At 46.6% G+C, this 144179-nt stretch overlaps 1 protein-coding gene and 1 long non-coding RNA gene across 2 annotated transcripts in view; one reads left to right on the top strand and one right to left on the bottom strand.

Annotated features, from left to right (window-relative positions):
* Window positions 1–8937, top strand: part of LOC131898172 (uncharacterized) — an 11912-nt gene extending 2975 nt beyond the window's left edge. The window contains exon 2 of the long non-coding RNA XR_009375860.1: window positions 8221–8937. This is a non-coding gene — a long non-coding RNA (uncharacterized LOC131898172). The remainder of the gene's footprint in view (window positions 1–8220) is intronic.
* A 25027-nt stretch (window positions 8938–33964) lies between these two features.
* LOC131898303 (transmembrane protein 132B) lies at window positions 33965–119011 on the bottom strand. Its single transcript, XM_059249431.1, has 6 exons — window positions 118831–119011; window positions 73136–73279; window positions 44264–44469; window positions 39124–39394; window positions 36314–36505; window positions 33965–35121 (listed from the first exon to the last, which is right to left on the bottom strand). The coding sequence occupies exons 1-6, from the start codon at window positions 118900–118902 to the stop codon at window positions 33985–33987; spliced, it is 2022 nt and encodes a 673-aa protein (XP_059105414.1). The 5' UTR covers window positions 118903–119011; the 3' UTR covers window positions 33965–33984.
* Window positions 119012–144179: the final 25168 nt, after the last annotated feature.

Here is a 144179-nt window from a genome sequence, read left to right as displayed (position 1 = left end):
GAGGGGATTTTGTGTGTGCGTGTGTGCGTGTGTGTGTGTGTGTGTGTGTGTGTGTGTGTGTGTTGGTACTAGTGACCCTTTTTTAAGCTGAGTTTCTTTCTTTTATCCTCATGGTGTATGATTTAATACACATTATCCACATCCCATCCAATGTGCAAGTTAACTCTGGAAACACCCGTTGGACACCCAATGATGTGCTCTTTCTGTCGTTATTCCAGAGAACTTAAGGGTGAATCCCTTTCTGTGAAGCTTGGGAGACAAAAGAAGAATGAAAGAAATCAAGTACAACATTGTCTCAAGTGATTTGGGATGTGGGGAGCATGGAGATCAGAAAATGTGATGTGAACACTGAGCCCAGACTGAACACACAATGGGGGCATTCACCTTCCTAGAAACCCCCAAAAACATACCTGCAGCTTTAGGCTTAGAAGTACCCTTACATAGAGAGGTCAAAAAAATCAATTCAGAGTCTGTTGAGACACTGAAAAGAAAGCCTTTGCCTCAGCTCTCAGTAGAAGCAATGGCAGTAAAATGGGTTATGGATGTGTACGACTATTGGTAGAAACAGATTTAAAGAAAAAAGAACTTGATTCATCGGCTTTGATCTGAAATCTTTATTATGGCAAATGGTGGTTATTAGATAAAGATGCTGTGCCCATCCTCTGTTCAGTCACAATGGCACTTTCAACCCATTTCAGCTGGTTACACGTTCATGGATTAAAAGCCTTTTAATAATATCTACTACAAAAAAAAATTTGTTCTCTCCCAGGGCAAGGTGGTAGCAAAACTCGCTGTATGGCCATTATCGGAAGCCTGGGCCAGGAAGATAATGGTCCCAGCTTTATAAGGCAGGTGGGAGTGATCAATTATGTCCCCAGCAACTGACAGCTCTGTCCCATGATCAGCAGGAGTACTGGTGTTAGCCTGGATTTCAGGGAGAGCAGACACACACTCTGCCCTCTGGCCTGTCCAGGAGCAGTTTTGTCTCTTGTGACAACGGGCATGGTCTCCTAGGAGCTCTGTGAAGCAACTTCATGGGAACCAGGGAGTGAGAGAAGAGAGGCAGGGTGGTCTTCTCTGGCTCACAGGCAGGAGGTCAGAGACCAGAGCACCTGTCTCTGGATGAGTCAAGAGCCACTACTCCCACCATGTGTGTATGAACATTGCTGGGGTCTCTAGTCTATGGTCATATTCTCTTTCTGTCCATCATTTCCTACCAGAATCAGAAGACACTATCTAGAGTAGCACATGAGAAGCAGGCCAGGCATGGAGTGAAGGATAAGACTCAGTAGCACCACACACTCATGCATACACACACACACACACACGCACATACATGAATTCATATATATATACATACATGCATGACACACACATTCACATGCATACACAGTGCACATAGTAACACACAAATGCATTCGCATACACATGAACATGCACACATATGTGTGTATACACATGAACACACTCACAATTTTATAAAAACACATACACATGCAGACACACATATACGTGTGTGTGCATTTAGTTATGCACATGTGAAGTATTTGTGTGGGTATATACACATACATATATACATATACATATATGTATATATAAATATATAAATCCTAGCTTGTGTGGCAGTATTTTTCATTCCAACATCTGATTTCTTTCAGTACTCACCCTAGAAAGAGGGAGCCCTCTGGTGCCTGCCCCTAAAGCTTTTCATTTAAAACATGTGGTAGGAGGCAGGGAGGTAGCTAAAAAGTGTCTGCCTCACATACTAGTTTGCTTCTCTCTTGCTGTGATGAAAACACCCTAGTTGAAAACAACTTGGGGAAGAAAGTGTTTATTTGGGTTACACTCCCGGGTCACAGTCAAGCTTTGAAGAATGCTACTCACTGTTTCTCACTGGTCCATGCTTAGTTATCTTGCTCATAAAGCCCAGACCCACTGGCCTAGGAATGGTGACCCCCACGGTGGGCTAGGTCTCATCAATCATCAATCAAGACAGTCTCTCACGGACTTGGCCACAAGCCAATCAGATGGAGGCAATTCTTCAGTTGAGGATCCCTCTGCCCAGGTGACTCTGGGTTGTGTCAAGTTGTCAATCAAAACTAACCAGGACACCTGATAAGCATGAAGACCTGGGTTTGATCCCCAGAACCCACTCAAAATATGAGTGGTGCAGGCTTCTAATAGCAGTTAGGGAAACAGAGACAGGATCCCCAGGACTCGCAGCCACCCTGTCTGGCCTAATTGGTTATCTCCAGGCCAATGAAAGACTCTGTCTCAAAAACACAGGGTAGACTGTGTCTGAGGATGACACCTAAAATTGTTCTCTGGCTCTCCCCACCATGTGGACACACATACCTGCACATACATAAACATCTATGCAGACACACACTCACACACACACATTAGATAAATAGATGATACTAGATAGATAGATTAAATAGACAGGCAGGCAGACAGATGGTACACAGAGCATTGTAGTTGAATGCATGTACTACAGAACAATCTGGAGGTCTCCCTCCCCTATCAGAACATAACCTGTGTTATAAGGCGACTCACACCTTCCCCACAGGAAACATGCATCAAATTCCAGCAGAGGGCTGGAAACAGATGTTTACATTTTCTGTGTGCCTTCACGGGTCAGAACTGCACATCACAAGATGAAAAATGTGCCACCGTAATGAAGTGTTAATTTCATTGTAGTAGAAATTAAAAGAGCGTCACTTTAGTTAGCACAGAGGGAGCTGTAACCGGTGACTACATTTGACCCAAACTTCACTGAGCGCCGAAGCAGGAACTGTAGGTCCCAGGAGCCCCGAGCTCAGCTCGGGGATCCAGAAGAGTGGAAAGATCCTCTCCCCACACTACCGACATTTTTCTTTTAACTTTAAGCAATGCTCTGTGCTCCCTATGGTCTCCCTGCAACCAGTGAGGTCATTATAGTAGTGTGGATTCCTGGAGCATTGATCTGGCCAAAGCTAATCAGGGTTGATGTGGATTCTAGGATGGCCTGCTGAGGTACAGACCAGCAGCACACAGGTGCAGGGATGAGGGACAAGAGGAAGGAGCACCCTTCCTTCCCAGTATCCTCCAGACCCTAGGTCCAACATCCAACATCAGCTTCGCTCTGTTCACACGGGAGCCAACATTGCTTCTTTCAGTAGCTACCCAGTTCCAGCTATGTTAACATAAGGCAACTTCTGTTACGTTTTAACCTACACACATGTCTAGCAGCTAGTGTTGCATGACTTCTCCTGGGTAGACCTGAACAACGTGCATTCACCCAAAGATGCCACGGACAACCAACAGTTCCAGCCAAGTCCAGTTTATCATGGCTGCTCATGTGAGTATGAGTGGTTCAGACAACCACATCAGTGGAAAGCCCACCCTAGCATGGGTGACGCTCAAGAACGCTACATCCTTGAAGCTCTCAGCCCAACTTGATGGCAGCTCCACCCAAGAACCCCCTTTCACCACGGCTGCTCCTCACCCTACCAGGGCAATCGTTCTCTGCTTGTAACTTTGGAGAGGGGCCCGTGAGTGTGAAGCCTTCTGAGCTTCCTCCCTCCCTCCAGCAGCGAATGCTTCAATTCAGATGGAATCCTAACACGACCCACGAATAAACAAATGTCCAGAGGTCCTAAAGCAACATTCACTCAGTCAATGAAACTAAAGCCAGAGCAAAGCTGTTGTTGCTGAGCACTCTACTTTGGAGAGTGAATGTCCCCAAAGGCCCCTGTGCTAAGGGAGAAGGTGGTGTTGGGAATGGTCTTTGTTACCCCAGCAACACTTCCTAAAGCCTAAGGCACTCTGCTTAAAGCAGCCAGGATCTCTCTCAACTCTCCCACCTTGAAGGAGGAGATGTAAGAAGCCCAGAGAGGAGAAGGGCTAAGCTTGCACACAGGAGCAGGGGAGCCATGCCTTATGTTATGACTGCTAGCTTGGTGTTCTTGTGGAACTCCTAACAGTGGGAGCGGGTGTTTCACTGTCTCTTTTGCCTGCACTTAAGACTCTCTTCCTCCCATTGGGTTGTCTTATCCAGCCTCGATGGGAGGGCTTTTGGCCTTGTCTTACGGTATGTTGCTCTGTCTTGTTTGGCTATCATCTCTTGGGAAGCCTACTCTTTTCTGAAGAGGAAATGAAGGAGGAGTGGATCTGGGGACAGGAGAGGTGGGAGAGGGAGCTGGGAAGAGTGGAGGGAGTGGAAACTGTGGTCTGGGATACACTGTATGAGAGAAGAATCTACTTTCAATCAAAAAAACATTAAAGAAGGAAGGAAGAAAAGAGGGGAGGGAGGGAATGGAGGGAGGGAGAGGGGAGGAAGGGAGGGAGGGGGAAGGGAAAGAGGGAGGAAAGGAGGGAGAGAAAGCTGCAGTTTATTTGAGCCCAAGAAACTACATCTCCCAGATCTACCCCTGCCCCTGGGTTACTTCATCATTTGCTCGAAATCGCAAACCATGAGCAAAGGGGGTCCAGAGTGCTGCTAACCAAAATGGAGCAAGCACGGAGTAAAGAAGATGCCCCAACGGGAAAGGCATGCCAGAGTGGGCTGGGCTCAGCTCCAAGCCTCCGGGGCCACTGCCTCCTCCCATCTCCACAGAGTGGACTCACCTTCACCCGCAGAAGTCCACCCGTTCTGCCCCTTTAAGCAGCTCTGACAAGCACCCAAGAGGCAGGCTGTTGATGGACTGCCCACACCCACAGCCATCTATCCTCTGTGCTGAACTAAACAAGACATGAAGCTCTGGATAAGGGAAGAGAGAGAGGACTCGCCCAGCCGGGAATGGTCATCAGAGCTCTGCACACAGAGACCCACACCGAATTCTCAGACAGTGACGATCAGCGAGAAGGGATGGAAGGAGGGCCTTGGTGAGCAGGGCCGTGGCTCGGTAGATCTACCTTTTGTCTAGCATGACAACAGAGGGATGGATAGTCATGGATGATCAGTGCCACTGTCCCAGAAGAAGCTGCAGCAGCGGTCACGCTACTAAGAGTTGGCAGCTGCTCATCACATCAAGATCAACACCTACGTGAGAGCAGGGTCATGCCTACATATGGCCCTGGGAAACAGAACCCAGAAAGCAGAAAGTTATGACAGTCCCTACATGGGGCACCTCAGGATAGTATCTCCCCTTTTTGATGGCCATTTCACCCCCACCCCCACCCCTGACTTTGGTCAAGTTGAGAGCATCACAGGATCCAGTGTGAGTACACTAAAGCAGCTATAACACATACATGCCCATACATGGGGGATACTACAAGAGATACCCCTTCTCTCAGCATTCTGGAGGGCGCATGTGTAAAATCTACGTGTCCATAGGGCTGTACTCACTCTGATAGCTCCCCGCCCCTCACCTTACCACCATCCTTGCTGTCCTGCTGACACATCATCTCTGCCTCTGTCGTCACATGGTATCCTCCTCTGCTTCCCATTCGTCACATGGTCTCGGAAGTCATGGGCAATGGAACAGGAACCAACTCCAGTCCAAATGGGCTCAGCCTCATTCAGTTCCAGTGCTTAAGATGCCACTTCCAAATAACGTCACGCATAGAGACTGGGGTGCAAGATTTCAACCCCTCCTTCTGAAAGGAGACAACAGGGTCTTGACCAACTCCTCCCTCAGCACAGAACCAGGAACAATATTGTAGGCTCTCAAGACTGTTTCTAGTTGAACTGCTATTAATTGTGCTAATTAATTTCCTCATTGGTGTAACAAAATACCCAACAGAAGCAGCCTAAGGAAAGAGGGACTGGTTAAGGCTCATGGTTTACGAGGTAGAGAGGGAACAAATGGCGGCCCATTCAGCAGCCATACACAGTGCTCCCAGGAGACAGAGAACCAGGTGAGAGTCAGGGCCAGGGTATGAACCTTGCACCCTGACCCTGTGGCTCTGTGTCTGCCAGTTAGTCCTCATGTTCAAAATGTCCCACAATCCCTCTGCAAAACGGTGCCAGCAACTGGGGTCTGACTGTTTAAACACGTGTGTGCCTTTTAAACGAGAATTTCTAGGAAGAAGCTATCTGTGAGGGTTGATGGGCTGGTCAGAACCGCAGGAATGTTGGAATGTTGCAGATCCAGAAGCTAATCACCTGACTGATCTCAGGCTAGTTTTAGCCCCCAGAAATTTTCGCCTACCTCTGTGTCAGAACTAACATCCTATATCATAGATTAAAATCTTTTGGAATCTATCAGCTCAGCAGACCCCTAGCTACCACCAACCCAAAAGCTAAGAATGTCATCAGATAGCCTCTTGGATCTACAGGACAGTTACCCACATCTTACTCTAACTACCTCTCTGATGTAACCACTAATGTATTTTAAACTTGCCTTGATTTATGACTCTCTTTCTTCTGTCGAACTATAAAAACTTCACAAAATGGCTGACTCATTAGAACATGGAATCTGGGGTAACCTCTATCTGTATTCCCGGAGCCATGTTCATTCAAAATGGCTCCAGAATAAATTATCTCTAGTCCCTTAAGGGGAGAGCTGTGTTTTTGCGGTTACAGCCTCTAGGGGGCATTTCACATTCAAACCGTAACAAACAGTAGGAAGACAGCCAAGGGAAGGGGGAGACCTGCCTCTGCTGTCCGGAGTGTTGAGTGTCTTTGTGTCCGGGATGCAATGTGGCCACAAGGTTCCATTGACTCACATATGTCTTTGCCTCCGTTATATTTAGTAATAAGATGCGATGAAGCAATCATCTTCATCATGGAGAAGAAATGGGGAAGGAGGGAGGGCAGGAAGGGAGGGGTAAAGAAGGGAGGAGAGGGGGGAAAACACTCTCAGAGAAGGTAAATCCAGATATCAAATGTGGGGTGGCCCTGTGGTTACCCCAAGTTTACACTCTCCCTCAACTCAGGAGAGCAGCTTCCTCCCGATTTTTATTAAGACCCGTTCTCTGCCCCGACCCTGGACTAAAGACAAAAGAGTCTGAAGGGCAGACCTTGGAGGCCAGACTCCTAGACCGGGAGAGAGTAATGAGCCTGGAGTAGTAATCAGCCACTAATGGGAACGCCAATAGCCTTTCTGACACCCTGTCGAACAAGTCTGCAGAGAGAAAGATAAGAGTTATCCCACTGTGAAATCCAGAAAAGCCAGGAGCCATACTCTGAATCACAGCTACCACCACCACCCGCAGCCCCCACCACCACCACCCCGCATCTTCACGTGAATACAGAAATGCCTGACCTCACTGGAAATGGTCCTCACCAAAGCTAAGAGCCCTCTAGGCTAAGCATTGGGCGGGGGGGACAGGTGTCAAGGGGACTGAAAGCATTTCTGAAATGATCAGATTGTCCCTCTGCATCCCATGGGGCTTATTTAGACATTTAAAAAAGGAAACAATGGAACATTTTCCACCCACTAAGTGGCTAATGGTCCCGCTAATCACCAGGTCTCCTTGGAAGCGTTTTGTTAATGACTGGTTTGAGCAGCTCAGACTGGACTTGGGGCTTCCAAATCCACACTTCTGTAGGCATTTCCTGTAACTCAGTGTTAGGGATCAGGTGCTCCCCCAGCTTGCCTTCAGTGACTCAGTGCCAGCAGCCACCACGTCATTACCAGGAGCCAAATGTGACACATTTCCACTGTCACCACCAGTCGAGTACCCTTTACAAAGTCCCCACCATCACAGATCCCTCGTCCCCACTCAGAGACAACCCCCCCAATAAATCTTTGTGTGAGGTCTGTTGCATGGTGTGATCTTTTTGGCATTCCTTGGCCCCCATCTGTCGAGGTATTCTTCTACCTCCAAACCCTAACACTCAGACTTTTCAAAACGGGAATTGGAGGGGAGGGAATTCGGAGCTGGATTTGACCAATGCACATTATATGTGTGTATAAAATTCTCAAACAATAACAAAAGAGATTTTTTTTAATGCATTCAAAGTGGCCCATTGCCTCCTTTAGTAAATGTTTTTGTTACAGGCTGGTAAGATGGCTCCGCAGGTCAAGGCCCTTGTTCCCAGGCCTGAGGACCTGAATTATCCTGAGTCCCACATTGTTGAAGGATTGAACCAACTCCCCAAAATTTTTGGCTGACCTCCACACATGTGCTGTATGGCGCACGCGCGCGCACACACACACACACACACACACACACACACACACACTAAACAAATGTAAAATATCCTTTCCTAATAAATAAAACATTATAAAGCTGTCACTTGAAGGAAAGGATTTATATTATTGCTCACTCCTGTCTCCTTCTCTCACACAGACTCACCAGAGAAGGGCCCATGTGTGACCCCATCACCAACATGTGCTTAGCACCTGAAGAGAGGCTGAATGTGCACCTGTCAGAGGAATGAAGAGCATTCTGGGTGTGTGAACCACAATGCATTTGCAAGACCGAAGGGCAGCCTGGGTGCCTGGCTGTGCATGTGCAGAATCAAAATTCAAAGAAGTTCCTGAGAAACCAGGAAATAACACACAGTTCAAGCCACCAAACACGACTTTCCCATCAACTAAATTTCGCCTGATTCTATCGTTTTCCCAGAGGACCAGCAGCCATTTCTGGTTTCATTCAATTCCTTTCTTATTTTATTTCTAATTTGTTTTAAAAAAAAATCCCATCTATTGGATGAATGCACATTTAGCAAACAGGAATAAACGGGCATCTCTCATTAGAACAAGATAGCTTTCATCTTTCTCCTGGACTTTAGTCCTGTTTTTCCACTTGATGCTCATCACTGCGTCCCAGGGAACAAAGACTTGGAAAAAAACGCTGCTGTTTTGGAGTTTGCTCTTGAGAAGCCCTGTGGAGTTAGGCAGAGGACACTCTGGCTGTTGTCTCATTCTGAGAGGAAACAAGGAAGCTCTCTGGGGTGCTTGCAAATACCTGCTCTTTTTTAACATGTTCACCCTAATTTCTACTCTTTCTGCCTCATACACAGCTAGCCTGCTCTGGAATTAAATAAATGAATACATACGTGTGTGCATGTGTATGCCTGAGTTTGTGTGGGGAGTGCATGGGCATGGGAGGTCAGAGGTCAAGCACGGGCATCTTCCTCAGTCACTGGCTTCCGTTGTCATGTTGATACACCTGGGAAGAGGAACCCTCAGTTGAGGATTTTCCTCCATCGGGTTAGCTTGTGGGCAAATCTATGGGGATCTTTAGAATTAATGATTGATGTGGGAGGGCCCAGCCCACTGTGGATGGTGCCACCTCTGGGCTGGTGGTCCTGGGTTCTATAAGAAAGCAGGCTGAGCAAGCCATGAGGAACAAGCCAGTAAGCAGTGCTCCTCCATGGTCTTCGTTTTGGGTCCTGCCTCCAGGTTCCTGCCTTGACTTCCCTCAGTGATGGAAAGTGATCAAGACATGTAAGCTGAAATAAACCCTTTCCTCCCTGGGGTTGGTTCTGGCCAGAATTTTATCACAGCAAAGGGAAGCAACTAACACAGCTCCCTTGCTGCCTTGTTTTGTTTTCCTGGGACAAGGTCCCTCACTTTTACCTCAAACACACCAATCCGACTAGTTGGCCAGAGATCCTACTGAAAACCCTACCAACACCACGATTCCAGGCCACCATGTCTGACGTTTTTTCAATGTGGTCTCTAGGGGGTCGAACTCAGACCCTCAAACTTGCATGGCAAACACTTTATTGGCTGAGTCATCCCCTTAGCCCAAGAATTTTCTCAAATAAGAACCTTGGAAAGCCATTTCTTCATCAGACCATGCCCTCTCCTTATAGTACATGTCCCTTCCACTTTGATGCCATGTAAGTTAAATTTCTAGTTAGGGGACAGGAGGCCATACTGAGCTGCAAAATATGAAGGGAAAATATGTGCATTTTAGCTCATTTTCCATTGTTTCTCAATTGGGCAGCCTTTTGCATTGTAGAGTACAAAACTGCTATCAGAAACCTTATCTGTCTTATGCTCCAGAAAGAAAGGAAGTACCGTTAGGTCGAGGAGTGTAATTTAACACCAATAGTAATCATGAAGATGGAGGGGATTACTATTTTGTGTGGTCCAACACCTATAGTAATCATGAAGACAGGGGTGTAAATGGGCAGACAGTTGTCTCCCGCCTGCCAATTCCCAAATAACCACCCAGATGCTTAATATTACTTATAAATGCTCAGCTGACAGTTCAGCTTATTGCTAACTAGCTCTTACGATTAAATTAACCCATAATTCTTATCTATGTTTAGCCACATGGCTTAGTACCTTTTCTCAGCACAGCATTTTCATCTTGCTTCCTCTGCATCTGGCTGGTGACTCCTGACTCTGCCCTTCCTCTTCCCAGAATTCTCCTTGTCTAGCTCTCACACTCAGTCTCTTCCTGCCCAACTATCAGCCAATCAGCTTCATAATTAACAATGAGTCTAATCCACAGCATAAGAAGGGGTGAGTGTCTCTGTTGAGTGGTCCTGAAAATAGTCAGGGATTTAGCAGGTAATTATCAAACATTGAACAGATAGAGGAATATAAAGGAATGCAACTTTTAAATTATATTGATTTCCCTCTTCTTTGTCCAGACACGTTCTAAATAAAATCCCATCGTCCTTACTGTTGTGTGCTTTAATTGTTGTATATCATTAATTGTTGGGACATTGATGCACTCAGAAATGGACCCCAATTCAAGTGTATGGTAGCCAGTCATGAAGGAGGGCTTGAAGAATGGCTGGCACTATGCATAAGTCAAGAGGAAAGGGGGCACAGGGTGGCAGGGCACAGGTGAGTTCAAAGGAGAGGCTGGCAATAATTCTGGCCTTAGAAGGGCCAACAGGATAAATATATCTACTGGGAATGTGTTTGGTCACGGTCACATAAAACCGATCAGGATCCCTTAATCCTGAGGCAATGATTTACTTGAGAGGAAACACTGAAGCACACATACATTGTTCAACAGTCTCGTAATGCCACAGGGCTCCCGGCTCATCTATCGTTCCCATTCTACACCCTCAGCAGATTGGCTATAGCGTGCAGGCTTCTACCTCACAGTCACAAGACAGCTGCTGCATACCCAAACAGCACAGCACACCCTCCCAGGACAGAACTCCAAACACTAGGTGAGAGGAGAGGGGACAGAGATGGGACTGTCTTGCATAGCTTCCACTTTTGACAGACAGAAAGATCTTTCATCTGAAGATTTTTGGTGTGTCTCAGTGAGTCGTGTGATACGTACTAACACCAGTGACAGGAACAGAGGAACGAAGCTACCATGACTTTCCGAACTAACCAGGGTGCCTACCCTGGATTAAGGGGTAGGTAGATGGTTCACACCTAATAGTCAAACAAAACTCGCTAAGGATTGACAGTTCATCAGCAGCCACAAAATAGAAGGCTCATGCATCTGTTAACAAGAGAGACAATTTTAGGTGACGGGCCCGTTGGATGCCAATGGAGTTTATTTGAATGGAGTTTAGCAGCTCAGCAAAGAAGTATCTTCCCTTCCCAGTCATTTGGGGACACGCTACACTTCCAGGGGACGTCCTTGTTTGCTCTGTGTGTCTCAGTGTCTCCCCACTCGTTCCTCACACTCTGATGTCTGGTGTCCCCGTGCAATGAAGAGGTGCCAGGCTCGTTCCACGACAACTGCTGTTCTATTGCATCTGTTTCGGTGACTACCTTCTATTTAAAGAAGATACTTTGGGTTTTTAATGAAGAAAATCCGCTACATGCATGGATGTTTAATAACGTGTTTTTACCCACTTGTGTGTGTGTGTATATATATGGATGTGTGCATGTACGTGCTCATGTGTGTGACATGGAGGCCAGAGGACCACCTCAATTTTGACACAGAGTCTCTCACTGGTCTGAATCTCAGCAGTTAGGCTAGACTGGCTGGCAGTAAACCCCAGGATTCTCCTGTCTCCACCTCCCCAGCTCTGAGATTACAAGCACATACATCTATGCTCAGTTTTTGACATGGTTTCCAAGCCCAGATTCAAGTCCTCAGCTCAAACACTGAGCTACCTCTCCCATCCCAAGCAGTGTGTTTTAAAAGAAACATTAATTAATTAAGAAGACGAATGGCCTGGCCAGTGTGACTTAAAACATCATAAAGGTGTTACACACAGAGTGGGAATTTGGAGCTTTGAGAAGAGAAAGTTTAAAAAAAGAACATTTGACAGCTTTTAAAACCTTCGGGACAACCCAGAACCTATTAGGGAAAGCTGAAAACTGTGTCTCCACTAATTCAAGGCAAAATCAACAGAAACCCAAAGCTTATGTCAGCTTATTTCCTACAAAACATCCTAAGCTTTTTTTCCCCCTCTGAAGCTGTCCCTACCACTCCAAATAAAGTTGCCAATGGCTCCCCACAGCCACGGGTTTGTGTGTAGCCAGGTACCAGGTTTTCTATGACCCACCAGCGTCACATCGGCGGGTCCCATTGACCAACACAGCCAAGACTATCGTCTTTTGAAGATAAGCAGGAATGCGCAAAGGTCAGAATGTATTGATTTCCATCCTGAAATTTAGAGCCATGATGATGGGGAAAGCCATGTGCCGACATGGATCAGTCAGTGATGTGTCTCTCTTTGGAGAGTAAAAGTAAGAACTGAGCTAAAGACAAATGTTACCTTGTAAAACATCCAGATGACACTGGGCTCCAAAACAAGTGGGGAGTGTGTGTGTGTGTGTGTGTGTGTGTGTGTGTGTGTGTAAGTGCATTTACTCACATGTGTGCATGCATGTAGAGGTCAGAGGACAACCTTGGACGTCATTCCTCTGGAGACATTCATTTTGTTTTATTAAATTTTTAAAATAATTCTATTTACTTATTTGGGGGGGGGGGGGTACACACATGCCACAGCACAGATGTAGAGATCAGAGAACAACTTGCAGAAGCTAGTTCTCTCTTTCACCTGCTGCATCTTGGGGACTGAATTCAAGAAGTCAGGCTTGGTGGCAAGCGCCCTTGCACACGAAGCCATCTTGCCAACACCTGTCTTGTTTGTTGAGGTAGGGTCTCTCACTGGGACCTAGGGCTTGCTGATTACGGGCTGGCCGGTGAACCCAGAGATCCCTGGGTCTCTGACTCCCTTCTGCTGGGATGAGAAGTGCATGCTGCCACTCCAGGCTTTTAAGCGGGCTCTGGGGACCAAACTCAGGTCCTCAGGCTTATGCAGCACTCAGCCATCTCCTCTGGCTAACAAATGGACTTAAAAGGATGTGGAGGTGGTTTCTGGGTGGCTGACATCAGGGAAGCTGAGCTGGTGCAGGGTGAGGGTCATACTCCGGGGGACATCAGGGTCAAGGAGACATAAGTGGGCCATGCTGAGGATTTACGTTGTCTGTTCTGCCTCCGCACAGAAGCCTGGCATGCCCATGCAAGCTGGAGGAGAACCATTTCCACCCATAGAAGTTGCTATGGTCTAAATGTTGGTTGTCACCACCCACCCCTGCACACACACCCAGCAGCCAGGGAAGATGTTACAGTCCTGATGCCTACTATGACGCACTGGAAGGCAGATCTTTGGAGGGGATGGGGATGACTTCAGCAGTCCTGAATATAGAGTTCTCCTAAATATGACTAGTGCCCTTATATCAAAGAAGCCCCCAGAGAGCTTGCTAAACCTTCCTACCACAGAAGATGCTCCATTTACAAGCCAGGTAGCAGCCTTCAGCAAATCTGCCAAGGCCTTGATCAGGGACTCTCAGCCTCCTTATCAGCCATCCAGTCTCTCAGATTTCAGTGACAGCAGACTGGCTGGTTCCTGGGACGGACAGGGCAAAGCTAGGAATAGAGTGCACATGCAACTTGCTTCTGTTTTATGATCAGAACAGAATGCAGAAGAACGCTTCTCAGACTAAGCAATATGACATGTCTTTGTTCATCTCGAGCTCAAAATTTAAGGTGAAAGAGAAAGATAGATTTTATGGAAGAGTTGACAGACATGATCACTAATCTTGGTTGCCAACTTCACTGGCTCTGAACTCAATAAACATACAAGACTCTGGGCACTCCTGTGAAGAATTTTTCAGATTATTTAAATCGAGAAGACTTGCCCTAAATGTGGGTGGTACCTTTGGTGGCTGTCAAGATTAAAGGATTTGGAAGAAAGGAAGAAGCTTTGTTTTGCTTTTTGCCTGTTTGCCTTCACTCTCCCTGGCAAGTCCATCTACCCTGTGGCTGCTGCATTCCTTTGCCAATATTAGAACCACCTTCTTTGAAATCCCACTGTAGAATGAAGATCAGCACCTCCAGGAAACTCACCGACCTTCCACACTAGACTGGGACTGCTGAGCCATCAAGCATCCAGCCATGAAGCCAAACAGGCATGATATTCTCAGCCTCCCATGTGAGACAGCCATTGTGAGATTCCCCAGACAGTGTCCTGTAAACCAATGGAATAAATTCTACCAGTTCTGTTCCTCTGGATACCCCTGAAAGAGTAACAAGTACCCACCAGTCAACACAAATCCCAGTTTGCTTTTCTAGTGAATGTTTGTTGGGTTTTGTTTTGTTTTATTTTGTTTTCTGTTGGTTTTTTGTTCTTTGTTTTAAGAGTAGAAACACATTAAACCTCTTCATCCCTGACTGGATGGCAAACTCTAAGCTCATACCAGCAAAGCTGATTAAAGCATTAGGAATGTGTGTACACAAGTATAAAGTTATCCCTGTCCAATTTGGATCAGAGATAACATCAGCCATGTGGGCAAACCTGGACCTCTACCATTTAACACAGACAAATCAGGACAAACTGTCAGCAGCTTGTCGGGCCAACGTAGATGAGGGCCTAGGAGTCATGTTGTTATTTTCTTTTATGAATTTGCAGTAACCCTGCTCATTAATCGTGTTTATAATGTTAACTTTGGCACTTTTCCTTGGCTCATCAAATATTTCCCTAATGAACTGTCAGCTCACCCCATCTCAATAGTAACGACTTTCAGATTAAGTTCATCTGGACTACGGGGGTTTTCAGAATTCTATGCTGACAGAAAACACAGGGGGAAAAAAAAGAATCTTTTTCATTACATTTGAAGAAAGACATATTCATCTGCTGCCTTCCCCCAGAGCTGACTGTGCCCAAGCTCAGTGCTGAGACCTTCACCCACATTTACCTGTACACCATCAGATCCATGAAATGAGCACTCTCAACTGAGGAGACACTACTGACACAACCCTGCAGGGCTCCCTCCCCTGCAGCCACCCTGTCCCCAGGGTCCTGGTGTCCTTCTCTTCCCTAAAAAGAGTTGTTGGGATCCATACCCAGCATCACCCATGCCCAGAAGCCAAAGCCTGGATAGTTTTTTTTAAATTTGATTTATTTATATTATCTAATGTGTGAGTGCTTTGGTCACACTATGTATGTGTACCATGTGCATGCCTGGTGTCTGGAGGGGCCAAAAGAGGACAGTAGATCTCCTGAAATTGGTTAACAGATGAATGTGAGCCATCATGTGGACACTGGGAATAGAACCCAGTTCTATTCTGTGAGAGTAACAAGTGCTCTTAATGGCTGAGCCATCTCTCTAGGCCCCAAAATCTATATGCTATCCTTGAAGATGCTTAGTTATTCTACAAAGCTCCATGGGGGCCTTGATGCTGATCCTCAAGGATAGACTCCAAACTATCAGTGGAGAGGATGCCAGGGCTGGTGGGGCTGTGGACAGAGGGTCCTGTGGAGAGCAAGACTGGAGAAGCAGCCTGGACTGGATAAGGGATGGGTTGGGCCCTGGCAGCAGGTAGAGGTATGATGGTGCTAAAGACATGTGAACAATCTCATGAATTATCCAGTTTGGGGATTCTTCATCTATAGGATAATTCCAACATTGTCTTAAAGTCTTGCTTAAAGACCCATGATTGGTTGCATGAAGAACACCAGTTGGGACTGGGTAACCCCTAAGCTCCTAAGAATATGAAGTCCTGAATGCTGTGTATCTCTCTGAAGTATGAAATTGGCATGTGTGCACAGCCCCACACATTCTCTGCAACATCCTAATGCTACAATGTGCATCTCAGTGTGCTGTCTCGTGAGTGCTGGTGTGTGTGTGTTCTTGAGATGTACACTCACAGAACCAGGCCTGAGTCTCCTGAGTGCTCTTGCTTGTGGCTCTGAACTCTGGCCTGGATGGATGGGCAAGCAGTTATGAGAAGGAAGATGATTACTAGATGCAGCCAAAAGCATGGAGGTACGTGATTTAATTACAGAGCTGTAGGAATCTGGCTCATTTCTTTCCACTCTGTGTGAGAGACACAGTCTCTCTACACAGCCACTTGTAGAAACTCACAGAGGAAAAGCTCATGGGACACTTGTTTTCCCCAGCCTGGATTGTGAGCCCTGGTCAGATTCAAATACCCATAGTTACTGGAGAGTAGCAGTAACTGCTTTCCAGTTCAGAGACACCCATTCTTTCTAAGCACCCAGGATGACATCGGGCAGACCTGATGTTTGGGATCAGTGCACCTCTCTTCCTGTGGAGTCCCCTCATGACCATTGAGGTGGCGACATGATCACAAGTTCACCGTTATGCTTGACACCACGACAGACCAAGGACACACGATTTGGGGAGATGAGATGGGCAGATTTTTGGACCATCTCACATGCACAGCAAAGAACAGTGTTGAGAAAGGGCTGGAGAAGATGCTGGCTGACCCCCGGCCTTTTCTCATAGAAACAGCTGACAATCGCCCCACAGTGTTCCAGCTATGGGTGTTTCCTGCAATAACAGGGAGTTTAAAATAGCACCCTTACCTCCCTCTCCCTCCTCCGAGTGATGGGCGGCAGGCCCACAGGCCACCAGGCTTCCTGTAGGAAGAGCCTTTCTGCTTCCCTCAGAGCAGCTCTCCAAAAAAAATAAATAGCATGTGCTCATTATTCAAATGAGGCTTAATTAATGCAGAACTCGCCCCCAAACTTTCCAAGACACCCATGGTAATGAGCTCCCAGCTCACCTCCCTCCAGCTTGGGATGTCAGGCTGAAAAGGCTGCCTGTAACAGGGATGCAATGTTGTGAGGGCCGGACTGTGGTCTGACTCTGTGGTTTCACAACTTGCTGGAGTATCTCAACCCCAAAGCCTGTATTCCAGGGGTAAAGTTGGTGGAGTTGGTGGCTTGCTCCCCATACACCTTCCAGGGTTACAGAAGAGGCTCTGCTCAAGGGACTTTGAGGCTGTCTCTAATTTACATACTTGAACCTACCCCAGCCCTTATTCCAGCCCAAACGCAAGAGACATTGAGTTACCCCTGTCCTTCATCCCTAGCCTCTCAGCCTTGCTCTCTAGAACCAAGGACAAAGAGAGGACACACACTCCAGAGTCCTGGAGGGAGCAACATCATGCCTGGGGTCTGAGCAAGGCAGGGTGGAAAGACGGGAAAGGGAAGGGTGAAATTGGAAGGGGAAGAAGCCTGTCCTCTGGGGTCTAGCCCACATCTCCTGATGGCTGAACATCAGAAACATCAATGCAACTGATCCAGCTAACATTGCCTACAGTGACAGAGCATGTTTTCCTAAGACAATTCAATCATGGGTGAGAAAAGAAACATGGGGCTGAAGAGATAACTCAACAGTTAAGAGCATGTTCCAATCTTGCAGGGAACCCAGGTTCTACTCCTAGGACCCACTTTAGGCAGCTCACTGCTGTGTACAGCTCCAGCTCCCAGGGACCTGATGCCTTCTTCTCACTACACACACACACACACACACACACACACACACACACACACACACACACGAAACTCTATTTACTGAGAGTCAGGAAATGCATGGCCTTGAGTTTCACACTGTTTTGCTCCTCACACAATTGAAACTGCTTACTGGAAGGTCAGGAAGTACATGACTTGAGTTTCACACTATTATTGATCTTCTCTTATCCCTAAACCCAAACAATGTAACTCATGAAACCATCTTAGAACTTTATTTACAAAAATAAAATCCCTTAAGAGAAACAAGTAGGGGCTGGAGAGATGGCTCAGTCATTAAGAGCACTGGCTGCTCTTGCAGAAGACCCAGGTTCAATTCCCAGCATCCACATGGCAGCTCACAACCATCTGTAACTCCAGTTCCAAGGGATCAGATACCCTCTTCTGATCTCTAAGGGGACTCTATGCATATAGTACACAGACATACATGCAGGCAAAGCACTCATACATATAAAATACTAAAATAAACCTAAAACATTTTAAAAAGAGAAACAAGTAAATTAGATAATTATATTTCTACCTAATTTTTAAACTTTGCTTCACCCTCCAGCCTTGCTATAAATTATACCTTTTGAACAATGGTGCCTGAAAAGCCACAGAATTATGTATAAAATTCTCTCTAAATGCCCACATTCACATCAGAAACATGGGCTGTCACCTCCTCTATGTAATAAACTTGATGACTTTGCTTCACTCTGATTCTTGCTGATTTTTTTTTCCTGAGTGGTGGTCCCTGAGTGGGAAGGGAACTTCTCAGGCTCTGGCTACAGTGTTCTGTTTGGTCTCCACTGATGACAGAAGGATAGAGTCCTCCCCAGGGCTCCCACAGACTGGAAGTGCTGGTCCAACAATCCAACCTCTTGATTTCTCTGCCTGTGAGGTAAAGGGGAGGTATCCATTTGTCTGCTACAAAGGACCTGAAAGAAGGCAGGCTTGGCACTGTGGACAGTCCAAGCATCCTGCAGAATGAGACATCCTCTATGGCCCTCCCCAGGATCCTGGGAATGTCCACGACCTTCAGTCCACAGAGGAGAAGAGAGCCCCCTGCCTACGTTACAGCCTCACTGGGAGCAAGGAGGGAGGACAGAGGAGACAATCACCATCTTCCTCTCCCAGTCCCCCACATCGCTTACATATTAAACATGCAACTTGCAGGTCCAGCAAATGAGACACAAGGGGCTGAGGAGAGGGCTCATCACATTAGGAACTCAACGACCAGAATTTAAATCCCCAGCACCCTGGCAGAGCTCTGCCTGGGAGCCTCAGTCCTTCCAATGTGGGTTCTGCTAACAGGAAGGCTTCCATTCTCTGCATCTTTCAGTCACCCCGTACAGAGCAATAATGCAGCCCCTGCTTCCATACAAGGCCATAATGCAGCCCCTGCCTCCATAAAGGGCAATAATGCAATCCATAAAGGGCAATAATACAGTCCCTGCTTCCTTTCTGTCTTTCATTCCATTACTAATCAACAGCCATGAAGCTCAGTGCAGAGGCCACTGGCTTGAAGGAGAACATGAAAACACAGGGTGTATGCATATCTGGGCTAATCACACAGTGCTCCCATGATGTCAGAGCTGTGCCCTCCAGGACTGCACCTGGATCCATTCTCTCTGTTTTAACACCTTAACTGGACAGGACATAATGGGAGGGCTCAGGAGAAGGCAGTCATCAGGGACAGAGAGAGTCCCGACAATTCCCCAGGAGGGAAGTGGTCTCACTGCCACAACCCTTTTCACTCCTCCATCCACGTTAGCCTGTGATTCATGAATGAAATTAATAGAAACCAACCAGGCATGGCCATGCCTACGGTGCTACGTCCAACAACAGATGTTTCCTGCAGTGATTGTGTTAGAGTAACCGTAACCCAGGAACACAGCCTGCTCATCAGCACTGGATCACTTGCACTAACAAGACTGACGGGGGTACTGGAAAAGGCAGCTGGGGTGAAGGCTATGCCTAAGCTGGCTCTGCCCCACTACATATGCCAAAGACCGTCAGTCATTGATCTGTTTCCTCCATGGGGCAACTGAGCAATGTCTCTAGTTTGGGATGTGGATCTTAGCTCTGACATTTATGGCTGTGTTAGTGAGTATCTGAGATGGCCCAGAGGCCCTGGGATATTCTGGGACAGGGAAGACACTCTTCATCCTAGACTCACCGTGGTTCCCCGAGTTTTGACAGCTTAATGTAGTTTGTCTGTTTGCTTGATGTTGTCCTGCTCTGTCTGTCAGCTAACACAGGCACAGCACCTTTTCCTCTGCATCCAGTGAAGTCCATGTGCCGCCTCCTTCCATACCATATGCACATAATGATTGATGTTATAGATCTAAAGAATTCTAGGACCTCCAAATGAGGAAAAACATATGGTATTTGTCCAGTTTACTTAGGATGGGCTCTCCCAATCCAAGCCCTTCACTATTTAAAGGATCAGATACCAAATGACCCCACACAGTCCTATCTGCACCCAGGAGCCCTAAAAAATACCCAAATATCCAGTTCTCAGGGAATCCTGGAAATCCTGCTCTTTCTTTCTGTGACCCACCCTCTTTCTTGCTGTGACCCAACACATGAACACATATACACACACAAACACACACAGATGCACACAGAGACAACATAAACAAACACAGAGAGATAAATACAAGTGTGCATGCACACATTCACACACACACACACACACACACACACACACACACACACACACAGTCTCATCCCATGCAAAGCCCCCATCAGGAGAGCAGGCACCTTGGGTTCAGAGCCACACAATGAACAGCAGTCAGCCTGAGTAATTGGACACTGTGTCCCTAGGGCTCAGAGACAATACATCAGAGGACACCTGCCCCCTTGTTTACTGCAGCACCATTCACAGTAGCCATGATGTGGAATCAGCCTGGGCATCCATCAACTCAACAGACCAGTGAATAAGTAAGATGTGGTACATAAGTGTACACACACACACACACACACACACACACACACACACATACACACACACACAAAATGGAGTTATATTCAACCATAAAAAGAATGGAATTATGCCACAGGTAGGAAAATGGATATAAGTAGAGACCACCATATTAAACAAAATAAACCAGACACAGAGAAGCAAACACTGCGTTTCTATCTCATGTGTGGGTCCTACGGATTCTTTACAGAATCTGAATGGATTCTTTACAGATCCATAAAACCATCACATCCATTATGTTGGGAAGGCAGACGGGAGCTTGGAGAAGGAAGGAGACTGGAGAGGGAGACAGAACAGGTGGGGTCGACAGGGTTGAAGCAGGTGATAGATATATTTGAAGGCATCTTTACGCAACCCAGCACTGTGGATAGTGAATAGACACAGATGAAAATGGAAGAGGAAAAAAAGGCTACAACTCCAGATTTAGAGACACACTGAGGAGGCCGAGGACCACTGTCCCCATTCCAAACTGCACCAAGAGCCGTGTTCCCCAGGCCTGACGTGGCTTAGGTACCACTCCTTTGCAATCTTAAAAACATACGCTCAGTCAAACGGGAGCGTCTGAAATACACTACAGAGGCCAGGGAGGCAGCTGGGCAGTTAAAGCACTTTCCGCAGAAGTGTGAAGAACAAACGAGGTTCAAATCCCCAGAAACCCACATAAATGTGGGGAGGGTACAGAGGCTGCCTATAATTAAAGCCCTGGAAGGCAAGGGCAGGGAATCCAGATCACAAAGTGGCAAGCCGAACTAGTCATCAGTGAGCTCTGCGTTTGATTGAAAGGTCTTTGCGTCAAAGAATTTGGTGGGAAAGCAATGAAAAATCCCTGACATCACACACACAACAACAACAACAACAACATACATTCAAACACAGGAGTCCACATACATACCACACACAAAAAAAAATGGAAAAATAAAATACATAACTAGAAACTGCAATTAGGCTTTACTTATCCATTTATATTAAGTAACGAGAAATGGGTGTTTCAAAATGCCCTGATTTATTTTTAAGTGGCACTGGAAACCAAACCCAGAGCCTTGTGCAGCTAATCACTCTCCCTGAATCCCTATTGAGAGCTCACTGGCCTGTAAAAGGGCAGGTGGTCCTCTCAAATTGGAGAGACATACATGGCTATGCCCAGGTCAGGGGTGGGTGCAGCTCCCACAGGTGTGGACTCACCAAGGCACCTTCCCTCTGGCTGGCGCTAGAGGGCGCATGTGGCCGGGAGCCCTTCCGTGAATTCAGCATTCTCTGCTGTCCAGGCAGGGGACCCCTCCCTGCAGCTAAGGTGAGTGCTGAGCCTGGAACAGCTTTGCAACCTGTCAAGGTGACTGGAACCCTGCCTGCTCCCTCCCCTCCCACCCCAGAGCTTCTGGAAGAGGCTGGAGGAAGGTCTTCCTTGTGCACCCTGGAAGAGACCACAACTCTTACAGGAAGTTTTTCTCCGTGCACAGAGAAAGCAGAGTCAAGTCTTAGAGACATTAATGGTGAATTTTGCTTCGGGGGGGGGGGGGGAATAGCTAGAAGTGGAGATTTGTGTCTCTGAGGATGTCTTAAGAGTCAGACATTCCAGAAGGTGAATCTCTGCTTGCCCTTTGCTATGTGGGCTTGAACAAGGAAAGAAATCTCGGAAGTTCAGTTCCCTCTAGCCCTAAGATGGGATGAATACTGTGGTGGTTTGAATGAAAATGGCCCCCGTTAGGCTCACAGGGACTGGCACTATTAGGAAGTGTGTTACTGTTGGAGTCGGTGTGGTCTTGCTAGAGGAAGTGTGCCACCGGCTCTGGACTTTGAGGTCTCAGGTGCTCAAGCCAGTCCCCAGTGTCTCCCTCCCTCCCTACTTTCTGCCAATCTGGATGTAGAACTCTCAGCTACTTCTCCAGCACCATGACTGCCTTGCATGCCACCATGCTTCCTGCCATGATGATATTGGACTAAATGTCTGAACTGTTAGCCAGCCCCAACTAAATGCTTTCCTATATAAGAGTTGGGATGGTCATGGTGTCTCTTCACAGCAATAGAACCCTAGCTAAGACGAAGTACCTCTAACCCGTAGGCTTGGGGCAAGAATTGTTTACCGTCCTACACCTGCAGGTGGCTCAGAGAACCCTATAGAGACACATGCATGCCTGCACCCACCCACACACAGCTCCAGAGTGGGGCTTCTGCTCAGGAGGAGAAATGCTTCCTTTTCATTGATCCACATAATGGCTTTCTGTGGCTAATCAGCCTGAACTGTATTCCATTGTTTGTCCTCAGTAAGATCTGTTGATCTAATTACCCAGGTCTAGAATTAGATTCTCACCCTAAGCTGGGAGATCTGCTCCGACAATCTACCTCCTTTTCAAGGAAAGCATCCTGAGACTGAGCGAGTTCTCCAGCAGCCTCGAGGTTACCATGAGCTACCACGGCAGGTAGCAAAGGAAATCTTATTTTTCCCCCAAGCCCTAACTAATTATGGAATGTCATCACAGCCCGATTAGTATTTACCCAACAACGTGCTGATTCCTGATCCAGCCAAAAGCTTAACTGCCATTTAAATGGAGCACGATATTTAAATCTTAATTTCATTACCTCCTGGTAATAATCTTACAATTATAAATCTAAAGTATCACTCAGAATACATTTGCATGTGTAAAGAATCCGTCCTCATTGTCTCTCCCATGGCACACATGCCCGTTGGTTTGACTTCTGAACCAGAACTGAGTATCATTTTATGGAGAGAGAGGTGATATAATGTGGTCCGGCCTCGAAGCCTGCTCCGTGTGGGAGAGAAACACAACACAGACAATAGAAGGGCAGCTAGACCAGCAAGAATGCCACGTCCATCACCTGTGAGGCATGAGCCACCTCTGTGTAGTTTAAGGATGCCCATGCTGTCTCCTGCTAAGTCAGTCAATATAACAAAAAAAAAAAAAAAAAAAAAGACCTCAAAATTCCCCAAAGTGCCATGCTAATTGTCACAGAAGGGACAGTGGATATTGTCAACTGCTGCAAAACTCTCAGGCTGCCATGGCCTCAGTGGCTATATCAGGGCCATGTTATTTCTCTATATTCTGTCTGTGTTATTTCTCCAGGGCAGCATTCTCCAAGGAGTCGAGATTGGGTAGGCTTATCCGCAAGAGTGTGTGCGCATGTGCAGAAAATAGCGCTCTCAGCATCTGGGAGTCTGGTTTACAGGGTGTTGCCAGGTTGCCCCTTCACCGGGCTAAGACCATAGCTTTTGACCTCTTCCATTCTGGTGACTCTAATGACTATCCCGGAGCAGAAGCAGCAGGTGCCTTTCTGAGGGGAACCTGTGGCTGTAGATAGGCCGACAACTTCCGGCATTGCCCAAGCCGCCATGGCTCCAGTATGGAACCAATCCCCGCCTACCTGGAAGCCCCTCACCTTGTTGCCTCCCAGTGCTCCCTGGACAGCTGACAGTGTCTCCTGTGCCTCCGTCCTGATACCCTTAGAGCCTTTACCCTTCCTCTTCTCTTTCTGGAACGTTCTATCCCCTAGACATCCTCTAACCTACCCACTCCTTTCTGCTCAGCTGCCAGTTTATCAATATCCTGTCACCGCCTCTCTCTACCTGGCACTGGCTCCACCTCTCTGCTACTTGGTTTTTCTCTGTAGCTCTTGATCCTCTACAGTTCTCTGTTTATTGCCTCTCTCCACATTCTCCATCCCCCATGTCGGGAACACTGACTGTCACACAGTTGTGTTCAGAGAATATTTGTTGAATCAGACAGGATGCCACAGACCTATAATCCCAGGTTTTGGAGTGCTGGGACAGGGAAATTATGGTTCTAGGATAGTTTAGGCTACACATGGAGATTCTGCTTCAAAAAAATTACTGATATTTATTGGGACAAAGAGTACACACACACACACACCAACAGCAACATCACTGCTATCACTGCTATTATCATCATCACCATTATTACCATCATCATCAACACCATCATCAGCATTATGACCATCATCATCAATACCACCATCATCATCACCACCATCACCAGCAGCAGCACCACCAGCAGCACCATTATCACCACCACCATCATCATCGCCGCCGCCATCATCATCATCATCATCATCATCATCATCATCATCATTTCCAGATGGAAGGCGCCAACGAAGTGCCTGAGGCAAAATTAATGACATGTAGAGAATAGTACTTTCCATAAGCTCATAAACAAAGGCACCACGAGGAATCATCATTACCACCAATGAATTGACTCCATACATTCAGACAAGGAAGATGCAAAACTTCTAAGTATGTGTGAACCCAGGCTGTGTACTGACAAACTCATTGTGAGTAAACACTGAGTAGTCACACAATGCAGTGCCCTCTGCAGCAAATATCCCTCTTACAGAATAAAGCACATGCTAAGCCAGATAAATACCCTTATGGGTGGTTCATAACCATCTGGAACTCCAGCTCCAGAGATTTGACATCCAATTCTGGTCCCACAGGCACTTGCACACACATGGCATGTATACACACACACACACACACACACACACACACACACACACACAAATGCTATAACAGTGTGTCCTACTCATAACAGCTTGTGTTCACCAAGGAACTAAAGTCCAATTGAGAACAATGAAAAGTAAGGAATGACACTCATCTTCCCAGATTCTAGACAAAAACCTGGCCCTACTGTGTGCTGCCCCAAAGCTGCCCCAACAGACACAGCTAGCTTGGCTGTGTAGATTTGACTGTTCTCTATATTCTGCGAGTCCATACCTGATACTTCAGCCTAAGAAGAGTCCGAGGCTGGGGACTGATGGCTGGGACATAGACTTAAATCCAAGACATCAAGTCCTTTATACAGGCATTATAAGCAAGCAGCATCATAACCCTTGATTTCCAAAGAAACAGGCATCAGCTGGATATGATTCAGTATGTGGCTGTCTCTCAGTCACTTCCTTCCCTATGGGTTTAAGCATGTCTTCCTTTCTCCCTCATCTTTCTCTTCCCTGTGCTGGAATTTAACTCAGGGCTATAAGCATTCTATCACTGAGCTATGTCTCCAGCACTATTTTTAACTTCCATGTTGAGGCAGATTCTCACTTAGTTGCCTAGGACCTTGAACCTGAGGTCTTTCTGTCTTAGCTTCCTAAGTTGCTGGGATGACAGACTTGAGCCACCAGGCCTGGATTGATCGTTTCTCTGTTTACTTAATTCTTACTCATCTTTTTCATTTTAAAATCTATTGTGGGTGAGGTGTATGAAATACATATGTTCTCATGTGTGTGAATACACACATAGGTGTGAAAGCACCCATGAGACTAGACGTCAATACCAGTTGTCTTCCTCTATCATTCACAGCCATGTTTTTCTGAGGCAGGATCTCTCACAGAACCTGGGGCTCACTGATGCAGCGATACAGAGTGGCCATCGAACCTCAAGGATCCTCCTGGCCTTGTGCGAGGGCTATTCTTGGTTGTCAACTTGACTACATCTGGAATGAACTACAATTCAGAAATGGAGGCAGGCACACCTGTGAGAGATTTTTTTTTTTGCTTGGTTTGAAGTCATTGAATCCACTTCTAGTCCGACCTTTGAAGCCTTTAATCTGGATCTTGAGATGGCCTGGACCTTCTGCTGGATGTCTACATATTATATAAGAACATAGAAGGAGGAAGCTTTTGCTCTTTGACTGCTTGCCCTCATTTTGTTAGCACACTCATTCCTTTGTTGGAATTAGAGCCTATTTTTTGGGACTCCAGCATATACTACAGAAGACCAATCTTGTGGACTAAGCAAAGCAACTATGGGATTCTTGAACTTCACATTCACAGCCAGCCATTGTTGGATTAACTGGACTGCAGTTTGTAAGTCATTCCAACATACCCTCTTCATATAGAGAGATTCATTCTATAAGTTATATTACTCTAGAGAACACTGATTAATACACTCTGCCTCCCCAGCACTAGAGTTTGGGGTGAGCATTAAGACTCTTGGCTCTTTATGTGAGTGCTGGGGGTCTGAACTCAAGTCCTCATGCTTGTGTGACAGGCATTGGACCAACTGAGTGACCTCCTCAGCTCTCATTCATGCTCCATAGCTTTGACATCCCTTTAACCTCACAACTCTGTGTGTGTGTGTGTGTGTGTGTGTGTGTGTGTGTGTGTGTGTGTAATATCCAGACTATTACCTGGTGTCATGGCTATTCTCAGTTGCCAACTTGACTACATCTAGAATTATCTGAAACCCAAGTGGCTGGGTACACCTGTGAGGGATTTTTTTTCTTAATTACATCATTTAAAGTGTGAAGACCCACCTTGAATCCCTATCTTTAAGGTGGGAAGATACACCTTTAATTCAGATCTTTGGAGGTGGGAAGATCCACCTTTAATCTGGGCCACACCTTCTGCTGGCAGCCTATATAAAGAATGTGGGAAGACCTAAGCTACTGTGGGTGACGCCATTCCCTGGGTTGAGGTCCTGGACTCTAAGAGTGGAAAGGGTGAGCTGGGTACTAAGCATGCATGCATTCAACTTCTCTCTGCTTTTGATTGTGGATGTAACAGCTGCTTCAGGTTCCTGCCTTGACTTCCCCACAATGACAGACTATAACCTGGGCTGGTGAGCTAAAAATTAACCCTTTTCTTCCCTACATTGATTTTGTTTGTTTGTTTGTTTGTTTGTTTGTTTGTTTTTTGCCAGGATGTTTTATCACAGCAACAGAATGAGGCTATGACAACTGCATTGGAATTCACATGGATATGATGGAGACCCACAGGTGGCTGTGATGGGGAAGGAAAACACATGCCCGGGAAAGTACCCCAAAGGGAAGCACACAGCCTGAGCTCTGTATCTCTACTGGCCATGTCACTGCATTCTGAGGGTCAGCTTCCACTGGAGAAAGCCACATTAAAGGAACAGGTGATTTCTGAGTGGAAAAGACAAAGTACCATGGGTTCTGCCAGCCAGAGGAAATTGGAAGAGCGAAGGAGAAACATCAGATCTAAAGACAAGTTAAGCCATCACAAGGACCATGGGTCCTCAGCATCCAGAGTCCAGACCCATGTACTCAACCAGGCACAGATTAGACATAGTCAGAAAGAAGATGTCTGTACAAAGAACATAGACTTTTCTCACACCAATAGCAACTATTGATAGTGCACAGACATTCTATCAGATAGAGTAAGTAATGCAGAGGCGATCACAAACACGCAGAAGGGTACATGTAAATTATATGCAAATCCTCCCGGGATCTTGTCCATCTCCTCTGAGGCACTGTAACCAAACATCCCAAAGATAATGAGCTGCAAATGTAGTATTGTCAAATGGGCAGAAAATCACCATTAACCAACCCCACTATTCTGAAACAGTATCCACCTATGTGCTTACAAAGCACTTTATTATGATATCTGAAAATGTGCCCTCCTCAAGCTCTTGTGTCTAAGGATAGTTCAGTCCTCAACAGGAAATGATGAAGTTGTATCTCACAACCTACCCAGAACCACAGCAAAAGCCCAAGACATATTAGAGATGTTTCATCAAACATGAAAACTGCCCAGTGCTGGAAGTTGATACCATGACTGCGTCTTTGAACTGGGGAAGACGACTTCCCTAAGGGAATCATTATTTTCTGTCTAGGAAGTGGTAGTTTCCTGTCTGCTGGAGCCACAGAGGAGTCTATAAATGCCACAGACCAGGTAGGATACCCCTGTGCTCCCGTTTTCCTTCTAGAAATATCTAAAAAGCAAAGCAAGAATGCTGCATCACCTGTCATAATTGGACAAAGCCATCAAGAAATGAGCAGCCACCAAAGATTCTGACACCAAAAGAATCAGAAAAACAGTATTTGTATTTTGCCCTTATACATTAAAAAAAATCTAAACCTAAAGGACCTCCCTTTGATCCATCTCATTTCCTGCTTCCTTCCTTTTCATTTTGGGGAAGATTTTTACCAAACGGAGTACGTCTACTCTGAGGTCTGAGTAACACACTGTTCTGTGATTCACCCCTCCTGGAAAGCTGTTAGTGGGAAGCAATTACCCCAAATGGACCTGTGTACCTGAGAGAGCTCTGGGGCTCATTTGCTGCCAGTATTTTAGAAGCAAGAAAGCAACTCCGACTCTCCAGAAGCCAGTGTCTGTACCCAGTTTCTTAACTGATGTCTTCAGGGCCCAATAAAAGATCAGATGTAGCACAAGGCATTGCCAAGGCATTACCAGGAGACGTCCTCATTCATCCTGAAGGAAATGGGGGGTAGTTTCAAGATTCTCATGGCCCTCAGACAACAAATAGCTCACTTTGGAAGAGCTGGCTGTCGTCTGAAGGAACGATCCCCACCAATACAGAGAAACCAGCACATCTCTCAAGTCCCAGAACATTTTTAGGTTTGGAGTTTTGCTTTGTTTTTTAGATAAAGGTTTAGAGAGAGATGGCCTAGCAGTTAAGAGCACTTTCAGCCCTTACTGACATTACTTTGGGTGGCTCATAACTGCATGTAATGCTAGCTCCAGGGTATCTGATGCCCTCATCTGGCCTCCATAGGTACAATACTCATGTGCATAATACACACACACATACACACACACACACACACACACACACACACACACACAAATATACTTTTTAAATCATTTTTTAAGTAAAGGCTTTCTATACCTCCTAGGCAACATTTTCTTTTCATGTCCATTTTTAGTGCTGTATCAAGACTGTTAAACTCCCTGACTGAAAAGAATAAATTTTTTTTTAAAAAATCTATAAATATAACCCATGGCATGAGTACTAAAACTCAATAGAAAGCACACAATCAAAATAACACAACCATTGAAGAATGTTCAAATGTTTATTTCCATGTTAAAAATGATGAGTTACCCTGTGGTTAGAATATACCTTTATGCTGAAAAATGAAGTCATTTTATTTCTGAAATATTTCCAGTTGGGGAGGGAGGAAAAAATTCAGAACGTAATGAAGAGTAAGATCAAAATGCTCTGGAAGATTTCACCAACAATCCCAGCATGAGCCACAATGTCCTTTCCAGGTCAGAATTCCTAATTGGGTGTATTTTTCAATGTCAGACCCCGACGCTTTTCCCATCATCCATTTAAATATGGTTGAGCTGGATGTCTGTACACTTAAAAGCTGTTTCACATGCTTTTATTTTTAAATGTATTTATTCCAGTACACCGTTCACAGTTTCATTATATTGCCTATATTACATACAAAAATATCTGCTGTCTGTATTTCAGCAAAACTTTGTCCCACCATCCACCCTCTACATGACAGATGAGATGCATTACATTATACAGATATGGTTTTGATGGAGAAGAAAGGTACAATTCATAAACCATCTATGGTGTCATTTACAAAGACCTGACTGGAGAAATGTGACTCTCTTTAGATGATCAGAGTAGAAAACCCAATGGGATGAAGATAGGACTTGGAATCACTGCCTGTGGTCACTGTTTGGGGACCGGGGGACTCCTCACTGATGGACACAGCTTCATTGTGGTCTCAACACCCTCCCTCCCTCTCTCTCTCTCTCTCTCTCTCTCCTCTCTCTCTCTCTCTCTCTCTCTCTCTCTTTCTCTCTCTGTGCGTGTGTGTGTGTGTGTGTGTGTGTGTGTGTGTGTGTGTGTGTGTGTGTGAATGCATGGAAGCATGTGTGTAGACCAGAAGTCAACCTCAGATGACATTCCTCAGACGACATTCCTCAGGCATCATCTACCTTCATGTTGAGACAGGGTCTCTGACTGGGATCTGGAACTTTCCTATTAGGCAAGGCTGGCTGGAAAGGAAGTCTCAGGTGCTTGTCTATCCCCACCTCCCCCATGCTGGGATTATAAGCATATACCAACATGCCTAGATATTTATGTGGGTGCTGGAGGGTCAGATTCCAGCCCTCAGGCTTGTGCAGCAAACTTTACCGACTGAGCTCTCTCTCCAGCCCTGATAAGAGTAAACAAAAAAATGTTGATCAGAATACCAAACATGGCTTCCTAAACCTTAAACAAGTGAGTTACAAAATACTTCCACCCATAGGTGTGGCCAAGGGGTAAAATAAAATCAATGCATGTCTTGGCTGTATTTGTGTCAATAAATAGAAATGTTCTGCCTAGACAGCTAAGAATTGCCATAGTCTGGGAATGTGCCCTGGCCAGTGTACCAGGCAGACAGTTTTCTAGTATTAGTTAGATGTTGCTTTTGGCCAAAGCTCCCATTGTACCTATGAGTCTCTCAGATCTAGCACACCTACTGTTCAGCTCCAGTTCTTTGGTGTGGCCACCTGCCTCTTGAGTCCCTATGCCTTGACCCCAAAAGTACCACATGCAAATTCTGAAGACAGCGGCATCATTGTCTTTGAATGTCCTGGGTCACACTACCAGGTGTCCGTCTCATGTCTCAATCTCTGTGTGGCCAGAGAGCTTATAGCCTGCCACTATCTCCCGACTCCCCCAGGATGAATCTGAGCATAAACATCACTCTGGTGGCAGAGCAAGGGACTTGATAATGTGTGTCTGGATCAGGTTAAATAATCATAAATATATATATATATATGAAATAAATATATCAAGTTATAATTTGGATCTCTCAGCCATGAAAACTGAAGTCCAGGCAAGTGTATGGATTTTAAGGCTTGATGGTTTATGCAATCTCCCCCATTGTAGTTCAGGTGTTTTAGGAGCTAGCACAAACATCATAGCTGACTTGATGGAAAAATCAGGTGAGATAGCCACAGTGTATGATCTGCACGAGATATTTAGAGCATAAGATGCTTCCATGACACTGTGATGCTGAATCCTGTCCAAACCAAATCTAAGAATGACGGGCAGGTTCTTTTGATTCCTACCAAATGACTGAGTCTATAACTCCTTGGTATTCACACTCACACACACACACACACACAGATGCGGATACTAGTGCGTATGTATGTATATAACTGTGTGTCACATGTTAAAAAAGGTCATTTCCCTCAGAACCTGCCACTTGACTTTGTTTTGAACTGACAGTGTCCTAACACAAAGACACGGTAAAATGTGCACTGAGGCGAATTTACTGAGTGTATCTAAGAGGCCCATGGAGGCATCTTCAGCACCGTGGTCAGCTCCTCCCCGCCCACTTCAAGCCTGTCAATCACTTACTTATGCTGCCCTTAGGAATTTCCTGCTAAGCTATATAGGCAAGCCCAGGGCCTCACCTAACCAATAGGAGGCAGCCTGCTTTGTGTGTCCTTGTCTCCAGACAGGTGCCTCACTATCGATTCCCATTATTTCTGTGATGGGAGATAGGATTTTTAAATGGCTCATGAAAGGAGCCACACTTATCTGCAACTTTGCTGTCCTGCATAGGTGGTGTGGGGCTACCTGCCCCCAGTCCAACCTTTCCAGAAGCAGCCGGCTAACTAGAGACCTCTTAGCAGCAGCAGATGTCAGCCAAGGTTATGCAACACCTTCATCTCCTGGCTTCAGTCTCTGGTGGAAGGTTTTGAGAACCCCGGTAGCTCCGGTTCTTAGAAGTCATTCTAAACACAGAAGCAAGTGAATCGTAGTTCTGGAGGTTGAAGCCCATGACCTACATGCCCAACCCTGTTTGTAAACACATTGCAATGGGAGAGGCAGGGAGAATGTTTTTACTGTCCCATCATGGCTACAGGAGGGCCAGCTGCCTTGTTTCCATCCTGGACATACACAAAATGAGAGCAGAGGAATAAGAAAACGTGTCCTCTGAGAGGCTCAGATATCAGCCCTTGGATATCAGTGACCCCCTGCATGTGCTTCCTGCTTTGGACCTTTTAAAATCCCATTTTGGGGAGCTGACAATGACTTGGTTAGTTCACAATGTGGCATACTAGTCAAATGCCTGGGTTTCTAGTTACATCATCGTGATAAACAAAAATGTCACATTTTGCCAATCCAAAGATCTCTGCCTTCCTTGAGGCTGTTCATGATGCTTGTAAAGAGCACTTTTATCTAAAATTATGCAAAAAAATCTTTTTTCTCTTGCAACTTTGACTGAATACCATAGTTTTTTTGTAACAGCCGACTCCTGGGCTCTGGGACATTCACTTATAGTTATGGATTTGGAGAAACCATTGCTCTCTCTACCAAAAGATGCCTGAGATGGTTTCTTCTCTGTCCAAGTGACAATTGAGGGTTCTGGTTTGTTTTTTTTTTCAGTCATTGTATGGATGACTTCTATATATTGCTAACTTGAAACATCGATTTTTTTTTAAATATGCAAAGTGGAAAGTTGAATGTGAAGCTGTTTCTTCATTCCTTTTCTGTGTAGATCAATCCTGCTTTTTAAAGGAGTTGTTTTTTCTATTTATGTGTATGTGTGTCTGTGTATGCGCACATGAGTGCAGTACCCACCAAGTCCAGAAGAGGGTATCAGATCCCATGACCCTGCAGTTACAGAAGGTTTGTGAGCCACCACGTGGGTGCTGTGATCTGACCTCCAGGTCCTATACAAGAGTAGCAAGTGCTCTTAACCACCAAGCCATCTCTCCAGCCCTTCAATCCTGCTTTTTATTTTACTTTGAATAACACACTGTGTTGAGCACAAAGGACTTATATCCATACTGTGATGTTGGAGTCTCTCTGCCCTCAGAACTCTACCCCCAGGAGATCTGCAAATAACTAACAAGCAGACAATGAAAACAGATGCTTGTGACACAACTTTTCTCCAAATTGGTTAAACTTCATGTGGAAAATGATTTTAAAAAGAAAAAAAAAAATCTCTCTTCTGGGTCTCCAGTGAGATCCCTGTCGCCGAGATAGATAACAAAGTCCAATGGCAAAAAGGAGACAAAGCATGAGAATATGCTGCTTCAACACCATCCCCAGCAACAAAGTTTAAAAAAAAAAAATGACATCCTGCGTGGAGACCCAGAAATGTCAGGACGTGATGAGCCCCAGCGAACAAAACTCATAGGAACACCAAACATAATTCTTCTTTATGTGTTTCTGAAACAACCCCTCCCCCTCAAAAAATGTAAGGTCAAAAGAACAAGTGCGAGTCCAAATGTATATAAAAATAATGAGCCTCACTCCTGACAACTAAGGAAGCTACATCCAGTCATCTTCCGCCATGGAGATCCGAACTCAGGCCACGCGCAATGAGTGTCCACTGTGCTTTAAAAGGGCTAGGAATAGAAAAAATCATCATCCGGAACATCCCTCATCACACACGGCCATTGGTCATGAGGTGACCAACTGTGTCTGTGGGGTCGTGTCTACCGCTAGGCTGCTGCCTCTGAATGTCTCCCATCCCTGGGAGCCACTGTTTTGTAGACATCACCCAGCTCTCTAGACGGCTGATACCCACTTAGAGAGGGGTCCCTCCAGACCCCCTACCCTGACACTTTGTTGAGTCACCTCCTATTGCTGATCAGACTCACTGCTCCACCGTTCAGAAAACAGAAGGCATAAAGGTGAATACGAACTTAAGAAAGGACTTTACATCTGGTCCTGTAGTCTTTCCATATAGTCTCTGAAGTCCTGTGAGTCCCCCAGCCCCATATCCTGGCAGACCCACTTGATACTGTCATCGCTGTCAAACAGGATGGAGTTGGTGTACGGGCCCCCATCCTCAGGGAGGATGGTGGTGTAGGAAGTAAACTTGACTCTCTTCCTCTTTGGGCCGGAGGAACCCATAGGTTCATTTTTCAGCTCTTTCTCATACACATAGTCAGGAGGCCTAAGCAGCTGACTGTGAAAAGTCTTCTGGGAATTGCCATTCAGCAGGAAGTTCCTCTCCTCGAACTGCAGACCCCTGTCAATCATGGTTGTGCACTCCTCCGAGGGGAGAGTGATGTCCACAGGGTTCTCCAGAAGTTCTACCTCATTCCCAAGCCAGACCCAGTCATGGGAATGGGGGATGTTGCCCTGCTCACTTACTGCAAACCTTTTGTGTCTATACTTCCAAGCAAAGGCCACGCAGTTGATCAGGAAGACCAAGATGGCCAGACAGAAGACACAGAGCAGGGCGTACATGCCAATCTCCAAATCTGTTAACCCCCTGGAGGTCATCGTGAGGTCACCAGGGTTATTGGATTCTGGTAACTTCCCTTGAGTGGGGAAGCTTGTGAAGGCATCTGCTCCACCTTTGAGTAGCTTTCCTCCCATAGGAGACTGTTGGGTTGTGCTTTTGTTGGTCCTGTCCTCGTGGCCAACTGGTGCGCCATGTTGGAACCACTCCTGGGCTGCTCGTTCCTGGCTTCCCTCGCGCTCTATGGAATTGCTGAGGTGGCCTTTGTATTCCCGGTTTACACCTTCGATATCATTGCCACCTCCTTGGTGTTCGTGCATCCCAGGTTCAAATCTGACCTTGACGTTTCCTTTACCCACAGCGAGAGTACTCTTCCTCTTGTTCTTCTGACAAGATTCACTGATTGACATTTCTAGCTTGATCAGGGGACCCTGTCCTTCGCCCTCAGCAACGATGACTGGCCATCTGGTCTGAAGGTTTGGCTGGACGGATACCACCATTTCGTCTAAGGAGGAAACGGTCACTGAGAAATCCTTGGGATCGTAAATGTCTAAAGGCGTCACTGAGCCATCACTGAACAAAATCCAGGAACTGACGATGGCCTCCTAAGGAAAAGGAAACCAGAGCACAGTATTATAACTGGGTTCCTTCAAACTTACAAATACAATTTCCTTTGGACATTACTGGTATCTACAGATAGAGGTGAATTTCTGTATGTGATGGCCTTAGCTCTTGTTATGTCCTGACCTTGTATCATTAATGTACTATAGTCCCATTGACATGAGGTGCCAGGAATGTACTTTGATGGATACATTAAAGTGTAAATTAACTGATTGCATGCCTTCCCATGGAGTGTGACTTTGACTTTTGTGTAGATACTCAGGAAGATCAGGAGATTTATCTGAATCAATTCCAGATGTAACTAATCAGGTTACCGTTCAAGATGATGTCACTTTGAACACCCTTTATCAGGAAGTCAGTGCTGACACAGCAAAACCTCACTTGGAGGAAGTTCTTGGTAAATGAAGTGGTGTGAGGCTGGCTGATTTAAATGGAACCATGCCCCTATCTCCTTTATAAATGTTTTGTGCATGTTTAAAAACATGGGAGAGCTTTAGCATTGGCAACCCCTGCAATTAGGACAATCTGGTACAAATTAGCCATTCTTATTCAAGAAGCTGAAATGGAGTCTCCAAACCTCAAAAAATCACCTTCTGTTTGGCAGGAGTGAGAACAGGGGATCCCTTGATCATGGTCTAGTAGCAATCCATGCCTCGCCTAGATCAACCCACGGGAAAGCAAAGAACACCGGAAGATATAGCTAAGCCCTGAGTGCCATCCTCAGAGACAGAGAGAAACTGGATAAGAAGCAAGGAGAAGCTGGGTGGTGGTGGCACAAGCCTTTAATCCCAGCACTCGGGAGGCAGAGGCAGGTGGATCTCTGTGAGTTCGAGGCCAGCCTGGGCTACAGAGTGAGATCCAGAAGGGGCACCAAAACTACACAGAGAAACCCTGTCTCGAAAAACGAAGAAGAAGAAGAAGAAGAAGAAGAAGAAGAAGAAGAAGAAGAAGAAGAAGAAGAAGAAGAAGAAGAAGAAGAACGGAAGGAGGAGAAGGAGGAGGAGGAGGAGGAGGAGGAGGAGGAGGAGGAGGAGGAGGAGGAGGAGGAGATGAAGAAAGGAGATTCAAGAGCTGCCAGGCCTGGCTGTGACACCCTTCTAGCCTCCCATGCAAGGAGTCATTAACTGAGGGCAGGGCTAACTTCATGCCCAGACCACGAGGCCCTGGGAGTCTCACCTGCTGTGGGGCTTGGAACACATCCTGAGCAGCCACTGTAGAGACGATGGCCCTCTTGTCTGCCTTGTGAGGCTGCAGGGAAAGGGACAGGCCAGCCACCAGTTGCACACCCAGCTCTGTGATGGTGACACGGTCATCCAGGACAATAACTGTCTTCTCAGCCAGGATGGAGTCAGAGAGAGGCGAAAGGACCTGAGAAGGCAAGGTAGAAAGCTTGTGACTTTGCCCCCAAGGGAACCCCCCCTTAACTCCCAAGCAGATAGAGCCATCAGTGACCCGTCGAGTGTCCTGGTAAAGGGACATAGTGACAGGTGTTTACGCGGGTCTGTGGTTGTTCGATAGCACAGGCTGAAGGTGATTGAAAGGGATGGCCTTGGTTCACATCTCTTGATTCCTACATGACAATGGCTAGAATATATTTATACTCTAAGGAAAAAGAGGGTTGAGGCTAAGAATCCACACTGAACTTTTCTACCTCGGTGATAGGTATGAAAGAAATGAGGCTTTTTCAACAGCTGTTAAGCGAGTTCTGAGCCTGCTGGATTGGTGGCACAGTCTCCGAGGAAGTGGCGTTCAGCCCGGCTCTCTCTGCACATCCCTTCTAGTGGGCAGATGTTTATCACTGAGCACCAATGATTACCATATGGGCCACTGGGTCATCACTGGATAAACCAGTTCGAGTGGCATTTCCTAAGCAGTTATCCCTCCTAATACACCTTCCGGTGTGCAGCTGGGGGTGGGAGACTAAATCCAAGAGCTAATGCCTGGTAGGTGGAATTGTTTCTAGAATATTCCCCCGAAGACTTCCTGCCTTCACTCATCCCTGACACTTGTGGGGGAAAAAAACATGAAAACTCATTCTTCAGTGCCACTCAACATAGCCACCCAAAAGCCAGATGGGGCTGAATCACACAGGGCACCCAGTGTGGTCACCAGAGCTCTTTGGAGTGGGGCGGGGGAGGCTGTGCTCCCAGCTAGTGACAGAAAGAAGTCAGGGACCCTCAGAGTCCCTATTGACAATGGGGGAACTCCATGAGAAGGAATGCACAGGGCTCCTGGCTGACAGCAGCCAGGAGACAGGGGCCTCGGTGCTAGAAGCAGAAAGAGTGAAGCTCTCCCAAGGTGAGTGAGACCTGACTGACGCCAGCCTTGGGGTGTTATATAGAGCCCAGTCAAGCCCACCTAGTGTCCCAGCCTATAGAGACATCACTGAGTAAATGAGTGTCATGCAAGGTGTAAATCTGTGGTGTCAGATGTAAATGTGTGGTGTCTTGTAAGGCAGAAACAGAAAACAAGCCGGGTGGTGGTGGCGCACACCTTTAATCCCAGCAGAGGAAGTTGGATCTTTGTGAGTTTGAGGCCAACCTGGGCTACAAAGTGAGTTCCAGGAAAGGTGCAAAGCTACACAGAGAAACCCTGCCTCAAAAAACAAAAACAAAACAAAACAAAAAACAAACAAAAAAACAAACAAAGAAAAAGAAGAAGAAATAGAAAACAAATGCAGACTATAACACGCTTTGGCCAACTGCACCAAAAGTTAAACCTTGGAAGCACCTAAAACATGGCTTAACTATGATCGATAATGTTTTAAATCAGTAAAAAAAAAAAAAAAAAAAAATCTGCATAATGATCTTACCAAAATTGGCAATAAAATGTTTTTGTTACAAGGTAATAGAGACTATTCAGTTATGGTCCCCTCTTTATCTTATGAAAACTGTACTTTTTCAGTTTCATTTTGTCTCCTATTCTGGGTGTAACATGGACAATGGTTAAACGGTAAGGCTAGGGGCAGGCTCAGCTTTTAGGAGGTTTACTACTATCTACTCTACTTTGCAGAAAAGTCAAGTGTTGTGGTTAGCAAGATGGCACAATGGGTGAGGGCACTTGCTCTGCCAACCTGGTGACCCGGGTCCAATTCTCAGAACCCACATAAAGGTGGAACAGAAGAACCAACTCCACACAAGGTATCCACTGACCTCCAAAGACCCACACTCTGTGGCACACACCCCCATATACACACAATCCCAATATTAATAAGAAAATTAATTATTTTTAAAAAATCTAAAAGCTCTCATCTCGAAGAAGGTAATTTCTGATACTGTATCTTTAATTTAGCTTTCTCTAATGAAGGAGATATTTTTCTATACTCTAAAAACGCAAGAGAATTTTTTTAATTTAAAATAACTTCTTGATCATTTCAGGCGATATATTTTGATCAGATTCACTCTCTCCCCATCTTCCCAGATCCACCCCCTTCCCCACTCAATCCAACTTTATGTCCTCTTTATTGGTTTAAAAAAAAATTCCAAGTTTAATTTGTACTGGCTGTAAATCGCTGGGTAGATGATCTCCACTGGAGTGTGACTGAGCTACCAGGGGTCACATGCTTAGAGAAAATAGACTCTCCTCCCGGCAGCTATCAAGGGCCCATAGCTTCTCGGCTAGGGGTTGGACCTCAAGCCTGCCTACCTGTTCCATGCTGGGATCCTGTCTGGCTTGAGTGTGCACAGGTCTTGTGCATGCTCTCTAACCACTGTGAGGTCATACGTGCATTAGCCCTGTCATGTCGAGGAAATACTGCTTCATTGCCCATGTTCTCTGAGTCTGGGGCAATAAAACTGGTGAACCGACTCACCTGTACACAGGCTAAACATGTGTAAGTTGATGCACACTAGTGTGTGATATGCACACACACAACGCATGCACAGAACTGTATGACTTCAGTTAACTGGGGAACCACAGATGTTAGGGAGAAAGTGACAAAGACTCACACACACACACACACACACACACACCCCACCCCATGATACCTGCACAGTAGTGATGCCTGGCTCCCGCCCTGCCAGGATCCTGCCATCCTGTAACTCAGCAATTTTCGGTTCCTCTACCTTCACAAACTCAGTCACAAGGTCGGTGATGTCAAACTGCCAGTCGGGGCCCAGCATGTAGGTCAGCTGACCCAGGTCAGGTGACTCAGTTACAAACTGAGTGAGAACTCGCACCAGGGCATGCTGGTACTGCAGAGTGCATCCTCGCCCCTTCTTCTCCTCATCTTCCTCATCATCACTCTCCCGGGTGGGCCTGGAGCACAGACAGAGCAAAATGAAATCAAGCCTCCTCCTTAGCAGGAAACCTTGCCTGCCCTTGACTCTGCCTAGGTCTCCTCATCCATTGATCCATCCACTCATCCATCCACTCATCCAATGAACGAATGCATTCATCCATTCATTTATCTCTCTCTCTTCCTCCTCCCCTCCTTCCATTTTCTCCTGATCCCTAATTCTCAACAGCTCGCCCAGAGTAATCTTCTCTGTCTCTTCAATTCTAGAACCTTCCCTTTGAGAAGAACTTGCCCTGTGACCTCCCAGGGGAGGGTTGTGCTGGCTGCTGGCTGCTCTGTGGATGGAGACCATGCCAGGAAGCACAGAGCAGAAACCACAACCCCTGCCATGCAGAGTCAGACAGACCACAGCCTGTTCTCCCAGAGTGACCGCTGACATCCCTGTGCATTGAGTTAGACTACCATGAGCTCTGCCTCCCATGACAGACAGACAGACAGACATCACAGTGGCCACACATACTTAACTCCTTCAAGCTTCCCAGAACCTGGAGACTGAGGTTTAACTCTTGTCCTAATCTTACTGATAAGGAAACCAAGATGGGGAGATCAGAGGCTCTTAATCAAGGCCAGAAACTGTTCATCTGCAGAGGCGAGGCTAAGGCCAAGCAACCTGCCCCTACATGTGCCCTCTCCTTTTCTAGGTCCATTCCATCCTTCTTCACAGTGGCTGTGGACAAACCAAGCTTCACAGCACTCACCAAGTGGGCCCAGACAACTACTAACTACAGATTTGAACTCAACTGCCTTTGATTTCTGAAACAATTTGCTGTCCCCTTAAAAGTCTGAGAACAATATAGGAAAGTATATAAAAACTCTCCAGAACTGCCTTAGAACAATTCCAGGTCCCCAAAGAGGTGGCAACTTACCTTTACTGATAAGAAAAAATGGTTTTGGGGGGACAAAAGGATGTAGCATTAAAAAACAGAGAGGCATACTTGCTATGATGGAATGTGAAATGTCCTGCACAGGCTTGTGTGTCTGAATACTTTGTCCTGAGCAGGTTTGGGAGGTAGTGGAGCCCCAGAACCTAGCTGGAGGAAGCAAGGTCCCAGAGGACAAGCCTTGATGTTTCCAGCACATTCTCACTGTCCATCCCCACTGCTTCCTGATTTCCCTTCCTGTGAACAAGCAGCCCCCTGCTGTCACGCCTTCCCCATCATGAATGAAAACAACCCTTTCCTCGCCAGGTTGCTTCCATCATATAGTTGGTCATAGCAACAAGAAAAGTAACTAACACTGGGCAGTGGTGGCACACTCCTTTAATCACAGCACTTGGGATGCAGAGCCAGGTGGATCTCTGTGAGTTTGAGGCCAGCCTGGGCTACAGAGTGAGTTCCAGGAAAGGCGCAAAGCTACACAGAGAGACCATCTCAAAAAAAGAAAGAAAGAAAGAAAGAAAGAAAGAAAGAAAGAAAGAAAGAAAGAGAGAGAGAGAGAGAGAGAGAGAGAGAGAGAGAGAAAGAAAGAAAGAAAGAAAGAAAGAAAGAAAGAAAGAAAGAAAGAAAGAAAGAAAGAAAGAAAGAAAGAAAGAAAGGAAAAGTAACTAACAAGTGATTTTTTAAAAAAAACTTTATCTTTTTACTTTTAGTCTTTCAGAATACATCCCAGAGACAGTATCTGTTTGGTGCATGCATGCTACCCAGGATTTCCAGACACGTGCTGCTCTCCCTTAGAGAAGAAACCCACATAGCCCCCCAAACAACATCAGCAGCATTCAGTAACATGTCCACACTTCCTTTGGACTGCCTTTTAGATTAAATATGTTTTATCACAAGTGATAGTGCTCAGTAATCTGTGCTAGTGATGTGAATTAACTAAACAGACAGAATTGAAAGGCTATCTTAAACAAGTCGGAGGCATACTACGATGGTCTGTGTTAATCAGCTGACGTGTTTAAGATCTCTCTTTTGTCTTTAAGTCTCTGACATGCTTCAGATCTCTCCTCTGTCTTTAAATCTCAGAATTGTCACTGTGATATGCTGTCATGCAGATTTCTTAGGTCTGTCCCATTGGTGGTTTCTGCGGATGTTTGCCTCTGTAGACTTATATATTTTGCCAGATTCGGTCCGTTTTTATCATGGGCTCTCAGCCTCACATTCGTTGTCCTCTCCCTCGATTCTAGGTCCAGGCATTTCAGACATCTTGTCACTGTCCCACACGTCCCTCCTGTTCTGCCTAGCTGAGTTTGGGTGTTATTTGGACCAATTTGTACCTTCCATCCCTCAGTCCATTGGCCTTATTCTGCTATCCTTCCTGTGCCTACCCACTGGGGGTTTTCTCCAGTTTCTTCTCCTTGCTGAGACTACCTATAATCTCAATGTTGCCAAGACTATTTATGATTCTGTAGCAAATACCCTGCTCCAGGTAACAAGTGATTTCAATATTACAATCCACACGTTTTGTATATTATGATTCAAAAAAAAAAAGAACAAAAACAAAAACAAAAAAAAAAATGCTGATGCTACCAGGTTCCACTTCAGTTAAATCTGCACTGTTTTGGCACACAGGCTCTGGTTTCAATGGTGTTTTGGAGTTTAGAGGCTATCAATGGTGTTCTGGTCTCAGTGGTGTTCCCCTGATATCCTGGCTCCCATTCCGGCCCTGCTGATTTTTCTCCAGGGGTAGCGTGTACCTCCTTGCTCAAGGGGACAGGAGAAAGGTGTCAATTACACAGGCGGTGTCACTTTGCTGCAATTCGTGTTTCATAGGAACTTGGGAGTCCAGTGCTAGGCCTTTGTGGTATCCTGAGCCTATGTGTCAAAGCATGTCTGAGTTTTCCCATCACTCGTCATCTGGAAAAGTCGATTTGTTTCAACACCATTGGTTTAATAGCCTTTGACTCTGTTTACCTCTCCTCTCGCATTTAGCCGTAAAATCAAGAAGAATCCGAGGCACACGTTCAACACTTTGCCTGGAAATCTCAGCTCCACAGTCAGCTTTCCATATAACTGCAGGGCACGGCACGCTGGCATTCTGCAGCGGTCAAATGAGGATCCATGTTCCACACACTCTCACCAATGGTATTTTCCAAGTTCCTTCTTATTCAGGGCGATTTCTATTTCCAACCAGGTGATAGGAGCTTTCCCACAATGCTCCATGCAGTCAGGCTCACTGTCAACACCTTCACCACCCATGAGTCTACAAAAAGTCTGCCAAAGGCCACTATGCTCCTCCAGATACTTCCACCCTCCGCCCACTGTCTGCTTCCAAAGACTCCCTTCCCTGAGGTGTTACAGCTACACTCCAAAAGTGGGTAACAATATCTGGGTTACTCTTTTTCCTTTGTGGTGTAACAAAATGTCCACAGACCTCACAGTTTAAAAAACACCATTCATTGGCTTCTTGCAGTTCTGTGAGTCACGGTCCAACCAGGCTCCCATGGGGAGTTCCGCATAGAGACGAGGAAGCTGAAATCAAGATGTCAGCCGGGCCCTCGCCTGAAGCTGTTGAGGAAAGAACTGATATCCAGACAGTCAGGTTGGTTAAGGTGTTGGGAGTGACCAGTTTCTACAGTTAGACTGGGTACCCAGTGGCCTGTGTTCATCATGAAGGGTTCCTGGATCCTAAAGGCTCCATCCACTTTCCATGGCGCATGAGTCAACCCATCTTCAAAGCCGGCATCACTCTGTCAAGTGGTCCTCACCCTCAGACTTCTCCAACGCCCTCCTACCCCCAGCTGAAAGGGACGCTCTGCTTTTGAGGGCCCCATCTGATAGGTCTGGCCCTCCTGGATCATCTCCACATCCTAAGATAGATGGGTGGTTGGCTGACACTGTATCTGTGAAGTCTCCTTGGCATGGTGCCAGATCAACACTTGACTGGATTTTTTTTGTTTCATCTCTGTTGCTGCGATAAAATACCCTGAGGAAAAGCAACTTTTGGGAGAAAGGGTTGATTTTTGTCTCATGGTTCCAGAGGGATCCAGTCCACCACAGTGAGGAAGACATGGTCGCAAGAGCTAAAAAGGAAAATGGCTGACCAGATTGTACACATACTCAGGAAGCAGACAAGAGTAAGAACAGAAAGTAAGGTGCATTCTCAAAGCCCTGCCCCAGTGAGATACTTCCTTCAGAAAGACTCTGCCTCCTAAAGGTTCCATAAACTTCCAAACAGCGCCACCTGCTGGAGACCTAGTGTTCAAACACATGAGCCTGTGGGGGACAGTCTCATTCAAACCGCTACACCTGAATGAGCAGCAGATGGGGATCCTCGAGAGGAGTTTGACTTTAGGGCCTCCCCCTGCAGCACACATCATTTCACTGGACTCTTCAGATTTCTTATAATACTGCTGCTCCCAACTTGGAGTTGAGGGAACTGGAGAATATGTAGTGGAAGTCGCCAGGTCACATGGCTGTACACGGGAGGAACCAAGTTTGTTAAAACTCAGGCAGTCTCATTTCCAGCCATGCGGACTTCATCACATGACACCTCACTCCATGTGTGAAGACTGACAGTGAGGAAAGGGAGAATGAGTGATGAAGGAACAGACAGTCACATGACAGGCAGTGAGAAGTAGTTATATTCCGAATGCCAGGCTTTGTGTAGGTGCCTCTTGGACTCTCACATCACCTTCTCCTGCATCCTAGAAACTGCTCCGTGAAGCTACCCCATAGCACCGCTGGTATTGCTACTATTGTCTTTGATGTAATTTCCTCATGTCCAACGGCTAGTAATCATCCAAGTCAGAGCCACAGCAACCCGATTCCAGAGCACCACCATGCACTGCTGGAAGCCAAACCCAGCCCATGGCAACACACCTCAGATGTTGCCTCCCACAGATACCTGGGCCCCAGCAGCCTCTCACCCACAGCCCGTCTCCTGTTCCTCACCTCCTGTTGGCGGCCACCGGGATCCTCCAGCCCTTGATCTGGCTCAGCTCCGTGTCTGAGATCTCTATCTGCAGCGGCAGGCGGGGCACCCAGACGGTGATCTCCACCTGGGAGGTGAAGTGCTGGTGGGTGAAGTTCACAATGGTGCCCACTTTGCTCTTCATCTCCTTCCCATTCACAAAGATAGAATCACAGGTGTTGGAGACCTGGTGGGGGGGGGAGAGCGAGAACACGGAGATGCATCAGCAAGAGACACGCCATACCAGCAGAAGTTCATGGACCTCGACAGCTCTGATTTATAAGGCACCCGAAGAGCAGGATGGGTACAAAGAGTAATTTGTAGGTGCTAATTAGTGACAAATAGCTGATAGATAGACTCCAGGAAAGCAGTTTTGTGTTACAAAATACTGACAAGTTAAACCATAAACATAATTTAACGGGGTTGTGAAACTTCAACTGCCTTTTGGGAGTGCGCTGTTTTCTTTATCTTACCTTTTCTTATGGGCGCAAACCACCACTAATCAAGCCCCAGGTGTATCTTATTCCACTCTTATACCACATTTGAAGATGCATAAAAGGTGTGCATGTTATAAAGAAAATGCTTTGTTCCAGCCATAAAGCGAAGCCACCACTGAAGGAAAAAAAAAAAATCAAGAGGGCTCTGCCCTAGATTAAAATCCTGGTAGGCTAAGTGCTCATGGAATGCACTAGAAACACAGATGGAATTAATCCTGCAAACACTAAACCGCAATTTCAGACACTGGAGAGAGGGAGGTGGCATTTCACAGTGGTCCCTTTCGCGGCACTTGGAGGCGCTCTACTTTACCCACTGCTGGGGGTCTCGGCTAGACACGTCAGTCCCCTGATTTCTTTCCCATCTCCTGGGCCAGAGCGAATAAAACGCTGCTGCGGTCTCGTTCTCCATCAGGAAAGGGTCTTTGTGCGACGTTCAAGGGAAGGGACTGAGGAGTGAGGTCAAAGGTCAACTTGAAGTGTCATTCCATTCCTCAGGGACCATTCATTCACCTTGCCTTCTGTGGCAGGGTGTCTCATTACACTAGAGAGCTCATTGGCTTGGCGAGGCTGTCTAGCCATGGAGCCCCTGGCATCTTCCCATCTCTGCCTCCCCAGAGTTTGGCTCACAAGCATAACGCCACCACGTCTGGTTCTCTGTGTGGATGCTGAGGACTGAACTCAGGTCCTTGGGTTTAGGGGGTAAGCTCTTCACCAACTCAACCGTCTCCCCAGCCCCTATGTGCAAATTATGAAACTGTCGAAGGAATGATATCTAGGAACTTTAAAACTCAACTATAATTAAATCCGCCCCCAAACGCCCCCCCCAATCAGCTTGGGACAGATTTGCTGTTCAGAGTAGGAGGTCATGGAGAGAAGGGGACATCAGATGGCTAAGGGGTAACCGAGAAGGAAAGGGGCTTCCGACCTGGCTTCAGTTACTCAGAGAGGGGGATGATGGGAGGTTAGACATTGTGTGGCAGAACACACCTGAATATGAGCACTAAACCCCACTCTTACGCAGAACAGCTAAAGTACTGTAGTTCAAATAACCTATTATATGTTTTATGAGTATTTAAAAGAAGGGAACTTGCAGGCTCCAACCACAGGGCAATTATAGAAGATACAAATGGAGTTATTGAATTTATATTGGTGTATCCTAGCCTAACACACAAACAAACACACACACACACACACACACACACACACACACACACACACAATTTATTTATTTATTTATTTATTTATTTATTTATTTATTTGGTATTTTTGAGGCAGAGTTTCTCAGTGTAGCCTTGGCTGTCCCGGAATTTGCTCTATAGACCAGGCTGGCCTCGAACTCACAGAGATCCTCCAGCCTCTGCCTCCCAAGTGCTGGGATGAAAAGCATGCGCCACCAGCGCCTGGCGTGAATTAATTTTTTAAACGTTTAAGGAGGTGGAAATGCTGGAAGCTCTCGTCCGACCATTGCACACTGCACACAAGTATGGAATCACCATACACTTGCCCACAACTAATTCATACAACTAAAAGAACCATATTCTTAAAAGGCAGCAATGACAGTGGCAGCTGATGTCTCCCTTGACATTACAATCCCGGTGAGGGGTTAAAACGGGGCCCGTTCTCCTAAGTTCCCAATTCTAGAAAGAAGAATACTCTTTCCAGCCTTGCTGTTTTAAAAGGGAGAAATACAACAATGAGCCAAGAAAACCGCCCGTCTTTCAGGGCATGTGGGAGGGACTTAAGCATGTGCTGTTGAGCCCAGAACCATGAAGAGAACAATTGGAACGCAGCTTCTACTCGGGGCAGGACAGAGGACCAAGCTCTTATATTCCATAGTGCTCGCGATGCAGAATCTGACTCCCATTCATTAGATTCTCAGGGAGGGATTGAAGCCTGTCACGAAAAGCCCTCCCCTTCTGTATGAGCACTGAGCTGGGAGAAGCTGAGTTTCAAGAGGTCATGACCTGCCCTTGACTCTGCTCACTCTACCCCTAGAGAGGAGGGCATGCTATCTGAAGCCAAGCCAAAGCCGACACAGAGACTTTAACTGTCACCATCCTCCTGCCTCCAAGACTGGTCACCCATTTCCAGCACTTCCTCAATATGCCTTCCTAGAATTCAGACCTCAGCTCTCCTGTGCTTGTGATCACTGACCTTCCTTGTCAGCCGGTATGGTCCCACACCAAATCCCACCTCAAATCACTCTGGCTGCATGCAAATGTCAGGGACATGTTGGCTCTGGGAACTTCCATCTTAAGAATGTAAATCACAGCTGGGCGGTGGTGGCGCATGACTTTCATCCCAGCACTCGGGAGGCAGAGGCAGGCAGGTCTCTGTGAGTTCGGGGCCAGCCTGGGCTACAGAGTGAGTTCCAGGAAAGACACAAAACTACACAGAGAAACCCTATCTCGAAAAACAAAACAAATAAACAAACAAACAAACAAAAAAAGAACATAAATCACTTGGCTGAGGAGACAGGTCAGTCAGGAAAGCATTTGTCTTACAAAGACAAAGACCCAAGATCTATCCCCAGAATTTACAGTTTACAACATGAAAAAAAAAGATAAGCTAGAGAGATGGCTCCACGGTTAAGAGCTCGGGCTGTTCTTCCAGAGGACTCACATTAAATTCAAAGCACCCATATGGAGGCCCACAACCATCTGTAGTCCAAATCCAGGGAATCTGACACCTCCTTCTGGTCTCCATGGGCACTGCACACACACATGGTGCACATATATGCATGAGGGCAAACTATACATAGGCAGAAAATTAAATATAAATAAAGTTTAAAAAAAAAGAAAAGAGTTAAGTGTGATAGCATATACTCATAATCCCAGAGCTGTGGAGGGAGAGAAAGGTGAATTCCTGGGGCTTGCTGGCCAGCCTAGCCTACTTGGCAAGTTCCAGGCCAGTGAGAGATTCCATCTCGGAATAGGGTGAGGGAAGACCAGGAGGGCTCAGCCAGGAAAAGGTAACTGCTGCCACACTGAGCACCTGCATTCACCTTGCAATGCTAAACACTCTCAAAATACCCTTGGTGGTTTTGCTGGGACACATACTCACTACTCTGTCCCCAGCACAGCACAAGATGTGGAGGATTCTTAAGGTGTGACTATGTCACAGCTGTTGTTCCTGGCATCTCTTGCATCCAGAATGTCATAACACGTGCCTACCTAAGAAGGGATGGGCGGGTGAGTCAGCAAGGCTCTTCTGCTAAGGCATAAGGAAATGTGAAAGTCAGGCTGGGCAGTCAGCTCAGGCCTACAGTGCTTGTTACACAAGTGTGGGGAAGTGAGTTTATCACAGAATCCACACTAAAAAATATAGAATAAAATAATAAAAGCATAGTGTCACATGCCGGTAACCCCAGTATGGAGAAGGTGGAGACAGGAGGATCTGAGAGCCAAGTCTAGCCTCCTTGTCAAGTTCCAGGCCAATGAGAGACCTTGTCTCAAAAACAAGTTGGACGGCACCTGAGGAATGATGGGCGTGCACCTGCACACAACTATACTCAACCTCACACACACACACACACACACACACACACACGATATGATAAAAATAAATGAAATTCATTCCATATATCATGAATGTAAACAGATCAGGAAAGGACTTGATGCTGAAGCATGGGGACTTGATGCTGATGAACATGTGTGAGATTGGAATTCCAGTGCTCAGTATGACCATCTGACTAGGAACTGAGATTACAACATGGAATAAGTACCTGTTAGGTGTAGAAGACACAGCAGTGTAAAATCCAAGTTCCCACTCCCATCATTCATCTATCTTTAAAAAAAAAAAAGTATTATGTGTATGGGTGTTTTAACTACATGTATAGGGGTGTACCATGTGGGTGCAGTGCCTGCAGAGGCCAGAAGAGGGCATCATATCCCCTGGAACTGTAGTTACAGATGGTTGTGAGCTGCCATGTGGGTGCTAGGAGCTGAACTCAAGTCCTCTGCAAGAGCAGCAAGTGCTCCTAACTGCTCAGCCGACTCTCCAGCCCCCATCATTCACTGAAACGACACCTTCAGGGGTCTCTGAGCCCCAAGAGGAGCATAGAAAACCAAGTGCTATCTATCCTCATGTAAGAAGAGCAGAGGCCAGGAGCATGGAGATCAGAAAAAGACTGAGCTACGTCACGTTCATCTTCCAGCGTGTGTAAAACAGCTTGTAAAATGTCATCTTGGGAAAGCTGCCTTTAGAGGTTAATATTTTACTGTCGAGTTATTACACTTCTGCAACTCCATTATCTCAGGATAAAAGACACAAAAGGGAGCCTTGAGACATGGGGATGGCTCCTCAGGGGATCTTGGGAGTCGCTCATTTCGTTCTCCATTCAGAACAGCAGGAAGGATGCAGGCTAAATCTACCATCCTGCATCAAGCCTGCTATTGGCCCATCAGGCTGTGAACAGGAAAGGGGCGATAGGTGGTCTGCTGTGACCTTTCCCAGCCCAAAGGCTGTGCCTACACTACAGAATCAAAGAGAGCACTTCTTACAAATCTTCACAGAAAAATCCAGAGATTCCAGATTTAAACAGGCAGAGGACCCGTCGTCATAGGAACCAAACACTTTGTGGGTCTTACTGCATGTCGCAAAATCCACTAAGATGCAGCAGGGATGCAGATGGTGTTTATTTATTTATTTTTAATCTTCAAGTTACTTTGAGCGTGTGCTCGCACACGACACACACACACACACACACACACACACACACACACACACAGAAGGCAAAGGACAACTTGAGAGGGTCAGCTCTCTCCTTCTACCACATGGGTCCTGGGGATCAAACTCAGGTTGTCAGGCTTGGCAGCAGGAGCCTTCACTACTATAGACTAGCTTTTACTTTCTAGACTATACAGATGGCATCGGGATGCATGCTCTTGTCCCTGCTCTCTTCTATCACGATTTCAAGTTCGGTCCTTGCTTCTGCCTGGCTACATGGTGGTCCCAGGCTTTCTTTTGGCTCCTTCCAGCCAGAGCCATAGAGGAGGATTGATGGCAATTAATCAGCTTCTCCCATGCATTACTATAATCATATGGGTTCCCAGGGCAAGGTCCATCAAAGCAGGACAATAACCAGGGCTCCTCACTTCCTCGAAGCTATTCTAGCATTTGCTTCCCCCCAAGAAAGCTTTTAAAGATTCTGTTCCAACCAGCCTGGGCTCCAGCAAGTTCCAGGCCAGCAAAAGCTATGTTGTAAGACCTTTTCTCAAAAATAAAAATTGTCCTAAGCTATACCTGTAGAAAGATTATGTATCCTTCACGTTTTTATCTTCCACATCAGACCGGGACTCAATGTATAATTTATCACTTTAGCACTCTTTCAGGAAACCCTCATGTCCAGGGAGGGACTGCTGTGAGCAGATCAGTACCACAGTCTGGAGCCCAGCTACCTAGGTCTTATCTGTTCTTCCTCTGACAATGTTGAGCGTGTTACCTCTGAGTCTCTGGGGCTAAGACCCTTCAAGAAGGACCCTGAGGAGCCTAGAATCTCCAATACACTCACACAGTCTCTCAGAAACCAAGTTAGGAATCCCAGCATGTTCTGCTACCATACAACCTTTCTCTGCCTGAGCATCTCATTTGTAAAATAAGAATAAAAAGCTCCCCCCCACCCCGCCCCTTTTTAACCATGTTGCTGAGACCCAGGAGCTATCCTTGGTGCTGAACACAGAGCAAGGCCATGCATAGTCCCCACCCTCACGGGATTTAAAAGCTGACCTGGGAGAGATGCTTAATTAAAAGAATCGTATAGTTATATAAGAAAGAACTCTATCGTGGAAAAGGCTTTAGAGAAAAAGTAAAACAAGGAAAAGAACAGAAAATGAAAAGAGAGAGTGCTAGGTGGCTAGACTGGAAATCACACATGCTGTAAAACAGACAGGATGGCAGCAGTTTACTTCTGGAATAAATGTTGTTATAAATCTATAATAAAAAAATTGTATCAAAGATAAAACTTCTTTAAATTTTTTTTCAGACAAAAACTAATGGAATTGCTAACTAATTGAACTAACTGAAGGAATGTTAAGCAGGGGCACAGAGATGGCACAGTGATTAAGAATGCATACTGCTTTTAGAGAAGATCTGAATTTGGATCCAAGCTCCTATGTCCTGTGGCTCACAACCACCTATTACTCCAGCTGCAGGAGAATCTGTCGCCCCCTCTGGTTTCCTTGGGTACTGCATTTATATGCCCGTGTACACACACGGACACACACACACACACACACACACACACACACACACACACAGAGAGATAATTAAAAAATTAAAAAGTAGAAGACTTTGAAAAAGAATGTTAAAGAAGAAACACTTAAGGAGAAGAAATAATGAGTCAGACACTCATATCTACATACAGACATAAGAACATGAGGAATGGGGTGATTTAAACAAGACTAAAATTAACATTTTTTTCAGAGTCCTAATTGCTCTTTACCATAAAATAATAGTAATATGTGTTCACATCTGAAGCAAATAGAAAATAGATGGCAAACTAGAGCAGATGGGAAGGAGTAATTGAGAATGGAAGATTTCATGGGCTATATATTAATACATCTAAAGCAGTGTTTACCTAAAGGTGAATTCGGATTCTTTGACACATAGTGCAAATACCAGCTGTGGTGGGAACACATAAAAACAACAAGTGTTTTAATTTCTTTTTTTTTTTTTTTACACATCTTGATGCTGAGGATTGGAACCCAGATTTTTGCATGTGCTGAGCACGCATCCTGTCACTGAGCTACGACGTCCTCAGTCTAAATATTTCATTTATGAAAAGATAAAAACAATAAGCTAATAAATTGAAGCGAAATATTCAATTGGCCAGACGGGCAGCAGAAATGAGGGAGAAAAACAGAGAGCAGATGGGAAAACAGATAAGAGCAGGACATCGCCTTCCAATCTAGTCCTGCAGATAATAATATGAGATAGGAATGAGTTACGTGTATAAACGAATACACAGATCACCAAGCTGTTTTCTAAAACCCGGGTGCAAGCATATACTCTGTATGAGAAACTCATGATAAGTATAAAAGCATGGAGACACTAGAGATAGTTGAGGAAAGAAAGATCCACCATGAAGACCTAATGAAGGGGAACCGCAGAGTCTGTATGAATCCCTATCACAGAAAGGATTGCTAGGGATAAAGAGAGATGCGACATAAAGGACAAGGGGCCTGGGAGATGGCTCAGTTAGTAAAGTCCCTGCCACAGAAGCATGAGGACCTGAGTTCAGATCCCCAGACCCCAGAAGTGTGGCACATTCATGATGCCAGCACTGAGAAATAACAGACAGGGGGATGGATCCCCAAGACTTGCTGGCTAACCAGTGAAGCTGAATCAATGAGCTCCAGGTTCAGTGAGAGACCCTGCCTCAAAAAACACAGTGGAGAATTAGTGAGGAAGACATCTGATACTGACCTTGTCTCCACATGCACGCACATATACTCATATGCATATGTGTACACACCCACATGAAACATATAAACAATACACACAAGAAACGTGGTTAAATTTTTCCAAATACATAGGGATATAGGGGCAGAGCTTCAGTGTATCATATATGAAAGCTAATAGAGAAAAATCAGTACAACCACAGTCACACCACTGACTATGACATTTAACACACGTTTCTCAGTAATGTAAAGCAGCAAACAGAGACGACCCGAACAACACATCAACCCATGTGAACTCATCAGCTCAGGTAGAGAAGTAGATTACACACTACTTCACTGACCACAGTGCAAGAGTTCACCAAGAGAGCCTTGATTTTCAATGCTAGGTCACGAAAATCAAGGCCACAGATCTCCACAGCTAGCCAGCTGTCACTCCCACCATGCTCGGGCACCTACAGGATTTTCTCTTTGTTTTCCAGCTTTGAACGTCATATGCCTAGCATAAGCTTTGCTTGTGTTTTATGTCTCTGTGGTGTGTGACTTTCTCAGATTTAAAGTTTGGTATCTTTATAATTTTGGCTATTTTGTTTTCAAATATTTCTGTAGCCCCATTGTTTGGCTTTACACACACACACACACACACACACACACACACTCGTTTAATACCACCTCACAGCAAATGCTTCCCCCTCCCTCCATTCCCCCTCTCTCCTCCCTCCCTCTTGTTAGAGGGTTTCTCTTACACTATTACTCCCTTGGTGAATCTGTTTGGGTAATTTCTCTCAACACATCCCACTTCATGGATTCTTCCCTTCGCTCTGACTATCCTGGTGAGAAGTTCATCCATCCAAACATCGAAATCTGGCTCTAGTGAGATGGCTGCATGTTTAGGAGTACGGGCTGCTCTTCCAGAGGATCTGAATTCAGTTCTCAGCACTCATGCTAGATGGCTCACAACCACCTATAACTCCAGCTCCATGGAACCCGATGACCTCTTCTGGCCTCCATAGGCATTACACTCATGTGTGCATGTGCACACATACACAAATAAAAATGAAAATATATCTTTTTTAAAAATCAAGATCATTGCTGCTGTGCTAGTATTCCTGTATTATTTTTGTATGCCCTTAATCTCTGCTAAAATTACCCATCTATTCATTTACATTGTCCATCATCTCCATTATAACCTTTAACATGTCAGTTATAGTTATTCTAAATTCTAGCCTGAAAGTTCCATAATCTGAGTCAGAGCTAGTCTAATTATGAACAACTAATATCTTCCTCAGGGGTATGCCTTTGCATCAATTTTTCATGAGTTTTAGACTTTTTCATTTAAGGATAGATATGTTCAAACTCATACAAAGGGTGCTGAAATAAATTCTTTTTTTTTTAAATCAGCAATGGGCATAACTGTCCCTCAAGGCCTTTGGTGATGAGGTTTACTGATCTAGCCAAAGGCTAGACTTGGTCTGAGGCATTATGGTCATGCTTAGGGCACCAAGGACTTCAGAGTACTCTCCCCTCCCTCAAATTTAGAATATGAGATAATCTCCCAGGGCTTATTTTCTCAAGTCTTCTCCTTCATGGCTTTGGATATTTCCATTTTTGTCCACAGAGTAGCTGCCTTGTGCCTCTCCCAGCTACAATCACTACTGTTTCTTCCTTGTGCTTTTTTTGTCTAGTGGAAACCTATGGTTGCATTGTCTGGTGTTCTGGGCATCAGACTCAGGTTGGTACCCATACTGTAGAGAATGTGCCTGGAGAAGATGAGTCCACATCCACTGCTGTGATTAAATATGCTGAGAAAAAGCAATGTAGGGGAGAAAGCCTTTATTTGGGCTCACAATTCCAGGCAACAGACCATTACTGTTGGTAGATCACAGTGGCTGGAGCTTGAGACAACTAATCGTATCACAGCCACAGGACAGAGAAGGAATATGCCTGTGTTCACTTGCTTGCTTCATTCCTAAACAGTCCAGGGGCCAAACCATGAAATAGTGCCACCCAGCTCACATTCAAGGTGGTCTAACCACCTCAATTAAGATAATCTCACACACACACACATCAAACTAATCTGGACAACCCCTCCTTGAGACTCTCTTCATAGATGATTCTAGCTTTGACAAGTTGACAGTTGACCATCACACCATTTTAGAGACATGGAGAGTTCACAACATATCTGAAGCTAAAATCCAGGGCCACCTCAGAGTCAGTGCTGCTATCAGTGGGCTCTGAACAAGCCTCTAGAGACAGAGTAAGTCCAGGAGCCTGTGTTGAGGAGGTCCACCTGAGCCATGAAGGTGACTAGTGTAATAATAGTGACATATGGTACTCACGGGCTTGGACCACACTGGCTGTGTCTATTCCAAGTCAAGGACAAGATGGGATTGCTGCTCATAGTGACATGTGATGCTCAAGAAACCTTCCCAAGAGGACTCACTGCTCCTGCCCCTACCATAGAGGAAAGAAAGTTATTTCCATCACTTACCTCTAGGAAAAGCCCTGTCCTCATCATGCTCAGCAAGGTCCAACTGTACCCTGCACACAAGCATAATCCAAACACTGCTGCCCCTTAATGGGAACTCCATGAGGCCAGGCCTGTGACCTTGTGCAAAGTGCTTGTCTGTGTGATTTTTCATTTATGCATTCCATCCCAGGGAGATCCAGACAATAAGGAGATTTCAAAAGCGCCAGCACTTAAGAACTAAGGATGAGACCCAAGCACTTGTTACTCATCAAAGGATGCCCAGAGGAATGGGGAAGTGTCTCCCTGGTGAGGGCCCAGCATGGGGTCCTGCCCAGCTTCCTGCTCCAGTTTTTCTCAATTCTGAGCCTGCTGAGAGAGGCTTGCTGAGCAGATTCCCACAGCACAAGCATGGGGATCAGGAGACCAAAGTGTCTGCATAAACTAGCCACATAAAAGTATCTGAGTAAATTCAGCATCTTCTAGTGGGATTGTGGGGAGCCAGGCCAACCCAAGACTTTCCCAGAGGCCCTGATGAAAGGACAGTTCTGTGTCCTTGTCCAGAAGAATATATGGTAAGGCCGATCTGAGGATGAACAGTCAAGGTTGTGGTTTCTGGGATTCCAACTCTTCCCCCGGGGCTGTGGTCATCAGTCCTTAGGCAGCTGTTTTCTGAGGGACCCCATGTTCTCTTTCCAACATTGTCTAACTTAGCTTCCTGCTGACCTTGGTCGTCCCAACCCTTGCAATAGTATATATGATGCTGCGCTTCTTAATCAACTTGCTCGGCCTGAGTCATCAGCTTATTCAAGACTTCTTGGTCTCAGTTATTGACTTCCTTGTTTCTCATCTCGGGTCCTCCCACTTGACACCTCACCATTCAGGGACCCTTATTCCTGTGGGTTCAGGTCAAGGGATAAGGAGAGAACTGGATTGGGCATGTAGCACATGCCTATAATGCCCCACATTTAGGAAACTGAGCAGGGAGGATCATCACAAGTTCGAGGGCATCTGATGGGCTACAACATGGGAAAGTGGGGAGGAGTGAATAGAGGGGAGAAGGGAGAGGGGGAAGGAAGGAAGGAAGGAGAGAGGGATAGAGAGGAAAAGAAAAGAGAGGAAAAGAAGAAAGGAGGGAGGGAGGGAGAGAGAGAGGGAGGGAGGGAGGGAGGGAGGGAGAGAGGGAGGGAGGGAGGGAGGGAGGGAGGTAAAACTCTTCTCCAGGTCTGTATCTTTACATTTAAAAACTACTTACAGGTTTTGTTATTGTTTGGTTTTAGGAAAGGAAACTTCTGGGCCAGATAGCTGCCTAGGTTGGTAGTCTGCTTGCATAAAAGCATGAGGATGTGAGTGAAATCCCTAGCAACCATTTTTTTAAAGCCACGTGAAGCAGCAGCCACGCATAATCACAGGACCGGAGAGGTGGAGACGGGCAAAGCGTTGGGCCTCCCTGGTCAGTCAACCGAGGTGAATCTGGGAGCTCCAGGTTCTGTGCGAGACCTTGTCTCAAAAAGCAGACAAGTAAAACGCAAGGCCTGTAGCAGCTGAGGAGGACTGGCACCTGAGGTTGGCCTCTGGCCTCTGTACACTCTTACACACATACGTGTGGCACCTGCACACACGTGAGCACACACGGAGAAGGAAAAGAAACTTGCGCCAAAACCTGCCATGAACCGTGAAGGTGAGGAGGTCGGCCTCCATGGCCCAGGAGTTTATATCTCCAAGGGGGAAAGTCGGCACAAACAGCAGCCTGCCTGCCACCTGCTTCAGGGCATCCGTAGAAAGGCCTCGGGTGAAAGACCCAGCAGGGCCAAGTTTGCCCACCGCTGCCAAGGGGAGGGTAGATGCCCAGGCTCACGGGGGAAGGTTTCCAAAGAGCTCCTTGGCTTAATTTCCCATTGCTAGGCCCTCATTCTGCTGCATATTTACTCTGTTCCTAAATATTAACACCGTTTTATTGCCCCCACCGCCTCTGTGTTGTGTCTCTGTATCTGCCTCTGTCTGTCTGTCCATCTGTGTGTGTGTGTGTGTGTGTGTGTGTGTGTGTGTGTGTGTGTGTGTGTGTGTGCTTGTGAGCCCCCAGGGAACCACCTGTCTCCATCTTCCAAGCTGTAGGATTACAAGTGTGTGCAACCCTGCTGACTTCCGTACACGGGCTCTGGGGATTAAACTAGATCTCCTCAGCCCACTTAGGGCTCTTTCCTTACAAAGGACAGAACTTCTGCAAGGACAGGAGAGCTTTTTCATGCTTACTGGATTCTGCTCAATCCACAGGCTTGAACTGGAGCCTGGAAACAGAAGGGCACGGGCTCTGTCCCCCTGCCTCAGCTCTGACCCCTCCACTTTCCTCTTCTCACTTTGAGCAATGGGCAATCCTACCTCCCGTGTTCCAGGACACGTGCCCTACGATGGGCACTTTACCCATTAACAGTTGCAACTGGTACTAACTGATCTCAAAACCTCTGAGAATCAGATTGGCCAACTTAGCTGGCTCCAAGTGTAAACATGGCTGCCAGCAGCCCACTCGAGTGTGTGAGGAGAGGTGGGAGGAGGTAATTATCGGAAAGAAAGAAAAATCAGAAAAGGAAGGATAATTATCCCAACCTGGGAAGGCAGCCCACAAGGTGTCCACCATGTTGATATCATTAAGTGAGTGAGAATTGCAAACCAGCTGCTTTCTCATTAGTGGGGACTGATACCACGTTCCCTGGGAGCCAAGAGTCACCACACGGCATTTCCTCATTTTGGTTCCCATCGTCCACACGTCTTCCTTTCCCTTCTCAGTTAATAATCACCACGTCTCTTGCCCAAAGTCTTCTATGCACAAACTCTTCCTCTTTGTGGAGCGGAGGGAGTCAGACAGACTGTGACTCGATGGGCCATCTGCTAAAGCCACCCCTGTAGTAGGCTCTGGCTATGGACGTATGTTCTGCTAACTTCAGTAGCCACAATGTGGGCAGAACCGGCCCTGTGAAGTCCTAGTCAACACATATTGAAGTTCCCTTTCCTGTCCTCCGAGATCATCTCTGAAGCGTTTCTCCTTTGGATGCCTGCTAAGAGGATAGAGTCCTGTGATGAGAGGATGTATCCCAGCACGCCACAGGGACTCCTGGCCTCCTGCCCCACAAGCACCTGCCCGAATGCTTCCTTGTGGGTTCACACAGTGTCCCTTCAATATGGCAAAGTGGATCGTGGAGGGAACATTCTCAAACACCAAACACTTAATTATTCCTTTTTCCCCACATTGAACATGATGGCCATTCACTTGGTGCTGCGTTAAAAACTGAATCAATGAGTAGCAGACAGGCAAGGGGATTCCTGTTCATTCATTCATCCAGTTAACACGCCCAGGATGAGACGCTGTCAGTGCACGTCAGTGATGGAAACGGGGTCCCCATCTTCACTGAGCTCGTTCTAATGCGAGAGACACAAATACAAACGAACAGCAATAGGTCGTCAGATACTTGTGGTATTATCAGACGGTGGCAAAGGGTACAAATGAAGATAAGGAGCTAGAGAGAAGATGTGTGTGTGAGGCCAGGTGAGGCTAACTCAATGCCCACCTCCTGAGCGCTAAGACTCAGGTGTGAACCACCATACCCAGTTTATGCGGTACTGAAGATGGATCCCAAGGCTCCATTCATACCAGGCAAGTGCTCTACCAACTAAAGCCACAATGAGGATGGATGAGTAAATGTCTCTGTGCTATGCTGATGTAGATTCCCTTGGGTATACACTGAGGAGCTGCCTATCTGGGTTGCTCTGGGCTCACAGCCATGCTATTTTAGATAACCACAAACAGGGTCTCTCTTTCCAGTCCTCCAAGACTCAGTGGTTAACCTGAAAACTTGTTAATATCTCTTAACACCTGAGGTAGAAACCTTCCCAAGGAGGATTCTGTTGCATTGATCTGTCCATCAGGCTTCAACACTTTCTTTATCCTAAATCCTGACCTAGAAGAAAAGGCTATAGCCACATATGACCTCCAGTTTCCACAGCATGCACCAAATCACTCATCCTCCCCTGCCTACCCCATCTCTGAGGCCCAGCACAAACTAAACCCAGAGTTAGATCATGCCAATCAGTTCTGGGCTCTTCCTCGGGAGATTTTTTTTTTAATAAAGAAAATGGAAAAGATCCCTCTCTTCCATCCCCACAAGGACACCGAGTCATGCTGAGGAGATGTCACAGCTGGAAGAAGACAGAAGGAAGTGGATGCAGGAAAAACAAAAAGATGACAGCATCCTGGCACAGATCTGTCCTCCAGCTCTGGCATCCCCCCACCCCAGCCTTCATACAGTTGGTTTATGAAAACCACATGCCCCTTGTATCCAGGGAGGATTTGAGGGTTCATTCTCCCCAACCCCAAACCATGAGACCTGGAGGGCACAGCTCTACCTCAGGTTTCTGAGGCTACAGGCTCACAGGAAATGGGTCAAGCCAACCCTGAGTAATATCCATTATGGATGAACAAAGCCTCCTTGTGTAGTGGCTAGGGATGTGGCTCAGTGGTACAGCACTCGCCTGACCTGTGCAGTGTCTTGAGTGGAATTTCCAACACCCAGACATCTCCATTGCATGTGCCTACATTACATTTCTTTACCTGTCTGTCTGTTGATGGACACCTAGGCTAACTGAATGCCCACCTCCTGAGCACTGAGACTCAAGTGTGGACCACCATACTTGGTTTATGTGGTGCTGAAGATGGATCCCAAGGCTCCATTCATACCAGGCAAGTGCTCTACTAACTAAAGCCACAATGAGGATGGGTGAGCAAGTGTCTCTGTGTGATGCTGATGTAGATGCCCTTGGGTATACACTGAGGAGTTGCCTGTCTGGGTTGCTCTGGGCTCCCTCAGGGTCCAGCAGCTCTTATTCACTGCAGCATGTCCACAAAAAGTTACTGCTGCAGAAGTGGGCCTGAAAGCATCTTCACGGGTCCTAGGAGCCTTCATTGCTGCAGTTAGCTGTCTCTGTCACCTGACAGGCCTGGTCCCTGAGCTTTTGCAGATAGAGTTGGCTCACTGATTTTTCAACAAATCCACAGCCTGTGTTTCAATGGACATGTGCCATCATCTTGGGCATCAACTAAGAGACACTCTTGTTGGCAGGAAAATATATTCTGTCCTATCTCTCCAGGTTGTGTTTCGATTTTGTTTGGGTTTTTTTTTTTTTTTTTTTGAGACAAGGTCTCATGGACTCCAGGCTGGCCTCAAACTCACTATGTAGCTGAGGAAGACCTAAAATTTCTGGTCCTCCTGCCTCAACCTCCTGAGTTCTGGGATTCCAGGTGTGCACTGCCATGCCTGATCTATGTGGTTCTTAGAACGGAATCTAGGGCCCCATGCACACACAGGAAGCAGACGACCAACTGAAGTAAATCCCTAGTCCTTCAACCATATTGTTCTGTGTGCTCACCTCATCTTCCACAGAAGAGGAGCATGTAATGACAGCCCTATGGTGACGCCATTCTGCTCACTCTGCCATCTGTTCAGTATGCTCATTGCCAGAGATGTTTCTAAAAGGCCAGAGTTTCCTTCTACAGCTCAAATTAACCCCAGCATTCCTCATCACAATGGTCATCTGGTCTTACATGTGATGGTACCCTCGGTTCCTACCACCCTCTCATGCCCTGCATACCTCAAATACCCAAGCCTGATTATAAATCCTCAGGACCTATCAACATCCCCTAAACTGTGACACAGGTCACATTTACAGGGGCAGCACACAGTGGTAAACCTGTGCTCAAGCTTCCTGGGTCATTTGACCCCTCCAGGACAGTGAGCACAGCAGCTCTCTGAACCTCAGTTTCTTCCTCTCTGCAGTGGGGGTGACCCTCCTGCTGTCTGAAGGGACAGTGGGAACCTTAGGTGAAGTAGTCAGTGCAAAGGACCTGGATGGAGAGTGATAGACAGATGTGAGTTCTCCATTCCTGCCTTTTATGAAGTTACTGAAAGGATAAAAAACATTAACAATCTGTAGGACTAGATGAGAATGTTTTTTAAAAAAATTAGGAAAGTATTCATGGATTTAATTTATTTCTGAAACAGGAGGGTGTGCCCAGTGCCTGCTTGGTGACGCTGAGGGGTTCTTGCATGATTCACAGGCTTGGAGAAGACATCTCCTTGTTCTCCTAAGACAGCCAGAAATCATAAATAACAGGAGGCCAGCCTGGCCTCCATCCCTCACACATCTCTGAGAGATAAACGACCCAAAGCCAGACTTGCAATATTCTTGGCATCTTTTAAACAACATGAAAGAGCAAGGCAGGGCCTGCAGCAGCCTTAGGGAGAAATGCACAACTTTTGGCTCTGCTTCACTTTTTCTTTTTGACCTTCTGTTGGAAACGTGATAAATGTTCAGAAGACAGTTCATGGCTAAAGAGAAACCATAACAGTATCAACATTTATCAACTGCACATTTTATGCCAGACATTGGGCTTGGTCGCTTTATTTTCAAAGATATTTTAAGTGTGTGTGTGTGTGTGTGTGTGTGTGTGTGTGTGTGTGTGTGTAAGAGAGAGAGAGAAAGAAAGCCAAAGGTGGATGACACCTGAGAAATGACCCCTGAAGTTGACCTCTGGCCACCATACACACATGCAGGCATCTGCAAGTACAATCCTACACACAAATACACCTATCTCCTGCGCACACACACACACACACACACACACACACACACACACACACACCAGGACATATAAGCTGATACTGAAAAAACATTAGCTTTCCCTGCTGGACCCTTATCATCTTGACCATGTGATCAGAATAAGAAGCATCGCCTGTCCAAAGGGAGGCTGTGGAACCCACCCCTCTGCTCTCCGAAGACCCTCATCCCGATGCTCTCAGCTGAGACAGAATTTATATTTCCCACCCGCTGCACAAGGCAGCATTCATTTCTAAAATCCATATCGGGCTGCTGATATGCATCAATAAGGCACTGTGTTGCTGGCGTGAATCCCCTGAGTGTCTGGGGGAGACGTGAGAGTCTCGCTGTCTCCTGTTTAAGTCATCACCTCTCCTGTGCAGGAAGAGAGCTTGTCAGGCATTGGTTCCTAACGTCTTTGGTTTCCCTGTGGACATCTAAGATATTTAAGAGAAAAGGGACACATTTTCATCTGCAAAAGACAGGGTAACCTCTCAGGGTAAGCTTGGCAGAAGTCAGTTTGAGGACAGTCTAAGAGCGAGGAGGGGATTAAAGGCCTGGAATCAGTGTCACAAGCCTTTGCAGAGGCTGCATTCCCTAAGAAACTGGGGCACTCTTTTTAGTACAGTGGTCAGAGCTCTGAGGCTGAAATCCCAGACCCACACCTACCTCCCAGCTGCTCTGCATGGCTTCTCATCAGTAGGGAGTGGAATTTAACAGACAAGCCCCCAAGGGGTTTGAAATACTGTGGGAACTGATCAGCATAAAGGGCCCGAGCGCACAATAAATGCTATGTCTTATCTCATGCCAAGTTGGTGCCTAAGAGGCTGGGGAGATGGCTGACTAGGTAAAGTGCTTGCTCTGCAGGTGTGAGCACTGCGGGTCTGACCCCCCAGAAACCCACATAAATTTGGGTGCGCTGGCTAGAGAGGCTAACCACGCTGTCGAGGGATGGGTTTGATTGAGGAGCTCTGCTTCAATGAATGAGGTGGGAGAATGACCAAGGTGGATTCCCAACATTGGTCTCTCTGCCTCTGAGTGCACGTGCACACACATCCTCGTGAACCCACACACATGCAAAAACATGCATACACACATGCACACCACACACAAAATGAGAAAGAAGAAAAAAAAACAGAGCCTCAGGATCAGTTCAAAAAGCAGATGCACCACAATCCCCCAGAGAATGATGGCTGGGGTCATCTCAGAACCCTCACTCAATGGACTCCAAAGAGTCTCTGTGTTCCCCAAACCATGATATCATCTTCCAGCACCTGTAGCTTCCCCTTCCCCCAGACCACTGGGGATCTGTCCACAGAACACCTGCAAAAATGTCAGCCGTGGTGACAGGTGACCCAGATACACTGAGAAGAAAGGTTAGAGAGGTCCACGCCTCATCACAGAGCCTTCCGTCTAAGGGAAAAGTGCTCACAAGAGCAATAAGCCAGCATTCTCCACCACCCTCTCCCGACATCAAACAGACTTGTGGTCACATTTGCTTGTCTGCACTTGTGGGAGAGAAGCAGAGAGGAAGCCAGCAGATCTAAGGAAAGACCCAGCCGTGCTGCAGTCCCTTGGGGTCTCTCTGCTGTCTGTGGCGATGTCAAAACCTCATTCTGCCCCTCTAGCATTTACCGAGAGCCCTGAGTTTGCCAAGAACCATGGGAAGTGCTGGGGCTGGGAGGTGACAACTGAGACGTGTCTGTGGTCCTCAGAGGACTCATCCATCATTCCAAAAGAGATGTCAGATGGAACATTTTGTCCTAGATACTGTGAAATCATTGGAGTCAGAACAGATCTCGGCTGCAGCTGATGCACAAAAACCACCTGCCTCATTGATGGTGCTGGTGAGAATCTGACATTTGAGATGGCCGGTAACCCCTGACTCCCTAAGAATTCCCTTGAATATTGGAGCTAACCCTACAGTGTCCCGCACACAACATCTACTAGCACTTCAAAGTTTGAAATCCTTTGATGAAGTGTGCTTGACCATGCTATTCTAGACACCATCTACATTCTAGAGAGTTCTCTCCTGAGAAGAACAAGAAGATTGAGGAAGAGCAGCAACCTGCCTCTGTCTCTTGCGGGTATTGCTCCTAGATGTTTTTGAAGTTTGAGCCTTCAAAAAAAATACTAAGAAGAGTCTACCACCCACCAGGTCTGCCTAAGTGGGAGAAAAACCATTACTGAGTGAAATAGGATATCCTACCCTGCCACAGGGGCCACTGCAGCAGATTTACAAACAGGCTGGCCACTGACACCAGTGTCCAAATTCTGACTCTTCCCTATTTGAACTTAGTGACTGTCCATGACATTAGGACAGATGAAGGATGAGATGTGCATACTCCAAGACAAAAACTCCTGTGGATTGAACAAAATTCAGTGAGGCTCAGCAAAGAGACACGACCGAGGGAAAATGCCTTGGCTCTTTCCATTGTAATGTCCCCAACAGGCTTTGTACTGATAGCAGGACAGCCCCAAGGTGAAGAGCCACACAGCTGCCTCCCTGCCATACCAAAGCGCATACTTTTACATTGGACACTCCCTTGACTGTTGACGGCAATACAAAACCAATCTGCACGCACCGTTTAAGTCATTTCTTTAAGATATCAGCAGCCCTGCAGCAGGAAGCATAGTGGATGCCACTTGCTGACTTTCTTGCAGCCTGGCCCTCAGACGGCTTTCATACACAGCCCAAGAACCACTCGCCAAAGGAATGATGCCACCCACAGTGGACTGGGCTTGGCTAACAGTCAAGACAATCCCTCACAGACATGCTTACAGACCAACCTGATGAGGTGGTTTTATCAGGTGCTTCTAAGCTGTGTCGGGTTGGCAGCAAAAGCTAACCATGACAGTGATGGCTACTAACTTAGATAACATTGATACAGTGGTATAATATAATACCTATGACATAACAGGAAAGCTATCAGATTTTCATTTAAAGGTGTACCTTTCACGTAAGTCAATCAGTGCTTGACTCTGAAACGTCGTTAGGAAAAAAACAATGGCAAAGGCTGACATGAGCCTTTGCCACATAACCCTTGTACCTACATCCACCCCTACCTGGGACTGGATCTTCCATGTGTGTGACCTGGTTGAACTCAGAAGTTTGTTTCAATCATCTGAGTTTCCTGAGGATGCCAGTGGATGCCAGGGTACAGCCAACAGCTCTGCCCACCATCTAATAACACTCAGGACAAGTACCAAAAGGTATTTGGTTTCCTTCCTTCACACCGAATGCCCAGAAAATGCATATCTAGGAGATAATAAATGTATCCACAGAGGTCGTAGGTACTAGCAACCATATCTGCCCAGGTCTCTGTCTCCGGAAGGAGAGCAGCAGGTATTCAAGCGTTAGAACAGGCGGGCAGGAAGTGCAGGTGCATGGCTCCTGGGAGAAGCTGAGAGGTATGCAGGTTCGAGCTGGCTCACGCCAAGATCTCCCAGAATTATGCAGAAGTGGTTCCAGGATGCTTAGTTCTTAATTAGAGATGCCAAAGATGGAAAGGAACAAATGCTCTAATTGATATTGGAAGCTTAATGAAGTTGACGGAACAAAAGGTTGAGACTGCAGCAGTGTGGATCCCCGGCCAACAAGAAATACATGACACATCTCCAACCAGAAATGCAACAATAAAAGTCCAAATTACTAGCATAAAGAAGGACAGAATTAGGCAATCACAGCCAAACTGCCTGACAACTTATTCTTAGCTGCATGGCTCCTGGCAATGGGGGGAAGGAAGGAAATTCATGCCCAGAAATAGACTAACAGCGGGGCTTTTTTATATGGAATTTTTGTGTGTGTGTGTGAAGCATTGTGCATTGCGAGAGGCAAAGAAATGGCTTTAAATCTCTTTTGATTTTTTTCCTTCTCCCCATGTTCTTTCAAGTAAAACTCACATCAGTCTAAGGCAGGTGGATTTGGGTTTCTACCACTTGAAATAACAATGAAAATAATAGTCGCTTGCGCCGGAATTCATCCTTGGTCTGTCAGATCCCCCCTACTCCCCTGTCTGTCACACCTGGCCAGCTCCCACTGCCTGAAGGGTGATGTCTACTCAAGTGTATCTCCCTGAGGAGCCCGCTCAGAACACACCTGCCTTCCATTTAATCCGCTCTGTAAGCCCAGCTACTTAGGGGGACTCGGATCACATACAGCCTGCTGTAGGGTGGCACACACTGACCCAGGTAAAGCTGCTACCGCGGGGCACGTTGTCATTTCCCATGGGGCTTCGGTGGCCAGCTCCCCACACAGCTCAGCAAGCCACAGAACATTTTATCCTTTTCCCTGCCATTCACCTCCTCGCCTCTTCCTCTCCCACAGACCAACTTCTTCAGAAGCAGAATCCTTCCCTGGGGTAGAGAAGTCTTTAAAACGTCAACGCCTTTTGATTAGCCTTTCAAGGTCTCATTATTGTGAATCTGCCTGGTACCTGTAGGCTGGGAATGTAATTATGGCAGCCAAAAGTTACAGGAGCCATCTTCAAGATCCGCATGAGTTTATATTTATCTCTCCATGAGTGTGAGGATCTGTCTACCATAGATGATGATGGGTTTCTCTGGTTGGTTCTGGAAGCTACTGGCATAGAACACGTTGTGGTTTGAGTGAGAAATGTCCCCCACAGGTTCCCATAGTTGAACACTTTATCCCCAGCAGGTGGCGCTGTTTGAAGAGGTTATGAAACCTTTAGGAGGTGGAGACTTGCTGGAGGAAGTATGTCACTGGGGGTGGGCTTTAAGAATTTATAGACTCACTCGACTTCCTGGTCTCTCTCTGCTTTCTGACTGTTGATGCAATGTGACCAGCCAGCCACATGCTCCTGCTGCTCTGCCTTCTCCACCATTATTGAACCTATTCCTTGGAAACGGTGAGCCAAATAAACCCTTTCTCCCTCAGGTTGCTTTTGTCATGGTGTTTTTTGTTTGCTTGCTTGTTTGTCATGGTGTTTTATCACAGAAACAGGGAAGACACTATGACACTCTACAACTGCAGACAGGTAATAAACATAAAACCATCACTCAGAAAGACAGATGTCCAATGATTAAATCATAATTAAGATACAGAAGTTGCATTTCATGTCCATTCTCCGAAGACTTTTAAAAGATCTCTTTAACAAAGGCAAAACAAAGCACACAGGGTAGCCTGAAAAGCAGGGTCTCTTCTCAAGTAACCCAGTCCTAATCTCGAGAACCTGTGACTATATTAACACAGTACAGCAGGGAACCAGGGAACCCAAAAGAGATATCCAAATCATAGCCACCAATGAGTGGGAGCTTGTTTAGAAGAAAAAGATTTTTTTGCAGATAGAAGCTTGCAATCTCAAGCAAAGGTCATCTCCAGTTAGGGTGGCCCTTAAGTTCCATGACAAACCCCTGCATAAGAAGAGTTGTACAGCAAAACAGTGGTGAGCTCAAACAACAATGACGACAGTGAGTGAAACTACACAGGCCAAGGAATGCCAGGAGCCAACTCTCCCAGTGCTTCTGGAGGAAGCAGGAGCCCACCCCAACATGATTATTGTAGATCCTGTTCTCAATAACTCAGCCAAAAGAAACGTCAACCTCTTCCAGCTACCTGGTTTAATGACAACTTTCTACATAAGCTCTTGAAATGAATGCATTGGACAAAGGGTATTGAAGATCCATTTACAAACCTGAGATGGCCTATCGGGGTGTCTCCCATGTTATGAGAACAAATGTCTACTCACCCCAGATATGGAACTAACAATGGACCAAAACCCGACTAGGTGAACCAATGAATTTCACTTGGGGTTACTTACAGGAATATGGGTGAGAGGGTATTTAACAGTAGCAGAAATGACTCAGAGACAGCTGAATCACTGAAGCCCATCCCTGCATGAGTGACAGCTCACAAAAGCTGGGAACCTAGGGCACACTGCATAGCCTGCAAGCAGCTTGGTAGATTGAAGAGTGCCTTTCCTGGTGGCTCAATTGATCTGAGCCTCTTCTAAGCATCTCTACTGGTCTGTGATGATCTCTCAGCCATCTTTACTGAGCCTAGTGAATCTGCTCAGTTTCAGGGACTTCCTGAAGCTATTTTGAATTGTTTACTTCCTGTCTTAAGGAGTTTTCCCATGCCGGTATTAAAGACCTTTATAAGGGGAGGTGGAAGGGTCAGAGTCAGAGAAGCAGGTGCAATGATGGAATCATAAAGGAGAGGGAGGGGAAAAGAGAGAGAGAGTAGGAGGGTGCTACCCTGTAGGCTTTAAAAATGGAGGAGGGGACCTGAGCTAAGAAGATGGGTGGTCTCTAGGTCTAAAAGAGCCAGGGATGGATTCTACCAACATCTTCAAGAAGGAATACAGCCCTGACAACATCCTTTAGATCCCTGCCTATAGAATAAGATAACAAATTTGTATTTTAAGCCACTAATTGTTACAGTTACCATAGAGACAGATATGAGGATCCCAACTCCCCTTCAGGTGTGGCTGTGGGTTTAATGTTGCTAAACTGCTGAGATGTTTATGTTAATTTAGCACTCTTCAAGCATTGGTACCCTAAACTACAAGGAACAACCCACCTGGCCCTTGAGAAGCAGCTGATAGACCCTCCCCTTGTGCCTGGAGCAAGAGATGCACAGAGTCACACTCATTTTTAAAAACAATTGTCTTTCGAACTTCTAAATATACACATTGCTCTGGAGAAGCTTTGAGTTTTATTTTGACTGATCTTCGGTGTGCCTCACGTGATGGCATTAGAAGAAAGCTCTCTGTAAGAAGCCTGTCCACTACCTCATTGGCCCCTTATATCCTGTCCCCTCCCCTCCTAAGAGATAAAGAAGCTAGGCTCAGGGTGGTTACACAGTCTATACAAGGTCAAACAGTAAGGAAGGGTGGAGCCAGGATCAGAACTCATAACCAACATCTAAAATCTTAACCAAGGAACTTGCTGTACCACCATCTTTTTCTCTCCACTAGGAATGGTCTCGTTAACTTCCACTCTGAGGGCCTGAAAGGCAAAAAGCACATTGCATCTTCCCCACAGTGGCCCTTGACAGAGGTACAGAGCACCATGACTGGCCCCCTCTCCATGGACGCAATGGTACCCTCCTCCTTTGCACCTCACTGCCCAGATGGCCTCCCACCTCCTCCTCCAGCCTTTTCTGCTGTGGTTTGATTTCCAGAACTTTCCATCCCCTCACATTGTTGCTCAGATCACAGATTTCCCAATGCCCCTTTCAGGCTCTATAAAGACAGAATTTGCCGTCAGAGCAATGGAGTGAACTATAGTATATGTCACATTATTTTTTTTAAGAGAAGGGACCAGAGTACAAAAAAAAAAAAAAACCTTCTACTTTCCTCCAAAATCTAAAAGCAGAAAATCAGCACCCAACTGTTACATCTCCTCAGCCTTCACAGGGAGTTGAAAGGGGGTGGCGGAGCTTGCAGTGAGCAGATTGGACCTTCCACAGAAGGGACAGCCTCTGCTCAACTTCAGAAAGGTCTCACAGAAAGTGATGTGGACCTGGGGCCACTCAACCTTGGGGGTTTTCATAGGCTCAAAATATTCATTTCTACATGAATTTGCCAAATTTTTCATAATGGTGTGATGGCTGTTCTTAGTTGTCAACTTGACTACATCTAGAATTACCTAAAGCCCAATAACTGGGCACACCTGTGAGGGTTTTTTTTTCTTAATTGAATCATTTGAAATGGGAAGATCTACCCCAAATCTGGATCTTTGAGATAGGAAGATTAAATATTTAATCCAAATCTTTTGAGGGAGGAAGAGCCACCTTTAATCTGGGCCACACCTTCTGCTGGCAACCTACGTAAAGGACAGGGAAAAAAGGAAGCTCTTTCTCTGCCTGTTTGCCCTCACATCACTGGCAAGTCCATTCCTTCACTGGCATTTGTGCCTACTTCTTTGGGATTTCAGTGTATGCTGAAGACTAGCTGAGACATCCAGCCTCCTAGACTAAACTATTAGATTCTTGGATTATCCATTCATAGGCAGCCATTGTTGGGTTACCTAGACCACAGCCTATAAATCCTTCTGTTAAATCCTCTTTCTACATATAGAGATTCATTCTCTAAGTTCTGTTACTCTAGAGAACTCTGACTAATAGAAATGGCAATAAATTAAATAATAAGAAGAATAAGTAACTCATGGGCTGGGGAGATGGCTCCGTGAGTAAAGCCATTTGCCACAAAAGTGTAAGTACTTGAGTTCCAATCTTCAGAATCCACCTAATCTGGATGGGAATGAGTGTCTGCAACCCCAGTGCTCTTGCCAGGAGGTGGGAGGTGAAGACGGGAGACTCCTCAGAAGCTAGCCAGCCAGCTAGCCTGGAATAAGCAATGCAAAACAACAGAGTCCCTGTCTCAAACAAAACAGAAGGCAATGGCTGACCCCCAAGGTTGCCCTCTGACCTCCACAAGCATGTTGTGGCTCATGCTTACCTGCATTCACACACATGAATGTATACACACAAGAAAGAAAAGAAATAACTTCCATGTGCATGAGCACACATACACATCACACACACACACACACACACACACACCATTCTGGGCCAAATCTGGCCCTATGGTTGCCTCTCTGTTGTTCTACAGTGAACTACAGATGCATTCTTGAATGCCAGTGATACCACCCATAGACAGAAGCCCTGGCAGCTGACAGACCTGTTGGATCTCACCACTAATAATAAAGGTCAAGGCTTCTTACAGATACAGACAGACAGACAGACAGAGACACATAGACACACTCACAGATACACAGAGACACATGTAGACAGACACACACACACACAGAGACATAGATATAGACAGACATAGACACACTTATATAGTCACACAAACACATATAGACACCCAGAGACACACACACACACACACACACACACACACACACACACAGAGTCACAATTATAAAGCTTGTCTCCTGTTTTCTGTTTATTTTAGATTCTCCACTTTCATCAGATGTAGAGGGCATCTGGCCCTTTTTCAGCTGTTTATACCTATTCTATGAAAGTCACAAGATTCCCAGGTCATGGGAGTGAGCCTGTTTGTCTCCACAACTCCCACATCCCCAAACTCAATACTTGACTCACTCCTCGAAGTCCCAGGCCCGCTGTGTAGAAATGGCTAGGTAACAGATGCATGGGTCTCTATGCTGGCACAAATGACTTTGCCAGTGTCCCAGCAACCCCTGGGTGACACTGAGGCCGGTGCACAGCCCTGGAGAAAATCCCATCCATCCTCAAGCTGCAGTAGGATGTATTACAAATACAGACAGAGAAACCCCAGCAGATACAGCAGAGCCACTTAATTAAATCCCAGGGTCACCAGCAAAGCCTGTCTGAATGCAGCCCTGGGCTTGGTGATCTGACAACTCACTCTATTTGGCTCCTCTAAAGAGTGGACCCTTCTTTACGAGGCTTGTACAAGACAGCCAAGATGGAAAAAAAGAAAGAACTTCATCTTCTAAAATATCATATCCTTCAGGAAGGGCAGAGTGGCTTTAGCTCACTTTTGTGCATGGGAACTGCAATGAAATTCACAAATTTGGACACACTTCTCTGCTGTAGAATTCTCCAGAGGAAGAGAACAAGGATTCCATCCTGCAGGGCTCCACAAGGCTCCTGGGAGAGACCCAAAGGCTCAGGAGAAACAGAGCATGTCATTTGTTTGAGCCTATGTCAGCATGAACATTCAGACACCACCTCCCTAAGCTGCTGCCAATGTCTCCTCTTTCTTGAGTGATGTGGAGACAGAAAAATAGATGTGCTAGGCTGGGGACGTGGCTAAGTTGGTAAGGTACTTACAAGGTATGAGGACTTGAGTTCAGACCCCCCAACACCAATGTGAATAACCAGGCGTGTGGTGTGTGCTTATGATTCAAACTCCGGGAAATAGAGGCAGGAGGATTCCCTAAGGCTCGCTGGCCAGCTGGTCTAGCCAAGTCAGTCAGCATCTGGTTCAATGAGAGACCCTGTCTCAAAAATAAGATGGAGTTCCACATGCACTCCTCTGTGTGTGTGTGTGTGTGTGTGTGTGTGTGTGTGTGTGTGTGTCTGTGTGTCTGTGTGTATAGGTGTGTATAGGTGTGTCTGTGTGTGTGTCTGTGTGTGTGTGTGTGTGTGTGTGTGTGTGTGTGCACATTTGCATTGTCAGTATGTCTCATGTATACCTACCTCCTGTAACCAGACTCAGGTCTTTCTGGACTCTTAATATGGAAGGCCTTGGGTTTATTTAGTCTGGCTTGGCCATAGAACACAAGGATTGCCAGGAGTCCCAGGATGAGGCCATGTTGTAGGTTTTTAACTAGTCTGCTTTTGTCTTTGGGGCAAATTCATGGCCCATGCCCAGGAAACAAGCTATGCCACACTGGAGGCTCCTGCAGATTCACAACTGTTCAATGAGACTTCATGGATCCAACATCCTTCTTTATCAGGCATACTCTGGACCAAAACACAGTCTCGTGCAGGCCACACAGAGAAAGCATCAACCTTTTGTAGACATTCTCTTGCTAGCCACCAGGAAGTGTCTAAGACCGACACTGAGGGCTGGCGAGGTGACTCGGCAGGTAAAGGTACCTGCCTCTAAGCTTCAGGACCTGAGGTCAAGTTCCAGGACTCACATGGTGAATGGAGAGAAATGACTCCAGAAAGCTATCCCCTGGCATCTGCATGCATGTATGCATCTGCTTGCACATGTACATATTAAGAAATTTAATTAATTAATATAAGTGTGAAAAGCCTAAGGCCAGGTCCCATTTCACCTCTGAACAGAAGCAGACAGGATGTGAAAGGCAGGACTCTGTGGGCATGTCGGATTTGCCTAAAATATCTGAGCAGACTGGGACTGGAGCTCTCTTGGAGACTCAGAGATGGAATCCTTCTTCTCTGTGGTCTCTGCTGCAAAAGCAATAAGCAACCAATGTGTGCTGAGGAGGGTGGGGGGAAAAACAACAGAAACACTAAATCTTAAAGTTTCCCTCACAAACAGCAAGGACAATTAAACTCCCAGCAGACTCCGGAAGAATGTGGAGCCAAAATATCCACTGCTCAGTAATGAAAAGAATCCAGCAGAAGTAGCCCGTGTCCAGATTTCTCAACTGCAAGCTGCATGTCCCTTTGGTAGTATTCAAATTAAGTCAGGAGGTGCATGATGAGGGTTTTTTTATTATTATTTTAATAGTCATTTACTTTAATGTATAATAACAAAATTTTAACACATCAAGCTCGTGGGTTTTATTATCTTATAATGGCCCTAAATTAGTTTTTAAGCGTGAGAAAAGGAGATTCTTATCAACACCAGACTTCAGCCAGCTGAAGCAGACAGCTGCTCCAGGAAAGCAGGGCATGTGAAGAAAATATACTCAGTAAATAACCCGACTGGGCATTAGACAGTTGGTAAAATGAAATGATGTATGGATTGCTGGAGTAAAGGAAGCAGCATGCATATGGGAAAGATGGAGAAGAAAAGAGGAAAAGAAGAGGGTGAAAGAGGAACAGATCGTCACTTGAGACCTAGAACCAGAGATGGAAACAGCAGCTTCTCTACTGACATTGATCTCTTCTCAGTGAGGTCATTCGCCCTCCTTCAAATGAAGGACATTAGGACAGGACATGCTGGAGATGAAAAGAAAGGGGGGACAGAGAGAGAGAGAGAGAGAGAGAGAGAGAGAGAGAGAGAGAGAGAGAGAGAGAGAGAGGACATGCTGGAGATGAAAAGAAAGGGGACAGAGAGAGAGAGAGAGAGAGAGAGAGAGAGAGAGAGAGAGAGAGAGAGAGAGAGAGGACATGCTGGAGATGAAAAGAAAGGGGAGAGAGAGAGAGAGAGAGAGAGAGAGGAACACACGAGGATGTGTCTCCAGTACCTTCACAACATCTTCATCAGCCGACCTGCATTCCACAGCCTCCAACACGTCCACTACAGATCCATCTTCTTGAACCCCCACGACCTTGACAGGAACCGAGACAGGCTTTCCTGTGAGAATGGCGGTGTTCAAAACTTCTGTGTCCTGAACAAGAGAGAAGAGGGCACAGGTGAGCAAACAGGCCAAGGGTGAGCCAAGAGGGAGGGGCGACTGAATGAGCTACTCGCTACCTGGACTCCTGTTAGGAATGTGAAATATCCCCGACAGGTTCAAATGCTTGACCATTCGGTCCCTTATGGGTCTGCCCCTTTAAGGCAGTGGTCATTCTTGGGCTGGAGAGATGGCTCAGCAGCTAACGTCACTGGCTGACCTTCCAGAGGACTGCGGTTTGATTCCTAGCACCCACATAGCGTCTCACAATCATCTGTAACTCCAGTTCTAGAGGATCCAACACCCTGGCCTCCAAAGGCACTGCATGCACATGGTGCACACACAAACACACAGATAAGACACTCACACATATAAATCAAGTAATTTTTAATTTATATTAAAACTAGTAGTCACTCTTAAGAGGCCAAATCCTACAGTGAAGATGAAGCCACATCCCTTGGAGTGCTTCTCAGGGACAGAATTAAGGCACTGCCTCTGTCTCTCTGTGTGTCTCTCTGTCTTCTGTATGTCTCTGTGTCTCTGTGTCTCTCTGTATCTCTGTATCTGTATCTCTCTATCTCTCTGGGTGTCTCTCTGTCTCTCTGTCTCCCTCTCACTTCCAGGTCTGATCATGGTCTCGAGGCCCTCCTGTCCTAAACTCGCCACAGCTACTCTATTATATTTAACAGGCGGCAGCAGCTGGCACTGTATGGGACATTGTGGAGCCTTTTGTAGGTGGAGTTACCCAGAAGAGATGGGTCCCTAGAGGATGGAAGGTCCCAGACAGTTGGAAGGGTTCCACCTCACACTGAAGATAATTAAGCTCAACAACTAGACCCTCTTTAGTCCCCAGGGGCAGGGATACTGTCCAACACAGAGAGTTCTACCTCCCTTCTCATCTTGCAGACATGACTGTCACTTGGCACAAGAATTATCTTCAATATTAATTAATTAATTTGTACATGCACATCTGCAGTCATGTGGTTTTGGAGGATTTTTTGGGAAGTTTTTGGAGGAAGCGTATTGTGTGTATGTGTGTAGAGACCAGAGGATAATTTCAATGATCATTCCTCAGAAACCACCCGCCCACCAAGCTTATTTAGACAGCATTACTCACTGGGACCTAGGGCTCTCTGAATAGATAAGGCTATCTGGCCAGTGAATCCCAGAGACTCCTGTCTCTGCTTCCCCAGCACTGATAAGTACACGCTACTACCTTGGCAAACTTTTCATAGGATCTCTGGAGACTGAACTCAGGACCTCATACCTACAGGCGCATCATCAACTGAGCAAACCTCTCTCTTCAGTATCCTAGTCTTAGCTTGAAATTCATTTGGAAAGCAATTGCTCATTTTGGAGGTCATCACAACACAGGGATCATAGATTTCCTATGGGGAGCAAATTAAGAAAACAATGGCACAAAGGACCAGAGAGAACCAGCCACACATAAAACTCCTGCACACCCTAGCTGCCATCAGGGCCTTCCTGCCCTTCACTTTCCAGTTCTCCCAGAGACCTCCCTCTAAATCCAGGTATGTGGGGCTTTCCTCTCTCCTCTGGCAAACTGTTGGGACTCTGTAGGTTCTTCCTCATTTAGCTAAATCTGTCAATCTCATGACATACTGGTTTGGCTAGAGTTGATCCCACCTGACTCCATTAGGCACATGACCTTAAAACAGCCAGGGAAAATATACTAACATTGTGTCCACAGTAAAGCCAGAAGAAAAAACAGAAGCAAGACTGTAGCTAAAAGTTTTCCTGGTCCTGCCCGGCTCTTAGTCAAGACAAATCTCTCTCACCTACCAGTCCTGCAGTCACTCAGACCCAAGTAAACACACAGAGGCTTATATTAATTAAAACTGCTCAGCCATTAGCTCAAGCTAACTATTGACTAGCTCTTACACTTAAACTCAGTCCATTTCTGTTGATCTATATGTTGCCACGTGTTTCGTGGCTTTACCTATGTGCCATTACATGCTGCTCCCTGGATGGTGGGCTGATGTCCTCACTCAGCCTTCCAGCCTTCCCACAATTTTCTTGTCTGCTTATCCCACCTATACTTTATGCCTGGCTACTGGCCAATCAGTGTTTTATTAAACCAATGTACAAAAATCATTATTTCACAACACAAAACCAGGTTCCTCGTCAAGATTTCTGGATTCCCCAATCCAGCCCTACCTGAAGATCACTCACTGTCTTCAGAAATTTAAATAAATCTGTGCTTTTACTAAATTTCAACTTCCCCTAAAGCCAGTATTAACTGGGTTTTGTCACTTGTAACTGAAAAGTCTTGTATGAGACCAGGTGACAGGGTAGGCTCTAGAGAAAGAAGCCAGCTAATGCATTGGTCTGCACCCTGGGAAAGCCCTCAGAGCAGACACTACTGTGTCTCCCAGACTGAGTTTCAAGGGCAGGCACAGATTTCTTACAGAGAATCATGGCTGACCCTGACTTACAACTCTGTTATAAGCAGCTTAGGTGCCTGTGTTTCCGCATTTCAACTCTTCCATGAGTGGCTTAGATTTTTGCACCCTCTCCCCATTATCCATGAACAGCCTCTCAATACTTCCAAAGGTGATCCCTCCCAGCCCTCAGAACACTAAAAAAGAAATTGTTGTGTTCAGCATCACAGAAACATCGTCTACTGCCAAAGGCACGTCAGCATCTGTCCAGAGACATGCCTCCTTGGCTCCTTATTTCAGGAGGGTTAGACCCCACACTAAAGTGTATGGATAATTTTTTGGAAATGCATTTCCATTAGTGTTCAACAGAGTGGCATCACAGAAAATGGCAGAGTAAGATGAGCAGAAGATTCTCTGCCCTGTGAAGCAAAAAGAAAGCCAACAAATACCTTCGGAAACAACTATTTCAAATGTATGTGGGGCTGGGACAGCATTTATTCAGGAAATACAAAATCTTGGCCTTTTAAGAAAGAGAAAAAACAGAATGCTGTGGAATAATCCTCTTGTACATGGTAAAGATTTGTCACTTGAGTTGGTTTAATAAAACACTAACTGGCCAGTAGCTGGGCAGGAACTTGGGAGGGAAAGCCAAACTGAGAATGCTGGGAAGAAGAAAGGTGGAGTCAGGAAATCACCAACCAGATGCAGGAGAAGTGATGAAAATTGTATTGAGAAAAGGTGCCAAGCCACATGGCTAAACATAGATACGAATTATAGGTTAATTTAAGTATAAGAACAAGTTAGTAATAAGCCTGAGCTACTAGCTGATCAATATGAGTAATATTAAGCTTCAGAGTCAATTATTTAAGAAGCAGCTGCTGGGTATTTGGGAATAGGGAGGCGAGAGAGAAACTTCTGCCTACACTAGAGAACTTAGTGATATTTTACCCTGAGTTTCTCTCCTCCTCTTTGGAGCTGCTGCAGTTTTGAAAACTAACATCTTGCCTTCACAAAAAAAAAAAGCCAGCAGTGTAGACACCACTGGAGGGACAGAGTTGGAGACCTTCCAAAACCTCAAGTCATTGTTGCTGGATTGTCTGCTGGTTCACTGGAGGACCTACCTGCCGAGTTGTGTGTGACCTGAGTCTGGGCTCACTGGGTAGGAAAAGCCTTCTACTCGGATGTTTGGCAAACAGAACTATGGGCAACTGTTTAATTTCAGAGCTGTTGGAGGCCATGGACAACACTTGATCAAAAGTCTTATGGGGAATGAGATGACTGTAGGATCTTTGAAAGGCCGTGACTGACTCCTGGGAAGTGACAGACAAAAAAGGTGACAGGCAAACAGAGAGACTATAAATAGATGATGATGATAATGAAGATAGATAGATAGATAGATAGATAGAAAAATAGATAGATAGATAGACAGACAGAGTAATAGAACACAGATAACAGTGTATTAGCTGAATGATAGATATACAGATATATACATAGACAGATACATAGATTGATACATCAATAGACTAACAAAAACAAATAGATGATAAACATTTAGAGGGATAGAAATATAGATATATCATAGACACAGAGATAAATACATAGACCAATAGATACATAGATAAACATGATAGGTTGACAGAGAGATACATAGGTAGTTAATAGATAGATAGATAGATAGATAGATAGATAGATAGATAGATAGATAGATAGATAGAGATAGATAGATGAGAGATAGATAGATAGATAGATAGATAGATAGATAGATAGATAGATAGATAGATGGAAGACAGAGTGACAAATGAAGACATAGAAGACAGACAAATGATAAAGTGATGATAGACAGATGATTAATGATTCATACATAGATGATTAATAAATATATGGTGGTTCAAATGAAAATGTCCCCCCATCAGCTCATGGGGAGTGGCACTATTGGGAGGTGTGGCCCTGTTGGAGAAAGTGTCACCAGGGGTGGGCTTTGAGGTTTGAGAAGCTCAACATAGACCCAGTGGCTCATTCTTCCTTCCTGCTGCCTGAGGATCTAGACGTAGAACTCTCAGCTCCTCTCCAGGATCATGTCTACCTGTACTCTGCCATGATTCTGCCATGATGATAATGTACTAAACCTCTGAACTGTAAGCCAGCCCCAATTAAATGCTTTCCTTTAAAGCAATAGAAATCCTAAGATAAGATATATAGATAGATAGGTGATAGATGATAGATAGATGGATAGATGAGTGTATAGATAGATAGATAGATAGATAGATAGATAGATAGATGACATTGATAGATAAATAGAAAGATTATTAATAAATGATTAAAAGGTGAAAAGGACCTTTCCCTAGGGCAAGGACAGGGAAGAATCCCACAGCTGCTCTGTTCTGGACATGAGCAATGCACCTCCAATGCACAAAGCTGTTAACAGTAGCTGCAAGTAACTTCCTGACACATTGACTACAGCCTCTCCAAGTAAAGATTCAAAATTACTGCAAACACACACACTGAACCCAGGTTAGGTTTCATTTTCCACAGTCGAGCAGGTGGTTTAGCCACTGAAATCACTTCAGTGTGCTGCGTAACAAAAGCCACGGTTCTGACCACTAGAAAAATGAGTCTTAAAATGGAAAGAAGACGCAATGGGAGCACTGAGTACAAAGTAGATTGTGAGAGCCAGTGAGAGAACTCATGTGCTGGGCTGTATGTGTTTGTTTATGTGTATACAGGAGGGAGTGTGTAAGTGTGTGTAGACATGAGGCTTTTTCTTGCTTCAGTTCTCTGAGAGGCCCTAGTTGCACACATCAGACTCCTCATTCAGCAATCAACACACCAAGTGCCCAGGGTTTAAGTTCCACACACCATTCTCTGAATAAGAAGATAACAGGGCTCCTTGGAGAAAATGGCGGGTTGATAGGCAGAGGGAAGCGGAGAGCAGGAGTCTAAAATATCTCACGCAGCCAGGAGGTAACTAAGTTCTCAAACAACAGAAATGTCAAAAAGGACACAGGAGACGGCAGGAAGGGCTGTCCGCTGCCAACCTGGGACAATTTGACATCCCCGTAAACAATCATAGCAACCAATTATAATCTATGGAAGAAAATGGGTTTCTGAATCCACACCGCTATGATTAAACAGACAGCGGAGAAGGAAGCTGGGTCCTTGGGGTGGCATTCCGACTCACAAATGCAAAAGGATTCATGAAATTAGAACCACACCACCTGGCAGCCACCATTTATGCCTTAGTTGTCTCGGGCGAGAATCATTAATGGATTCTGCAGTTGACTCGACATCTAAGAAACCTGTTATTTGCAAAGTGTCACGGCGTCTCGGTGCAGGAGAAGTAACGATTTCCTAATGAAGCAACTACAGCTTTCTGGTGCAGACCCTGGCACACCCCACCTCATCCTGGTGATCAAAGACGCCGTCATTCATGAGAAATAGACACTGGATCTCGAAAAGGACACAGCGTCACTCTTAAAGTATAAACTGAACTCGGAATGAAGACACGTGAAATAAACCCAGTAAGGAGGTATTCAACAGAGTGAGTAGACTTTATAAGTGTGTCACTATCTGAGAGATAAAGGATGGGAAAGTGCTATCGATTAGGGACAGGACACAGACAGAGTGTCCTGGACTAGGACCTCAGACTGGAGAAAATAATTTGGCTGCAATGGACACAAAGAGACAAGTGATAAAATGTGGGGAAAGCTTGGTGATAATTGTGTGTTGAAGTGTCTCTTTGTGCACCTGAGAACTCCAGGGAAACCCTATGTATGGGTTACTTTTTTGTTGTTATAATAAAATATCCCAACAGAAAGCAACCTAGGGGGAAAAGGGTTTCTTTGGGCTTATAGTACTAGAGGAGAAAACATGGCACCAAGCAAGGTAAGTGGGCCTAGCAGTCAGGAAGCAGAGGGAGAAAGGAAGTAGGGCCTCTCTAACAGACCTTTATGTCCACCCTAGTAATGTACTTCCTCCTAAAGGTTCCATAACCTCCCCAAAAAGCGCCATCTACTGGTGACCAAGGTTCAAATGTAAGAGCCTGTGGGGAACACTTCTCATTCAAACCACCACAACCTCATTAGAGTATCTCAAGAAAAAGGGCTATCATGTCTGTTAACTCACTCTCAAGCAGTTCAAAATCAAGTGTTCAGTTGGGTGTGGTGTGGTGGTGCGGGCCTTGAATCCCAGCACCCAGGAGGGCAAAAGCAGGTATGTCTCTGTGAGTTCAAGACCAGCCTTGTCTATATAGTGTGTTCCAGGCAAGCCAGTGCCATAAAGTGAAACCCTGCCAATAATAATAATAATAGTAATTAATAATAATAATGATGATGATGATGATGATGATGCCATGTGTTTGTGTTGAGAGAGAACACTAACACTTAAGGGACTCTAGAGGAGGAATTTGAGAAAGGCATTTCTTCAGACTCATGGCTCCAATCAGAAGACCAAAAGAACACAGCAAGGAGGGAGGAATAAAGGAGCAAATGCGCAGACAGAGGATTCAAGTGCCTAATGAATATAACTGAACATAGTGAATGCTTTTCTTAAATATTAGATAAGAACCAGGCCCTGTGACAAGTGATTTCGGTCATCTATAGAAATCATTTTCTATTGATGACATTCATTGATTTTATTAACACGCTATTTAATCCTGAGATAACCCCCACTGGAGGGTGACTCTCTGTGTCCCCGTCGCACAAATGATGAAATGGAAGCTCGGAAGAGTTCGGCAATTTGGCCAGAATCATGACGTTGCTAAGCAACAGGGCTAGGATGGGGACAGAAGCTCTCGAGTGCCCGAGCTCCCATCCTGGGTACTTCACTGGTCTCCTCGGCTCACATACACAATGGACCCTCAGTCCTATTCCTAACTCCAAATGAAGCTTTAAGGATGAAAGATAGATCTGTAGAGACGTTGATTTCAAAACCCCCTCCCAAATATGTTACATGGGGGTGAGGGAGATGTCTCAGTGATTAAAGCTGATTGGTGCACAACTATAAGGACCGGAGTGCAGATCCCCAGAAATCCACACAAATGTTGTGGGGGAATGGAGGACAGCCAGTAATTCTCACCTCAGAAGACAGAAACGGGGGTCCCCAGAAGACAGAAACGGGGGTCCCAAGAACAAGCTGCCTAGTAGGACTAGTCATACTGTTGAGCTCTTGTTTGATTGACAGACCTCTGCCTCAGTGAATAAGGTGGGAAAGCTATGGAGGATGATTCCCAGCATCAACCTCAAGCCTCCACACACATGTCCTCACAGGCACATGTGCCCTCGTACGTGCAAAGAACATGCATATGCATGTATGCCTATGTCGTGTCTATGTGACAAATGGAAAAATTAAAAATGTTATATGAGTATCACTCTGACTTTCATAAAAAAAAAAAAAAAAAAAAAAAAAAAAAAAAAAACAGCTGAGTAGTCTCATGACCATGAGCGGCTTCTGGAATTCTCTAGTCTAGCTTCTACCCTAACACATGAGGCTCTGTATCACTATTTCTGAGGCCTGGCCTCCTCAGTACTCTTTATACTTCTCTGTACTCTGGTCCCTGAATTCTGACTAGGAATCTAACTCCCGGACACCATGATTTCTCATTTTTAAAGCCACAGGGCAGTTGTAAACTTCACTCCGAAACCAGCAAGGACACAGGCTCTAATTTAGACAACAACATCCAACCCAGTGTTGTATGTTATATAACTCTGAAATCAACCCAGCTCCCCCACTCTCTGTGGCTATTTGTAGAGTGTGGCAATTTATTATCTACAAGGCAATAAGAGATGTCAGAAGTCAGCTCTTTGAGAGTTCTTGAACAGCACAAACAAGATTGTTTCAAACAGGACAGGCCTCAGAGAGTCAAGGTGGCCTCTGGGAAAGGGCTGGGCTGCAATCTCCAGGGCGCATTCTGAAGAAAGAGGGGAAGGCTGCTTAGAGTGGCGGCCACCTCCACCCAGTGTCCAGGACAGGCCCTTCATACCCGAAGCTGAGAGCAGTAGAATGACATTTACTGACCGATGAAACTAAAGGTTACCCATAGTGAAGCTGGAGGTCTACCACAGCAAGATACAAAGGAGGGGATGCAGCCAGCCCCCTGCACATGGGGACATTCTACAGGAAGTAGGAACTGAACCATGTAAAGTCACAGAAGCAGGATCTATGGTCCCATTTTTGCCATGGCTTCCCATGCTGCCTGGACTATATTAAGACCTCAAAGACTGTGGAGTGGTGGTGAAGCCATCCAAGATGATGTAAGGACCATCCGCGCAAACCGTCCTCCCCTGCTCCCTATCACCATGGCAACAGCAACAAGGCACCAAGTCAGCATTTTATAGCCACTGTTGACTGGTCTAGATGTGAGCAATGGTCCATGCAGAGCCAACAAGCTGTGTCCTGAAAATCAATTTAGAACCAGGGCTAAGAGACTCCAACCTCTGCACAGCTTCTTTCCAGAAAGAAAAGGAAAATCTGAACTGAGAGGTGGGGATGGGGCATTTCTGCCAATGGTGTGGCAGGAAGAAAGAGGCAGAGATGAGAGGTGGAGGTTTCTTGTGGAACTCCAGGCCTCACCTGCAGGCCACACCTTCCTCCCATTGTGCCAGGACACACACCATGACCTTGCAAAGAACCCCCACATTGGGCTCCCACAGCGGCTGGTGGGTTTCTGTCACTTGCTGCTTGCCATAGTTTAGCTTCAGCTAGAGTCACCTGGAAAGAGGGAACCTCCACTGAGAAACGTCTTCTATCAGAATGGAATGGAATGGAATGGAATGGATGGATGGATGGATGGATGGATGGATGGATGGATGAATGAATGAATGTGGGGATTTATAGATAATTGACACAGGAGAGGCCAGACCACTGTGGGTGGTACCATCCCTAGGCAGGACAAGACAAGTAGCTAAACACGAGACTGGAAGCAAACCAGAAAGCAGTCTTCCTCCCTGGCCCCTACTTCAGTTCCTGCCTCCAGGTTCCTGCCTTAAGCTCCTCCCCTGATTTCCCTGTATGATGGACTGTAAGCTATAAATCAATTAAACCCTTTCCTCCCTAGTATTTTATCACAGCAACCATGAACTAGGAGTCTACTAAAAGGAATTGTAGCAAAGAGCACAGAGGATGTCAATGTCCTTAGTATCTTGGGTCTTAGAGGGAAGAGAGATGAGCTGCCAGACCAGAGTCTTGACTTCACTTGTGTGTGTGTGTGTGTGTGTGTGTGTGTGTGTGTGTGTGTGTGTTCACATGCACATGTGTGCACATGTGTGTGGAAGCCAGGGAGCAAACCTTGTACATCATTCCTCAGGTGTTATCCACCTTGTTTGTTGAGACAGAATCCCTCCTAGGCCTGAAGATCGCTGAATAGGCTAGGCTGGCTGGCCACTGAGCCCCAGGGATCTCGCTGTCTCCATCTCCTCAGCACTGGAACAGCAAGCACATACTATCGTGATTGGCTTTCTTACGTCTGTCCCGGGGACCAAATTCAGGTCCTCATGTTTGTGTGGCAAACACTCAGCCAAACTGAGCCAGCTCTTCAGCCTCCGCTCTTCCAAGTAACACCAAAGCAGGGGCCGTGCTCAGTCCCGCGAAGTTTCACTTTATTAACTGGAACTCAACACGGAAGCCTGCATCCTTCCCTGCAGGGTCCTATACCTGAGTGGTAGGCGGGTGAAACAGGCCAATATGAAAGACCCTGAACTGAGAGTCAAGAGACCTGGCCACTGCCACCAGCTTCTTTAACAACCACGAGCCAACAGCAATTTCTTCTGTTGAGTTGAGCGATACGATCCAACCCATCAGCTTCCCACAGGTCAGAAGATGCCGGTGTAAAAGTGCATGCATTAAAGAAAAAGGACTGCGACAATGCTGAGTAGATGCTGAGTAGATGGAGAGAATCACAGTAGAAGAGAAGCAGATGGTCAAGCCTGGTGGTGTACACCATTTATCCCAGCGCTTGAGAGGCAAAGGCAGCAGATCTCAAGGCCAACTTGGTCTACATAGGAGTTCTAGGAGGCCAACCATGACTATATATAAAAAATCCTCTGTCTCAAGAAGAAGGGAGGAAGGAAGGAAGGAAGGAAGGAAGGAAGGAAGGAAGGAAGGAAGGAAGGAAGGAAAGAAAGAAAGATGGACATGGAGAAAGAAAAAGAGGTAAAGAGGTAGGCAGGCCCATAGAGTCCAGAAGATGTTTAGAAACATACAGAGAGCAAAACAAGAAGGATAATGCCCAGGGGAGGTGCCAATAGGACACCTTTTCCAAAGGCAAGCAATGGCTTACCCAAAGTCACCACCAGACTGATCACTGAGATTAGATCTGACCAACTCCAAAACATAGGCTCTTACCCATGCTTCAGAGCACATGGTAGGATGTTGGCATCAGAGGGGGTGAAGCTAGAGGTAGTGTGATGATCTTTATCCTGTTGGTGCCTGGGTAGAATTGGGCCGTGACACAAAAGAGTACAGGACACTTGAATCAATGCTACCCATGGCTCTGGCTCCATATTGGTAGAGAAATAGAAAGAGGCCACGTTACACTGTGATTTTCTATTGGCACCCTGAGCCCTCTACTGTGCCCTCAAGAGGCTGATGGGGTAGAAATTTGAGAACAGTCTATAAAACACCACTTAGGATGTGGATCTGAGGATCCCAGGGACATGGTCCTTCTCATGACAGGGTGTCAGACAGAGCTGGCAGTATTCATGGGACATAGAAAAATATGCCTGAGATCAGGGAAACACATAGGTTTAAAGAAACCCCTGTAAGCTAGATGCAGCAGAGAGAACTCTAAAACTTAGACAGTTCTGGGGGCATATGAGTGTCAGAAGTCAGAACCACAGGAGGTATGAGCCAGTCTGGTTTCCAGGGGAGCCTCTTTCCTGTGTTCCTCATGCAGGGGTGCCCTGTTTATCCACACAGCAAGCTCCTACACTGTGTAATAATTACATGCATTTTCTCTAATCCCCTTCTACCCGTTAGCACTCCCTTAATTACAACTGTAACCACTTAAGAGTGTTTCTTTATTGTCTTGGATGGAGGGGGATCTCAGCCTGTTTGATCTGAATTAAAATCTAACACAACTTCCAGTTAGAAGGACTAGCAAGCAAAGGCATCTGTCTGATTAAAATCTAAAACAGGCTGATGGTAGTACTGAGAACAGCACTACTGAGACTTGAGCTCACAATGACAACTTCATTTAAACGCGAATACACCTGCTGGGATAGTTACTGTGAACTGCCGGATGCTCAGTGACCACAGTGAGCATGGCTCCGGAGGCACCTGCTGGCCAGCTCTGCAGTCAGACCAATGGATGGAGGAATGGAGGGACAAACAATGTATGGACAGAGAAATGGATGGATGGGTGGATGTATGACAGACAGATGAACAGATAGGTAGGTGAATGGATGGACAATAGATGGATAGGTGGAAGGGTTAATGGGTGGACAGAGAATAGATATATGGATAATTGTGTCAATGGGTGGATGGATGGACAGAGAAATGGATGGATGGGTGGACAGATGATAGACAGATGGATGAACAGATAGATGAATGGATGATAAGTGAATAGGTATATAGACAAACAGATGGTTGGATGGGTAGATGTATGGATGAACAGTTAGATGGGTAGGTGGATGAGCAATGAACAGATAGATGGTTAATTGGATGGATAGATTAATGGATGAAAGGACAAATGGACAGATGGGTGGATGCATAGAAAAAGAAAAGGATTGATGGGGTGGATAGATGATAGACTGACAAATGGTTGAACAGATAGGTAGATGAATGGACAGACAAAAGATGGATGCATGGATGGATGGACAGAGATGGTTGGCTGGGTAAATGGATGATGGGCAGATGGATGGATGGATGGATGGATGGATGGATGGATGGATGGATGGATGGATAGATGAAAAGATAGTTGAGTGAACAGGTGGATAGTTAGATAGATGCACTCACTGCTTCACACACATATGCACATATCCCCTCACACACATCACACACACACACACACACACAGAAAACTAAGTCACCTCAGAAGGATTCTCTATTATAATCAAAAACTTCCATTTAAAAAAAATATATCTGTCTGTGAAGAAGGGGAAATTGAATCTTTCTGGGCAAACCTGAGAGAAAGCATTTGAGAATTTACATCTTGAGATGCTAAAAGAAGGTAGCAGGAAGCAGAATTCTGAAAATGACATCCGAGTCTGTTGTTTCATGGGGCTTCTTTTTCCTTTCCATGGTGAACCTGCCAAGACCAAATGTGTGGTGTTGGAAATGAAGCCCTCCTCCTGGTCTGCTTAATGCAGCATCTAACCTTACCAGATGTAAGGGCTGTTTCTAATAAATACGATAAGCAATTTGCTCCATGACTGTAACTATGTGAAATGTGTTTCAACGTTCACACTGATGAAAGAAAGTGCTGGCTAAAAAGCTGCCTTTGTCTTCTCAGCTTCCTTACATCAAATCCCAGCATAGCCTTTCCCTGCCTGGGTGGTGAAGCGCATGAGTGAGCTCAGATGAGCTTCCCAGGACTGCTAAGACAAACTACCACAAATCTAATGGCTCAAAACAACACAAACTTATTCCTTCAGGGTTCTAGAGGCCAGAAGTCTGAGATCTGGTCGAACCACTCTCTCCAGGAGACTCTAGGGGAGAAAGGCTTGCTTCTCACAATACAATGCCTGATGCCTCCAGGTGTCACTTGGCTCGTGGGAGCATCCTCCTCATCTCTACCCTTCTTCACATGGCTCCCTGCTCTGTTCATCTTCGGTGTGTCTTAAAGCTCCCCCTTTTTTTCCCCTAAGAATGGTGGTTAGTGAACTTAGGCACTACCATAGATCCCAGATGGACTCTCTCAAAGTATCTGATTACTACATAGAGGATCCATTTCGAGGTAAAAGTTCTATGCCCACAGATACTAGCAGTTTAGAAACTTAATAAATCTTTTTTTAAAAAAGTCAGGTCTTATTTCTATATTTTTAGATTTGTTTTATTTTTAATAATGTGTCGGGGGGGGGGGATGTGCCCATGAGTGCAAGTTGCTCACAGAGCCCTGAGACAGTGGCTCCCCCTGGTAGCTGGAGTTACAGGCAGTTATTAGCTGCCCAGCATGAGTGCTGGGCATCAAACTCAGGTTCTCTGCAAGAAAAGTAACTGCTTTTAACCACAGAGACACCCCTCTAATAGGGCTTATTTTTCAAGAGAAAATGAGGCACAAATAACAAGCATTTACCTTTACGTTAAAGAACAACAAATTATTCTGGCTCTCATCTGTATTCACAGAGAAGCTCCATTTTAAGCATTATTTTACAACCGAAAGGCTGGGGCTGGAGCTCAGTAGTGGGATGCATGCCTGCCTGCATGTACGAAGTCCTAAGCCTGAACCCCAGGGGAACAAAGAGGGCTGGTGTGTAAACTAGTGGCCCAGCCACTTGCGATGCTCAGGAGTCAGTGGTGGGACGATCTAGGCTTCAAGGCCATAGGGAGGTGCTGTCTCAAAAAAACACAAATAAATTAGGTAATAAATATAAACCATCACTACTTTGGGGAAACTAATGTCTAAGGTCACCTTTTCCTTAAAAAGTCAGCTTGCAAAGCGAATGATCGCTTCTCGGCGGTGGTGACTCCTTCCTGTAAGTGAGATCTACAACATTCCACTGTCCAGAGACCGTAAAAAAAAACTAAAGGTTTTACTTCTTGTTTCCAAAGAATGAACCCAGCCAAGCAATGCCTGTCCACTTCCAGAACAGAGGAGGCAATGCTGATTTTCAGCCATCCCTAGCTTCATGATGGGAGCATGCTTTTCTACAGTCTGCCACTGGCCTTGCCCTCATATGAGAATTGATTGACAATAGGATGCCTGACATCCAACAACCAATCAGCACTCGGCATTCCTTTGACTCCTCTAATTGGCTCAAAGTTCTGCACCTGACTCTAGCCAATCCAATGGGATCTAGCTTCCTGTGACTGACAGCCTTTTACGGGGAAAGAGGCTAGCCCAACCGGTGACTATGCCTTAGCACTTGTGTCCTGGGGCTGTGGTTTTGCAGCTAAGGTCCCTAAAGCTGGGGCTGAAAGTCAGACTAAAGACAGTAGGTTCCAGGGACCCCTCCAGAAAGGTAGCAACCAACCTGCCTCCGTCAGGCTCAGAAACGACTTTTTACAAGGAACCGGGCTGAATTCAGTTGTTGCCAAAGTAAAGTAGAAATGTCCCTCACAAGAGTATTTGGGACACGTCCCCCACCCACCCACCCAAGCTCAAAGGAAGAAATTCTAAGTTCACTAATGTAGCCACTAAGTAGAAATTAAGGTTAAATCAGATCATCACATTGGGCCCTAGAAAGGAAGACACACCAGCAGGCATGTCTAACCCTCGGCCCACTGACCACATGGACCCGCAGGACGGCTATGAATGCCACCCAGCACAAAATGTTACCTCACTTAAAACATTATGAGGAGGGAGGTGGGTCTTCTGTAACTTCAACTGTTGCTCTTGAGAGTTGGACTTTGTAGATAACAATGCCACTTTGTGGTGTCAAAAGGGCAGATGTGCCTTTCAAAGGGAGCCACTGTCAGCACAGAGATGTACAGAAAGGCTGGTGGGCGCCTTGTGACATCATCCACCAGCTAAGGAAAGAAACACACCTTTACCAGCGCCTTGGGCTTGGGCTTCTCCTCCTTCAGAAAGGTGAGAAATAAAATCCCGTTCTTTAAGCCCCCCTGGCCAGGGGCATTTTGTTAAGGCCCAATACAAGATGTCAGCCTCAATTACAGATACACCCAAGGCTCCCAGCCATAACAGAACCTCGGGGCCACCACATGTTTGCAAAACGGATGGTAATAATTTTCTCTCCTAATTACACCTGCCAGCACCTGCTCTCTTCGCCCTCGGCTGGATGCAACTGTGATTTCGTTTGCACAGTAATGCCATGCCATTCCTATCACCCACTGTCAACAGTTTCACGGGCATCCCTGGGAGGCAGGCAGGGAAGGAATGACTGTTCCCATCACCCAGATGAAGATGCTGTGACTCAGAGGGCATCCTGCTTGCTCAAGGTCACAGATCTGGTTATAAAATATTCCCTGGAGAAACAGCCTATGTCGTCTATCTTCTGAATTGCTACGGGGACATATTCATTATTACTTATTTTAATAAGAGGCTGGGTATGCTTTCTACTCAAATTCCGCTCCTGGAATACACATTGTGGGAGAGATAAGAAAAGAAAGACTCTGGGTCATTCTTGACCTGAAATCCTGAGCCACGGATGTGTACTTGGGTAAGGGACGTATTTTCTCAATGACTCAACCTTATCATTAAATATAGGATTGAGGGCCAGTGAGATGGTTCAGCAGGGAAAGGTGCTTGCTGTCATGCCTGATGACCTGGGTTCAATCCCCGGACTCATATGGTAGAGAGAATCATGGGTTGTCTTTTGACCTCCACAAGTACACTGAAGCATTCACACCTCCTCCCTCCAAATAAACAAATAAATAAAGGTAAAAGCAGGATCAACTCTACCCATGTTCTTGACACTCTCTGCCGCATGACACTGATTTTTTTTCCCCTCTCAACCACATATTTTCTGAAGTTAATAGTATTTTTACTCTTTCAGGTCCTCCTGTAGCGGGGCTTAGTGAGGCAGGCTGGCTTGTCTAGTTCATTTACCCTTTGCCTCAGAACAAGTGGATGCAAGAGAAAGGTTCAGTGAGTGGATGGGTCGATGCATTCACAGCTTAACTAATGGGCTGGCTTATTAGGCTCTTCTTGATTTATAATGCCTGGGAGCTAATCTCAATGTCTTCTCATGCCAATGTCCTCTGCAGCCGAGTGCCTGCTCTCCTAAGCACTGTTCCTGGGAGCACTTGAACATGTTTGGGAATATCAGAAACTAAGATCTGCTTCTTTTACTGCTTGGTCTGTGTCGCTACCATTTCCTTTGCCATAAAAGTCTAAATTTAAGAAATTCGCCCAATACCACGAATCCTGATCAGCCATGAGGTCATAGGAATCCCCCAGGCTTTGGTTTCCAACACTCCTACCCTGGTTTTCCCTCTACCAGACTCTCCTGGCAAGAGTCAGTCAAGTCCGTAAAAGCATAAATCCTACTGAGGATGTGAATATCTAATTCGCCTCGAGTTATGGGTTTTTCCTTCAACTCTATGAGCTTCTTGTGAAAACCCTGTGAGGTTAGATTTAAGGTCTGTTCCACAAGATGGAACTCATGCCTGGGACTGTTAGCAGAACCAAGAACCCTTGGCTGACTAGGTCATGTGCCCTGGGGGAGAATCTATTACCGGTATTCTGTTACATGGGCACAGTGTTACACAGCCCCTTCTGTTCTTATCTTTACACCCACAGATGAATGCCTCTCTCCACCCTCATCAGAGAAGCTTTTGTTTGTAGTGAGCAGAGAGTAAGAAACAGAGACCCAAAACTGGTCCATGAGCTGAGAAGTCATGGCTGAAGAATTGCTCAGCCATAATGAGACATCTATATCACTCCGCCTCCCCACAAGGATCAGGGATCATTGTGGAGCTGGAGACAGACATCAGAATTGGAAACGCCAGGGGGCACTGGGTGAGTGGGGTGAACTGGGGTTCTCCCATGGCACAGATGAACTCAGTGATGGTGGCAACATGCTCAAGCCACACAGAATCCCAGTACGGATGGGGGAGGGATGCATGAAGTCTCACTGCTCGGTGAGGAGCTGCTGGCAATTTCTGACAGGGAGAAAAAAAAGTTAGCTTCCTTTGGGAATGCAGACCCTTAGAGGTTGCCCGTGTTCCAGGAGATGGTCCCCTATCTGTGCACACAGAAGAAACATTAAGTGGACTCAGTGGTTTAAAGGGGGGGGGACATATGAAGTAGGGAGAGAAAAGTAAGAAAAATGGGGTGGGTTTGGAGGGGAGGGGATTGATTTAATCAAATCGCATTTATATGCACGGATGAAATTCTCAAAAAATAAGAATTCTGTGATTTTCTAATATAAAATGTTCTGTCTAGCCCCTGTACCGGGCTTTTTCTTTTGGACCACCAAATTCATGACAGAGACTTATTAGTTTTGGATTCTCTGCCTAGCTCAGGCACATTTCTAGCTAGCTCTTCTAACTTCAATTAACCTGCTTCTCTTTATCTACCCTTTGCCTCAGGGCTTATTACCTTTCTTACGTCTGTGTATCTTACTTTCACTGCTTCTCTATACCTGTCTGTCTGTCTGTCTGTCTGTCTGGCGTCTGCTTGAGTTCTTACTCAAGGCATGTCCCTTATTCTCTCCTCATTCTCTCTCTTCCTTTGGAACCTAGAGCTCTCCTCCTATTTATTCCCTCTGCCCGCCAGCCCCGCCTATCCTTTCTCTGCCTAGCTATTGGCCATTCAGCTCTTTATTAGACCAATCGGGTGCCTTAGGCAGGCAAGGTGAAACAGATGCAACACATCTTTACATAATTAAACAAATATGGCATAAACAAAAGTAACACACCTGTACACAGTTAAAGTAATATTCTGTAGCATGGACAAATGTAACACATCTTTGCCTAGTTGAAATAATATTCTACAACACCTGGGGTGACAGAGAGGGCAGTACTGACCACCGCTCATACTAACAGAAGAGCAGAGCAGTGTCAAGGACAATCCCCATATCGGCAAGCAGGTCCACACATGCATGACATGCAGAGGCAGAAAGATGTAATATATGTATATAAATACAGGTACCTGCGTGTGTGCATAAAGATAAATGTCTGTGGTTAAAAACCATTATATGTGTGTCTGTGGAAGATTAAAGTATGTCTCAGGCACTGTTCTAAGAAGCTAATGTATATAATGTACTTAAGTCAACTCTTAAAGTTTATATTATTGCCAGGTATGTAGTAGCACATACTGTTAGTCCCAAAACTTAGGAGGCAGAGGCAGGAGGATCTCTGTGAGTTCGAGTCCAGCCTGGTCTACAAAGTGAGTTCCAGGACAGTCAAAGCTGTTACACAGAGAAACTCTGTCTTGAAGCACATCCCTCCCCAGAAAAAAAAGATTTATCACATGTGTATATATGTATGTCTGTATATCTGCATGTGGTGCCCACATAGGCCAGAAGAGGGCGACAGATCTCTTTGAGTTGGAGTAACAGGAAGTTGTGAAGTGCCCAATGTGGGTACTGGGAATTGAACTTTGGGTCCTCTGTAAGAGAAGCAAGCATGCTTAATCGGTGAGCTATCTATCTAACACCCTATGTTAACTCTTGATAAAGACAATGAGCCCTTATTCTTTTGCCTTTCTCCCATCCAGGTAAAAAGATGTACTTCTAGAAACCCAACGGCCCTTCAGTGAATATAAGGCTATGCATCTAAAGAGGGGACCCAGAGAATCCTGAGGACTTGTCCCCAGTGCCAGAAACCACTGAAGCAAGGCCAGCAGCTGCCCCTCACCAGGCAGGACCTCCAATTAGCTTCTTGTTTTTGGTTCCTAGAACACTGAGAAAATGATAAATACTAACTACAGACCTTGTGACGATTAGGCCCGAACATTTTCACCTAACATGGACACAAGCTAAAGAATGCCAGGATAAGGAACGGAGATGCAGAGCAAAGAGAAGACACGGTGGGACAACAGCACCCGCGGACATGGTGGAAACACCAGCAGACAGTTCAATGCGGTCTCTGAACTGTCGGCTCCTTCATCCCGAAGTGGAATTCCTCTAATGAACAAAACACATGTTAGACTCAGCCCGGGATTCGGCAAGGGTAGAGCTGTAATCTGACAGCAGACATCCGCTGTTGTATCTGTAAATGCTCCCAACTTCCAAAGTCTGGTGACAGCTTCTCTTCCTGGTAGCTCCCTTGTCAATTATAGCCACCCACTCGCACATCTATTCTCTCTGGCGTTCCTTCTTTTGAATGAACCAAGCATCAGAGGAGGCACTGTCTCACCGTCTGCCTCTGAAATCATCACTACCTCAACTTGGCCTGTTTGGCGGCCAGGGTGAGGGGCTACATCCGGCTTCCCACCCCCTCACCTCAGCTGATGTCCCTACATGGACATCCTTGGAGGATGGAATGAGTGGCTTGTTTTTTGTTTCTGTGTCCTTTTTTCTAAGATAAAAACATGGCTTTTCAATAGTTGTAGACTCTTGCAGAGTGTTTCATGAGAATCTTTATGACTGGGGCAGTCTTGTTCATGGGTTCTTAAAGTGTGGCTCCTAACCACATACACTCCTGGGATCATGTCACTGAAGGGGGGTGGAGCTAAAAAATAAAATCTGACAATAATAAAAGTTTTCTGAATAGGTCAACAATTAATTCAAAACTAAATGTATAATGAATAGAAGTGTTTCTGGCTGACAGTGTGTTGTGTCTCGACACTTCATGGAAGCCTTGGTTCTGAACACACACACACACACACACACACACACACACACACACACAAATTTGTATGAGGCAACACCAACAAATACTGCCTGGAACAGCTCAGCTCACATTCCAAAATATTCTGTTATGCCTGGCTGGGTTCTTGCTGTTCATACAAAGTTTTCTGCTCCTATAGAAACCAATGGTTTGATGTCAGAAAACAAAGGCTTTTAATACTTTCCTATTGCCATTCCTCAGCATTTAACCACCAAGTTAGTTCATCATTGGATTGGATTGTGCTAGAACACCTGATTTCAGAAATTGCTGTTTGGGTTGCTGACTTGGATTATATTTTTTTGAAGTTATTAAGTGATTTTTTTTGGCTTGAGATTAGGACAAAATCTCCGAAAATTTCTAAAAGGACTTTTAACACACTTCTGCCACTGTGCACTTACCTTTACATGAAGTGTGTTCTCAGCATTAACCATCATAAGATCAAAATACTGATCAACTCTGAAAGGCACAGAGGATTCTCTTTGTCCTGCAGTATCACATACTCAACCGAGATTTAATTCTCTGGGTGTGCACTTGCACATGGGTGCACACATGCTCATCTGTGCAGGAGCCAGAGGCCCAAATCCTTGTCTTCCTATTTTTTGAGACGGGTTGCTCATTGAACCTAGAGTTTACCAATTCAGCATGACTGGCTGGCCAGTGAGCTCCAAGGACCCTCCCGTCTACACCTCCTCAGTGCTAGAACTGCAAGTACATCCCACCACATCTAGCTTTTATGTGGGTGTTAGGAATGAAAAGACAAGTCCTCGTGTTTGCCCATCAAACGCTTTACCCAGGAGTCATCTCCCCAAACCCTAACTCTTTATCTGAAAAGAAACAATCACGCCCATCTCTCACATGTATGTGAATTTACCTTTATCTTTAATAATTGGTAAAAGTATATGCAACCAAGGAATTGTTTTAATATAATTTCTTTATTTTTTCTTTATCAGTAAGTGTTTGATTTGCATACCTCTCTTATAGACCTTTATAACTGGGGTCACATAAAAGTTTTTTGGGCCAAAGAGGTCACAAGTGAAAAAAGTTTAAGCAGCTTTGACTGGACCCACCTTGTCAGCCTTTTGCCTCCAAACAAAATGTCACAACACGTATTTTGCGCTCAGCCTTACTAGGTATAATTTGCATACAAACCATGTACCTTTTTTCAGCTTAATGCTTTTGACAGGTACAGGCACCTGGGTAAGCACTGGGACACCTGAATGGTGAATACAGTTGGTCCATTGTTTCTATGGTTTCTGTGTTCACAGATCTCGATCCAGCCAGTCACGGATCAAAAAAAAAAAAATTTAATTGCCAAGCCAGGCATAGTGTCCCACACCCTTTTGGGAGGTAGAGGCAGGCAGACCTCTCTGTAAGTTCGAAGCCAATCTAGTCTATACAGCAAGTCCTAGCACAAGCCTGTCATCTCAGCTACTCAGGAGGCTGAGGCAGGAGGATCACAAATTTGAGAGAGAGCGGCCTGGATTACAGAGTGAGACCAAAACCAGCCTTGGCAGCTTAGTGAGAGCCTCTCTCAAAATAAAGACAGGGCTGGGGACAATTAATTAATTAGTTAACGAATTAAAATAAATTAAAAGTGCACCCATATTAAACATGCACACAACTTTCTCTTGTGGTTGAATCCCACTGGGCTATGCCTGGATTGGCGCCTGATACTTCCTTCTGCAACATTTGTTAAATGTTGTTGAATGACTACTCAAAAGCTATGGGAAGGACACTCAGTGTGGGGATGCTGCCATTGGTCCATGAAGAGCCCTGTGCAGATTTTAAAATGGAGGCTCTTCCAGCCCTGATTGGCTGCAGTGTTTTTAGGAGAGCAAGGCCCTTGTGTCTGCAATACAGCTGGCCTAGTAAATCCCCACATCAATGTCAAGGGTGTGATTGGCACTGCTCAAAGCACAACATACTCAACCTTACACACAGCCCTGACTGTGTTCAAGCCCCACTAGGCTGAAAGGCTACTGGGCATGAACAGAGCCTGACCCTGCCATGGCCAGGCTGGATCTGAGCACACACGCCCTCCCCCAAACTCCTACCTAGGTACCTGCCCATCATTGTTTGTCTTAGTTATAGTTAGTGTTGCTGTAATGAAACACTATGACCAAAATAAACTTTTCGAGGAAAGGGTTTTGGCTTACATATACTGAATCACGGTCTTGAATCTCTCTACAGGCTTGTCTATAGCCCAACCTTACGGAGGCATTTTCTCAGCTGAGGCTCCCTCCTCTCAGATGACACTAGCTTGTGTCAAGTTGGCACGAGAAGCAGCCAGGACACTGGTCCTGCAATCCAGAGTGACTCTGTACCCTCAGATTCTGACACATCAGTGGAACTGCCGTCAATGCATGCCACGAAGCTGCTAAGGAAGCATGTGTCTACCCTGATGTCGAACCATTATCCAAAAAAAATCAAAGAAAACAAACCCTGCAGAGAAACGAGATGGAGACATTTGGAGGAAGCGATCTGAGTGCTGACAGAGCTCAGCTAGAGAGGAGGACATGGTAAGGGGCAGGAAGGACAGCTGAAGTGTCCTTTGATGGGTGGGTTTGGCTTTCCAATGGACTGCAACACACGAGTGCTGGGGATGTCTTTCTAAATGCTGTGAATATACGTTGTTCCCATTGGTTAATAAATAAGCTGCTTTGGCCTATGGCAAGGCAGCTTAGAGGCAGATGGTAAATCCAAGGAGAAAGAAAAGAAGGAGAAAAGTAGAGTCTAGAGAGACTCCAGCTGCCACGGAGAGGCAAGATGACAGCAGACGGGTAAATCCACGGAACACGTGGGCAAAACATAGATTAATAGAAATGGGTTAATTTAAGATGAAAGAGCTAGCTAGCAAGAGGCCTGCCACAGAACACACAGTTTGTAAATAATATTAAGCCTCCGAGTGATTATTGTATAAGTGGCTGCAGGACCACGGGGCCAGGCAGTACCAGAGAAAACATCCAACTACACACAAGCCCACTCAGGATGGAGGACACAGCTCCGTCTGAACTCCAGCTTCACCACCAGGAAGTGGGTAAGATTGGAGCGAGGGTACAGGAAGATTTCACCCCTTCCTTCAACCACTGTCAGAGCCCAGGCCACCCTCTGTCCATTTCTATGGAGAAAAATACTAGTCATTCGTGATGACCAGGGAACTTCCAGAAGCCACTCGCTTGTGCAAATTCAAGGGGAGAATGTAGCCTGGTTTACCTAGTCATCTACAATTCTGTGGGGTGCAGATCTGTTCAGCCCTTACACAGGAGCTCTAAGCCAGCAGCACCAGGATCTAGTGACACTATATACATATATATAAAACATAGTTTTTATATAAACAGTATATGTTTAAATGTATAATGTTATATATAACACTATATGCTTGTATATAAAACATAGTGTTTTATATATCATATCTATAATAATACATATATAATAACAAAAATAATGTTATTTTCCCTCATTGTTGTCAAGGAAGAAAATGATACAGGAGACCTTATTGAATGGTATTTTAAATGAATGCCAGTGTGCCCACATAACACACAGTGGCAGAGATAGTCAGACAAACATGTGAGAGAGACCGGTGGCTTCTTTCTTCTTTACATGAAGGAAACCAGGGACAGAAATACAAATTCAGACCATTTGCCCTCTTGTGACAAAAAGACGGGGATGTGGGGGCTGAACAGACAGCTCAGGGGTTAAGAGCACTTTTGCTCTCAAAGAGGACCTAAGTTCAGTTCCCAGCACCCACATGATGGCTCACAATGGCCTCTAACTCTAGTTCTAGGGGGATCTAACACCCTCTTCTGGCCTCCATGAATACTACACTCAAGTGTACATAAACACACACACACACACACACACACACACACACACACACACACACACGTAATTAAAAATAAAGTAGATCTTTAAAAGACAGGAAAAAACTATTTCCATCTTGGCCATAAAGGGACTCCATGCATTTCTGCTTGTTTCCATTAGGGCCATACATAGCCATGGATCCCACAAAGATGAGAGACACGTCACACCAATAAACTGCTCCACAAATCTCCTGGCTTAAGGGCTCCCGTGGCCATCCCTGGCTTCTGCAGAACTTTATTGCGTAACTGTGGCAGACCAGCATTGCTTTAAGTTGTGAACTGTGGGGAATTTACTGTGCAATATCACCAAGCCAATAAAATAAACAACAGCTCAGTAGTGGCTGTGGTACTTGAAGGTCTCAGATCCCAACTACTCAGGAGGCTGAAGCGGTGAGATCCCAGAGCTAAGGGCTTCCTGGGCTATGTGGCAAGTTCAAAGCTAGCCAGCACAACTCAGTGGGTCTTGTTTCAAAATAAAAAAATTATATGATAGCATAGCACAATGGTGGATACTTGGTGAGCATTTGTGAGGCCCCAAGTTCAATCTCCAGGAGAGGGGGTAGTGGTATATGAACAGGTTAAAAGGCAATCTACAAGCCTCATCTTGTTCAAAACAAGCCAGATGCATAGAAAGGCTCAGAAATAGATGTGTCAAAACTTGTCTCTTGGCGGTAGGAGGAAAGATTATTTTTATTTTCTATTTTTTGAGAGGCTATGTATAACAGCCCTTCTAGAACAAGAAGATGTTTTGGAAAAAAAAATGAAATTATCTGCCTGACTCAATTTCCTCATCACCTGTGTAAAAGAAAGAGAAAAGGGACCTTAGTGTCTGTAGGAGAAGCCTTGGGGTTTGGTGAGGGGAGAGGAGGTTTGTGTCTAGTGTCTGTCCCCACAAACACCTGATATGCCTGCAGGAGGCTTCTCGGGGCCACTGGGTGTGCGGGATGAGGTTTAAGGCCCTGATGGACACTGCTTCTTTGCTGATCTCATGGATAGAATGTACACAGAGGGACCACGTCCTGATGAATTCCATCAGAATGACCCCACATCTGGGGATGGAGCCCAGAGCATACACTTCAACTACCCGGGATACTCAGCTCTAAAAAATAAGACTGCCCGCCATGGGCAGTTACCAAGAGCTTCAGGGAGAAGTCACATGATGCCTTTAATATCATAGGCAGCTGCAAGAACACTGTTTCGTTCACTAAGTCTCCTGGGAATGAATTGGTTGTGAGAAAAACCGTACTGCTAGAAGGTGGTGTTGCTATACATGATGGCACATGTGGTGATGGTCCCATCTGGTCAGGAGACAGGTGTACCTACAACCTCTCAAAGGGCCCACAGCAGGGGCAGGAAGAAAAGCTGGGTTCCTGAGCATCCAAGTCTGGAGGTTAACATGGCCGGAGTGGTCCACTCCCTCTGAGAACCACCAGCCCCCAGGAGCAGCAAGGGATTAACCCCATACATGATGGTAGCTGGTTTGACATGTTGTTTGCTGTGAGGACAAGCAGTTTATCTCCACAATGAAAAAAAAAAATCACTCAATAGCAACTAAGCCTATTTGAGCATTTTTTTTTTCTTAGCAAGTTCCTTTGGCCAACTTCTTCCTACATCTTATGATTTAGTTTTGTTATTATTTTATTTTTCTAGTTTTATGTGCTAGTGTGGTGTGTGCATGCGTGTATGTATATTTGGATAGATGTGGGCACAGATGTATGTGAGCTCATGTGCACATGCGTGATCACAGACACAGAAGGCAGAGGTTGATGGCAGGAACCATCATGGATCTTCTACCTTATGCACTGGGGCAGGAGCTCTCTATCCCACCCAGAGTTCATCAACATGACTGGTCTTGATAGCCAATTTGCTCTGAGGATCCCCTGTCTCTGTCTTCCAAGGCTGAAATTATCTGTAAACCACCTCACTCGCTTAGTATTTACCTGGGTTTTAGGGATTCCAAACCCCTCAGGCTTGTACAGCAAACACTTTACATTCTCTGCCATTCCCTCGGCACAGCCTATACCCACTTTGAAGGGGATTCTAGTGGTGGTTATAAAAACTCTGTTTCTAATTCATGACTCAACCATATTTTTTAAAAAACAAAGAATTGAAAAGGTGAGAGCAACAGTTGAGTTCTGGGAACTAAATAAATGAAAATAAAACCTAAGAATTTGGGCAAGGGTCTGGGGAGATGGCTCAGCAGTTAAGAGCACTGGCTGCTCTTGCAGAGGACCTGAGTTCAGTTCCCAAAACCCACATCTGGCAGCTCACAGTCGCCTGTAACTCAAGTTCCAGGGGAATCTGGCAACTCTTCTAGCTTCTATAGGGATTACACACAAACATATGCACACACACACACGCACACACATGCACGCATGCATGCACACATGCACACACACAAATAAAAATAAATCTTTTTTAAAAATCAAGAAGAAATCTTGAGCCATCTATGGTTGAGAACAAAGTTGGGTCTAAGCCAATGATCTCAGCATCCACCTGAATATTTTACGGAAGAGTGTGCAGGTCTCATAAAACCAAAGCAAGCAAGCAGAGAAAAGCCACACAATGCCAGAGCAGCCATCAATAAAACATGGGGAAAATAGAACACAATCCACCAAACCCAAAGTTAGTATGTTTAATGATAGCTGAGTATGGTGGTTTGAATGAGAATGGCCCCCATAGGCTTACATATTTGAATGTTTGGTTCATAGTTTGTAGAACTGATTGGGAAGGATTAGGGGGTGTGGCCTTGGTGAAGGAGGTGTGTCCCTGGCGGTGGACTTTGAGGTTTCAATGGCCCACGCCATTCGCAGTTAACTCTCTCTTACCCTTATGCCTGTGGATCATAAGCTCTCTGCTACTACTTCAGCACCACATCTGCCTGCTGCCACACCCCCTGCCATGATGGCCATGGACTCACGCTATGAAACACAAGCCCCCAAATTAAACACTTTCTTTTATATGTTGCCTTGGTCATGGTGTCTCTTCACAGCAATAGAAAAGTAACAAGACAGATCAGGAACAAAAGAAAGACGATGGAGAGGCATGGAGAGACACCAACCACCATTGATTACAGACCCTACTGAAAGCATGATCAGGGAGCAGAGCCTCACAGCCAGCTGCTTGTCAAAGGAACAAGGATGAACAAGGCCACGCCCTCCTCGAGCCCATACTCCCATGAGCTGGTCCCCTGCCAAGCACGGATGTGACCAGGTGGCTTTGGAGAGTGCTAATTCTGTGAAGGAGAAAGCAAAGCCGGACATCACAGAGGGTGGCTGGGGACCGCGCAGCTGCTCCAAGGAGGGGAAATTACTAACCCTGTGACCCGTGTGAGCAGAATGAGCCACCTTCTAGGGCACAGTGGGTACGTGCCATGGGCTTGTGGTGAGGAGTAAGAATGGCCCATCCCAAGAAACAGAGAGGCTGGGATGGTTGTGTTGTGGCTGGATTCTGAAAGGTCCCCCACAGACTCATAGTTATTGGGAAGTTACTTACTAGAGTATGGGCATGATAAGTTTCTCAGTCGCAAAACCTACAGAAGAGACACTCCTCCTCAGCATCCATTAATTGTCAATAGACATGTTTTGAAGGCTCTGCTGCAACCCCCACCCCCACCCCAGCCCTTCCTCTGTCTTTCTTTGCTTTCCACTTGCCACAAGGTAAATGGGTAGCCTCTACCATACTCTCCTGCACTATGTTCTGTCTTCCCGTGGGGCCCAAGCCCAAGGAGCCCAGCACAAGGCACAATGGGCTGCACCCGGTGCAAACAGGAGTCAAGATGAGTTCTTTCACAGGAAGTTATTTTGCCACAGCGATGAGAAATCTGACTAACCCAGGCTGGGATACAGTTTGAGTGGGAATTAAAAGTGATTAGTGGCGGGGGGGGGGGGGGGGGGGGGAGGGGAGGGCACGTGGACACATGCACAGAAGAGAAAGCCCGCAGAGCTACACGGAGTACGTGGGCAACTGCAGAGTGTGACACCAAATACAACAGGAAGCCTGAGCAGACTGTCAATCAAGCGTGCCTGTCATCTGCTTAAGAGATTAAACAGAGAGCCTGGCTGGGATGTGGGGAGTGGACCAGAGGAGGAAGGGCAGAAGGGAGCAGGGATGCCAGGGGGATGCCATGACAGTCATCCGGGTAACAGATGGTGGTATTTATGCATGGGCGCTGCAGTGGTTCCATTAGGGATGTGGTAGGGAGGTCAGAAGCCACCAGAGCTTGGTGACAGCCTGGGTATGACGATGGATGAAAATGAAGGAGCCCCAGGGCAACTTATAGATTTTTTTTTTATTCCCAGCAACTGAATAGATGGTAGGACCTTCTCCTGCCCGAGGACGACATGGAGGAAAGTTCTGTCTGCAGACGTGGAGCGAGACTCCTCCTGGAACCTTTTCAACTCGGGAATGGCCAAAAAGTGCCGTCAACTCTTCCGAGAGTCAGTTTCCAAAACCAAAAATGTGCCTGGCAGAGTTAATTAACAGAGGTTTCACTCCGTGAGAGGCTCGTTCTCAGGGCCGGGATGCCCTTTGAACTGGCGCTCAGACAGAGTCGCAGACTCAGCCAGGGACCGAGGCTTCATCAGCCAGCAGTGGAATAAGAGGGAAGTCCTGGTGAGACATGCATGGCCCCTGTCCAAATGACTGCCTCACAGCTAATTACTTAAGAAGTACTCGCTGGTCTGCTATTAATGAAGGGCTGTGTGACCTGCCTGAGATGGTGGCACCCAGCCATGGGAGCAGTGACCACAGTGATGAGCACCTGGCAGCAGCCATGGTCATGTCCACAGGTGACCACTCCCCCGTCCATTGTTATTCCCCATCATGGGAAAGCTGCCACTCAGGGGATGTGAGTTAGGTCAGCTCAGCCCCTTCTTGGCTAGGAAACATGAATACATATTTTCTGAACCAAAGCAACAACAATATTTGTGAGCTGGGAAACGTCACCTTCCCTGTGCCTCAGTTTCCCTTGGAGGAGGATCCCCCATTGTGGGATTTTCACTGCTTTGCCGAAGCTGAATACAGTCTGCGAACTTTCTGTATTGAGACACAGCTGGTAGAAGCTAAGATGAACTATGATAATGCCATGTCACACGGGCAGACGGCTCCTTAAGTGGGTGGGGACACTGAGACCCAAAGATAGTCAGAGACCTTCCCCAGTCACACAGCTGAGATTTGAGAAAGCAGGATTTTGACCAAACCCAAGGTCCAACTGCTCCCTGCCACTGTCCTTGAGCACTGCCATCTGCCGACTCCCTGGCACGCTGCCTCTCAGCTGTCCCTGCTCAAAATGGCCAGGACCAGAGGCTCAGAGACTTCTCCATCCATGAATAAGGCAGCCGAGCTTCCCATCTCTCCTCGTCACTCTCCCTAGCTGCATGGAAACAGTCAAGGGTGCGCTCAGCCAGCCTCTCTGCCACTGGCCATTCCCTCCTTCTTGCAGCTGATATATCCAGAATAGAATTCCTCAACCAAAGGCATGAAAGGTCATAGACCAACAACAAGGCCTACAAGGGCCTCAGAAAAGCAACCTGAAGCAAAGACAAAGAGGACCGTGAATTATCTTCCTGCTACCTGGAGCCTCGAGAAGTATTGCAATTTTAGCACTGGCCTGCAGTACTTTCTGGAGGATTTTCTGCAGCAGCACCCTTACAGGGACTTGCTCAGTGCTTGAATATTTTTTGAAACACACACACACACACACACTTCAAGAGAGAATGCAACATCCATCTCTCTTAATAATTATACTGCTTACACTCGATGTTAAAGGGTGTTTTTTTCCTCCTGGTCTCCTGGGATAACTGCACACACCCTTAACTCTCCAAGAGATTAAACATTTGCTACAAAGAAAATTGCTAGCCATAGGATCCAGGGATCAGGCTGTGGACATCTCAGGAGGCCCCACTATTCTGCCTTCCATGGTAGATATAGGATTTTGCCCATGGGAAGATTCATTCTCAAATGATTACTTGGTAACATGCTAACATTAGACAACTATAGTAAAAACAAAACTGACATTTTCTGAGTACAGATGTGTGCAAGGTAATGTTGTAAGCTCTCCTATGCATGTATCTATAGATAGATAGATAGATAGATAGATAGATAGATAGATAGATAGATAGACAGATAGATAGAGTGATAATAGGTAAGTAGGTACATTGATAGATAGGTAATAAGTAGGTAGGTAGATGGATAGTTAATAGGTATGTAGGTAGATGATAGATAGGTATGTAGATGGATTGATAGACAGATAAACAGGTAGACAGACAGATAGACAGATAATATTCTGGTTGGTTTTTTGTCAACATTCCATAAACTGAGGTCACTGGGGAAGAGGGAATCTCAATTGAGAAAATGCCTCCATCAGATTGGCCTGTAGGCAAGCCCACGGGGCATTTCCTGATTGGTGATTGATGTGAGAGGGCTCATCTCACTGCTGATGGAGCCACCCCTGGGCAGGTGGTCCTGGGTGCAATAAGAAAGCAGGCTGAGCAAGCCATGGGGAGCAAGCCAGTAAGCAGCACTCCTTCATGGTCTCTGCTTCAGCTCCTGCCTTGAGTCCTACCCTGACTTCCTTCAGCAATGGAGTGTGAGCTGTAAAGTGAAAGAAATGCTTTTCTCCACTAGCTGGTTTTTCAGTGTTTTATGACAGCAACAGGGCAGCAAACAGTGCAGAGAGACCATGGACGGACAGACGGACAGATAGATGGATAGATAGATAGATAGATAGATAGATAGATAGATAGATAGATAGATAGATAGTGGGTGGGTGGTGGATGTATGGATGCATAGATGGATGCCTGGAAGGATGGATGCATGGATGGATGAATGGATGCATGGGTGCATGGATGCATGGATGGATGTCATCTGTGTGCTGAGTGATGTTTTCAACATTCATGTATATTAACTTATTTAATCCTTGCTCCACAGTGTCAAGTGAGGGCCACTGCTCTACACATTGCTGAAGAGACACATCATTCAACAGATGACCACTATCACAGTGTGCTGGACTTGAACTTGGGCTACCTAATAGTGGAGACTGCTGTCTTACGATGTGAGCTGTATGAAAGGGGGATCAGTCAGCTGGAAGCTAAGAAAAGTATCTTTTTGCACTTGAGACAACAATTAAAAACAAGCCCATCTTGCCAATGAAATCCAGAGGCTTGGTTAGCCTGGGGAAAGTGGGTGGGGCAGAGGGAGTGTCAGCACTCACTGCAGACAGGGAAAGAACCTGTTTCCACACCCTCTCTCTTCTGACCCGAAGTCGTCACTCATCCACAGGATCCCTAAGAAACTGAAAGGCAAGGATGAGTATGTGTTCACAGCACAGCGGGGGACATGCAGGCTTCTGTATATTTCTGACTCTAGACACTGGGGAAACTGAGAATCTTAGCCCTTGGAGACATCGCTTCCTCATGCCAGCATCTTCTGCTTTGCTCTGACTGGTACCCACACATGCCGCATCTGTTGCTATCTTGCTGATTCAACAACACCCTATAGGAGATGGATCTGGGCATCTGCATCCTTCATCCTCAGCAGGTGAGATGCACAGTAGCATCAAGCTGGACTAGCTAGCATTCAGTATGTGGAAACAGCCTGTCCTTATCATTTCCAGATACAATTCCTCCCTGGGAAACCACCCTGCCTTTACCATACTGTCTTCATAATGGGAACCCCCAAAAAGGCCCCAGGAAGACTTGCAAGAAGGACTGGTATGGATGTAAAATCTCAGGGTGAGAACATGGCCCTCAGCCAAAGAAGTAGAGTGTGCCATCTGTCCCTATGGTCTTCTTGTGCCTGGACAATTGCTGTACAGTAATTACTGTACAGTAAGGGGGAATAAAAACCCCACCTGTGGTCCATCTCTCCACCCACAGCTCCCCTTGTAGGAAGGATGGGACCTTGTAACTGTCACCAGCCAGAGCAACATTTCCCCCACACACAGTGTGGCTCCAGAAACAGAAAAGGTAGACAAGCCCATTGAGAATCCATGTGGGTGCCTTTTTCAGCCTTTTCTAAATGGCCCAGCTCCTTCTCTCTCTTAGAGAAGAAACCAGCAGCTCCCCCAGCTCTATTCTGAGACACAAAGCTACATCATTCCACCAAAGATGCTCTGTCTTTAGCCCTGGAATAGAAATCCTTCCTCCCCTGTTAAAGGAAAACTTTAGAAAAGTAGAGTTCTCGTCCTTCCATCTCTGGGCAGAGAACTTTGGTCTCATCCCTGATGCCAGGAATAAAGTCTCCTCCACTCATGGATGGCCCCAACTCACTGGTCACACAGACCCTAAGTCATAGTATATGAAGGAAAGACTGGGTTCAGCCCTGGGGACCTGACAGCCCTTCACAGCCCATCAAGCTTGTGAGGGTCAACACTGGTGGGCAGAGCACCTGATCCTCCCGACCCTTCCCCCAAGATCTCATTAACAAGAGAAAAGGAATGAGGAAGAAGAGAGGTCTCAGCAAGAAAGGGAATCAGTGGCTTGTAGCTGGATGTTTTTCCGGTCCCATCTAGCCCTGAGGTCCCGTGTTTCTCCCATCCTGCCTGGCCCCACAGTCCTGCAGCCACTTATAAAATAATCATTCAGAGGCTTAATATTAATTGCAAATTCTATGGCCTGTTGGTTCAGGCTTCTTGTTAGCTAGCTCTTACAACTTAACTCAACCCATAACTATTAATCTACGTATCACCACGTATTCCACGGCTTTACCTGCATCCAATTACATGCTGTTCCTTGAACAGCAGTTCAGCATCTCCCCCAACTCTCCTTTCTCCTTTCACTATCTCCCTTGGGTTTTCCCACCTGGCTCCATCCTGCCCTGCCATAGGCCAATGCAGCTTTATTTATCAACCAGTCAGAGCAACACATATCCACAGAGTACAGAAAGACATCCCACAGCAGAGGCCAGAGGCCAGGTCTTTCTAGAGCAGCAATACCAACTGATGAAGTCAGCGGGGGCCTGATGCGGAAGCAGGCTGCCCTGGTTAAGGTTGACTGTCTATGTGGCTTGACCTAGAATCACCACGGAAACCAGCCTCTAGGCTTGTCTATGAAGGAGTTGCTAGATGGGGTTAACTGACATGGAAAGAACCACTCTGAATGTGGGCAGCACCATCCCATGGATGGAACAGAGAAGAGAGAGTGAGCTGAGGTCCTCATTCATCTCTCTCTGCTTCCTGACTGTGGATGTCCAGTGACCCTCTGCCTTGTGCTCCCTGTCGCCACGCCTCCCCGACTATGGTGGCCTGTGTCCTCCAACGCTGAGCCAGAATAAACCCTTGCTTCCTCAAACTGCTTCTGTCAGGCATTTTGTCATGGCAAGAGGAAAAGTAACTAACCCACTGAATAATACATTCACCTCGGAGTTCTACAGCGGAGTGTGAGCGTAATCAAACCTGACAGTGTAAATACACATACATAAATTATATAATAGTCATTTCAATATTTTATTAGTTATCTATGAAACTAATAAATTATCTAAGCAGAACAAAGTGGAATAAGCATAAGGCTGTGATTTACCCCGCGGTCAGAACTCTGTCTAGCTGAACTCTCTCCACCAGTGGAAGATTCTGAATCCACACCGAGGACGACAAAAACCAGCCCCATGTGTCCACTAAGTGCTTCAGATGTGGCCAGTGCAGCAAGGGGCTGAACATTTTGTTTTGTTTTGTCTTCATTTTAACTGAAACCATCATGGTGGCAGGTGGCTAGTACGTTGAACATTGGGATTCTAAGCTAAGCATAAACACCACCGAGGGGCCGGAAGGAATGGACTTGGAGGGTTATAAATAAATAGTGAATATATGAAGTTCAAGGGGTGAGGCAGGGGTCCTGGAGAAAGTTAGAGGGGAGAGTAATGGTGGATGTAATCAAGATATATATATATATATATATATATATATATAATACATACATACTATATGTATGTATATATGTATTAAAAAATGTTTAAAGGTGGAGAGCATCTTTGGCAGTTGACGTGTGTACACACACACACACACACACACACACACACACAGAATAAACAGTGACAGATAGAGCGGATATTGCGATAATCCTGCTGATCATAGTAAAATTAAGATACTGGCCCCAGTCATTGATTTGTTTTTAACAACAAACTTCCCCACATCATAGTAAGGGGTCTTTTTTTTTTTAAGACCCAATATTGTTTGTGCTGGTTAATGCTTTTCGCCATAATTTTAAATTTGTTTGTTTATTTATTTTACATTTGTATAGGCACATGAGCAGGTTAGACATTTCACACTGGATCCCTTTCCCTTGTTTTAAGTAGAAATAAATGGGGGACTTAACACTTTAACAACACAGAGGGAAAGCCCAGTGGGCAGAGGACAGCTCTGTGGTGGTTGTCAGGCATGCTACCCATATCTGCTGTCCGTCACTCAAGCAGGTATCTCTCTGCACAATGTGGACCTAGACTAGATCTGTAGTGTCCATCCTAAACAGACCAGTGGTCACATTGGACATGCTGCGGCTTGGTTTTTTCCCTATGCTGTCTGCACTTTATCACAAGCACAGGTAGTTTGAAATAAGAACAGCAAAGGTTTGGAGGATGGGGCAGATGCACAGGGCGGGGATGTTGACGAAGGAAGAAACAGTTATCTGAACAGCCCAGGCGATGGTAGTTAGGATTGTGCTGAGCCCTGGTGGGAAGGATGATGCCTTCCTCTGCCGTTGACTTGGGACCTGGATCCCTGGAAAGGCTCCTGAGGACTCAGGTCATTGAAGAGATGGGTGAGGGACTGGAGCGGGGCAGACACCTGTGGATACAACTTGATCTGCTAGCGCCACCTGGTGGGGACTCCAGGAGCTGTCACTTGTGAGTCTCTCCTTAGGAAAAAGAGTAAAAGCCAAATGACCATTTGTGGAATTAAAGCCACTTAGAAAGCGGTTTGCTGGGCTCTGTGGTAAATGAAGTAAACGCTACGCCTTGGAGCATCTCTTTGCTGATGGATCCCTGCGGGGCTGGCATGTGCCCTGGACTGAGGGAAGATTCAATAACTCTACAAGTTGTGTATCTCCCAGTTGGTCAGTGGCCACACCGCCTGTTAGCAAATACCTTCCATCTGACCACCTCTCGTGAGTGCTCCAAGCAGAAACAAAGAATAAGGAGCTGGAGAGCTGGCTCGGTGGTTAAGAGCACAGGCTGCTCATCCAGAGGACCTGAGCTCTATTCCCAGCAACCTACCTGGAGGCTCACGACCACCTGTAACTCTAGTTCCTGGGGATCTGATACCCTCCCCTGACCTCCTCGAGCACCATGCACAGACATGCATGCAGGCAAAATGTCCACATGGGTAATATCTTTAATTAAATAAAGGAAGGACTTTGGGTGTTTATTGGAGAGGTATGTGGTGAGCACCAGGCATCTATGGCTTCCTTCCACAACCACCTTAGAGTACCAGAGGATTTGCACAACCTTTTCCACAGACAGGATAATGAGGCAAATCCTACAGAAGGGTACATAGCTTAAGGGAAAGGGAAATATCAGATTTGAACTGAAGAGGCTAGCAGTGTGCGTGCATGCGTGCAGGTGTGCATGCGTGGGGGGGGGTGTATACGTGCTGGTGCATGTGTTCATATAAAGGCCAGGCACTTTTGTCTGGTGTCTTCCCCTGTTGCTCTATACTTTATTTTTTTGAGAGAGGTTCTCTCACTAAGCTTGAGGCTCAAAGATTCTGCTAGGTAGTCCGGTCAATGAGCTCCAGGGACCCTCCTCTCCCCACCTCCTCCATGCTAGGATTACAGGGGTGTGCCATGCCACATCCAGCTTTCTGTGTCCGTTCTGGAGATGTGAACTCAGTCCCTTGCACTTGTGCAGCAAATGCTCTCCTGACTGAGCCCTCTCGCCAGCCCCAACACACATCTCCACGTGCTCCCACTGGTGGGAGAGTGTTCTCCCCTCCTGGACCAGTGCAGGTCTGGCAAAGCCATTTGCTGGTGGACTTCCCTGTGCTGTTTCTCAACAGAACTATTGGGCCTGGGAAGCCGAGCGCTCGCAGGCAATTTTCCTATCCACAGCTCAAGCTGTGATCAACAATCCAGCTCACCTGTCAATAGCCAAAGGCTTTTTTTTGTTTCTCAAGAAAATTATTGTCTCGACACACCGTTTCCTGATTATTTTGCTGCCTTTCAGCGGGTGTGAGACAGGGATGTGATCCTGCACATAATCGCTCTGGGTTTCATCATTCAAGACCCATCACCCAGCAAAGCTGAACAATTCCAGAGCAGAAGTCTTTGAGGGATGTGCAGCTCGGTGGCTGTGTCTGCGGGGTAAGTCATAAATATTAATGCTATTGACAGAGCCTTTAAAGATCTGTCTTGTCGTGTCCCTGCCATCGGAGCGCCTGGATTCTGCCATTTTGTGCCTCTGATTGACAACCTGGTTTTTCTCCAGAGCTTGCTTAGCTAGCCTGAGTTTTTTTTTATCCCATTTTACCTTCAGGAATTATACACCGGCAAAGGCTTTCTCAGGAAGACACAGGAGACTCCACCAAACATTATGATGGGTTCTCGCCACTTTTTTTTAATGGGGCAGCAGTTGCTTGCCTCAAAGCAATCCTTTTGGGTTGTTGTATATTTTAATATATGCCAGAAAGGAGTAACCTCAGCCCACTTGTGGGACCTCTATGGTGGTGGTGGGGAGGGCACTTCTGAATCTCACTGGTGCCACACCCTGGGGCGATGCCCTGCTGTGGCTGTGCTGCGTGGGCGGCACCCGCTCTGCCGTGGACATGCAGAGGGCAGCATTCGTAAACACGTGCCTTCTGTGTGTAGTCAACAGTTTGTAAAGGACATTCGCTGAACACACATTGTCCTTGACACTGTGTGTCAACGTGACTCGTGATATTTCAGCTGTGAGATCCTTAGAGCAACCAGGTGAGCACGTATGGGTGCCACCGAGGCTGCCACTGTGTGCTACCAAGGGCAGAATCCCACGACTCTGCCTGGAGTAAGGGGATCTAGAAGTGAGACCCGCCTGCAGACTATTTTAGGTACCAGCTGCCAGTGTTGGGCGAGGTCTCCAGCAGCGTCTCCGACAGGCTTGGTTTAGGGAAAGAAGAAAAATGCAGAATATCTTAAAAAGGCTTAGGATGTCGGGGTTCCAGAGAGGTGAGACACAAAGGACAGTGGGAGCTGCAGTTGTCTTGGTAGACAGAATGCAGCCCACACCACTGAATGGTAAGCAGAATGCAGCTGACACCACTGTATGGTTAGCAGGCTGCAGCCTGCACCACTGTCTGGCTGATTTGTAGCTGTGCCCAGCTGAAGCCATGGGAACCTGTGAGACCTGGCACCCAGCACCTCATCCCCTGCTGTCAGTGATGGCCAGGAGTGGGCTGTTGCAGAACTAAGTCCCAAGTTCACAGCACAAGTGTAGCAAAACCCACCCCCTGCAGGTGTTAAGTGGGTTTAATGAGGTGACAAGCCAAAGCCACTGAAGTTGAGAAAGAAAGAAAATTTAAAAAAACAACTGCCTCCTCCAAAGGTGTCTATGCCTTCATCTCGGGACATGCAGAGGGGATCTTTGAAGATATTGGTCACATCAGGTTGCAGAGGTGGGTGAGGAGCTGACCTTATCTCATCCACCTGGCGCAGATGTGAGTATGGGATGCTCACAGAAGAGAGACAGGAGGGCCAGTCTCAGAGATGGCATAGAAAGGATGTGGTTAGTGAAAGGGGGCCACAACCAAAGGAATGCTGGCAATCTCTTTGAGCCAGAAAGCACACTCTGGGACAGGTTCCTCCACCTCCCTCACCCTCCACCCCCGCTCCTCTCCCCCAAAGTAAACAAAAAGCACTCAGTCCTGCCAAGACCTTGATCTTATTCTATAAGGACCACTTCTGACTTCCAGAGAGGCAAGGTCAGTTTGTACTGTGAAAGCCACTCTGCTGGAGGGCAGTGGTCATAGCAGCAATGAGAAACGGATGAAAGAAAAAAGCCCCCTGAAATGGGAGCCAACACCGACCAACGCCTGCAGCCCCTATCCTGCCTTCCTCTTACCTTCTCTGGGTCCCTGACCCCCTCCCCCTGCCCTCCACATGCCAGCTGTCTCCAGCCTTCTTTGTCCTGCTTAAATTCTGCTTGAAGACGTGAACTGTTTCCCTCTGCCTGGAATGCTCTTCCTCCACAGCTTTGCTGTGGCGGGGCTCTTCCTTCTCATCTAGTTCTCAGAGGAAATGCTAAGTCTTAGGGCTTCCCTGTCACTCCAGCACGGCCCAGCCTGTCCCCAGTCTCCATCTTTGCTCGTTCGAGTCTCTTGAACATTCCTCACTTCTAAAATGAAGGGCTTTCTGAATCTGGAGACTGTCGGGCTCAGGAGCCAGGACCCTGCCCGCCTTATTCATCACCATCCTCTGGGACAGTGCTTGGCACTGCCAGTGCCCAAACACCATTGGAAATAAAGAAGCATTTGTGCCCAGGCTGTGCTGGAAGGGTTCAGCCAGCGTGACTGAAAGGGGAGCTGATTATCTCATTGCAGCCTGTGCTCAGCCCCTGGTTCCAGTTGCCTAGAAACTCACCAAGTGTGTTATTTTTTTTTTATTCCAACCTTTTTGAAAGATAATGTGTTTTTTATCTACATGTGCAGAACTGGGGCTTTTTAGTTTTAAGAACTGGAGCTGAATGGTGGGTTGCTGTCCTGAACTCCAAGCCACCCACAGAAACAAATCTCTATGCTAAAAGCTCAGTAGCTGGACAGAAACCCGCCCCCCAAGAAAAGGAACACTGTGGAAGCAAAAGGGAAGGTGTGTGCATTCAGAGAGGCTTCAAAGGAAAGACAAGAAAAGAAATGGGTACATGTGTCCACATTTCCGAGCCATGAAGGAGGCAGAAAGTAACAATCACTTCAGATGGTGGTGTCAATGCCCAGGGCTGTGACCCTCCCTTTGTGTGACCCCCTGGTGAAGGCTTCTGCCGCTGGCAACCAACCGTGCTGAACTTCTAGACGTGAAGACATTGTGCAAAATGGTTTCCAAGGCCTGATGAATCCAACTCCAAGTTCCCACCTGCTCCATTTTCTCTGTTTACCGGAAAGTGATCAATTTAGCACATAGTATATGTTACACTAGTGTTTGTTGTGTGGGGATGAGTGAGTGGATGGATCAATCAACTGACTGAGGGAGGGAGGGAGGGAGGGATGGATGGATGGATGGATGGATGGATGGATGGATGGATGGATAAATGGGTGGGTTGATGGACCAATCAATAGATGGATTGACCAGCAGATGGATGGACAATGGATAGGTCGATGGATGGGTGGATCAATGGAGGGATAGAGAGGGAAAGGGATCAGATGACTCAATGGAGGGATGGATGGCTCAATGGAGGGAGGAATGTGTCAATCAGCGAATTTATGGAGAAATGGATGATGGATCAGTGGATGAATAAATGGGTGGGTTGATGGGGGGAGCAGGTAGATGGACAAATGGAAGGATATGTGTGCGGATGGATCAACAGAAAATGATGACTGCGTCTATGGAGGGAGGGGTGAGTCAATGGAGGAATGGATGGTCCAAAGTAGGGATGGATATAACAATCAACTGATGGACCAATGGAGGGAAGAGTGAATGGATGAAGGGATGGATGGATGGATGAAGGGATGGATGGATGGATGGATGGATGGATGGATGGATGATGAATAAACAAATCATCACAGCCACTGCCCTTGGCAAAATCACTTCTCTGGGCCATTGCACCAGCCCACATAACTTCCCCACATGGGGTCTCTTCTCATCACTCTCAGGGACACCCCCAAAGCTGTGCATTTACCTACATGAAGCCAAGGCTGAAACATGACCAACAGGCATCCACAGCATCTAACCCAGTGCAGGACCACAGACCCTTGGCAGCAGTTCTCATGAATAAGCCTGGATGAAAGCCCAGAATAATACACCTTCTCAGAGGGTTCTGGCAAGACTGAACAAGATAGCCCATGGGTGGCAGATGCCACTGGCTACCCACCCTGTCACAGACAAAGCCAGAAACACTTCCCCATGTCCCTGCACAGAGAGGTGGGTGGGCAGCCCAGTCCTGAGAGTAGGAGGAGAGGACCTTTGTTCCTCTGTGCCTGTGTGTGATGACCCGAGTGAGGGGGTGAGAACTAGTTGAGGGAAAAGGCGTAGGACTATAGAAAGAGCCCCATGGAAGCCTTTCTTTGCAGCTTATGGCCAATGTGGGGCATTTATAGTCCCCAAGTTAAGGTGGTTGGGGCTGGGAGATCCTTGGCAGATTCTCAGCAGCTGGTGACCCCAGGCTCTCTGTTTCTACTCCACTATCCCAAAGCACCTGTAGCTCCTCTCAAGGGGCAATGGCTTCATCCCTCACACCATCATGCCAGGGACAGAAGGCAGGAACATCCCTGACTTGTACCTAGCTGCTAATAGGAAGCAGTTCCTTCCCTCAGCAGACTCCCCTGGGGTTTTATTAGCCAGAAAAAAACAACCATCAGACAGTCCCTACAATAATCACTAGCAAATGGAGGACACCCCATTGATGGAGTGGGTTAATCCACATATTACCGTGGGCTTGGCAGAGGGGTACCCTGCTTAGCTGGTGGCCAGACAGAGGGTAAAGACCATGCTGGGGTCCTGTTAGCAAAGAAGTTGGGAGGCAGGAAGTGGGAATAGACTTTCCTACAATGTCCCAAGGTATTGGCTAGATGGGAAGACTAGAACATGGCAGGCATTACCTACACTCTTTCTCCACCTATGGCAGACACAGACAAATGACCAGGGAACTCTCTCAGTGAGCCTCTGAATCCATCATTGTACAGTGCTCCAAACAGGACCAAAGAGAAAAGAGTTAACATGAGGGTTGGAGTTGGGAAGGTCCCTGTGAATCTTCTTGATGACAGGAAACAATCCTGCTATGTAAATCGATATTTAGTTATTGATAAGTCTGCCTTCACATGACCTAATGCAAGCCTCAGCACCCTACAGGCGTCTTGGTCCATCTGTGCTGCTGTAGCAAGATACCTGAGGCTGGACACCTTATAAAGAACAGAAATTTCCTTCTCCTTCTGGGGGCTGAGAAGATCAGGCTGCTATTGGGTTCCGTATCTGTGAAGATCCATCTGGTCTCTTTGTTTCTAAGATGGCGCCTTGTGGCTGTGTCCTCTGGAGAAAAATGAGAAGCTGCATCTTCACAGTGCAGAAAGGATGAAAGACCAAGAGAGGAAGGGATGGAAGACAACTTCCTTCAGAACCTTTTATAAGGTCCTTGGAGGTAGAGAACACAAAACTTAGCAAAACTCTGATAAATACTTGTGGGTCAATAAATGTACTGTGATCCAAGAAATTAGACAAATAAATAATGACCCTAGACCAGGGTTCTGACATCACAGCATAGCAGATGAACCCAACATGGCTGCCTCCTTCTCCATCCTGCTTCACTTTCCCTGTGCTTAAACGGCAGCCACGCCACCTCACCTGTAGCCCTGGACTGCCATGTACACACACACACACACACTCCTACTAGCCTTCCCAAACACCTTATTGCTCCTCAGCCTTAAAGGTCTTTCTGTCCTTCTAGCCAATATCAACTACCTTTAAGAATCATACAGATTGCCCCCGCCCCGCCGCCAGTCTTCCTTGACATTCCTTGGCAGTAAATGAATCTTGGGGCACACTGGATTCTCACCCACCCTGTGGCTGTGTCTGGCTCCCTAAGGGTTGTATACTCCAAGAAGGGGCAGGAGGCTCATGAGACTCAGGAAGTAGGCAAACTTCACATTTCTGGGTCTGGAGGACCCCAAGATTTAGAAGCAGCCAACACCTGCAAGAGGAACAGACTCTCTGTTGAGCTGCCTGGAGGAGACAAGCAGACTGTCCAGCTGCCTGCACGCCCTGCAGAGAGCCCCAGGGTTGCAGCTTCCACGAGCCGTCACTGGCACTGGGGTAGATTTTTCAGTGATGGGTTATCCCTGCTCCTATAATTAACCCCTCACCCATACTGCTGTTCAAACCCCAATAAACTTATTGGTTGCTATGTTTGAATGAAAATGGCCCCCCCCCCATAGGCTCATATGTTTGAATGCTTAGTCACCAGGGAGAAGAACTGTTTGGGAAGGATTAGGAGGTGTGGCCTTACTGGAGGAAGTATGTCACTAGGGGTGGGCTTTGAGGTTTTAAAAGCCCATGGCTGGCCCGTCTGTCTGTCTGTCTGTCTCTCTCTCTCTCTCTCTCTCTCTCTCTCTCTCTCTCTCTCTCTCTCCTCCTCTCTCTCTCCTCCCCTCCCTCCCTCTTTCTCCTCTCCTCCCCCTCTCCCATCTCCCTTCTCTCCCCCCCCTTCCTCTCTCCTCTCTCTCCTCTCTCTCTACTTTCCTCTCTCTCCCCCTCTATCTCTCTCTTCTCCTCTCTCTCTCCTCCCTCCTCTATCTCCTCCACATTCTCCGCCTACTGCCTTCAGATCAGGTTGTGATGTTCCCAGCTACTTCTCTAGCACTATGCCTGCCTATCTGTTGCCATGCTTCCCACCATAATGGCACAGACTAATCCTCTGAAACTGTAAGCAAGCCCACAATTTAATGCTTTCTTTTTTATAAGAGGTGCCTTGGTCATGGTGTCTCTTCACAGCAATAGAACAGTAACTAAGACAGAAGTTGATATCGGGAGTGGGGTATTGCTGTGATGGGCCTGACCCTGCTGTTTGTTGGAGAAATATGGAAGGCTTTGGGAATTTGGACAACAGATAGCAGTTGAATGTTTTAAGCACGGCTTAATGGGCCATCCTAGCTGGGACAAGGAAGACAGCAGTACTGTAGGCCCAGCTCAAGAGGTTTCAAAAGGGAAGAATGTCAGTGCCAGTATGTGGTGTGGAGACAGTTCCCCAAGTTGGACTTTGGTGCAGTCATGGCTTTTTGTCTTGCCCCTATCTTGGGTAAGGAAACCTGTGGGTTGAGTCTCCCCAGAAAAAGCCTCACCCACAACAGCAAATTGAGCGCCTTTGATATCAGTGTCTTTGTTCATCGCTGTAACGAGGTAACGGGAAATAGTGGGGTTGAAGGAAGAGGACTCATTTCAGCCCACAGCTTGAGGGGATATAGTCCACGATGGCAGGGGATGTACAGAGGCACGGCCAAATTGTGTACTAGCAGAATCTCAACACTCCATACTCACATCTCAGCAGCAGAGAGGGACAGGAAGCGGGATATAAACCTCTATCCCCAGCAACACACTTCCTCCAGCCAGGCCCCACCTCCTAAAGCCTCCATAGCCCCCTGAAACAGCGCCACCTACTGGAGACCAAGTGTTCCCACACTTGATCCTTTTGGGAAATTCAACATCCAAACCTCTGAGAGAAGCGCCACCTTACCTCCTAGCCTGAGATCCAACTTCTATTTGTTCTCACATTTGGCAGCTTTCCCTGCATATGCTAATTAACATGCTGACAATTATGGAAATTTTATTAATATTAATGCGTGCAGACACTTCACCTAGAGCAACTCATCGAATCCTTAGGAAACTCTACTGAGCAAGCTCAGCCATCCCTCACCCCCCACCTGGAGTCATTCCGAGCCCTTCACGGGGAACCAAGCCATGACACATGCAGCTGCCCCACTTTCCCGCCAATGGCAAGCGAAGTCAAAAGCAAGGAAGTGTCCCTAAGTGAAACTCAGCCACGCGGAGAAATGTGAAGATTCACAGCAGAGCAGGATGCATGGGATATAAACTGGTTACCTCCAGAGGATGCAGGAGGCTCAAAGTGTGCTAGGAGGAGGCACTGAAGACAGATAAGGGAGAGGAACAAGCCCCATATGAGCCACATGATGTCCGTCCACATGAGAGGCATGCTGCTCCACCAGCCTGGCCATGAGAGGAAGGCTATGGAAAGGACAGGTGTCTGGCCAGCCTCGCACCAGTCTGTTTTCCCTGCCTTCATTCCCCTTGTGTTCAGCCAGTTCCTTCTCCCCCAGTTCCATTCTGTCCCTACCATGTGACCAACTCATCAGTGACACACCAGCCCGGGCTTCCGGTTGCATCTGAGAAAGGACATGGAACCACTGGCCAAAGAGGGTAGGAGCGTTTTTGGTACAGATCTTGGAGAAATGATCCCTTAAAGCAAGAGACAAGATTTCCCCAAAGCCTCTTAGCAGCTCCATTCTCAGGAATCATCTCCAAATGCTACTCATTACAGGATGCTAAAATTAAACGCCAGCCAGAGATGCATGCCTGACTGCAAATATACAGCCTCGTCACAGCACCCAAGTAGCCACAGGTGACTCATCCTAAGTGGGCTCGTGTTCCCATAATACTTTATTTGCTAAAACAGGCACCATCGGCCTGGATTTGGCCTGAGGACTGCACTTAGCCAACCCTGGTACCTTGACCTGATTCCACCCTCCTATCAGATAAGCACGTGTCAACCCACAGCTCCCCTGGGAACCGGCACCTGCCTCTGAAGACAGTGAGGTGCACCCCTTTGGCATCCAGGCCTGTCCCATGCCAGGCTTCAGAACTTGTGGGGAAGTGGGTGTAATCAATCATACATGGAGCAAAGCCACAATGGCCCTGAGAAGAGATCAGCCATGCCAGCCTCACGTGCAGAGTGAGCTGGAGAATTGACAGGTGTGTTCCCGGGGAGAGGAGCTGCAAGAAAACTCTGCTTCTCCCTAGAACTCAGGTCCACCCATCGCTGCTCCTTAACAAGTGGTTTCCTGCCAAGCTGTGGCTGCCACGGAGCCAAATGCATGTCACTATGATGAACTGGTCTTTAAAACCAAGATGACTAGCAGCTGAGACTGGAGCACTGGGGTCATGTGTTCAGCCACCAGTGGGCCAGAATATCTGGATGTGGATTCCCCTGCATTTAGGTCCAATATAGGTAGGTCCAAGCAGCGCCAAAAAAAAAAAAATTTAATATTTCCAGTGTGTGCCCACCATCATCATGCTTCTGAGGATCTGGATTTCTACCCATGACCCTGTTCTCAACTGTGGCTCCTGAGCCTTATATGAACAGGGTCCCAGACACGCTCAAAGGAAGAAATGCCATCCCTGCCATGCCAACAGGGCAGACATGTGGGCAGTTTAATGGGCACTGGGACCCTGTCCAGCTTCAGCCGGTCTGTTCCCAACAAGGCTCTTTTAGTCCATCTGCATTTTAAACTTTGCCAATCCCCGGGCCACCTGGGGGTGCTCAGGGCAGTGCCAAGTGACAAGGGGCTGGTTCCTGGGCCTCTGGAGCCTCCGTCCCCTGCACACACTCACAACACGCTTCAGTGAAACCGTCTTCCCCAAGTATAGCACTTGGACCTGATATGAACGCAGACGGAAGCAATGAAAGAGAAGGGGTCCCCGGGAGCCACTTGGCAACACCACAGATGAAAAGAGATTGATACAGTAAATCCTAAATGGCTTCCCAGGAGCCCTTATGGAAAGCAGGTAAATAAAACACTGTTTAAGTATATTTCCCTTGTTCAAATAGTGCACACCAAGTGTGTGAGGGATGATAGGCTCAAAGACACTTCGTGTTTCTTTGAGTGATTTAAGTATTAAGAGGAGGCGCCGGGGCATGGCTCCATGGTTAAAGTGCTTGTCGTGTATGTGTGTGGACTGGAGTTCGAATCCCCAGGTACCCATGCAAGTACCTGGTGGGTGAGGAGACCCAAGAGTGGTTCTAGCCTGGGAAGGCAGAGACAGGGGGTTCCCCAGAGCAAATTGGCTCAAGAAATTGGACATTATCAGCAAGTTCTATGTTTGATTGAAAGACTCTGACTCATTGCATAAGACGGAAGAAGAGCCACGGTGGATAATCCTGGCATGAGCCAAGGGAATCCACGTGTACGCATACACAGGTGCATGCACATACGTCCAAAGGGGAAAAAAATACGCAAAGGAAGTTTCTTCATGGCTCATCGTCACGAGCTCTGGTTTCTTACCATGGCGAGAGGGACGATGCCCACAAAGGTCGTCTGGCTGATGAAGATCTCAGAGACAAAGAGCTCGCTCATGGAGTCTTCCACGGGGTATTCCACCTGCCAGGTGATTTGCTGGGCCCCAGCCAGGCCACTGCTGTTGTCAACGCCGAAGTCCACTTGCAGAATCTCATAGTAGGAGCCATTTGCCCTGGAAAACAGACACGCGTCAAGATTTATCGTAAAGTGTGTGATCTTGCAGAAAGCAAAGAAGCCTGGAAGCGGCCACAGTCCTCTTTGTCAATGAGGAGTTAGATTGACTGGTAGAGAGGGTGGAGACTCATCCACAGGCTACCCATGGGTAGCAGCAGCTCAGAGTGGTTGTGCAACCCTCCCCTAAAGAAGAAGTGTCCTTTGTTGGATGAGGTCCTGTCTTAGTTGGCTTTCTACTGCTGTGACAATCATCATGGCATAAAGCAATATGGCAGGGAGGTGGGAGGGAGTATTTCAGCTTACCACTCACAGTCCATCATGGAGGGGCTGTGCATGAACTTGGAGGCAGGAAATAAAGCGGAGGGTCATGGAGGAATGCTGTTTGCTGGTTTGCTTAGCCTGCTTTGTTATACACCCCAAGACTACCTGCCTAGGGGTGACACCACCCATAGTGGGCCAGGCCTTCCCACATCAACCATTTAATCAAGGAAATGCCCAGGCCAATCTGATGGAAGCATTTTCTCAATAGAGGTCCCCTCTTCCTAGATGACCCTAGCTTATGTCGAGTTGACAAAAAGAAAAGGAAAAAAAAAGAATACAAGAGCCTAGATTTGTCACATCTCTGGGCATGCCTTGCATAGCTCTCTGCCTTCCACACACCCCCACGGCACCATCAGGTCACACTCAGGGAAAGCCCAGAACCATTTGACACAGCTTCCCCACCCCTCCGGTCCAGGAGGCACAGCTTTTGTTCTGTCTGTGAAGCTTCCCTGTAACTCATGAGCCCCTGGCTCAAACTCTCCAGGCTTTACAGAGTGATGGTGATGTTGTGGGCTTGTGGGATCAACGTGAGATCGATGGTTAGAAAAGATAACACAGGTAACTATAGAAATTGAGTGACAGGAAGGTTAAACTGGACTCCGTTTCATCAGCCCCAAATTGGATTCAATATACTGTACAAAAATCCCACCTATCTGCCTTGATTCATCACACACACACACACACACACACACCCCTGCACATGCCCACTCACACCCATACCCATCCCATATACATACATACATACATACATACATACATACATACATATATACATACATACATATATACTCCTGTACACAAGAGCTCTTGGTAAATAAAGGCTACCTACTGCTCTGGAAATCATCTACCAAAGACAGAGAAGAACAAAACGCCAAAAGCACGGGTCTGTGAGTGGACCCTATCCTGTGAGCCTCTTGCCATCTCCCTGCATCTAACTTGACTGGGACCCCAGGAGGGTGACAGCAGGGAAGCTGATTCCCCAGCTCCCCACAGCCTGAGTCCCCCCAGACCATCTTGTGCCTTCTCTGCTGCTGGGTCTGTTTGGCCTAAAGGGGGCTCGGGACCTCTGCCCCGCCTCATGGAACCTCACAAGCTCTGCCTCTGGTGTCCCGGTTGTTCAATCTGTGAGGAAAACATTAGGGGAAAGAACCTACTGCCTTCTGCTTCACCGAGACAAATCTCTTTCCATGGACAGCTTCCCCACACCAACAACTGGTATAAAACGAGGAGTGAGGACCACTCAACTCTAGGCTGTCCTCCTGTTTCAAGAGGTCCCAAAGATGGCGTTCAATGCCTGGATGTGGCAATGGTATTCATCCATGTGTCTCCTGTAAAGGATGCTCTATCCTACAAGATGGAATCTTCTCTTTCTCTCAGAACCAGGGAATTCTCTCAGCATTTAATAATGGCGGCTGCCTTTGAGGAACCAGCAATGGGGCAATGGAGAAGGTTCCATGTGTCATCCCTGCTAGAGATGTGTGTGAGCTCTGAGGCGAGCAAGGAGAATAGCCAGTCCTGTCGGGTGAGACATTTGGATCACCCTCTAAACTATGCACATCCTGCTACTCCCTGACTCTCCAGCCCATGAGTTGGTCCAGATGCAGGAGCATCCACAACCAACCAGCTGTGAATAGAAAGGCAGTCACTTTGGAGTCGTTGCTATGAGGGCTTTATTTTTTTTTTGGGGGGGGGCGTTGTTTTTTGTTTTTTTTTTTTTTGCTTTTTAGTATTTTCCCTCAAACCAGAAGGAAATCTAATTCAGGCAGCTAGGGTACTTTCTAATAAGTTCATTTATATGGAAATTGGCTCATAACTATTAATTTTACCTGCTCCCAATCCACTCTTGATAAGCTGTGAAAAACTGAGAAAAGAGCTCATTGAGTCTAGTTTAATAATGATGGCTGCCGTTGAGAAACCGGCATCCAAGTGCCAGCCACAAGGTAGTCATAATGCAGCCAGAAAGTACCCATGAAACAAGCATGCATGGCTTGTATGAGAGTGTGTGGGCATGTTCAGAAGGGTGTGTGTGTGTGTGTGTGTGTGTGTGTGTGTGTGTGTGTGTGTGTGTGTAGGGGACTGGATATGGATGTAAATGGGTTTGTGCAAGGGTGTGTATATGTGGCGGGGTGTATGGGTGTGAGTGTGCATGTGCAAGAGTGTATGTTTATGCAGTAGGAGTGGGAATGTGCAGGAGTCTATGTGTTGGGCAAGCTCAGGCATACAGCATCTCAGGCTGGAGCGTAAGTCTCCATCTCTGGGGGGAAGTATCACCCTATAGTACAGGTTAGCCCCCTCCCTAGGTCCCTGGGGACTCCTGAGATGGGGTTGAGGTGCACCATGTGGCTGCAGCTCAAACATGTGTGTGAGAAAGAAAGTCATGGGGAGGGCCAACCCATCAGCTTGTCCCCAAGGACCACATCTAGAAACCAGTCCCTGCATCACTCACAATGATGATAATGGTGATGTATGGTAGAGGAAAGAGAAGGAAATAAAAATGGGGAATGACATCCTGTCATTTACATAGACTGTTTTTTTGTCCCCAACAACAACTTCAACAACTACTTCTCCTCTTCCTCCTCTTTTTTTTTTGGCTTTTGTTTTTGAAGGGTCTCTCTGTGTAGTTCTGGCCATCCTGGAACTCACTCTGTAGACCAGGCTGGACTTGAACTCAGAGATCCACCTGCCTCTGCCTCCTGAGTGCCTGGCTCCCCACCAACTTATGAATAGTTCTGGGGAGATTTTTCTAGAAATGGGACACCAGAGGTTGTCTGTGGCCCAGGCTTGGCTTGTTCTTGGGACCCTTTTCCTAGACATAAACATAAAAGTGGGTGGGGATGAAAGATACACTGAAGGGTGATCACTATGGTGGGTATACTGCAGGATGGAATCTGTCGATGGCCCACAGCCAACACAATGTGGGGCTGGAGCTGACATGCTCCCACCTGACATCCTCGAGAAGACAAAGGGGCGGTCCTGCCACAGCTCTGACGACTGGACAACTGTCAACAGGGCAAACTCAGGCAGAGAACTAATTCTGTTTCTCCTTCTGTGATTTAAAAAAAAAAAAACACCCTGGGAAAATGGTTTGATCCATTCACAATTCCAGATTCCAGTCCACTGTGGTGGGAAAGTCATGGTAGGAAACTCAAAGCAACTGGTAGCATCACACACCCACAGCGGAGAGCAGAGATAAATGCGACGGGGTACCCTGGGGGACGTTGGAGGGGCAGTGAGGGGTGGATACAATCAAGATGCATCACACACAAGTGCGAAATGTTCAGAAAATAATTTTTTTTCAATTTTTCAAGATGGAGAGACGACGATTTAGAGTCATTTTTAACTTGAATATAAACTATGAATTACAACAAGAAAACCAGACGTAGGTTTGGAAGGAAAAGCCTCATGAAGAGTTGACATTTGAGCCAAGGCCTAAAATACAGTTGGGAGCCAAGCGTATTCTCAGCAAACACTTGTTGAATAAATGAATTAATCTATTTTAAGCCAAAAAAAAAAATCATGGAAAAATGTGTCCTCAGCATCAACGTGAACACGAGGTACTATGTCAAAAGAGCAGCCTTGGTTGGATGCTGCTTGCTTGGTGAGGTCCCACCACAGCCCAGCTCTCATCTACACGACTCCCTTTCCCAGATCTGGCTACTCCATGGTTTTTGTTTCGGACATACTATTATTTATGATGCTGGTTATGACAGACATACACATACTCAGAGGCACATAAGTGCCACAAAAGCAAGGTTTTTTGTTTTTTGTGGGGTTTTTTTTTTGGTTTTTTTTGGGTTTTTTGGGTTTTTTTTTTTTTTGGGTTTTTTTTTTTTGTTTTTTTTTTTTGTTTTTTTTTTTTTTTTGCTTAGTTGATTGGTTGGTTTGGTTTGGAGTTTTTTGTTTTTTGGGGCTTTTTTGCCTGTTTTTCCTGCTAATGTATCTGCAGAACATTCCCCCAAGACACAATGAGTGTTCTTTAAGTATGTATCAGACAAGCCAATGACTCAGTGAGCAGCCATCAGTCTGTGGGCCTCAGAGGAACGTGTGCTGAGTCCCAAGGGTCTATGTCTCAGGTGCTGGGAACAGACAGCTCCACCATGGGCTAGCAATTGAGGGATAGTTTGCTGAGCAAGGCTGACCTGGGATGCATGTTACAGAATGGGCTCCAACTGCCATGCTAAAGGCCACATACGGCATGAGTCTGATGTTTGATGTGTCCACAGCAGGTAAATCCGCACAGGCAAGAAGCAGGGGAGTGGTTGCCAAGGGTCAGGGCAGTGGGGAGTGGGAATTGACTGCTGATGAGTAGAGTTTCCTTTGGGCCAATAATAACAATGCCCCAACGTCATGTAACGGTGTTGATTCCAGAACTTTAGGCCAAAAACCACTGAACTGTATACTTTAAGATGGCTCACACCTGCCATCCCAGAACTTGAAAGCAGGGGCAAGAAGATTGCTAAGAATTTGAGAACAGTCTGAACTACAGAGTGGGTTTCAGGACAGGTATGGCAGCAGAGTGAGACCTTGAGAGAGAGAGAGAGAGAGAGAGAGAGAGAGAGAGAGAGAGAGAGAGAGAGAGAGAGAGAGAGAGAGAGAGAGAGAATGAAGGGAGAGGGAGAATGAAGGGAGAGGGAGGGACAGAGGGAGGGAAGGAGGGAGAGAAGGAAGGTGGAAAGGGGGAGATGGAGAATGAACAGGAAGGAAAGAAAAGGAAAAGAAATATTTTACTTAATTTTTTTTACTTTAAAAAAGGTCACCATCCTCATCGCGGGTTTGTTCAGCTTTTGTTTAAAACTTAAAGGCATTTCTCGGGCACAAACATCCCCTGAAATTCTCCATTTGCCTCCCAGATCCGCTGCAGCCAACCAGCCAGTGGCTACCCCATGGCCCCAGTGCCGGAGAAGGATGCTAGCGTCCATCACCGAGATGTTGTTTTTGCTTACCGACGTTTTTCCCAGCGCTGGAGACAATCAATCCCAGTAATGAGGGAGCGCTTTGGACCCCTCCACCTCCTCGGCTGCCAGCACCGGGGCCGTTTCCCACACTAACAAGTCACCTCACTTCCAGCTTATTTGATTTTATCAGCATCACCGTGACAAGCCCGGAGACAGCTAAGACAATTGCCACAATTATTTTTTTTCCCCTCCGTCACTATCTGACAACATCCCAAACCCTTCCAGGAAATGATGGCTGAGGTCCTCTTACTCCCAAGTTCCTAAGTTCCTAATACAACTTCCTGAAGTGTCCTTTCTCTCTCTCTCTCTCTCTCTCTCTCTCTCTCTCTCTCTCTCTCTCTCTCTCTCTCTCTCTCATTACTGACCTGGCAGAAAACCTCTGTTGTATAAAGCAGTGGACTTCCTCGTGGATTCTATTTTTCTATTTCTATTTAGGTTCTCCTCAGAGAAAAAGGCAAGTCCAGGCTGCTGACTGACAGGAGAGATAACATGATGGACTCGGGACAAGGCATGGTAGATGGCGCCTCTAATCTCATTAACTCTCCTAAAGGGACAGGAGAGACATCCATGGCTTCAGGAGAGAGCGGGGCTGAGGACCTGACTTCTGTTCCCACCATCATTTAAATAAAGGCTGGTGTTTCCAAGAGGCAAAATTCCTAAGCACCAGGAAGATGGCAAAGCTGGGTAAGGACATACCATGTATACGGGACCTGAGTTTGAGAGCCAGGCACTGTGGCACACACCTGTGACCCCAGTGCTGGGAATACAGACACACCAGGATCCCTGGGATTCATGGACCAGCAAATCTAGAGCCATTAACAAGTTCCAGGCCAGTGGGAGACCCTGTCTTAAAAAAAAAAAAAAAAAAAAAGTGGATGGATGGTTCCTAAAGAATAATACCTAAGGATGTTCTCTAACCTCCACACCCATGTGCACACAAATGCATGAGCACACACACACACACACACACACACACACACACACACACACACACACACACACAAATCCCAAAGACATAAGAACAGTAGATGTCTTCTCCTATGACCCCCCCCAACTCTACTACCCCCCATCCATGCTGCACTGGCTCCTTGTGGGCCACCAGAGAAGGTCATCCATTTCCACATGACTAATGCCCATGAATGGTCTCTTCCGTATCTAGAGCCTCAGATGACTGAATACAGAGAGCTCTGACACTCCCATCTTTGACAGAGGCATGGATGGTACAACCAATCACCTGGCTCTGTCTGCTGAGACGGTCATCAGGGGTGACTCTCCTGCATGCTCAGTAGAGAAGTGATGAGTAACCCTCATGTCCAATGCCCAGCAAGGCCCTGGGCAGAGGCGGTCACATCACCACAGGTGGAGCTTCCCAGCCCCACCATGTCCGACTCCAGACCTACACTGGAGACCCTCTCAGAACACTTGTGCATGAAAGTCACAGATGGATTTATTGAGGGATCACAGTATCCTCAGGCCTCTTCCAGGTACTTATACAGATGGGGGAAATTCAGAAACACATGGTGGGGGGATGGCTGCCTCCACATGGAATAGAAACCTGTGGAAAGCCTGCTTCTCCCTCTGTGGTTGGACAGGGAGCAACCTCCGTAAGTGCATATTTTTTTTCCTAATACTTAACAGCCTAGATGGATTTCCAAGGGAAAGCAACTGCTAATGAGAATGGGGTCCTGGGGGTCATGGCCTGTGCATGCTAGATATCTGTAGGGTTCTCCAGGGGGCCATGGAGGGCACCTGTAAGCCCAACACCCTTCAGGCTACCCTGGCCACCAGGGCACAGGGGGCAGCCACAAAAGCAATCCATGGTAATTTATTCCCAGCCCTGGTACTTTCCCTGCTGAGATGGGAGTGACACTTTGCAGGAAGGGACTGCACTGGGCTGTCCATCAAAGGGACCGTAACAATTAGATAGCCAGGCATCCTGCATGGCTGACCTACAAAGGTCAGGCCCAAGATGAGCTGCCTGGAGAACCTAAGATCTGAGAAAGGCTCAGATTCACCTAGAGGAGAATTTAAGGAGAGACGCTCTCAGCTCAGACAAAAGGCCAGACCCCATGGAGCTAGAATCCACCCATCGGTGCAGTTTCAAGGATGGGGCTTGGTAGCTGGAGGTGGGGAAGGGTCACAGGGGCATCAGGGAGTAAGAACAAAGTATAATGACATAGGTATGTCATTACACATATACACAACAAAATCCATGCCTTTGTATTCAAACCTAAAATGTTTATGATATCAAAGAGTAGGGCTGGGATCTTCTGTCTCCCCTGTGTGCCTGTGCTAATGTATTCAGTCAAGATAAGATTATTCCAACATACTGAAGGCCAAGTAAGCTGGGATCCAAATATTAAGTCTGGTCATTAAGGATGCTTCAGCAGACACTTCTTTAACCCTTGTTCATGACTTTCTGGGGCCAGTCTGGCCACCAGGACAGCTTCACCTCTCTTCTTCCAACTTACACAGTCACCTCTTCAGCTCTCCTCTCTCTCCCCCTCCCTCCCTCCCTCCCTCTCTCCCTCCCTCCCTCCCTCCCTCCCCCCCTCTCTCTCTCTCTCTTTTCTCTCAGCATTGGAAACTCTCATTTAGAAATTTTCCTGCAAAAGGATTTTCCTCTATTCTGGAAAACAAAAAAGTCTAAAGTGGCAAAGCATCTTTACTCTGAGGTTCACGGCTTGTTCCTGCACAAATGCATCCATCCATGTATCCACCCACGCATGTATCTATGCATCCATCCACCCATTCATCTACCCATCCATCCTTCATGTGTCTTCCTATCCATCCATTCATTCACCTACTATCCACCCATTCATCCCTCTACACATACCTTCATTCACGTCTGCCGTCCGTTCATCATTCCTGCATTCACTTATCCACCCATTCAACTGTCCATCTATCCATCTACTCACCCGTCCATCTACATCCTACCTACCCATTCATACATTCATCTGTGTTGTTGTTTTAAGATGCTGAGGACTGAATTCAAGGCCTCATGCCCACCACCAAATTGGGAGTTCTACCACTGAGCTACACCCCAGACCAATGAAGGTATTCTTTCATGATTCTTGTTCTCAGTCACTATACAAAATAATGGGTCTATTATGACATGTTCACACACTCTCATCCCCACAACGCACACAGTAGTGTCCTTCCTCCCCATAATAAGTCATAAATGTGTATATGTGCATGTGTGTGCATGTGTGTATGCATGTTTGTGCATGTGTGTATACATGTATATGTATGTACATGTGTGTGTGTGTGTGTGTGTGTGTGTGTGTGTGTGTGTATGTGTGTGTTGATCCATTTACCAGTTAAAAAGTGCTTGGCTTCCTTCAGGGCTATGCAGACAAGGCTGTGAACGCTTTAGAAATCTTGGGGTAGACTACCTTTTTTTTTTTTTTTTTTTTTTTTACTTCTCCTAATAAACATCTAGGAATGGGTGTGCCTGGTCAAGCAGGAGGCACACGCCTTTCACCAAGTTGGAAAGTTTGCAGCCATTATCTCTTCTAAAACATTCTTCCAGGCCCCTTTCTCCCTCCTCTCCTTCAACTCCAATTTCACCTAGAGGGCCTGCCATCGTCGCACAAGGCCCTGAGGCTCACTTAAATTTGTTTTCAGTTTTTCCCTGTTCTTGGGATCAGATCATCTCCGCTGGCCCACCCTTAAGTTTTCTGGCTATATTTTTCCATCATCTTGAATCTTCCGGTAAGCCATCCAGTTTAAAAAAAAAAAAAAATATTTCAGGTATTTTTTAAAGTTCAGTACTGGAATTCCAACTTCATTCTTTGATAGTTTCTGCTTTGCTCCTGTTTCTTTCCATTGTGTGAATTTGGTTTCTGTTACTATAACAACATATATGAGGCTGGGCGATGGAAAGAGGCTGATTTCATTCATGGTTTTTTGTTGTTTTGTTTTGTTTTGTTTGGGGGGGGGGGGGTGTTGAGACAGGGTTTCTCTGTGTAGCTTTGGAGCCTGTCCTGGAACTCACAGAGATTCTGCACACACCTTTAATCCCAGCACTCAGGAGGCAGAGCCAGGGGGATCTCTGTGAGTTCGAGGCCAGCCTGGGCTACAGAGTGAGTTCCAGGACAGGCTCTAAAGCTACACAGAGAAACCCTGTCTCGAAAAACCAAACAAAAAAATGATTGTATTCATGTTTTAAAGGACTAAGTGCAAGATCAGGTGATCTCATTAATCTGGCCTTGGTGATGACCTCATGGCAAGTGGCATGACAGAGGGGTTGAGATACATGGGTGGGAGAGGTCGCATGATCACATGAGAAGGCACCAAGCTTGTTATTTTGTAGCTGTCTTCTAGTGAGAACCAACCAGGTTCCAGTGAGAACTACCTCAGTCTCTTCTAAGGGCTGTACTCCAATGACCTATGACCGCCCACTAGGCTCCACCTCTTGAAGACCCCAACACCTCTCATCACTGTTACCTGGGAGACCAAAACTGTTACCTCCCCCAACTTCTGAACCCCAGGGAGTACATACTACATCTAAACCACAGTAGATATATTTTCTTTAATTTTTATAATTATTTTGACTTCTTCATAATTTTAGTCTTATTATATGTTTCCATTGACTATTATACTTCAATATCTTTTTCTAGGACTGGGTTTGAACCCAGGGCTTCAAGCATGCAGGGCAAGTGCTCTACCACTGAGTCACACATCCCAGCCCCACCGTTTGCTTTTCTTCTGGCATATATGTGTTTTGGGGTTTTTTTAATTATTCTTATGTCAAATAACATGAAGCTGTAATTAGACACTGTGCATAGTTACATCGTAGAGACTCTGATATATTTCTCCAGAAATTCCTGCTGCTGCTGCTGCTGCTGCTGATGATGATGATGATGATGATTAGCTGAACAGTTAATATGAGCTCCGAGTTTTTATAACGTACAGTGGCTCCAGGGTCAAGCATAGTCTTGGGCAAAGATTATCTATGGAATCTGTGGGTTTCCCATCCCTGAATCGTTCATCCTTAGGAGTACCTCCTCATTTTGTTGGGAGACCAAACTTGGCCTCTGGTTCTTCAAGCCAGCAAGATCGGATTTTCTGATTTGGGCCTCCCCATGTGGGGGGTCATTCCTCACACCCTAAGTCATGAAACAGAAAAGTTATGGGGCATTGTCCCCTGTCCCAAGGTTTTGCTGCTTCTGCTTGCCCCATCCCCCCAGGTGTCAAGGGGCAGGGGCAGGGGTGTGTGTCACATCTCCAAAGTTTAGAATGGCCGTGTGTACAGGTGTCAACATGTCAACAGTGGCTCTGCCACTTTGGGACATGGAATCATGTGGTATAGGTACAGAGAGGGCTGACTCAACAGTAAGAACAATGAAGGGCTGGCAAGAGGGCTCAGCTGGCAAAGTGCTTGCAGTGTGAGTGTGAGGAACCAAGTTCAAGTCCTCCCGCACTCCTCTAAAAAGCTAGACATGGAGCTGGGCGGTGGTGGCGCACGCCTTTAATCCCAGCACTTGGGAGGCAGAGCCAGGAGGATCTCTGTGAGTTCAAGGCCAGCCTGGTCTCCAAAGCGAGTTCCAGGAAAGGCGCAAAGCTACACAGAGAAACCCTGTCTCGGAAAAAAAAAAAAAAAAAAAAAAAAAAAAAAGCTAGACATGGTGGTGCATGCCTCCGTTCCTAGTGCTAGGGAGGTGGAGACAGGAAGATCCCTGAACCTCAGTGGTGAGCTAATCTTGCTGAATCAGTGAGCTCCAGGGTCAGTGAGAGACCCTACACCAAAAATTAAGGTGGACAGTAATAGAGAAAGACACTAGACACTGACCTCTGTCCTCTACACATGCATGCATACTCCTGCACGTGCACCTACACACAGGTGCACACGCACAGAGGACATCAAAAGAAACCCTTCTATGGGGGTGTCACAAACAACAGCCATCAGCTTGTAAGGCATCAAGAATTACTTCAGCTCCATAAGAGCAAAGAAAAAAACTTAAAGAGAGGGAGCCAAACCCAATGGTAGCTACTCAAGATATGAAGACAGGAAGACTACAGGTTTGAGGCCAGTCTGGGCAACCCAGCAAGACCTTATCTCAAATGCATGCATGTGCAACTATGTATTTAAGACTGGGATGTAGCCCATTAGCAAAAATTTGCCTAGAAAGGTGAAATCACATGAGGCAGGGAGATGATATTCAGTGATAGTCTAAAATAAGCCCAATTAGAATTTCTAACCTTATTAACCTTAAGCTTTAGCAGAGATAAGAGAAGTCCCAAAATAGGTTGACATTTTGAATACCACCTGGGCCAAAAATCAGATCACCGTTCCAATAACCTTCCATCTATCTGATGGCTTTTCAATAAACATCAGCTGAGCAGAAAGTCAATGGGAAGCCGTGCAGGTTCCTCTCACTCCAAAGCATGTGAATCTCCCTGCATGCACAGCTATCCCTCAGGAAACAGAAATTCTCCCGTCACCAATTAATTAGGACCAACAATTCCATCCCATCGTCCATTTGCTAATTTACAGTTACCTCAAAATCCTTTTTTGTTAGGTTGGGTTGTTTTTGTTTTGTTTTGTTTTGTTTTGTTTTGTTTTGTTTTGTTTTGTTTTGTTTTGTTTTGTTTTGTTTTTGAGAACGTTTCTCTGAGTAGCCCCGGCTATCCCAGAACTCACTCTGTAGACCAGGCTGGCCTTGAACTCAGAGAAATCCACCTGCCTCTGGTCCCGACTGCTGGGATTAAAGATGTGTGCACCACTGCCCAAGCACACAATTCTTAGTGGTCACTCCAGTGGTCACTCCCTCTGCCGATCTATGTCAGCTTCAATTGGGAAGGACCTCACACATGTAACTTCTTTCTCTTGCCCTTTGTTGATGGTCTATTGGAAGACTCTTGAACTAGGGCCCATTCCTCTTCTGCCATAGTCTAAGAGTTTGTTCCCAATATCAACAGGTGCCAGACTTTGGGTGTGAAAAACCATGGAAATACATAATAACAAACCTGGATTTTTCTCCATGGTCTCTTGAGACTACTTGTAGACCCAATTACAGAGTTCAAAAAAATGAGGTGTCCTAGGACAAAGATGGCATCTGTGTGTATACTTGAAGAGCTGTTCCTATGACTGCAGAGAAGGCAGCCAGAACTTATATGGGACTCAAGCCCAGCACCCTCCCATCATCCATTTCATTCCCAAATAGGCCGGCTGGCCGGTGCATGTCCCCGAGGAAAGGCGAATGTATGAAGACCATGATGAGATCTGGATGTGAGTGAGTGCCAGGCCAGAGCTCTGGAGGGGAGAGAGCACTAATTGGCCTGAAACAAAAGAGTAGCAGGTGCTCTCTGCTCTGGTAGCCAAGCCAGGCTGCACTAATGAGGGGCCCCGTGGCCGCACAGTGGTCCATGCAGCTAGCTGAACTCTGACACCAGGGGCTTGTCCCCCTGCGCACCTGCCACCAGCAGGAAGGACCCTAAATATGTTAGAAACAAAGCCCAGCTTCAAGGGTGCAACTCGGGCCTGGCGTCCACACAAAGAGCAAGTCCCCGTTGAGATCGGAGCCTCCAATGTAGTGCGTATAAAACAGGTCTCACTGAAAACTCCACTCAGTCTTAAGGCGACAATACGTACACCCTCTGTAATGGAGGCTGGCTGGCACACCCTAATAAGAGAGATGCCAGGAGACTGGAGCTCACACTTGCTGAACTCGGAATAAGAAGACCTGGAGAGGCACAGGCTTTTATGGGAACTGAACATTTGAAGTTAAGTGTGTCTCAAAACACCAAGGTCAGCACACTCAAGAAGACTGAAAATGAAGCCGGAGACTCACTGGCGCCTGTACTTGGCCTGTCTTTCTGCTGAGACTCACAAACGTACTGCCTTGTCTGGGATCTGGCCTGAAGCGTACTCGTTCGGCATTCATGGGGATGTCTGAGCACTGTCTGGCATGCTAAGAGAAGAAGACTTCTGGAGCTCATGTTCTAGGGTGAAGAACCGCATCAGGCAAGCAAAAGAGTAACCGCTCAACAGTGGCAGACACCAGAGGCCTTCCTTAAAGACTTAACAGCTCTCAATTGCCTTTCGGGGGGTGGGGTGAGGATGTATGGCAGGGGGGTACACATGCCCATGTACACATGTGGAAATCAAAGGTGGACATGGGGTGTCCAGCTCGATCACTTCCCACCTTATTCTCTTGTGACAGGGTCTCCCACTGAAGCTGGCTTTACAAGTCCCAGGCTCCTGTTTCCCCCTCCCACAATACTAGGGTTATAGCAGTCACATGCATGACTACATCCAACCTTTTACGTGGGTACCAGAGATTAGAACTCAGGTCTCTATGCTTGCATGTCAAGCACTCTTAACCACTGAACTGTCCCTCAAGCCCTTAAATTTTCTGAGCACATAAGAGGACTGCAATTCTGTCCCCTGACGTTGCAAGTTGAGTAGGGATGGACTGTCTAGTTTGACCAATACATTTTTAAATCTCCTATTGGGAAAGAAGTATTTGATTGGGAGTGGGAAGTGTTTAATTATTAAATGAGGAGGTCTATCTGCCTCCGGGTTAGGGGTCACAGTGACCACCAGCTCCTAACGGGAGACCTCCAGGGCTCTTTTCCATCTAGTTCATGAAAGATTAGGATGAGGCCTGTTATTTCTTGATCCACACTCACACCCACAAAGAGAAACTCTTTATACATTTGGTGAAGCCAGAAATAACCCAGGTCTCCTATTTACCAGAGCATCTGTCAGTCATCCTGGTGGAGGCACCGCCCACCACTCAGTGCAACTCCTGGAGATCTGCTGTTTGGAATTCTTCATTGAAAAAGGAATGCAGCGTGTCTCAGTGTTGAATGATACCTTTTCAGAGAAGGCAGGTGACACCATAGAAACTGCTTAAGACAGGAAAGCAATACGTCCCTTTGGATGAAGAGATGGGAGGGTGCTTGGCTGAGAAGACAAGGGTCTAGATGACTTAATAACCAAACTAAAAGACAGATGCAGAAGTCAAGGTAGAGCATTACTTCCCACTGGTCCAGCAGAAGTTATGTGTCTGTGGCTCAAGACCCTGCTCACTTCCCTTCCCATCTCTCCTCTCAAATGTTCAAAAATGTCTCTCCTAGACACCAAACACTCTCTCACTGGATCTGAGATCCACTCACAGGAGGGAACTGGATAGGGGGACTAATTTCTATTATTTAGCTTAACAGTCACAGCATCCAAACATCTTCTACACATATGTGCTTATACCTAGAGGCCATTACCACTCTAGGCCCTAATCGGGAGGGACTCTTTCTGGTGAGCTATGGTGACTCAAGGCTGCACAGGTGCTGAGAATAAGTGACAGCTGAGTGCCCAGCCCCAAAGCAGACATGTAACCCATCCCCACTCAGGCCCAGGGGACTGTGAAAGACAGCAAGGGAAGGATTTAGGAGTCCGAAGATCGGGAGAAGAGCTGTGAAATACCTTCTTCTGGGCAATACACAGCCATTGAAATCACATACTCAACAGATATGGGTGCCTGGCCCGGCTATGAATAAGACAGGAACATTAGTAGCCAAGCAGGAACGGAAGACATTCCTTTCTTTTTTTTTTTTTTTCACCATTTTTGTGATTGTTGTTTCTTTTTTTTTTTTTTTAAGATTTATTTATTTATTTATTTATTACAGTGTTCTGTCTGTGTGTATCCCTGCAGGCCAGAAGGGAGCACCAGATCTCATTACAGATGGTTCTGAGCCACCATGTAGATGCTGGGAATTGAACTCAGGACCTCCGGAAGAGCAGCCAGTGCTCTTAACCTCTGAGCCATCTCTCCATCCCGACATTCCTTTCTTGTCTGGGGCTGGGGACCTATCCCTTTATAATAAATGGCATACTGGGGCAAATGAGGGAGAAGTCATTGACTTCAGTTGTGTGCCCACTGGTGACCCCAGCAGGCTCCTATGGATAGTCCCAATCTAACGGCCACACAGATGGCCCTGGGTAAACGAAATAGAGACAGAAAACAAAGCCAAAAATCATGAATCTTGAAAAAAGACGGGGGGGGGGGGGGGTGGCAGTTGATAAGGATGGGAGGAAGGTATGAGAAGGAAGACAGTGGCCAGAATGTACATTACCCATGTATGAATTTGCTAAAGAACTAACTTGATAGGTTTTTTTAGTCCCCTGGAGGGTTGGAGAGATGGTTCAGCAGTTAAGAGCACCTGATGCTCTTCCAGAGGACCCAAGTTCAGTTCCCAACACCTATGACAGGCCACTCACAACCTTCTACAACTCCAGCTCCAAGGGATCCGATGCCTTCTTCTGAGCTGTGGGGGGCACAACACATAAGTGTCAGATAGACATATATAAAAACACATAAATAAAAAGATGTAAAAATAAATTTTAAAGAATCCTCTACAATGGAGGATGGTGAGCTGGACCCCTGGGGGTGGGGGATGGTATTAAAAAAGAGCCTCTATGCTTTATCATGGCAGCACAGAATCCTCACACTGCCACCCCACACAATGTGTGTGCCATTCTCGGAAAAACTCAGATTCCTGTAACTTCATAAATCTGAAGAGCATCCTTAGTCAAAAGTACTTAGGGGCTGGAGGTGTGGTCCAGTGGTAACACGCTTACCTAGCATTTATGAGGCCTGGATGTCAGCTCTAGAACCAGAGACAGAGGAGAGAGAGGGGGGGGGGTCATGCCTTTAATCCCAGCACTGGGGGGGGGGGGTCATGCCTTTAATCCCAGCACTTGGGAGGCAGAAGCAGGTAGATTTCTGTGAGCTCCAGGCCAGCCTGGTCTACATGGCAAGATCCAGGCTAGCCAGGGCTACATAATGAGACTTTGGAGAGAGGGAGAGAGAGAGGGAGAGAGAGAGAGAGAGAGAGAGAGAGAGAGAGAGAGAGAGAGAGAGAGAGAGAGAGAGAATGTAAATAGGTAAGACATAGAGATAAGATGCCAACATGTCCCACCTAAAGACCCAAAATCCTTCTATTTCAATTGTTTCTGTGTTGAGCGACAGCAGAGGGGAGCAGAGAGGGTGAACTATGGGCTCCTGGGAGCAGAGCCAACAAAGGGCAGCCCAGGCTAAGCAGTGAGGGCAACTGGCCTTCAAGAGGAAGGAAGCCAGGGCGACTTGGAGGGCGGGAGCATCTCATCAGGCACATCAGAGCCTGGCACAGTGGCCTAAATGCAGGCTGAGAACCGTGGGCATCGCCGAGGGCAACTGTGCCAAGCAGGGAGGTGTGACTGGAATATGCTCACCCTAGCAGAACCAAACTTGACCATTTAAGCTGTTCCCAGCCTAGAGAAAGGCTGAGCCGACAGACACAGAACATTGTACAAAAACCACAGACAGGAGGGACCTGGGAAATTGAAAACTTGACCTTTCTGGGGGTGGCGGGGGTGAGCTGGTCATCTGTGGGCCCTCGCTGTGTGCTGGTCACCTACCTGAGAGCCCGGGGCCAAGAGGGAACGAGCAGAGATGGTGGGGGCTGAGAGCAGGAGATGGACGCATAGCCCACCAGGCTCCAGGTCCAGTCAAGAAAGCAGATGTGAGCCACATCTGTTCTCCTTGATACGCAGTCCATCTGATTGAACTTCCCAGGGCGCACATAGGCTCTGCTATGCTAACGAGGCTGCATTACAAAGGCTGATGATGGGGCAGGGATGCTATGACCTGTGACACACCAGTGTTACCCCTTCGCCTGCATCATTTCAACTGTGTTGGCTTTCTCTACGGTTTCAACTGGCAGCTGGGAAGAGACCAGGGGACACACAAACTTCCCTCCTTCGAGCCTAGTACTTTCTTTGCTGGGCAGATCAGTATCTCAAGACAACGGCCCCAAATTCCAGTAGAAAGGCGACTAGATCCCCAGCCTCATTCTGTCAGCCCGGCATGAGACTCGGGGAAGCTATCGTGGTCCTGCCAAGAACTGGAGTTTGGCGCCTTCTCCCAACAGCCCCATCCAGCACGCAGCCTACTGCGCTGGAATTGGTACACCTCGGGAGGGTGTACTGTTGTACAGTGGGTGGCGTAAGTACAGCACGATGCGTTAAGAGCCTTCCACAGCCTCCCAACCTTCTGCGACATCCAGAGGCACCTTCTAAACCAGTGGTTCTCAACCAGTGGGTTGTGACCCCTTTGGGGAGGGGGGTTGAACAGCCCTTTCATAGGGGTGGCTTATCAGATATCCTGCATATCAGATGTTTACAATTCATAACAGTAGCAAAATTACAGTTATGAAGGAGCGATGGAAATAATTTTATGGTTGGGGAGGTCACCGCAACTTGAAGAGCTGCGTTAAAGGGTCGCAGCATTAGGAAGGTTGAGAACCGCTGGTCTAAACAAAGCCCACCGTGTTTTACTTTTCTGACAAGAACCTCAAGTGAGGAGACCCAGATCTGACAGCTGAGGAAAAGGCAGGTCCTACCAGCTCAGGGGACATTCTATCTAAGGACCTTGTTTGCCAGAGGGGGGGGATGGGAAATGGGTGGCTATCGTCCTGGCAAACCAGAGCAGCCAGGCACAGAAAGACAAGTACCACATCTCTCACACGTGTGACCTACAGGGGAGAAAGAGACATGAAAGCAGAAGAGGGTGTTACTTTTAAAAAAAAAGAGGAACAGAGGCAGGAGCATCTCTGTGAGTTTGACAACAGCCTGGTCTATGGAGTGAGCTCTAGACCAGCCAGGGCTACACGGTGAGATGCTGTCTCAAAAAAATAAGATCCAAACCATAACAGCAGCAGCAGGTGACACTCCCTGAGGTGGTGGGACGCCTCAGCTGTATGGTGTAAGGTCTTCCCAAGTATCCCCTTCCTTGAAGTGCCATTCATGTCCCTCCAGAGAGATATCTGTATTCCTTAATTAAATTCACCTCCTCCTCCAGTGATGTCCTGAAATCCAGAGTATTGGCCATGTGAATTTCTCCTTAGCAATGTGAATTTCTCCTTAGCTTAACTGTAAGCTTCTGAGATCAAGAACCGAGTGTCTAGTTCACACCTTGCCTATCCTCACAGCCCCGGAGCCCTCACCCAGCTCCGGAACCCCAGGTAGCCAGTCACCACCCAACATCTACAGCCTCAGACTCCTTCCATACCGCCCCTGCCTCCAGGAGTCACGGCCCTGGTCCCATCCTGTGCTGGAATCGCAGAGGTCAGCTTGGAAAGGGCCTGGAGAAGGGACAAACCCATGAGGCCCAGGTATGAGGAAGAAGCCATGAGGAACATGGCACCTTCCCCCACCTTGCATTTTAACAGATACAGCCACTCTGATGATGCCGGTGGCCTGGATGTGTATAATTAGTTGTTTAAGCAGTGTCGGGCCGTGTCGGGAGCACAGCACAGGAGTCCACTGAGGAAAGCTAGCCAGTGGTCACATTGGAAAACAGATAGAAACTGAGCCCCGGGCTGGGTGGTGGTGGCGCACACCTTTAATCCCAGCACTCGGGAGGCAGAGGCAGGTGGATCTCTGTGAGTTCAAGGCCAGCCTGGTCTACAGAGCAAGATCCAGGAAAGGTGCAAAGCTACACAGAGAAACCCTGTCTCGAAAAAAACAAAAAATAAATAAATAAATAAAAAAGGAAAAGGAAAAAAAAAGAAACTGAGCTGCCTGTAGATGTTACTGAACACGGCACAGCACAAATGGTCCAAGCCCCGCCCCTCCCCTGCCCCCCAACTAGATCCCCTGTCCTGCAAGATGAGGAGGGAATGGGGAGAAACCTCTTAAACCCAGAGAAATCTACATGCCTCTACTGGGGACTACTCCAAAGGATCACCCACCCTTCCCGATTAAATCTTTCCTCATTTCTGGTAATGTCCTGAAAATCCAATTTATTAACTCAACTTAATTACCACTCTGACAGCTGGCTGGGCAGGCTCCCTCTCAGCTGAACCACACTTCCCACGGCATGACAACTCTCCCGTGCTCCTCAGGAAGAAGACTGATGTGTCCATCATCAGCTCTCTCGTCGCTGAGACAGAAGGTCTGACGTAAACAGCCCCAGCAGAAGAAGAAGAAATGTGGCTCATGGTTTCCAGATTTCCACAACGGGAAAGGGTGTGGAGGAAGCAGCCAAGGAACAGAGCAGGGGACAGCCATGCTAGCACGCTCTCTCCTCTGGATCCTTGTATTCCTTTTGGGCTCTCAGCCTGCGCAATGGTGCTACCTATATCCGGAGTACACCTTCCCCTCTTAGCTAAAATACCATACCAATCTCAGGTGATTCTGAATCCCATCAAGCTGAAAATCAAAGTTAACCATGCCTACCTCATGGCAACCTCACATATACTACTTCTGGTTGAAGCGTAACAACGTCCATTCCTGCCCCCGACCCCCACCAAAATACTCATGCCTGTGACAGAACATAAAATTTGTTTTGACCATCTCCAAGTATCCCGGTTAGCTTTCTGTTGCTGTGATTAAACACCATGACCAAACGCAACTTGGGAAGGAAAGGGTTTAATCAGCTTACAGTTTACAGTCCATCACAGAGGGAAGTCGGGGCAGAAACCTGGAGGCAGGAACTGAAGCGGAGACCATGAGAGAACTGGCTTGCTTCCCATGGCTTACTCAGCCTGCTTTCTTACAGAACTCAGAACTACCAGACCAGGGGTGGTACTGCCCACAGTGAGCTGGGCCCTCCTCCCACATCCACTTTTAATCAAGAAAATATCCCACCGAGTTGCCTACAAGCCAATCTGATGGAGACATTTTCTCAATTCAGGTTCCCTCTTCCCAGAGGGCCCTGGCTTGTGCTAAGCTGGCAAAAAATTGTGTGTGCCAGGAATCCCCCATAGTCTTAACGCTCTAACGCTGTATAAGACAGTGGTTCTCAGACTATGAGTTGCAGCCCCTTGGGTGCCGAATGACCCTTTCACAGGGGTCACCTAAGACCATTGGAAAACCCAGATATACACTTGACAAAATTACAGTCATGAAGTAGCAACAAAATTAGTTTTATGGTTGGGGGTCATTACAACATGAGGAACTGTATTAAAGGGTCGAAGCATTAGGAAGGTTGAGAACCACTGGTATAAAGTGTCCAAATTTAAATCTCCTCTGAGACGCAAGGGAAACTCTCAACAATGAGCCTATGCAAATTAGAAAACATATTATACACCCCCAAATACAATGGTAGAGAGGTAACATCCCATTAATAGAGAAGAGAAGGGGAGGGGGCATCAGACCAAGCAGGACTGGAGACCAGGAGGATCATCATTAAAACCTGCAGCCCCATACCTGGCATCCAGAGCAAGCTTCCAGGAGCCTGAGCAGACTCATCCCATTGACTTGCTATCCGGTAGCCCACAGGGTCAGTCTCTTGGGATAGCTCTGTTCATCACAGGTGGCTTTCCCTCATGGTTGTTTCAAACTCCTGGTATCACCAGGATCCTGGTGTCTCCATGGCAAATCCCACTTCACCCTCACAACTTCACAATCTCTCTCTCAGGGGATGCCTGCAGGGATCCTGACCCTGCTACACCCACCCCATCTTACCCCAGCCCTAGACACACAGGGGTCAGTAGCAAGTAGAAAAAAATCCATAATGCTGTGGGTTCCCAGACATACCGCAGCCACATGGGAGAGGTTAAAGGTCCAGTGAACACTCAACTTCTACGTGCATATGAGTGTTTTGCCTGTGTGTATACCTGTGCATGTGTAGTGCCCATAAAGGTCATAAGATGGTATTGGTCCCACCAGAACTGGAATTACAGGTGGTTGTCAGCTGCCATGCAGGTGCTGGGAACTGAACCCAGGTCCTCTGCAAGAGCAGCCTGGGCTCTTAACCACTGAGCCACCTCTCCAGCCCCATCAACTCTGAAGGATTTATTTGATATGCATACACTGAAAGCACAGGGCAGCACTGTCTGAGACACAGTGAGTGCTACAGACACGGACCGGGTGAGCCTAGATAAAATGTGTCTCTGTGGGAACTTTGGCCAGTGACAGTTCCACCAGCTTAACAACTATAATCACTCACACAAGTGCTATGGGTGATCTTTAAGATGCTCCATATCAGTAATTCATTGTTGTCAATACATTATCCTAGATGTAGATCTGAAAAACAGACATGAACTATTTCCATGTTTCAAAGAACTTCGTCAAGGTCTTTCATCCTGAGTCAAGACATCATGCAGCCTTGGGTTCATCTGATGACTTAGAGGGCACCCCTATGACTGTGGGCAGGTCCTGAGGCTTCTCTACTGAGCTGTAGGAGCCCCATGACATAACAGCTGGATTGGTGACTGGAGGGCATAGAGGAAGGAGCAATGCCTTTTGTGGCCTTATCTCTGTATCATACTTTGTAGAAGTGGGTCATTCAGTCCTACTGCAATATGGAGTCCCTGGTGTCTCCAGGACATTCCCACCAAATCATGACACAATGTCCAAAATTGCTAGGCATCTTCTGCCTATCAAAATGCAGGACCACAGGAGAGTCATTCTTTGTCTCTTTGCACCTGAAAGCACTCGAGCTGGTTCCCTCTTCTTTTGTACATTATGTGGTATTTAACTATGATGCTGAAATATATGGACTCAAGCATCAAAATGCCCAGTTTTTATGTGGTAGTGATGTGTATACCCATTACATGGGTTTGCGCTACATACTAGCTGTGTGTGGGATGCTGGGGAACTCACTTAACAGTTCTTGGCCTCAACCTTTCTCCCTCATAAAGGAAGATCCTGGCTACCTGGCTCAGTCAAGTTCTAAGCTGATGATTTCTCTGAGTTTTATCGGAGATTATATAACAAGAGCCTTAGCCAGAGCAGCGCTGGGGATGGGTTCATTTTCCAATAAAACTACAAAGAATCCCTCAGGACTAGTAACGGGAAGGAGCTGGGGGTAGGGGAGACAGGAAGAAAGGAGGGATGAGTGCTGCTTGGTACAAATGCACGCTTCCCTGTGATACATTTACTATCAGTCTCCTTAGCACACCTTCCTTTCTAATCCCAAATCCCCCTGAACAAATAGGATATTGCCTGTCTTCTGTGTAACCCACCCATAGCGACTAGGTGTCTCTGCAGGAAGCAGTACAAAACCCGACAACTCAAAACTACACTCGGGGTGCTTAGGGGAGCTTGCTGTGTAAGCCAGAAAACAGGGTTTAGACCCACATGAACACTAGTGGGCATGGCAGCCTACCTGTAATTCTAGCCCAGGAAGGCAGAGACCAGGATTCCCCAGACCAAGCTAGCTAGCCAGACTAGACGTATGAGCAAGCTCTGGGTTTGATGGAGAGACCTTGCCTCAAAGAATAATAACGTGGAAGATCAACCAAGGGAGGTTTTGGCATCAACTTCAGGCTTCCACATACACACACACACACACACACACACACACACACACACACACACCTATGTGAAAAAGGTAAAAAGAAAAGCACACTTGGCTGTCAAAGCATTCAGCAGAGGTGCACGTGTGGGCTGAGCCAGAGAAAGAACTGCCAGACCAGCCCAAACCACAGGGCACTTCCGCTAATGACTTCGGCCTTACATGCCTTCACTCAAGATGATTCTCTATGCAGCAAAAACTGGCAAGCAATTTTAATGACCTCTTCCGCTGTGCCTCAGGACCTTGACTAGTCACCCAGCTGAACGGCAGACCCACAGTACCCAGGGCCCTCTTGATCCTTCTCAGCTTAAATTCCTGTTAACCTAGAATTTTTACTTCAGGCTCCTAGGCGACGCTGTCTGTCTGTCAAGAAAGTTTCCCCCTGTTTGCACTCTGCTGAGAGTTCCTGCATACACGATGAGGTAGAAGCTGTTCCCATTCTTCAAGCTCTTGAGCAGCCTTCCCCACGCTGCACTCAGAACATGCTGACGGGCTGACAGAAAAGAGAGGCAAGGAACCCGCCTGTGATAAGGCGGGAGAGCGTGTGATAAATGATAAAGGTCTGAACTCAAGGGCAACTGAAAGTCGGAGGAACATGTTGTCTTTGCAAGAGAGAGAAAGAGAAATTGGGAAGCTGACATTTAGGTAAGGATGCCCTAAGAGAAAGACGGTGCGCAGGAAATAAACTGATGGCATGCTTGAAGCCAAGCTAACCAGGCTCTACGCTCCCCTGGACATTTCTTTTCTTTCTCCCTGGGCTCTTAGGAGAAGTGTGCCACTGGAGTCCCTCGGGGGGCCTCTTCTCTGCACGCTGACCAGTGGAATGCAGCCGAAGAAGATGCCAGCCGCTTCCGGTGGTGGCTGGCCTTTGAAAACTGCCTGCCAGCTCTTGGGGGGGGGTTTCCATGGAAACAAGGATGGCATAGCAACAGGCAAAGATTCTGCATGACACAAACAGAGGACAGAAACATCCAGGGTCTCCTGGAGAAGCACTGCTTGGACTTGGATGCAGCCACTTGGATGTGGCTCAGAAACCCCATCCAAGCCTCATCGGACTGCGAAGCCACTGAGACAGAGCTATTTGTTACAGCAGCAAACGGCAATTACCCTAACGAACACAAAGAGCTGAGTGGGGGGAGAAGTCAGGAGTGGTTAATCATCATTATAACCTGGTGGAGGTTTTAGTGGTCCCAATCTTATCTCTGCTCACTGGCCTTCATCCTCAAGCTTAGGGAAGAAGGACCTTCCTTGTTTTCCTGTGTATAATTAAGAATTTTGTTGCAATAGCCCAACATCTGGGCTGGCAAGATGGCTCCGTGGGTAAAGGAGCTTGTTGCCAAGCCTAATGAACCTGAGTTCAATGCCTGGGACCCACATGGTAAAAGAAGAAAATCAACTCCTGCAAGTTGTCCTCTGGCCTCCACGTACGTACCATGGCGTGTGCATGCCCACACACATACCAACACAATAAATAAATGAATGTTTAAAAAAGACAAAATAAACCAACATCCACCAAAGCTGCCTAATAACAGAGTTCTGGAGGGTGGCTGGATAATATTTTTAAAAGGGAGAATAGTTAAGGCCTGTAATTATAGGAAATAGAACACAGGCTCTCCACAACCTCGGGGTAAATGTCAAAACCATCCCCCACACACAGTGAGGGAAGAAAACAATGTTGATGGGACTTCTTGGGGTCTGGAGCTGTTCATTTCCCACTCCAAACCCCCTCAGCTCCAGATGGGTGGACGGCACACGCGGAACACTCATCAACAATGATGCACACACAGCAAGGCCACCATTAAGCCCAATGAAGCTCTTAAGACAATCAAGAAGCTTTAGGGCAGCCAGTAAATGAGCCCATTTGTCTTCCGACACCAGAACAGAAATCTAACCAACTCCCAGGGCCCTGGAAATTATCGTATTTAGGAGGCAAAATACTGTTCACGGGTCGGGGAGCCTGGAGCAACCTCTGAGACTCTGACATGGCTTCTCAAAGCCTTCGGGCATAGTGCAGATCTGCAGCACGCTGACAAGCCATGTTCTTTCTAGCCTAGAAGTTTGTGCGGCTGCAGCCATGTCAGGTTCTGTAAGACAAGCCACCTTGCTCTAGTTTAAAAAAAAAAAAAAAACAGTCAAAACAGGTTTCACAGTCACTCACTCTCCCAGGTGACTCAAGGTCACACAGCCAGCAAACAGCAGGGTTAAGGGTTGTGGTTTATTTTAAATGTTTGTGTGTGTGTGTGTGTGTGTGTGTGTGTGTGTGTGTGTGTGTCTTGGAGGCCAGAAGAGGGTGCCAGATTCCCCAGGGGCCGGAGTTACAGGCAGTTGTGAGCTGCTCGATGTGGGCGAAGGGAACCAAATCTGGGTCCTCTGCAAGAGCAGTAAGTGCTTTTAAAGGCTGAGCTATCCATCTCTCCAGCCCTGGAGTTGAATGTTTACTTCCAGACAGTACAACCCCATGGCCTCACTGATGACCCACATGGTATGAGGCAGGATGGACGGGCACATGCCAGCAATTTAACTCAAGATGCCCTGAGGCTGGGATGCTGCAGGGAGGATGCAGCAGGGACAGGATGCAGCAGGGACAGGATGCAGC

The sequence above is a fragment of the Peromyscus eremicus genome, chromosome 23 (genome assembly GCF_949786415.1).
Source record: "Peromyscus eremicus chromosome 23, PerEre_H2_v1, whole genome shotgun sequence".
In the NCBI taxonomy this organism is placed as follows: domain Eukaryota; kingdom Metazoa; phylum Chordata; class Mammalia; order Rodentia; family Cricetidae; genus Peromyscus; species Peromyscus eremicus.
The sequence above is the reverse complement of the archived record's forward strand: the minus strand, read 5'-3'. Positions and strand labels throughout refer to the sequence as shown.

Excerpts from the sequence above, each read along its gene's own strand:
- LOC131898303 (XM_059249431.1), bottom strand. The coding sequence starts at position 118,902 with ATGAGCGAGCTCTTTGTCTCTGAGATCTTCATCAGCCAGACGACCTTT. Across the intron at positions 39,395-44,263 it reads CCGGTGGCCGCCAACAGGAG|GCCCACCCGGGAGAGTGATG; the intron begins GTGAGGAACAGG and ends TCTGTGCTCCAG. Across the intron at positions 36,506-39,123 it reads CAGGCATCACTACTGTGCAG|GTCCTTTCGCCTCTCTCTGA; the intron begins GTATCATGGGGT and ends TTGCCTTCTCAG.